A 144,179-nucleotide genomic window follows, 5' to 3' on the forward strand; every position below is an offset into this window, starting at 1 on the left:
AAAAAAAACCTGAACTTGTTTAGTCTTGAGCAAAGAAGCCTGAGAGAAGGGGGGGCGGGGGGGATCAATAACAGTCTTCATGTTAAGATCCGTTATAAAGAGGATGGTGATAGTGTTCTCCATGTCCACTGAAAGTTGGACAAGAAATAATTTTCATAAATTGTAGCAATGGTGATTTAGTTAATATATTTGGGGGGGGGGGACTTTCTAAGAATACTAACTGCCTTCCAAGGGAGGCAGTGGAATTTCCATCACTGGAGAGTTTTATGACAGGTTAGACAAACACCTGTCAGGGATGGTCTAAGTATACTTGGTCCTCACACCGTGCGGGGGGGTGACTAGAGGATCTGTTGGGGGGGGGGGCCTATCCAGCCCTTCATTCCTGTGATTCTAACACCACCAGCATCACAGTCCATGTATTTGTATTAATCATAAGGCTTTGCATTATTTCCTTTCTAGTTGGTCCTTAACTGACCTTACCTGTGACATTATGAAGGTGTGCAACTGTGATTTACACACCCTTATAAGTTTTGAACTGCCCACTTTGTATTTACATAAATATTCTTTAGCATTATGGAGGTATGTAATTTACAAGCAGTGATAGGAGTGGCCCTCTAGGCAAGCTAGAAATAGGAACTTCCCTGGGGCTAGGGTTGGTCCTTTGTTTATTAATAAAAATGGTTAACAATGTTTCTGAGGCTTGGTCCTCTGCTGCCAGAGAACAATAACTAACATATAATCCTAAAAAGCTGTGGGCTTCTGACTTATTTTGCAGCTCATTGTACATCGTGCATGCTCCATTAAAATCTTTGCAAATACAGAGTACGGGGAATACTGTGGTACTTGCAAATGGTAATGGCATAGACTTTAATGACTACCATATAAGCATTGAGGTTACCACTGGGAAATCTGGATATCTCAATTTTTAATCTGCTCACCAAGAGAAACCAGAGCAGATTAGGTCCACTCATGCTCCTGTGGTTCCCCTCCCTGAAGAAATTCTGCTCAAGAGGCTTCAGTCAGAGACATGTTTGAGTTCTTTTCAAGAAATCATGCTGGAAAGATTTCTACTCAGTAAGATGATGTGGCAAAATAGGGCAATGATGTGAACTGTCCTGTGTGTGCTATTACCTTTCATAACCCAAGACTTTTCAGCAGTGAGATTTTGAGCACTGTATTGTTCCTAAAAGTCTGAAAGGATTTATTTATCATCTAAGGCAGAGGTTCTGAAACTGTGGTCCATGGACCACCAGTGGTCTGCAAGGTCTAAGGTGAGCGCCTGGGCAGCTGCACGAGAGACATTGAAGGGCCACCCAGCTAATTAGTGGAGCCGTTCAGGCGTGGCTCCACTTATTAGGTGCCTGGACAAGACACTCATGTGAGGTGGTGGCCATGGGGGGAAAAAGGGGTAGGTGGGAGGGGGGAATTTGGGATATGCAGGGCTGCAGTAGCCAGAGAAAGAGGCAACTTTCCCCAGCTCCAGGACTGCAGCTCCCAGGAAGAGACGACCCTCCTTCCCAGCCTCAGCTGTGTGGCTGCTGTGGTGGGGAGAGGGAGAGACCCCCCTCCTTCCCAGCCCCAGCTCGGGGGCTTCTTCGGTGGGGGAGAGGGTGCACATCCGTCAAATTAGAAAGGTAAGACTACTGATATTAAAATATGAGTTGTATGCTTTTATTTGTAGAACAAAAAACCTCTAATTATTAAAAAACCTCACTTCTTCAGATACTATCCTCTAGTGCATCCTGGCTGCTTATATAGTCCCAGCTCCTGGGGGGTGGAGTGATGTTTACTTTCATCCAATTAGCCCCTCAGCTGTATCTCTACTTAGTTAATTAGCCACCTCTGCCAACTGACTGTCATTCAATCAGGTCCAAATTAATGTATACTGTTGGGAATTTTAAAAACCAGGTGCACCAAGTCAGCTCCTGACTCAACACACTCCAGGAAATGGTCCATAATGTCCTTGAGGGCCTAATCATGCTCCATGAGATCCACAAATGCTTCAGACAGGTGACTGCTTTTCAGTGCCTCGTGCCTAAAGTTACCTTCATGTGAAGCCATGCAGCTGGTCAGGGCAGGCCCACAGTTGGTGGCACTGGCTAGGGCATGGGTCTGGCTATAGCAGTTGGAGGATGGATGGATGGATAGATTCAGCACATCTAGGTGTCCTCTCTCATCGCAGAGTTCCTATGAAAAGTGACCTACAACTTTCACCTGCTCTCCCCTGGTAGAAACCCCCAGGGAAAAGCAAACATGGCCTGGCCTAACCTCCCCCAGGACTGAATCACTCCTAGGCTGTGTCCACACTGGAAACAGGGGTAGGATAACTTACTTTATATCGGTGTACATTTACATCCTACTGCTAATGTGTGTATAAAACTACAACTGCAATATCTTCATTAGCATTTTACATTGTTAGTAATCCTGTATTGGCTAACCCATGACAAACACACCTTTTTTTCCCTAGTGGTGACAGGCTTCCAAAGTGAAGCTACATCCTACAGGTCAATTAGCACCCCATTCCTAGGCACACCGGGGTAAATTGAGTCTGTTTTAGGGTTAAACCCAGTTGAAGCTTTGGGAATGGATTTCTCTTAAAGCATGTTTGCCCTGGAGTTTCTTACTGTGATGTAGCTACGCTGCTATAGATGCCCTAGTGCAGTCCCCTATTGTAGACATGATGCACTAGTTTAAAAATACTTTACACCAGCACAGCTTAGCCCAGTTCAAGCCCTTGATAAGATTTAAACCTGATTTCTTCCCAAATTCTGCATCTACACTGATCCCCTGAGCTTCAGTCACCTGTGCTTGGACAAGCAGCTAGAGCTGGGCAAACACTGCCAAACATTTTCTGTCAATGTTTGGCTGAAGTTTGCTTTGACTGTGTTTGTGCTCACATATGCTCTAGGGACTGAGTTTACTGGCAGGAGTGTTCTTGGAAAGGACGACATTTAATAAGTCACAAATTGGAGTATATGTGCCAAAACTGATTTCTGAATATGTAATAATGAATATTCACACTGAAAATTGGATTAGAAGAGTTACACTCATCAGATCAGAGAATGAAATCACATGCAGTATCATGTGACCTATACCACCAATCAGGACTGCTCACTAACAAACCACAACCCAAGATTTCTTTGGTGAATAATTCTGAATGAACAATATGTGAGGGAAACTCAGTTGTTCACAGACAATTCACAGAGACAAAATTTGTCAGATTATTTATTGTCACAAGCATGCGGGAAGCTCCTTCTTTTGTACCTATCATATATTAATCCTAAACAAAGAGACTGCTCATGCATAGAACACACAACTGATGATGCATTACTGTTCCACCAACAAATTTCAGTGACTGGAACGCCAATTCCATTTAAAACAAAACAAACAAATCTAAAACACCCAAGACAGTGTGATCTAGTGATTAGAGCAAGAAGTCAAGAGTCCAGTCCCACCTGTGATACAGTTTTTTGTATGTGGAAAATCACTTATTCATTCTGTGCCTCGGTTTACCTGTCTGTAAGATGGGGAAAGTAGTATCTACCTACTAACAGAGATGTTATGAGGCTTAATTCAATAATCTTACAGCTGGTCGAAAATATGTCACCATTTTTGTGACAGTTTTGTCCCGTCTTTAGCTGACATTTGAAATTTAATTAACCAAAATTTCTAAATTAATTTTTACCAGCTCTATAGCTACTCAAAAAACAGGATGACATTTTCACAAAAATTCCTTTTTTTAATTGAAATGTTCATATATGGACTGACCTTTTCATTGGAATTCAAAATTTAAACCAAAAAAAAGTATCAATTAAAAAAAAAATGTGACCAGCCCTATTTAAAGTTTATAAAACACTTCGAGTGAAACCATGGCCCTGTTAAAGTCAAGAGAAGTTTTGCCATTGACTTTGATAAGGCCCAGAATTCACTATTTGAGATCCTCAGGAGGAAGGTGTTAAATAAGTGTAAAGAACTGTTATTACTATTATATAAACACATACATACACCCCTTTTGTTTGGTGTTTTTTCCTTTTTTTTATTTTTATTTTTCTAACTACTGTCCCTCCTACCCCTTCTTCCTATCTGATCTATTGTCTTAGGTAGATCTGATATACTGACCTGCAGGTACAGCAATTTCTATTATCTATAAGGTCATCTTGATAGTGGTATGTATAAATCAGGCAGTGATATGATCATGTAAGCACATTACAAGTGTTACCATTCACATATGTAGTTTTCATTGCTGACACTCCCAGCTTTCTGTATATATTCAGAAAAAAAAGTAATAAAATTTGAATGACAGATTATGTGAATTATAAAGGGTTATTTCTGGGTCCCTTTGGCTATTAAATTTGAATGTTCAACCCTTCTCCAAAGAAACCTTTCTGCATGAGTTGGCCCACTTTTTAAATTAAGTGTAAACTACATTAAAGAGAGGTCCAACCCCCCCCCCAACCCTAAAAATCTATTGTTGCTGATATTGGTGTGCAATCTGTTATGATGCAGCCAGCCTCCTTCATAAAAGAAGGGAGGGGAGAGATTTTTCACTCCCATGTCCCCCAAATAGTGACCCATATTAGTGTCTTTTTTAAAATACACTATGCTGCAGTTTTAATGCACCTGGTGTGGGTAAGAATGCAAGGCTTTCACGTGGTTGATGTTAAACATGCAAGGAGCAGCATGGCCTAGTGGCTAGAGCACTGAACTGGGACTCAGGAAACATGGATTCTATTCGTGGTATGCTAATAGCCTGCTGGGTGACGGTGGGAGACTCACTTCCCTTCTCTGTGCCCCAGTTTCCCCATTTATACACTGGGGATACTGATACTGACCTCCTTTGTAAACTGCTATAAAATCATAGAAGATTAGGGTTGGAAGAGACCTCAGAAGGTCGTCTAGTCCAACCCCCTGCTCAAAGCCAGACCAACCCCAACTAAATCATCCCAGCCAGGGCTTTGTCAATCCAGGCCTTAAAAACCTCTAAGGATGGAGATTCCACCACTTCCCTAGGTAACCCATTCCAGTGCTTCACCACCCTCCTAGTGAAATAGTTTTTCCCAATATCTAACCCCACTGCAACTTGAGACCATTGCTTCTTGTTCTGTCATCTGCCACCACTGAGAACTGCCTAGTTCCATCCTCTTTGGAACCCCCATTTCAGGTAGTTGAAGGCTGCTATCAAATCCCCTCTCACTCTTCTCTTCTGCAGCCTAAATAACCCCAGTTCCCTCAGCCTCTCCTCATAAGTCATGTGCCTTAGCCCCCTAATCATTTTCGTTGTCTTCCACTGGACTTTCTCCAATTTGTCCACACCCTTTCTGTAGTGGGGGGCCCAAAACTGGAAGCAATACTCCAGATGTGGCCTCACCAGTGCTCAATAGAGGGGAATAATCACTTCGCTCGATCTGCTGGCAATGCTCCTACTAATGCAGCCCAATATGCTGTTACCCTTCTTGGCAACAAGGGCACACTGTTGACTCTTATCCACTGTAATCCCCAGGTCCTTTTCTGCAGAACTGCCACTTAGCCAGTCGGTCCCCAGCCTGTAGCAGTGCATGGGATTCCTCCGTCCTAAGTGCAGGACTTTGCACTTGTCCTTGTTGAACCTCATCAGATTTCTTATGGCCCAATCCTCCAATTTGTCTAGGTCACTTGGGACCCTATTGCTACCCTCCAGCGTATCTACCTCTCCCCTCAGCTTAGTGTCATCCGCAAACTTGCTGAGGGTGCAATCCATCCCATCATCCAGATCATTAATGAAGATGTTGAACAAAACCAGCCCCAGGACTGACCCGTGGGGCACTCTGCTTGATACCGGCTGCCCAATAGACATTGAGCTGTTGATCACTACCCATTGAGTCCAACAATCTAGCCAGCTTTCTATCCACCTTATAGACCATTCATCCAATCCATACTTTAACTTGCTGGCAAGTTCTATGTCGCCCTCCCTGTTCTATGAAAATCTATGAATGAAAAGTGCTATCTATGAGCCAGATATTATTGTTCACCCTCAACTGCCCTTCCTTCACCTCTATCGTTTTCTGTCTTTTGTTTGATTGTCACAGTTCTTTGGGGACATGGATTTGCTCTTCCTATGTGTCTGCACAGTGTCTGGGACATTGCATCCTGTAAATAACATTGCAGAGGGAATACATGGTTCATGCCAGGACACAGATTGCATGCACAATCCTTGTCTGTGGCTGAAAGGTAGGGCTACCATATGTCCGGATTTCCCCGGACATGTCCGACTTTTCGATCTATAAATAGCCGTCCGGGGGGGATTTCTAAAAATGTAAAAATGTCCGGGATTTCCCCCCGGTCGGCTATTTATAGATCGAAAAGCGGCGCTGCTTGGCAGCCAAAGCCCCTTCTCGGTTCCCCCTATCCCCTGTAGCCTTAGCATGCCCCCGGCCCTGCAGCTGTCTTCCCCCTCCTCCTGTCCCCTGAACGCTCCGCCCCCTGCTCCTCCCCCTCCCCTGCTTACCAAGAATCAGATCTTCGCAGGAAGTCTGAAAAGAAGCAGGGGCAGGTGGGCAGCAGCAGGTAAGCTGGGGTGGGGGGGACGTGAGGAGGAGGGCTCCGAGGAGGCGCAGCGCGGCCCAGTCCGGCCCCGGCCAGCCCCAGAGGCTCCGGCCCGGCCCGGCCCCAGAGGCTCCGGGCTGGCCCAGCCCCAGCGGCTCCGGTTCCGGCCGAGCGCGCCGGCCCCGACCCCAGTGGCTCTGGCCCAGCTCGGGCCCCAGGGCAGCCGGCCCGGCCCTGGCCGAGCACCTCCGGCTGAGCGGCGCCGGCCGAGCACCCCCGGCCCCAGCAGCTCCAGCCCAGCCCGGCTCGGGCCCCAGGGCGGCCGGCTCGGGCCCGGCCGAACACCTCCGGCCTGGCCTCAAACCCCGCGACTCCGTCCGGAGCGCAGCCCGATTCCTGGGCTCTTGTTAAAGCCGGCCCTGGTCGGGGGATAGGGAGTGGGGGGTTAGATGGGTCAGGAGTTCTGGGGGTCCTGTCAGTGGGCAGGGAGCAGTTGAATAGGGCATGGGAGTCCCCGGGGTCTGTCTGGGGGCGGGGGTGTGAATATGGGGTGTGGGTGTGGATAAGGGTCGGGGCAGTCAGGGGACAGGTAGGGTCCTAGGGGGGCAGTTAGTGGCAGGGGTCCCAGGAGGCGGCAGTCAGGGGACAAGGAGCAGGGGGGAGTTGGGGGTTCTGAGGGGGGCAGTCAGGGGGTGGGAGGGAGTGATTGGGGGCGGGGCAGGGCAGGGGCGGGGCTAGAGCGGGGCTCCTTCCCCCCCCCCCCCCCCCCCGTGTCCTCTTTTTTGACTGTGCAAATATGGTAACCCTACTGAAAGGGGCAGGCAGTGTGCACGTTTTGGCAGGAGGTGTGTGTGTGTGTGTGTGTGTGTGTGCGCGCTGACAGGAGCAGTGTGTGTGGGTTGGGGAGCTGGCAGGACTGCTTGTGTGGGAGGGCAGGGACAGGCTGTGTCTGTGTGTTGGGGGGCTGGAAGGATGTGGGGCTGGCAGGGACAGGCTGTGTGTGTGTTGTGGGGGCTGGCAGGACAGGGTGTGTGGGGCTGGCAGGGACAGGCCATGTGTGTGTTTGGGGTGGTAGGGACAGGCTGTGAGTGTGTTACACCCACATCTCCATGGTACGCCCACAACTTGAATACTGTGTGCAGATGTGATTGCCTCATCTCAAAAAAGAGCTATTGGAATTGGAAAAGGTCCAGAAAAGGGCAGCAACAATGATTAGGGGTATGGAATGGCTTCTGTATGAGGAGAGATTAATAAGACTGGGACTTTTCAGCTTGGAAAAGAGACGGCTAAGGGGAGATATGATTGAGGTCTATAAATCATGACTGATGTAGAGAAAGTAGATAAGGAAGTGTTGTTTACTACTTCTCATAACACAAGAACTTGGGGTCGCCAAATGAAATTAATAGGCAGCAGGTTTAAAACAAATAAAAGGAAGTATTTCTTCACACAATGCACAGTCAACCTGTGGAACTCCTTGCCAGAGGATGTTGTGAAGGCCAAGACCATAACAGAGTTCAAAAAAGAACTAGATAAATTAATGGAGGATAGGTCCATCAATGGCTATTAGCCAGGATGGGCAGGAATGGTGTCCCTTAACCTCTGTTTGCCAGAAGCTGGGAATGGAAGACAGGGGATGGATCACTTGATGATTACCTGTTCTGTTCATTCCCTCTGGGGCACCTGGCATTGGCCACTGTTGGAAGACAGGATACTGGGAGAGATGGACCCTTGGTCTGATCCAGTAGAGCCATTCTTATGTTCTTGTGTGTGTGTGTGTGCGTGTTGTGTGTGTGTGTGTTGGGGTGCTGGCAGGGACAGGCTGTGTGGGTGTGTCAGGACAGGCTGTAGGTGTGTGCACTGCCCGAAAGACACACCTCTCCCAGGCCCTGGTACCAAATGGCCGAGGTCGGTGCCAGCCCGTTTGCAGACGGCTGTGGGGAGGCCCACCTACCTGTCACAGGACAGGGTGTGTGGGGCTGGCAGGGACAGGCTGTGTGTGTTGGGGGGCTGGCAGAGACAGGCTGTGAGTGTGTTGGGGGGCTGGCAGGGACAGGCTGTGTGTGTGACAGTGTTGCGGGGGTGTCGGACAGGGTGTGTGTTAGGGGGCTGGCAGTGGCAAGCTGTGGGGGTAGGTTGGGGGGCTGACAGGGGCAGGCTATGGGTGTGTTGGGGCGCTGGCAGGGACAGCAGTGTATGTGTAACAGTGTTGGGGGTGTGTCAGGAACATGGTGTATGGGTTGGGTGTGTCAGGGACAGGGTGTATGGGTTGGGGGCTGGCAGAGACAGGGTGTGTGTGTTGGGGGTGTCAAGGACAGGCGGTGTGTGTGTGTGTGTGTGTATTGGGTGTGTGTCAGGGACAGGCTGTGTGTGTGTCGGGGGGTGTCAGGAACAGGGTGTGTGTGGGGGGGTCGGGGGTGCGTTGCCCGAAGCCCACACCTCTCCCAGGGCCTGGTACCAACTGGCCGAGGTCGGTGCCAGCCCGTTTGCAGACAGCCGTGGGGAGCCCCACCGCCCTGCCACACACCGCGCGCGGCGGGGGCGGAGCCGAGCCCCCGGTGGGCGGGGCTACGCGGTCACTCGGCCACCACTAGGCAAACGCGGGGGACGACCCAGGCCCCGCCCCGCCCCAGAGCGGCGCTCAGCTACCGCCCACCCGCCTCCCTCACGGCGGCGCGCCGGCCGCTGGGGCTGGTAGTGCAGGGCGGCGCCTGGACCGCGGCCACCGGCCGCCAGCGAACTACATCTCCCGGCGGGCCTGGCGGCGGCGGGCGGCGCCCCCCGCTCGGTGGAGCTTGGCAGGCCGGCTGTGTACGTGGGAGCGGAGCGGGGCATGCGGCGGGCGCCGAGATGTGGCTGAAGCCCGAGGAGGTGCTGCTGAAGAGCGCCCTCAAGCTGTGGGTGCTGGAGCGCTCCAACCGCTACTTCGTGCTGCAGCGGCGGCGAGGCTACGGGGAGGACGGCGGGGGGCTGGCAGGTGAGCGCCCCGCCCCCGGGGGGCGCAGTGCCGGGCCGGGAGGCCCCTGCTGCCGGGGAAGCGGCGCGGTGGCAGCCCTGGCGGGGAGCCCTGGCCCGGGGGGCTCGTGGCAGGCGGTGGGGCGGGGTGGGTTGGGGGTTTGGTTCGCCCCGCCGCGGGTGGGCTGCTCGGGGGGCTGCCCGGGACCCAGCGGGGCAGAGCCGGGCACGCCCAGGGGAAGGGGGCTGACTAGCCTGCCCCAGGCGGCGCGCTGGGGTGTGATGTCTGGGTCCCTTCCCCTGCCCGGGGGTAGCGGGCCGGGGCTGGCATCTGCAGAGGCGATGGGGGCTGGCAGCGACGACGGGTAACCCTTGACAGTGGGGGCGGGGCACAATTTAAAGCAGCAGTTTTCAAACTTTTGGAGCTGAGCCCCCCACCTTTGCGTTACAATTTTTGGTTGCGTGCCCCCCTCCCCCCTCTACAAAAAGAGGTGAGGGGCTGCTCTGGAGTCCTGCCGTGCGGGGCCGAAGTCCAAGCCAGCGGCCATCGCTGCTTCCCCACACCTCCAGTATTCCTCTGCACTCCCCCACCCAAGGGGGCCGTGCCTCCCAGTTTGAAAACCTCTGATTTAAAGATTCTGGTGCAGCGGGGTTCAGGGCAGGGCATATAAACCCTGGCAGACATTGGGGGGGCACATGACCCCCCCCGTCTCCCCCCTCCCATATGTCACTTCTGGACTGGCTGAGGGGGATAACAGGTCTTTGTTCTCTTAACTTAACAAGCTTCACTTTATAAAAATTTTAGGCTGTAAAATCTAATCTCTATTCATTATTATCTGTTTGTCCAACTGGGGCTCCTGGGTGCTACAGTCATGGAGCAGGTGCCCGTTGCGCTAGGTGCTGTGCAAACAGAATTCCCTCCTTACTAAATTGTGGCCCCTCTTTGCTTTCCCTTCCCAGGAGAAATGCCTTGGATGTCTAGGAGGGTTTAGTTCTTGGATGCTCTGGACGAGTCACTCCTTTCTGGGTTATCCGAGGCAGTCTCCAGCTGTGGCATTGTGAATGACAGAGAGATTTTTAGAAGTGTGCACGTGAGGGTTTAATCATCTCATTGAAACCCAGTGCAGAATCCTCCATCCTGGTGGGGAAAGATGCACTATCCGGCCTGTGAGACAATGAATCCTGACTCCAGAATGAACGTTGGTGGGTCTGGATATGCCATCCTTGTGTTGGAGACGTGGATAGGACTGGGCACACAGGTCATTTGCAGGGAAGAAAGGATGTATGAAAGGAATCATTAGTAGCCCAATAAACCTCCAAAAAGGCTGCAACAAATTTCTAAGAAATACAGAGCAAAACAGGTTTGGGTTTAGGAATCAAGGGTGATTTTAGTCATAAACACCACTGTAAAAGTGTCAGGTTGTTTAATTATGAACTCAACTCTTCCGGGAAGGACTGGTTTGAGCAGCAGCTGCTGCTTTTGCTGGGCAGTTAAGTGCTTTTCCAGGGAAGGTAAATCATGTATGTGCATTGGCTTCTCTCTCATCCTAGATTTAAATCTGGCATCTTTGGAGACCAAAATAAGCCCTACCCATTGTCACTCACTTGGTCTGAAGATTATCTTTCTGTATGCTGCTATTTATTTAAAAATTGTGATTGCAGCAAAATGTAGAGCTGACTCCAGAATTAAAAGTTCACTGTTTTAAAGATGAATTTTCTCCACTGAATAATGTATATTTATTTATAGTTGTCCGAGTGTGTGTTCTGAGCCCTTGTCTTTTCTGAAGGTGACATCTCTGTGACTAGTTCCATGTCCTTGATGATATTCATCAGTATGGAAGGACACGTGTACAAATATATTCCTACTGTCCTCCCCCTATTCCTTGTGGCGTTACACAGTTGATGCCTGTCTCTTTCACCATTAGTATCATGGCAATGTCATTGTTGAATGGCCAGAGGATAAAATTGCAGAATATTCTTGAAATAAAATTTTATATAATGAGGGTTAGGAAGAGATGGTCTATGAAATACATGTTTGCAGTTATATATGCTTTCATAGCTATAAAATATATACTTTCAAGGTGTTAATTAACATAACTGGCTATATTTGTCTAGTTTTTAGCTCTTTATATTGCTGGGTGCCATACACTTAAAAGCTATACTTTATCAAACACAGTGAACATCTCCCTGGGTCAGAGTACAGTCTTGCTCCACTTAAAAAGCAACAGAGGGTCCTGTGGCACCTTTAAGACTAACAGAAGTATTGGGAGCATAAGCTTTCGTGGGTAAGAACCTCACTTCTTCAGATGCAAGTAATGGAAATCTCCAGAGAGGCAGGTGGAGGCCACACCTTTTAAGCAGGACCCCAGTCCTACAATCAGATTTGTGTATGTGACCCCTGTGGGTCTGATTACAGGATCAGGGCACAAGTTTATAATCAGTTGGTGACATGGTTCGCTCTACATCATGGTTTGTTTCAATATGCAGCATGGTTAATACTTGCTTAGTAACTGTGGTAGGTGAGAAGCCAAAGGCCTGTGCAGGTATTTGATTGTCTTTATGTAATCAGTCCAGTGCACACTCTTTTCCTTTCCCCTTTTCCTTACCTTTTTTTCTTAGATGAGACCCCTTCCTCCCCCTAATTATGCAGCATGATTTGGAACTTGTTTGGCAGTTTCCCCTTCCTCATAGTTCCATGCATGGTAGGACATGATATGCATTGCCTTATGTGCTGCGGGTGCTAGTCTGCGTCCGCATCCTCTGTCTGTTCTGTCTGTCTGCTGTTATGGGAACGCAGCTCAGATTTTTCCAAAACACACTGTTACAGATAGTCAGAGTGGCGGATGTGAATGCAAAAACACAGTTGTGATGGCAGCAAAGCTACAAGGTATATACAGCAGTATTTATTGTAACTGGGATCAGATGAGAATGTCCTGACCCGGTTACAAAGATATAGCGGTACTTGTAATGCAGGCAGGACCTTGTTTAGAAGAGTAGTCTCCCTGCAGTAGTCACACGAGAGAACTCACTGTAACAAAATACCAGTCTTTCAATGAAGAGGTAGAATGATTTATTTATTGATATTTTTCTGGCTGTCTCAAGTGGATGCTACTTTCTTTTCAGCTTGAGGTACTTAGACACAGGGCCGGCTCCAGGCACCAGCATTCCAAGCAGGTGATTGGGGCGGCACTCTGCAAGGGGCGGCAGTCTGTGTGTTCAGCTGCCCGCGGCGGCAATTCGGCGGCTTCTGTCTTCCGTCCTAACGGCACACGGACTGCCCCCGCCGTCCACAGCGGCAATTTGGCGCTCTGCTTGGGGCGGCAAAAACAGTAGAGCCGGCCCTGCTTGGACAAGATGGAATAATCAGAAAAAAAGATTTTGTGGATAATATACATTGCTGGAACCAATCCTCCCTGCTCCCTACACTAAGCCATGAGTCTCATATGAGTCTAAGAAAGGGGGTTCCTTGGAGATGGGGAAAGGAATTACCATTTTCCTTCAGTGTTGAACTTCTTAATGGCCATTACTGTAGTTCTTAGTCTGTAGTAGGCCTTACTGCTGTAGCCTGTTCTGTAGGAGCCATGGCGTGTTAATCCATATTGTGACCCTGCTGTCTCTTTTTCCTGGACAGTCCACAACCCCAGAAACATGGAAGGAGCGGCTGCACATCTGGACTTATTTGCATGAGCTGTCCCTCTGTGAACCTGGATTTTACCCTTAGTAATTTCACCAAAAGAAAATTGTGTTTTAAAATGTAATCATCTAGTGGGAATGAAAGGCAATGTTTTTCAGTGTCATGCACGTCTTTGATGGAATTTCTCTTAGGCTTATTCAAAAGTACTTGGATATTGCTGCTTAATCTTACAGGGAGGGTTTTTTTTGTTTGTTTTTTTAGCATGATTGGCAGGGCACAGGAGATGAGTGATTTGGTATGTTATAGTGGGATGGCTGCTTTTCAACACTTGATGGATGGATGCTGCTGCATTATTAAATGCATAGTAACAGAATGTATGGTAGAAAGGATTTTACCTGATTCTGTTTTACTAGACTGAACTTTTCAAATGGCTGGCTTGCAGCAGGTTTCCAACTGTGGTAGAAAATAGGATGAAAACTTACTATGTTAATAAGGGTCTTGTGTGATCTGTGCAGCACTTAGCCTTGGGAGTTATAAGGAAATATTGTTTTGCAATGCAGATATTTGTGTGACTGGCAGGACCACTGTTGGATGAGGTGTACGTAGTATTTAGTCTTTGTAGTGCTAAGTATATTCTGTTTTCAAGCATGTTTAAAAACAGGAGTGCAAAACACACAAATCTTGACCAGGACAAGACAAGTAGGGTATAGAGTTTTTCACTTCCTGAATCATGGGACAACTTATTCTGCTCTAGCTATGTGGGGGGCAGCACCAGCACTGTTGGAAGTGACTTCCAGCTGTTGAGAGTTATGGGAGGTGTTGTTGGACAGAGGGGGCCAAAGCAGGAGGAGCAGAGTGAGGGGGCTGGGTGTGAGGTTGGTGAGGCATGCTGGAGCAAGTCCTCAGAGGGATTACTAAAAGGTGCTGTTGCAAAAATGACATGATCTAGAATCTTTCACTCTGTTTTATTCATTAGTGATCACTGAGAGCTTGTCCCTTGCAGCAGTATTTTAGAAGTTGGTATAGTTTGTTTTGGAGATGGTCATTAAGAATAATTGAACTACTAAGAACATTGCAAGCTGCCCTCAGCATTTATAAAATCTTAGCAGCAGAGAGAGCTGCCTGGAAGACTGCAAAACTCCTAAATTCCACTGGGCCAGAAAGTGCTGCCACAATCAAGACCTTTTCTAGTCCTGGGAAGCTAATCATCTCTGCATTCTTCTGGGACCTAGTTGTTTTCCTTGATCCTTCAGGAGTCCTTAAACTCTGCAGGAGTCCTGGAGACTCTGTTCCTGTGGCATTCTGTAGGACTAGAGAGTGTCCTTGGTGTTCCAGAGCTTGTTAGTGGAACAGGAAGAGAGAGATGCAGGACCTGTAGTATCTGTGGTGCTTAAATGCTCTTCAGGGTTGAAGCTGTAGTCAAGAGCTTCTGTCTAATGGAGCTGCTGGTAAAGCTGCTCGTACTCATTGGTCCTGGAGCAAATACTAGTCTTCCTGCCTATTTGTTTTAGGCAGAACTTCTTACTACTCCCAGTCCCAGCTTCTTACCACAAATACTTGTATATAAGCCTACTCGGTCAGCGTTTTTTAAAGCTGATTTTTATACCTAATGTGGAGTAGGGGAGACGGGCTGATTTACCAGTTGGTTTATTTATGTAAATTAAGGTATTTATAAGTCCAAATACACCTGGATTTTAGCTTCTTGTATTGCCCATAGCATTATACAGACTTAAATTAAAATGTGTGTATGTAGCCAAGGGGAGCATTTCAGTACAATTTTTAGTTAATATGTGAACAAGAAAGCTCCAGAAAACAGTAAGTGGATATTATTTTACATTCACATAAATCAGAGGAGCTGAAAGGATTTGCTTAAGTTCCCCGCTTAAAATCACCTCTGAGCTGAGATAAAGTTCAGTGGCAATACATTTTTTTTGCAAAAATTATGAATATGTGAAAATAATAGGTTATAACCTAAGTCCTGAGTATATAGTTGAATTGCTCAGTCATGATGTAACTTTAAGTATATTGGGCACTGCAGTATATAAATAATATAATATAGGTTATGATACAGTTTTTAGTCTAAGCAGTTTTTAGAAATATGACTCACTGTTTCATGACCTGTTTCAACAGAAGCTGACATGATACCAATACTCCTATAAGGAGCACTGACCTAAGTCTGACATAAAGAAGGACTTAGTAAATTCAGTTGCTGTTTGAAGGTTGGAGAAAACAGGGTCTTACAAAGTTGTAAAGTGCTATTTTTAATTGAGTTATTTAAAACTACTCTTAAATTAATCAGAATTAATCTCTTTATCTGTTACTTCACAGCAGCTGTAAAAGTCCCCTGATTTCTCATACATTCACATGGCATCTGGAGTTCTTGAGTGAGAGCAAAATTGTTGAGACAAGCTGGAGATACACGGAGCTCTTCTTCAGCACTGTGTAGTTCGAAAAAGCTTGTCTTTTTCACCAACAAAAGATATTACCTGACCCCCCCCTTGTCTCTCTAATATCCTGGGACCAAAACAGCTACAATCACACTGCATACAATGTTTATTTTAGACTATTGGGAAAGCTTGTTTCCTTTTGTTGGTGCTTCAGCAGCTAGTGCTGGCAGGCAGAGAATTTCTTATGGAAATTTTTTTGTGAAAAAATATATTTTAAGCCACTCTGCTTTTCTAGTCATGTATTCTGTTTTTGAAGTATTACTCTCCTCTCACACTTTGCCTGGGATATTTGCATGAACCAGAATCTTTGTTTTTTGAGGTTCACCTGCTTTTATTTCTTCATCTGAAGTTACACCATGATGTCACTAACAGAGGAGTGTATGCTGCTGGGAAAATTGTCATCTGAAACTGTGGATTACAGTTTCAAGTGGAAAATAAATAGAGGGAAGAGATGAACTCTGCAGCACAGATGCTCCTAAATTGGTTGCAGCTGAGAAGCGCACATTGCAATTCACCTGGGAGGGGTTGACAAAGTTGGCTTTAAGTCACCTTTGACCCTCAGCTGAATACTCGGCTGGCTGGATGCGAAACGAGTCCCTGAAATAAACTTGAGCATCCTTCTGCATGCTGAATTTGCAGTTGGCAAAAGCTATTCCATTTGCTTGTGAAGTGTCTCTTGCTCTTCCTTATTATTTACTTGTGTTATGATTGTGCCCAGAAGTCCTAGTTGGTCTTGGGGTTCTGTTGTGTTAGATTTCTAAATGGGTCCCATGACCTGAGCAAACAATATAGGGGGATTTTTCCTGAAAGGAACTGTGTGGAGATTTCCTGCCTTCTCTTTGGTTTAGGGGTTGATCTGGTCCAAAGTCAGGGAGTACAAAAATAACAGTATTAAGTAAATGATTATCGATATTGCATTACTATAGTTAACGAATGAGCACAAGGACAACTCTTAAAAGAATTTGTCTTTTGCCACTACATTTTCTGCAGGTAAAATACATTGTTTTTAACGTTGTGCTTGGTTGCGGTACACATGCCTTTTTAAATGTAAATGGGTTCGGTTGAAACTAGAATATGTTTGTGATTCTGATCATGCACAGTACCCAAGAGAATTGTGTACAAACTACTTCCCCCCCCCCCCCCCTCTCTCTGTCTCATAAGTAATCCCTCTGAAAATTGCTAACTTTGAGAGATCCCATTTTAGGCCCCAGTCCTGCAACAGAAACTTCTATATGAGTTTAACTTTACACACACAGTTAACCCCATTGAAGTCAATCAAAACAGTGACAAAACCTCCATTAACTTCAGAGCAGATCACCCAGTGTTTCTGCATAATAGATTATACCATAACTCATATCCTATCAGGGACCCAACACTCCAGCTACTGACTGACCTGCTCCAAAATACATCACATCTTCAGGGAAGATTTTACCCAAAAATGTAGTAAGCCAATTCCAAATGCACTGTGCAATGAACATGATCAGTATTTAGGCCCAGACTGGAAAGATTTACATGTATGGTTTACTTTATGTATGTAAGTATTCCCAATAGCAGCCATGTAATGGGAACCTGATTCATTGCCCACTAATGTCAATGGGAAGTTCTCCCTTGACTTCAGTAGAGCTGGATCAGGCCCCAGTTGTGTTGCAGTCCTACTACCTGTGGGTGAATTCCACTGCTTCTTAGAATCTCCTCTTACTTTATTCATGGAAGAGTGGTGTTCACACTCCATCCTGTGCTTGACTGTATGACTGGGAGGTTGGGCTGATCTTGATAAAGGGAAGATGAAGAATCAGAAACATAATAAAGTAGTACTTTGCCCCTCTTACTGAAAGATCTCAAAGTGCAATTCAAACAAGTTTTTCAGCTTTCTTTTAGATGGAGTTTTATGGAGTTAAGTTACTTAATCATGCAAGTAGGTCTTGGAGCTGGAAATTGTATTCAGGAGTCCTGAATGCCAGATCTGTTTTTATGCACTAAACAGAGCACCTCCTGAAACTAGAATCCTGTTTGGAATCTGTTCTTATTGTATGATTTCTGGACTTAGATAATCAAGTTCTATTAAGTTAAGAATTTATCTGATGAAACTGGATATTGAGGCACGTTTAACAAATGAGATTTATTTCCCTGCCTTTCTGGTCTTGGCTGCTTGTTGGTCGTTCATGTTTATAGATTCATAGATTCTAGGACTGGAAGGGACCTCGAGAGGTCATCGAGTCCAGTCCCCTGCCCTCATGGCAGGACCAAATACTGTCTAGACCATCCCTGATAGACATTTATCTAACCTACTCTTAAATATCTCCAGAGATGGAGATTCCACAACCTCCCTAGGCAATTTATTCCAGTGTTTAACCACCCTGACAGTTAAGAACTTTTTCCTAATGTCCAACCTAAACCTCCCTGCAGTTTAAGCCCATTGCTTCTTGTTCTATCCTTAGAGGCTAAGGTGAACAAGTTTTCTCCCTCCTCCTTATGACACCCTTTTAGATACCTGAAAACTGCTATCATGTCCCCTCTCAGTCTTCTCTTTTCCAAACTAAACAAACCCAATTCTTTCAGCCTTCCTTCATAGGTCATGTTCTCAAGACCTTTAATCATTCTTGTTGCTCTTCTCTGGACCCTTTCCAATTTCTCCACATCTTTCTTGAAATGCGGTGCCCAGAACTGGACACAATACTCCAGCTGAGGCCTAACCAGAGCAGAGTAGAGCGGAAGAATGACTTTTCGTGTCTTGCTCACAACACACCTGTTAATACATCCCAGAATCATGTTTGCTTTTTTTGCAACAGCATCACACTGTTGACTCATATTTAGCTTGTGGTCCACTATAACCCCTAGATCCCTTTCTGCTGTACTCCTTCCTAGACAGTCTCTTCCCATTCTGTATGTGTGAAACTGATTTTTTCTTCTTAAGTGGAGCACTTTGCATTTGTCTTTGTTAAACTTCATCCTGACAACTAAACAAACTAAACAAATGTTTTAGTAGCACAACTGCTTGTTGTCTTGGCTGAACGCTCTTCCCAATACTGAAAGCTCGTAACTGATTGTTTAGAAGAGACAACTTTAGATTGCCTTTGTGTACACATCATTGAATGGTTTTAGACAATGTTATCTAGCAGAAGTGAGGAAACTTACCAGTTAAACTTTAGTCGTGTTACCCACCTAGGTTCATCTTAATTTTTTTAAACATGAATAAAAATGCATGTACAAAGGTCTAAAACTAAAAAGCATGAAATAATATGAAAGAGCTGTACGGGATGCATAATGGTGATTCTACATTATGATTCAAAGCCTTTTTCTTGATGCTTGTATACACTACTGCATCAGAGCTTCAGCTGACAGATGAGACTGACCATCAGAACTGGCCTAGGTGGAGGGAAGGAGATTAGAGGTAGATGGGAAGGAAAAAAGCAGCATCCTGAAACATTGCTGCGGTATTAGGTTTTCAGTGGTTTGGCTCCGTCTCGAAAGTGGTAATACAAAATACAAGAATTGATTATCATCCACTAAAAACCAGTGATTGCTGTGGTGATAATTACGCCTACAAATTTACTCGTGAGCTCAATTTTAAAAAGTGTGTGAAAGTTCATAAGATGTCGTAATAACCTATAACAAACATTGATGGAAAAAGGTCTGAGAAAGAGATGGACTAAATTAGTCTAAACAAAAGGGCTTCTAATATGGTTCAAGGACTATGCTAAAATCATGGTTGGTCAAAACAGAAGATGTGGAAGTAATGAACCAAAATTGGTGTGTCAGATATTCGGTCTGATTGTTGAACAAAATGAGGGGATGGATTATTCCACCTGCCACTCATTTTTGAGTCCTTAAAGGAGGAGACTTTGGGGGGGGGGGGAAATAGGAAAGAACAGAGCAAGCTTCACCATCATGACTGCCTCTCCCACTATCTCCTTGAACCCTGGACCTTCTTTGTCCTAATCCTGAGGGATGTCCTGACCAGATTGGTCCATAGAGAGGGATCCAAATTACATTGCCTGCCGTACCAGCTCCAGCTGAATTCCAAACACCACCTGAGATGAAGTGGGACCAGATTTTAGCAACAGAAGTAGCTCCAGCCCAACTCAACTATCTGTCTTCTCTTTTACGCAAAAGGCAGTTATTGCCAGCTTTTAAACCATCTAAAAGACTGTCAAACACGGATGTTTTCTTTTTTAAGACTCTCTCCAGCTAATGGGAAAGAGAACAAGGGATGTTGTTAGAATGAAAGCCTTATTTTTTTATACTTTATATTTCAAATGCTTAAACTCTTAGGTCTACATCCAGGCACCTAAATAGGGCCCTGATCCTGTAGACACTTATGCATGTTCTTAACTATAAACACCTATTGGGCACAGTGGCTCAGCACTTTTGGAACCGACTGCTTATTTAGGTGCTTAAATACAGATTTGGGAATCTATCGTGGCCTTTATTTTTGCTTGGCGACAAGTCATCCTGTCTAATCTAGGACATACCTAGCCCCTCCTCCACAAATGTCTGCTGGCTTCCTATGAACTGGAGGTTTGCCCTAGAGCTATCCAGTCCTTTAACCCTAGACCGTCATGAGAAACTGCTGCATATCTCTTTTTACCTCCATGCTTTCCAAAGAATCTTCTTGATTTGATGATGGTTTCAGACTGGGTGTCTTTTGGGCATTGACTTGAGTCACTGTAGGTTATTTTTGAACAGCTGAAACTTGATTGCCCCTGTAACGATGCAGCCTCTGGCAGGACACAACTGAGAGTATCAATTCAGGCCAAATTGCTTAGAGCAGGGCAGTGACAGCCCAAAGCTGGGTGTCCTTTATTACTAAGGCACCAAACCAGCCAAATAGAGAGGACTTTGGTTTTACCCCACTAACCAGAAATCATACAAGCAATTCCCGCGGATACTCCAGTTCCCTTGTATCCCCACCAGCACCGCTCCTTATGGGGATGAATGGTTATGAAAACCAATACCCCAGTAAAAGAAAAAAGGGTTCTCCTGATATCAAAGGACAAAGCCCCAGACCCAGGTCAATATACAAGTCAAATCTTACCCACAAATCTCGCTGTTGCCAATCCTTTAGAATCTAAAGATTTATTCATAAAAAGAAAAAAATATAGATGAGAGCTAAAATTGGTTAAATGGAATCAATTACATACAGTAATCGCAAAGTTCTTGGTTCCGGCTTTTAGCAGTGATGGAATAAACTGCAGGTTCAAATCAAGTCTCCGGAGTACATCCACAGTTTGGGTGGGTCATTCAGTCCTTTATTCAGAGCTTTAGTCTGTAGCAAGGTTCCTCCAGAGGTAAGAAGCAGGATTGAAGACAAGATGGAGGGGTTTCCAGGGCCTTTTATATTCTCTGCCATGTGGAAGGACACCCCTTTGTTCTTACTGTGGAAAATCACAGCAGCAAGATGAAGTCTGGAGTCATATGGGCAAGTCACATGTCCATGCATGACTCAGTTCTTTACAGGGAGAGCAGCGATTGCTCACATACTACCTTGAACGTTCCCAGGAAAACTTCTCATGTGGATTGGAGTCTCCCAAGGTTCATTGTCAGTTAAGTGTTTCTTGATTGGGCACTTAAACTGCAAATTCCTTTCTCAAGAAACTGACCAAATGTTTCATTAATGCTTCTTAGAATCAAACACGTTGAGATACAAGTAAATAGCCAATATTCATAATTTCAACTACAAAATTGTTACACGCATGCAGATACCATAATCATAGCCAGCAGATCATCTTTTCATAGACACCTCACTCGACAACCTTTGTATAAGATGTGGTGTAACTATAAGGCCTTGGTTGCAACAATGATCTATATGGTCACAGTTCATGTCAATAACGTCACAGCCCCATAGCCAGTTTATGCTTGCATCCGTAATTCCCCTTTATGATGATGATCTTCATAATGTGTTTCCTGTATCTGCTCATCTCAGGGACTGATAACATGACTGAGATCAACCCAACATTAGTTTCTTGAACCTTAAAACCTAGTGAAATGTTGCCAGCCTTTGTAGTGGATATTGAGAATGTTTTGGCATTTTGAGCAGTGCTGTTTTGTAGCAGACTATCATAAAATCACCCTTTTAAGATAAGTGCTTGCATCAGTCTTTGCAAATGGTGACTTTGCAAATATATCTTTGTGCCATATATCATAGCCGAAAACAATGATACTGGGAGAATGGCGAGAGAGATTAACAATGAAAACATCTGCTATGTCAAGGCCAAGTGTAAAACGAGCTCAGTGTTATGAATAATTCAATAAACAAAAGCTCGTCAAACAAATATAAACATTATCTGTTTAGCATTTTAGTTCTTAATGTAGAGAGTATAAATACTGGTTTATGACAGCAGAAAATGTGAGTTTGCTCATTTACATTTTACAAAATTATTACAGTTTGCAAGATAAGATTTGTTTACTTGACATAAATTTCTTACTGATCCTTAATTGCTCTTGTTTTGTATTTGACTTTGGGAGGCTTTATCTTGATAGGAAATGCAGCAGAATCATTTTGAAAAATTAATAGCCACTAAAAGAAATACTTTTGGCGTGGAAGTGTGTGTTACTTAGCCATGTAATATCCCAAGCTGTGTAAGGAATGCAAGATTAGAATCTGAACGTATGATGCAAAATCCTAATTTGACTCTGTTTAGTAAACTGTCTAAAACTGTATCTTAAATACAACAGGCCTTCTCATGGGGACACTAGATGCAGTCTTGGACTCTACATCAAAAGTGGCTCCATTTCGGATCCTGCATCAAACACCAGATTCTCAAGTCTACTGGTCCATTGCATGTGGTAAGTGTGATTCTTTATTAGGAGGCTAAATGATTTTTAAAAGTGGCAAGTCTTTTCCCTAATGCCAATATACCTAAGAACAGCATGTAAACATCTGGTGGGATAATTCTCTCTCCTCCCTCAAACCCCATCAAGTTTTAACGTAAAACTGCTCACCTACATTGAGAAAATGGAAAACCTGCCAGCAGTTGCTCATTTAGGGCCCAGTACTGCAAAATGCTGAGTAGTTGAATGGAAGTTGGAAAAAATCTGCACCATGCAGGATTGGGCATTTAAAAGCCCAGCATGAAGTGTTCGATTTTTACTTCTATAGCCTGTTTTTTCTTTCCTTTTTATTAATTTAAGAATGTTTGTGGATCACAGAGAATGGAGATATATACCTGCTATGCAGACTGATGATTGCAAATACTGAGACTCATTTTGTTCCAGATATTTTGCATATAATAAATCATGGCTTATATTAGTTATTTTTATTAAAAAAATGTACAGGCTTGTACAAACAGCACTTCACTTCAACACTGAGAACTACTTATCTCTGAGATGTCACAATAAAAAGCATGCAGTGGGGGAGATCTAGGTTGGATATTAGGAAACACTTTTTCACTAGGAGAGTGGTGAAGCACTGGAATGGGTTACCTAGGGAGGTGGTAAAATCTCCATCCTTGGAGGTTTTTAAGGCCCAGCTTGACAAAGCCCTGGCTGGGATGATTTAGTTGTTGGTCCTTCTTTGAGCAGGGGGTTGGACTAGATGACCTCCTGAGGTCTCTTCCAAGCCTAATCTTCAATGATTCTATGGTCACGTATAAAAGGTTATAGGCACAAAGGCAAATTTTTTTCAATGTAACCTTTGACAAACTCACTAATTATCACGAAAGAGCAAAATTTTGTTGGCATTATTGAAATTATATTAATGATATTTCCCCCCTCAGTACTTAATTCTTTTATTTATCTTAAAGATAGCTAAAATGCATAAATCATCTAAAAAGGTCTCAACGGTCCCTTTCTGCTGATAGCATTCCCATCCAGAATACATTTTGCCCAATAGCTTTATATTTCTGAAGAGGATATAAAGCTAAAGTATTGAGAAAATAATATGGAACTGTCCCCTTATTCCTGATGAGTTTTGTAGCAGGAGTTTAGCCAGCAGCAGATTTCTGCTAGTGGATTATAGTAAAATTAATGTTCACCTCAGCTTCAGCAGTCATTCAGTTTATCCTTAAACCAGTTAGATCCAAGTGTATTGACACAATTAGTTGCACAGACAGTGCTAGGCAAATAGACACACCTATACAAGTACTGGCATTCTAAAGAGTTTGTAGTGTTAGGGCCTGATCCAACACCCACTGAAGTCAATAGACAGATTCCCATTGGCTTCTATGGGTGTATAGATGTTATAGCTGAGGTTTCTATTTCAATGCAAACATACTTGGAACACCCTTTCTCAGGAGCATTTAGAGACAATGGAAGCTGAGTTGTGGGTGCCAGAACCTTCATCTCTTCCTAGGGTGGTGTTGGCACTGGAACTATGCCAGGTGCTTGAGCAGTACAGCAGTCACTTTCCAGTTGTCCTGTTCCAATAAGTTTTGGATTAACATAGGTTTGCTCCTGTATAACTAAATATCAGTAATGTTCAATAGGCAGCTACTCTGACAAACTAGGCAGGTATAGTACAGGTAAAAATGGCCAGTATGTTCAAGACACACTGTCTCATCCTCCTTCACATCCCTCCTTCAGACTCACCTCTTTCATGATGCCTACAAAACCCTGCCTGCTATTATATCTAGGAGAGTGACAAGCTGTCACTGTCATACTTGTACTAACTCCTCCATTCCTGCCATTCTCCCTCACTTGTCTCTACTCTGAATTAAAAACGGGGGGCGGGGGAGAAAACCATCAACAAAATAAAACACAACTGTGCCAATCATTACCATGTTCTTTTGTTAGATCCCTGGCCCCAGCCTGGGTTTGTTTGTGTCTGTTAGTTGTAAGCCCTTGGGGGGAAAAGTCTGTGGGGAGATTTTCAGAGGTACAATGGGAATTCTGTACAAAACTGGTATTTATGCTTTTGAAAATCTACCCCTGACTCTTTACGTATATTTGCCGAGCCCAATGCGACCCTTCCTGTGTAGCTCCGATAGTGTGATAAGGAAACAAGTTATGACCCAGTATTTGGTTGTTCTGCTGTGCAGCATTTGTATTTTGTCTTCAGATAGACTCCCTGCTTTCAGGTGCATCTCAGTTTTTCTAGTGTTACAAAACTGCTTTGGTATTCTCCCTAGAGCAGAAGTACACAGCTTTTTCTATTCTAAGCTGTGCATGGTCCATGCAGCTCAACAGAGTTCAGGAGGAGGATGATAAATTTGCCCACAAGGAAGTCTGAGGTCAGCATGGGTAGGAATAAACAGAAAACACAAACTGTGTTTTTTCTAACCTATCTTTTGCTTGTTAAAGTAAACCTGATTATAGCAGGAGTTGAGTTCCCGCTCCTCTCACCCTTTCACTACTCATTCCTTCCTATTGTTTTGTTTCCTGCTGACTGATGGCAGTGTTTGATCTTAAGAGCAAGGTCTAGCTTCTCTAAGCATACTGTTTTGTGGGCACATTTTATTCATCCAGTATCTTCCCCTAGAGACCAAAATTTTGTCCCTTTTATAATTTGCTCAGTCTCTAATTGTCTAGTCTCAGTTCCAGAAGCTCAGTGAAATAGCACCGAGCCCTACTGACAGTACTGAATATTTCCTAAACACACTATATCTTGCAGTTAGCATTATCTCTTAACTGTATATTTACTAACTGCTACTCATGTCATGTTTATATATTTATTTGATTTCTCAGACATTATCTAGAGCTCAGGGAACACCCAAAATTAAAAATGCACAGGTAAATTCTAAAATTTTGCAGTGTCACATTTTAGTTCATCAGCTTTTTTCCCAGTTAAACCTTTTAAGTTAATAGACTCTTTAACAAAAACTAGACACTCTACTGAGCCATAAGACTCCAGTTAAATTTTCCTCCAATCTCCAGCCCCTCCTTTAGATGCCTTTGGGGGAAAGATAAACTTTGTAGCATTCCCAGAGAAACTTCATACTATATTGAGTCTGATCCCACAAATAATTCCACTATTAAATGCTGTGCTATAGTCACATGGATTTTTGCTATCCAATATGCATCAGAATCTTCTCTTCTTCAGTTAGACAAGAAATCAGATCCTATTGTACCATCAACTACTTTAAAAAGACATTAATACCATATCCCTATATTGTAATATGAAACCTCTCCCCCTGCAATCTAATCTAATCTCCTCCTGTGCATGCTTTTCAAGGATGTCCCTAGAGGATAATGATCAATAAGAGACCTAATTTTATGTAACCCTTCTGCCCATCTAAGTTGGCAGCAACAAGGGCCGGGTTCTGTATCTAGGGGTTCCGTTTCAATAACGCAATGCAAAACCGGCTCGAGCCCCCACCCAGTGACCTGGGACAATTACATACCACCCCCTGGGTGCCTCTAAGAGGCAATACTTCCCCTCTCGCAAGCACGGAGTCTGAGTGTAGCAGAAAATGTTTAATAACATGAGGTAAATGACATCAGAATTAAATTGGAAAAACACCACAAACAGGATTCATAACACAAACCATGAGCAAAAAAACCCACCCCAGCAAATTGGGCTGTGTCCTTTCTCTTTGGTTCTTGAATCCAGCAACCCAAAAATCACCCAGAGTCCCCAAAGTCTCTTGGGTCCAGCAACCACCCAAAGTCCCAAAAGTCCAACAAACCCCAAAGTCTCTGTTCCTGGTCAGTGCAGCCCCAGAGTAAAAGGTGGGGGGGCATGCAGGGTGTTAAGGGGCACCTTATGTGATCCGAGGCCGGCCAGCCGTCTCTCCGTGGGGTTCCGCCACAGCCTTCACCACGAGCCAGTCCACTTCCTGCCGTCCCACAAACTGCTCTGCTCCGCTCACTGACCTATGAGCCGCTCCAGCTGTCCCCGCAAACAGCTCCGCTCACCGTTCCTTGGGCCGCTCCAACTGGCCTCGCGCCGCTCGCTGCTCCTCCAGTTGTCCCCACAAATTGCTCTGCCAGCTGCTTAGCAATATAGCTTCAGGCTCCCCTACTAGTTAACACAGCACTCAGTGATCTCAGCTCTTTTGTGATTTCAGCTCTTAGCAATTTCAGCTCATAGTAGGGGAGCCCCAGCGCTAGTGCACCATTGGCCCAAAGTGAATTGAGCTCAGCAGCCTGTAACTAGACTCCTAATGGAATCAAAGTTAGCTCTGACATTCAACAGTGGAGAGAGGAGGTAGTACAATTGGTGTTTCAAACCCTCAGAGGGGACCCATACCATCAGGTACAAATACCTGTCCCCATCCTCTCTCAATTCACTGGGTTTTGTAACCCATGCCCCTTGTCAAGCAAGTGCTACTTAGGTAATGGTGAAGGACTCACTCAGTCCTTCTGTCATACAACAGTTCCACTGGCCTTGATACACAGAATCAGGGTAACAAAACTTTATTCTTCCTGCCCCAATAACAGAGAAAACTGGGGATCCCACACCAGCCAAAGTAACCACTTTGAGTTGCTGTTGTTTCATGCCAGGTGAGTGGGTGTGCCTATGCAAACAAGATCAGCCCCTGGAGTTCTTTTCCACACTCGCCATAATTCACCACCAGCTGTCAGGTAGAGCTCATCCTGACTCTGCTTACATCTATATGGCGTATTGGCCAAAGGACAATGTGTGGAGTAACACACTCTAAAACATAGCACTTTTAAAAACAAGGGAAAACATGAGTTACTAGAAAATGAACCATTTGTAACCTGTTGGTAAGTAAAATCCTAGGAATATTCCTGGGGAAATAATAAGAAGTGGTTACAGGCTGCCATAAAATATACTCAGTTGATGAGTGCAGTAAAAATACCTATAAATGAAAAAAAATAAACATGTACTATTGAGAATTCTGTTGCCATGACTTCAACCCTTAGGAAGCAGGAAAAAGTGATCTGCCTGCTGCTAGTACTTGAAATTGTCTCACTTTTGTGTTACATCTAGAAGAGTTAATCTAAAAGGCTGTATAATGGCTTTGTCATGCAAAGCACAAATATAGTCTGTTCCTTCCATGAGGTAGTATCCAGTTAATAAAAACAAGAGACTAAATTGCTTTCCTATTGTTACTTTGTAATTCTCTAAGGGCTAGTCTACACTGGCAAGGCTAAAGAGCTGCCACAGCAGCGCTTTAACGTGCCTTGTGTGGTCGCAGCGCAGCACTGGGAGAGAGCTCTCCCAGCTCTCTAAAAAACCACCTCCACGAGGGGCGCAGCTCCGCTGGGGCACTGTTTACACTGGCGCTTTACAGCACTGCAACTTGCTGCGCTCAGGGGGGGTGTTTTTTCACACCCCTGAGCAAGAAAGTTGCAGCACTATTAATTGCCAGTGTAGACAAGCCCTAAACAAGTGTGTTAATGGGATTTTAACTTTGCCTGAGGTCTATTTGCTATTACAGTAACCCATCTTGTGCATAATTGATTCCTGGTAGGCACGCAAATGATGATAGTCTTATTGTTCTTTTCACTGTAATCATGTTTAGAGCAAGATTATTATTCCCATAAAACCTGTGGTCAGTTTTAGCAAATAAAGTAATTAAAAATTGTAATGTCAGAAAGATCTTTTTGTCATCATCAGAGAATTTACAGTAATCCAGGGAGAAACACAGGCTTTTAGTGGGAAACAAAGCACAGAACCTATGTTCATGGTGTTTTGATGGGTAGTATGATGGCAGTGCTCAGAATATTGAGTGTGTGTGTGTGTGTTTATATTTTATTTAAAAGACCATTCTTCTCATGTTTCAGCATGAGTGTACAGGGGAGATAATGATGTCATTAATTGGGCAAACAATTATAAAGTAACTGTCAGGGAACTTTTGGCAGGAAAACACAGTATTTGTTGGCACAGTATAAAGCATTGCTTTATTCGCATTACATTTTTTGTGAGGTTTAATAACTGTTAACACCGTGGGGATACAGTTCTTTAAAAGACAGATGCCGATTCTCATTTCTTGAGAGTAGGTGTTCTTCAGGAAAGTCTGAATTTTTTAGAAAATGTGTATAGAATTTGGATTGATAGGGACAGATCCCGTCAAAGAACATTTATTTGTGTATTTACCAACTAGGTGAATCAGAAGTCTTCACTTTTATTATATACATAGCTCCACAAGCATTCAGAGCACTTCACAAAACATGTAAGAAGACATTGCAAACTAAGTCAAAAAGTGACCTAGTCTGTGAATCTTGTGATATAAGTATTGGGGACCAATCCTGGGGCCTTTACTTACACAACTAGCCCTGTTGACTGTAGGGAGCTACTCACTTGAGTAAATGCTGCAATACTGGAGTCTGCACAGTTCTTCTTCTCTTCTAATTTATTAATATAAAAATAGAACATGCATAGATAATAACTGGATAATAACTGTAAATGAAAAAGGTGATATGTAGTTTTGCTGATACCTACTGGAATTGCTGGCCTGTATTCTCAAAAGATAGCTAGGGTAGTATAATCTAAACACTGCAGAATATCCAAAAAACTTTGACACAGCTACTTTTATCTTAAAACGTTTTGCAATAACAAATGCATTAAAATACATTACTCCTGTGAAGTAGATACGTGTTATGCCATTTTGCAGATGGGTAACTGGAGACTGAGGGGAGGTTAAGTGACTTGCACAAAACCACACAGCAAATCAGTATCAGAGATGGGACTAGAATCCACGAGTCCTAGCTTCTCAAACCAGGTTTCAAGTTAGTCTGGAGAAGAAATCAAAACTGTTTTCAATATTCCTGTTCACTTTTCCTACTGTAAGATATTTTTGTCGGTACCAGATATGAATGCTCATAGAAAAAACATTCAGAATGCTGGGCTCTAAGGGAGAGTTTTCAAAAGTGCCTAGTAAGTTAAGAGCCAGTGACGCTTTTTTAAAAAAGTCTCTCTATCAGATTATGGCTGCATCTGTGCCTCAAAATCTTTGAGCCTGAGTTTAGAGAACTGCCCTAGATTCTTAGTGCATAGTCAGGTAGAGAATCAGTTTTGCCCTATTTTTGCAGTGTTAATTACTCTTGACATTATTTTCACCTTTTTGAAATGCCAGTGTAACTCCATCATAAATGTCCAGCTTCTTCTTAACTGTACTTAGAGGAATTTCTATCCAGTCCCAGTGCAGTATTAAATAAGCCTGTGAAAACCGCTCACACCTGCTTAAGGTGTCAGTCTTCATAAAACAAAATGATAAAGATGTCTTCAATGGAGCTTTCTGGTGAGGAGGGAAGTGGTGATAGTGTATTCATGTACTGGGCCTGTTTATTTCTAAACAATTCCTGTAGAGTATGAAAACTTGTAGCCTCTTATATTGTAGAATCTGCTTACCCAGAAGTGCTGAATAAATCCTGACCTAGTCAAAGCCATTTTATGGAAAAACCACCTAACCCCCAAGAATAGTCCGAGTATTGCACTCGCTGGATCCTCATTGCTCATTCATAAACATCATCTTTACTTCAGTAGTCTTATGATTGTGGTTTACTAGCTATTACCCCTGGCAAAATTCCTAACAGAGTGTATAAACAGGCCTAGTCTTCGAGTATACCATAAACCATTTTGACGTACTGACATTTCACACATCATAAAACTAGCTAGCAGCTAATATCTTTCTTTTGTATGAAATTTAAACTGCTAATCAAAACACCTTACTGGAAAATGCATGTGTTTCATTGAGGCAAATTTCTTTCTCTTTCTCATAAAGTTGTTATGACATTCCTTATACGATGGGTGACAGCTCTCTGAAAGCAAAATCCTTGCGGGGAGATCAAGAATAAAATGATTAAGTATTTTCACCAGAATAACAGTGCGTGGGAAATGAGGCAATGAGGCTGACTTTGCCATTTGACCTATGAGGGGAGTTGAAAGAATTGGGCGTTTTCAGTGTAGAGAGGAGAAGGCTGTAGGATAATAGTTTTTAAATATTTAAGTTTATTATAAATAGGATGGTAATTCGTTGTTCTCTAAATCCACCAAGGTTGGCCAAGAAATAATTGGCTTAGTTTGCAGCAACAGAGATTTAGGTTTGATATTAGGAAAACCTTTTTAACTAGAACGGTAGTTAAGTGCTGGAACAGGTTACCTTGGAAGGTTGTGGAATCTGTATTATTTATAAGAACAGGTTAGATAAACATAGGGTTATCATCCGTCCGGGTTTCCCCGAACATGTCTGGCTTTTTTAGCTTTAAATGGCTGACCGGGGGGATTTCTAATAAGGTAGAAATGTCCGGGATTTCCCCCTTCCCCTCATGCAGAGTGCGGCGCGGCTGATTGGACGGCTGTGCCTGATTGAAAGCCGCTTGCAGCCACTGGGGCCTCTAGCAGCCAGAGTCCCTCCCCCTCCCCCGCTCCCTCCTCCCATGCAGAGCAGCGCCTTATTTGTTTGGCTGCAGTGTAGCCCGCAGCTCTCCCTCGGCCTGGTGCAGGGGGTGGGGGTCAGGCAAAGGACAGGGAATGGGGGGGTTAGGTTGGTCGGGGATTCGGGGGGGGCTGTCAGGAGAAGGGGGTGTAGAGAGCAGTTGGGGCAGTCGGGACAGGGAGCAGGGGGGGTTAGATTGGTCGGTGGTTCTGGGAGGGTTGTTAGGAGAAGGGGGTGTCGAGAGTGGTTGGGGCAGTCAGGGGGCAGGGAGACTTAGATAGGGGGTGGGGTCCTGGGGGACAGGTAGGGGGTAGGGGGATTCTGAGGGGGGCGGGAAGTGGGAGGGGGCGGGGCTAGGGCGGTACCCCGTGTCATCTTTTTTGATTGTTGAAATATGGTAACCCTAGATAAACATCTGTCCTCAGGCATGGTGTTGGTGTACATAATCCTGCCTCAGTATTGGGGGGCAAGGCTAGATGACCTCCTGAGATCCCTTTTATCCCTACATTTCTATGATTTAATTACTGCATTTATATGCCCTTCATATTTTGGATGATGAGCTTTATCCTGGATTGTACAGCTTAGTTCTTTCTAAACATTGATTATGTCAAACTATTCCTGTTCCTGCATGCATACCGAGAAGGAGAAGAAAGTATCTTTTGCTTCAGTACATTGGGTTTGCAGGAAGTACAAGAGTGAAAGACCAGTCATTCTGGGTAGGCCCAAAGACATTTCAAGGATCAGTCAGTTTATATGAATCAAAAAGGCAGTGGTTTCTGCATCAGGGAGTAGCTGCCACATACATTCTTTATTTTGAATGGAAAAAGATTTCTTTACAATTGTGGAAGCCTAGTAAGGCAAAACAGTACCCACTTTGATCTTGCGGTGTAGACAGGACTTGAATTGTGTAAACAGAACTACAGTTCTTCCTGAATTGTGGTCACCGAAGCTTTAACATGATTAGGAATATGATTAATTTGTGACTTGGTCCTACATCACAACGTCGAAGCATGACATAGCCATGTTGAGTGCTACTAGGTGGTAATCAGGTCCTGCTTTACGATAGAGTTATTTAGACAACATAGATGTCTATAGAATGTATCTGAAGAGGAAGAAACTTTGCTGTATCTAGAACAGTAGTTTCCAAACTTTTTACTAGGGAGACTCGCCAACTGCATTTTATCTTTTTTTGCAACCCAACATTGCATACCCATCCTCTGCCCCGGCACCACAATCCTAATCCTGGCCTGGTGCAGAGCAGACCTTCTTGGGTCGGGATGATTGGAGAGCGAACCTGCCCCGCACTCATCCTGCAGCAGCAGTTCTCATCCTGCAAGACAGGGCCTGGCTCTTCACTCCACATGTTGTGACCTGATGCATGGGGTCTCAGCATCACTCAGGTTTGGCCTGGCCACATCTTGCTCTCCAAACCTCCTGCCTCCCCTTCACACTGGGCCAGGAGAAGTGCATGTTTGCTTAGCCCCGGACCCTGTGATGGGTTAATCTGGCCCTGGACATGGCAACCCAACTAGAGCCTTCTGATGACCCACTGATGGGTCGGGACCCAACATTTGGGAAACACTAGTAACTATGATCACTGTGCTAACTACGACCATTTTGATTATTTTTCCAGTGTGGACAAGGTCTTTGTGATTTTTGTTTAGGTGAAATTTATTTCTTAAGTTTTATTAACCTGTTACTCTTTTATCAGGAGCCAGCAGAGAAGAAATAACGGAACACTGGGACTGGTTGGAACACAATGTTATGAAGACCTTATCTGTGTTTGATTCAAATGAAGATGTTACTAGCTTTGTTCAGGGAAAGATAAGAGTAAGTAGCATGTAGGTGATATAACAGAGGAAAGCTATGATTTTCACTCTTCAGAAATATATCTATAACATTCCCTTTTTTTAGGACATTAGGGGACAACATTGTGGTGCAATGTAATTCTTTTTATGCAGTACTATATTGCAGTTGGATAGGAGCAATGGAATGGGGTGAATCTATTTCACTTCAAAGATAAGTAAAATTGATAAGGACAAATTCTGTTCTTGCTGGTAAACAAAATGTATCAGTTGCTTTCAATTAACTGTTTAAAACTTGTGGAAAAAGAATATTCTGCAACAATAATAATAATAATTGACAAAGCAAAATGAGGCCTTACACTAATCTCGAGGGCCTTTCCCTGTCTGTCTATATGCAATGCTGTCACAGATACACAGTATCTTCTCTGTGCCCCAGCCTGTAACCAGGGACCCCTTTAGTATGCTGGGCACCAAAGACCCACACAGTTCCACATGGGCAGGCCCTTAGCCTCCAGGACTCTGAGACTGGGCCTTCGGCACCAACACTCCCTGTCTCTCTCCGTGGTTCCCTGCAGCGAATTCAGCCCAGTCAAACTCCTGCGGGAGGCTTGGACTGTAACCCTTCAGAGCACAGTGCTCTCACAGAGTATTTACAGCAACACAGGCAGCCTCTCCAAAACAAGGTAATTCTTTATTGGTCACCTGGCTACAGAAGCTGAAAGTCCTTAGTCTGGCACACAGAAGCAGACGTTATGCTATGGTCCATCCTGGCAAAGCCAATGCCATCATCCAAGCTGTGATGGACTCCATCCCTTGCTCTGTCTCCCTGTTCCCTTTGGCTTCCCAAGTCAGAACTCCTGAGTCCCTCCAAAAGTGCAGCCATTATTACAGTTCAGTTCATATATTTCACCTGCTGGGGTTTCCTGCTGTTTGGGGTTGATTGTTCAGTCATTGCGGGGGGGAGGGCTCTTTGTCTTGCTGGGTCCTGTGTTGATCAACCAGATCCTTAAGGACCCAGTCATTCCACCCAGGCATCAAAGTAGTGCACACAGCTCCTGTCCCCAGCGCTGTTCCAGGAGCAGCATTAACCCTTTTGCATCCACTGTGCACAGAGGAAAACTGAGGCATGCCTAGAATTCATAAAAATGTTATAGAAAATGCCCCCTTTGTCACAAACATGATAACTTTTGAATGCTGCATTTGATCAATTCCAAAATTTCAGAGAATGAATGATGGGGAAATGGGGGTTGGGGAACTCTGGTCTGAGGGGAACAGGGGCATGGGTGAGCATACAGCTCCTGGAGTGGGGCACAGAGAGTCCCTGGGATTGGAGGAGCAATGAGGGCAATGGTACAAAGGGGAAATGCGCTATCACACAGAGACTTTGGTATGAGGGGGTAAGTGGCGAATGGGGGCGGCCTGAGGGGAGGATTGCAGGGAGTCCCTGAAATAGAGGGGGATAGAAGGGTGGCACACAGGGAGCTTGTGGAGGAGGTGGGTAATGAAAGAATGCAGTGAGTCCCTGGTGTGTGCAATGAGCTCGGCCTTCAGAAGCAATGGAGTGTGTGACCTTCTAGTAATAATCCATAGCTTTTTTTATAGCACTTTCCATTAAAGGATGACAAAGCACATTACAAATACCTATGAATGTAGCTTCACAACACCCCTAGTGGGGTAAGGAAGCCTCATTATTCCCATTTTATAGATGGGGAAACTGAAGGTAAGTGTCTTAACCATGGTCATACAGGAAGTCTGTAGAAGGGTCTGAAATAGACTTAGGCCTCTTGACTCTCAGTCCTGTGTTTTGGCCACAAGACCATTCTTTCCCTGAAATATCCAACACAAAATATGTTGCATGGTTTGTTAATATATATATATTTAATTTAATCATTTTTTGTTTGTTTTGCTTTTAGGGATTGATTGCTGAAGAAGGGAAAGGTTCTTTCATAAAAGAAGAAGATCCTGAGAAGTTTCGTGAAGCTATTCTGAAGTTTGAGAAGTGCTTTGGATTAGCAGAGCAGGAGAAGTTGGTGACCTATTACTCCTGTAGCTACTGGAGGGGGCGAATGCCCTGTCAGGGATGGCTTTATCTTAGTACCAACTTTCTTAGCTTTTACTCATTTTTGCTGGGAGCAGAAAGTAAGTTGGCCCAGTCACTCATCACCATTTTATTTTATATTTTTCAAATGTGAAGTAACGTTTCACACCATAATTCTTTGAGAATGAAACTTAGTTATTTTGCAACATGAACATCAAATAAAAACAGTGTAGAAAACAATTAGCAATCAAAATAATCAGTGGGAATATATTATTTAGAATTATTTTATTTTCATGTGTATGTGTAACCCACTAGTGTGTGTTACTTGTCTTTCTCTGTTCTGGATTCAGAGAGAATATGGGTCTGGCACAGCTCTTAGCTGAAAATCCTGGGTCTTTAACTCAAGCTGTAGAGATTCATGCTTTCAACTCTTGAGGCTCCTGGTTCAATTCCTGTCTCATGTACAAATTTAAAACAAAAATAATCTTCCCAAATAGAGGCATTATAATTTGCTGATATTTTCACACAACTTTTTATGTATGTAAAGTCATTTTGATTGTTCATTAAAAATATGCATTTATGTGAGCAATAACTGTGTGATTGAAAGCTAGAAAATATGAAGAAAGTTTCATAGACTTATAATTTATATATTTTCCTGCCAGTACATGCATACTCATGATTGCCAGCAGAAGGCACAGCGGTACATCAGAAAGACACAGGCCCCTTAGATATAAATGGTCTGCTTGCTTTAAGAAACTTTATTTTAAATGCACTATTAAAACAGAGCAGCCTGCATGATATTATAGTTCATTTAGCCATTTGCAGTTTTACATTGGAAAAAGAACAGAAATTGTAATCTAGTACTAACATGTGGCACTTTTTGATGTATTTCTAGCCATGAAATTGTACCTGGCAAGCTTCCTGTAACTCTGAAGATAGTCTGTGATGTTCTTGTACTTGTGAAATAGCAGTAGTTTCAGTTTTTCTGTACGCTTATTTTTGAAGGGGCACAAATGACTGAGGGCCCAATCTTACAAGGAGCTGAGCACCCTCAACTCCCATGGCAGTCAATGGCAGTTGAGTGCATTCAGCACGTGGAAGGATTGGGCTATAAAACAGGGAAAGCAACTATGTCAGGCAAGATTATAGAACCCATTTTAAATAGTACCTTACCTCACAAGCAGCTCCACTGAAGCCAAAGGAGTAGGTGTGGAATAAGGTACTACTCTATAGGAGAGAGGATTATTACAATTTGGCCCTTAATTGAAATACACAAAAGCTTCTTCCTTTTTCCCCAGAAACATGCAATACAATAAAGGCTGTTCAGTGGTTCACTATAACGCTTTCAGCCATGTTAGACTTTCCTACTCATTAGTGATTTAACTGTGCTGTTTAATTACATTTTATCAGAGCTGTTGACCGCTTGTTCCCTTAGTGTTAAAGAAAAAGTGTAGGCGGCTAATGAGCAGTGAGAAGTTACTCACACCTGCTTATACTCATATTTTCAGTAAAACTCGTTATCTCCTGGGATGAAATCTCAAAACTTGAAAAGACCTCCAATGTGATCCTGACAGAGAGTATTCATGTGTGCTCCCGTGGGGAGGATCACTACTTTTCCATGTTTTTGCACATTAATGAAACGTTCCTTCTTATGGAGCAGCTGGCAAACTACGCCGTAAGGAGACTTTTTGACAAGGAGACATTTGAAAGTGACCTAGTCCTCCGTGATCCTCTGCAAATCACCAAGAGGTAATTTATTGTTTGTAGAATGTTAGCTGTGTGCTCAGTAGAGTTCCAGGCACAGGAAGACACAGTCGTTGTCTGAAGGAGCTTACGATAGCAGCTTTGCTAACATTTGTGTCTTTTACCCAAGTGTCCTTTTAGACATTGGGTAATGCAGGGTGTTATAATTTATTGTTAGTTGTCAGAAGAAATCATGTGAATATGATGTATAAGAAATAATATCAGCTTTCTTCACAGATACTTGTGTGGGTATCTCAGCATGTTTACAGATTCTTCATGGCTAATCAGATTAACAAAAACACCATTCAAAATAAGCATCAAGGCACAAATTGACCAAATCTGTGCTAATAGCACAGGATTCTCCTTCTTTAAAACAAAACTGAACACCACATGACGTTTACTCAAGCAGGGAACATACACTAAACGCAGGAGATGGTTGCCTTCATTGTAAATTCTGTAGGAAAGTTCTCTTAACCCGGTCTTCTCATTCACTTTTGTCAGATCCGATGCAGGCCTAAGTCTAGAGAGCCAGATTTTGATCTCAGATATACAAATATAAATCTGGAGTATCCACACAAAAGGCAGTGGAGTTGCTCTGAATCTGTAACTGTAATAATAGCCCCAAGTGTGCATTATTACATGGCATATTTGCATGTTTTTCATTTTCAGAGGCTCTTCTATGGTAAAGCTTAGTTTCTCTGAGTGTATTTTAACAAATCATTAATGCTGACACGTTGGTTTTCATGGCCCAGGTTTATAAAATCCTTTCACAATTTATAGGCCAGAATTAATTGTAATTCAAGGCTTTACCTCTGTACCTTTTATTATTTTTACACAGAAAACAGAGAACATATTTGGAACAGGAAAAAATGCAGAAAACATTATTCAGTACTGTCATACAACCAAAGCTGTTTAATAATAATAGGGTTCTTGATAGGTTCCTTAAGAGAGAACCATTTAATACATGAATATAGAAAAAGGGAGGAAAATGTTATTGCTTTATTCTCTGCTTTAACGGGATTTCATCAGTGGGTTTACAGCCCCAGATTTACATTCGTTTACATCTTGTATAAATAAGATCTCTGGAGAGGTTCCATTCTTTAGATAATAATTGTATTCAAGGTTCTGAAATATTTTGTGAAAAACATTACAGCAAAATTCATTTTCAAAAATGTAGTGCCTTAGTGGGGATAAAAAGCAAGAAGTGATGTCACTGAAGAGTAGCTTGCTGGTGAAAGGATGGGGAAGGGCAGCAAACAATTTTTTCAGCATGTGTTAATTAGATAACAAATGCATGGGCCAGATGTCATTGGCAATGGGTGATATAAGCAACCATGTGTTGGAGACTCGTGACTGGTTTTCTTACTATTGAATTGTTTTGGGTAACATGAAAGGTCAGATTTAAAATATCCATTGGGTTAAAGTCTGTCTCCTGGGCCAGTGCAGGTTTGGTCCCTGTAGCATATTTGGCAGTGCTTTCTCAAGCCTAGTTTCAAATAGTGTGGCTTCCACAGCTTTCAGTGGAGGGATTTCCAGGAGTCCAATACATTTCAGCAGGGGCTTCAGTAGGAGGGGGGCTGAAGTCCTGAGCCCTGGCTACCGGCAGGTGTGCACTGGCTCTCGAACTTCTGAAGATGGTTGTATGCAGCTTGGGGGGCCAATAAGTTTGGCCACCCATGCCATATATTTATACTTGTAATTATAATATAAAACTGGATGATTAACATTTAGGTGTGATAGCAGTGCTGGAGATGGATGTTGCTCTCCTGCCAAAACATAGTTTTTTCACTGCATTTATAATGAATATAATCTTCTCTTTCTGAAGCATTATACTGTGGCAGATGTTTCTTATACATGCACCCACAGAGGCTACCTTTCCCGCTAATCAATTCTTCTTCAAGCCAAAATTGGTTTAGGTTTAATTGGTTTATTTCCAAGAGTTGAAAAGCAGAGCCGATTGGGCTATTAGAAAGTGATAACTTTTCACCTAATTTAGGCCTCCATACAACAATTCATCCCTTTTCAGCAAAGCTCTTAATCATGTGCTTAACCTTAAGAAAGTTCTTAAATCCAATTGATTTAAACGGAACTTCAGCATGTGTTTTAAGCATACGCTTAAATACTTTGCTAAAGTAGGGTGTAAGCACAGTCAACTCCCTTGGGAATTGATTGTGTTCAGAACCTCACTTAGTGCCTTCCAGGATTGAGCCTGTAATATATTCGAAAACGTGGAGTATAAAGTTTTAATATAGTCCCCTCCCAACACAATTCAGTTTTAATAAATGTAAAGTGATATTAAAATAACTTTGTTTTTCCTTCTCCTCCTCCCCTTTTTATCCATTAGAGGCCTGGAGAACCGAGCCCACAGTGAGCAGTTTAGTGCATTCTTCAGGCTACCCAAAGAAGAGACCCTGCAGGAAGTGCATGAATGCTTCTTATGGGTACCTTTCTGCCACTTCAGCACGCTGGGAAAAATGTGCATTTCAGAGAACTACATCTGCTTTGCTAGCCAGGATGGCAGTCTCTGCAGCATAATCATTCCCCTAAGAGAGGTATTGCAAATCGCAGTCAGAGCCAGTTACACTGAAAGTTTTATGATTTGTATGGATTAAAGTAACTAGCAATTTACTTTTATTTTAGTCAAGTTTCTCATTAGAAAATTGAATCTATTTTTATTCACTTTATATGATGGCATTTTTTCTTGGTGCCAGCTGTATTAAGCTAAATCCCACTGCATACAGATCTCCTTTCACTTTTCAGCTCAAAGACAACCTTCAAGTCCCTCTCTTTTTTTATCCTCTGTTCTTTTTAGGTGAGCAGGGGGTCTTTTAATGTCTCCTCTTGCACAAGTCTCACAACTTGTACTTAAACTGGGAGTCTGTCTTCATAGCCTGAGACTTATGGTCAAAAGCAAAGAATCGGAGGGGGTGAATATTTTGGAGTGATTGGTTATGGACTCTGGAGTCTTTCGCCTGTAGGTCACCAGTTTAAATCTGGCTGCTGTGGACAGTGATTAATCAGTGCCATCTGTTCAGAGGCTTATGTGAAATGAGTTTGATAGTGTCTAGTCCTTAGTGGACAAATGTCAATTCACCATTCCAATTGGCGTCCTTAACAGACAGATTAAGGATCATAAGGTAATAGAGACTGTGGGCTTATCTACACTGGCAATTTACAGCACTGCAACTTATTCGCTTGGGGTGTGAAAAAACACCCCCCTGAGTGCAGCAAGTTTCAGCACTGTAAAGTGCCAGTGTAGACAGTTCACCAGCGCTGGTAGCCATGACCCTTGTAAGGTGGTTTTTTTAGAGTGCTGTGAGAGTGCTGCGCCGTGACCACACAAGGCACGTTAAAGTGCTGCCGTGGCAGTGCTTTAGCGTTGCCAGTGTAGACTAGGCTGTAACACAGGGCTAGCTTTGAATGATCTAGGACAGAGATGAAAGACACGTGTGGATCAGTGCATGGGAAGATTCCCCTGTCCCTTTCCATGTGGCATGTATTCTGTGGACTGAGCTTATATCAGTCTCCTTAATGTTGTCAGCCTCTGACTAGTCCCAGATATATTCTTGAAATATATACACTGGAAATTACCGAGACATTGATTAGTACTTTTGTATTCTCTTCATACATGTTGTGTGCTATACATGCATGCAGCTTACTAGACATGCTGGGACAGATCTTCATGTGGTGCGAATTGTCATAGACACACTGAAGTCAATGGAGCTATGTTTACGCCAGCTGAAAATCTGCCCCGCTATGTGCTGTTAGAGCATGCATGATTACATTCTACTAGGCAAATTTCGTATTCAGTTGAACTGAGTGTTTGAAAGTATTCATAGGTCCAAATTAATTTCTTGTGTAACTCAGTTGACTTCAGTGGGCATATAACAGGAATATATTAGCACACGCTACTTAGATATTGCAGTTTATGTGATTTTTCTATTGGCAGCCTTACAAACAGGGAGGGGTTCTTGCAAACTGTAATAACAAAGCATAACAGGTTGAATTAAAGGAGCTGACTTCTTAATTCCAAATTCTTTCTTAGGAGTTGTTAGGCCCTTATAGAGTTGTTTCACGTCAGCTGGTTTTCATCCTTCATCTATGGTGGTCAAAAAGAATCAGCAACAGGAGTCAGTCTAGCAATTCACAGTCATGTTACTAATTTATTATTTCCCGAAAAGCACTACATTATTAAAATGTATTTACCGCTATAAATCATAACTATCCCATCATCGCAATGAAGATCAGCTTCAGCTGTCATTTCCTGTGGTAGATGTGTTTAGGAGGGTATTCTCAGTGGAGGATCCTTCCCGTGAATTCTGCTTCATGTGATTATTTGCAGGAGCCAGAGTCTGGCTTCTTTCAGAAAACTGTGTAAGATGCACCAGTTTCAGCAGGCACTTGAGGACAGGTTTTGGAAAGCGTTTAGCACCAATATGTTGATTTTTCTAAAAAAATCTGTCCCATAATGAAGTTTGAGTTTTATGGGGATAACATTATCTTGTGCCAGAATAGCAACAGCCCATTTTGTGCAACGATAGTTTAAATTGTCTGCGCTATTAATTCTGCTTATACAATGGTCCATTGTGCTCCACGCTGCTCACGGGTGTCTGTATGTGCATGCTGTCATGGTTACCAGGCTGATTGCACGGTTGTCCCTTCTTGGGGTCTCACTGAGTGCATCCCCACAGGCTGGAATTCTGCAATTTGCCCACTCCTGAACCAGGACCTGGGTTATAGTCCCCTGGGTATCAACTGTGACTCTTTCAGTAGGTCCAACTGGGAGGAGTTTTTCTTTGGGAGCCTCTGATAGCAGCTGATTCAAGTGACTCAGTTTCTCCAAAACACAGCATTATTTATTCTTTCACCCAAAGATCAAAGCCTGTAGAGCCAAGGTATAAAATAAAAAAAGTCCTACATGCATATTTTCTTACCTAAGGTTAAGCTCGCTATCCGTGGGTCCAGCTTATTCCCCATCTCTAAGTCAGGAGAAACAGCTTGCCTGCTTGCAGCTGGCTCCCTCTGTCTTGAGTGAGTCTTCCTAGCCTGTCAGCTTTTTCACTGACATACCCTGGGGAGTCTCCCTTCCTTTTCTGCAGTCTAGCCTCTATATAGGGCTTTAGTGTCTACCCTTTGATCTTAGGCTCAGCCTAGGAAAGGGTAAAACACCCCAGCTTGGATGGTGCCAGCTAGGTAGCTTCTTCCCCAACTGATGTCCCAGCCATTGTTATCTTAACTCTTGTGAAGTTGTATACCTAAGGCTGTCTTATCTGTGTCTTTGTTTTATCTTTCCTGCTCTGTTTAACAACCTCTCTTTACAGCCTACTTCAGTTCAACTCTATGCATTCAGGCAGGCAGCTATACAAAATAGAATGGTGAATCCAAGTCACACTTAATATTCATTCCAGTATGTCACACATGCACTCTCAATAGAATTTCTTTTTTTTGCAAACCAAGCTGACAAAATTGGGTAGGAAGATGAGATTACTAATTCATGTGTCCTTGCCTCTTCAGGTCATAGCGGTGGAGAAGGCTGATCCAGCTAACAAAGGAGTCAATATTAGTACCAAAGGAAAAAGAGCTTTTCGTTTCACTGAGGTTAAGGATTTTGAACACCTGGTAGCAAAGCTCGGGATCAGAAGTGGAACAATTTCAAGTCCACATCACACTGCAAGTACGGAGGTAATAGCACAGCTAACTAATTCTTTATTAGCTATTTATGGAAAGGGTGCTGAAGTGAGTGCTTTGTCCATTTTTGCTAGGAGGCTAACTATTGTATAATTTATAGTAGTACTGTATATCACCAATTAAAAGACACAGATTTAAATGAGAGGTGGGCCTGAATCAAAATCCCAGATTGGAGCGTCTCCAAACTTCAAAGGGTTTGAAATCTGAACTTTGCAAACACACCACATACTGAAATCTGAAAAGGTGGATCAGTTGAAGTGTTTCTTTGGGACCCTCACTGCTTCAGCTGGCAGGAATTCTGGGAGGCTCTGAGAAAGGGCACTGCATAGCAATGGAGCAATCTGATGTTGAGCAAGACTTCATTCCGTGCCTCATCTACTGTAGGGTTTGTTCTGAATGCATAACAAAGGGGAAGTTATAAGCATGTGTAATAGCTTATTAGCCCAAAGCAAAAGTGTGACTGAAAACCGTATCATTCAGACTGGTGTAGTGCTTCAAGGAAGTAATGCTTGGTGTACATCAGGACTGAACAAAAGTGTGAGCTGGGTGCTTCTCTGGACACACAGACTGTTCACACATACTAACAAATGTGCTTTCATTGGTGACTTTGCATTCATAGGGGAAGGGGAGGAGGAAAGAGAGAGTGTTTCCACCTGGGAAGGTTTTCTGGTTTGAGATCAGGCTTACTAAGATTGGTGAGAAATAAATAAACCTGATAGACTTCCTGTTTCTGAGTCCAACAGGACTGAGCTGTGTTATATGTAGTTAAAAAACAGGGAATTCCCATCACAGGGAATTTGAGGTATTCCTTCCCAGACCTATCACAGCTGCCTTTTCAGAAGTCCAAATGGAACAGTAAGGATGGTACTGTGTTTAGGGGATTAGCCTGGAACTCGAGATCCCACATTTAATTTCCTATTCTACCACTTGTGCAAGTCACTTAGGGCTTGTCTACACTACCGCGCGGAGTCAATCTGAGATACGCAACTTCAGCTACGTGAATAGCATAGCTGAAGTTGACATACTTAAATCTACTTACCGCGGTGTCTTCACTGCGGTAAGTCGACAGCTGACGCTCTCCTGTCAATTCCGCTTGCATGTCTCGTTCTGGTGGAGTACCAGAGTCGATGGGAGAGTGCTCAGCAGTCAATTTATCGTGTCTAGATTAGACACGATAAATCGACCCCCGTTGGATTGATTGCTGCCAGCCGATCTGGTGGACAGTGTAGACAAGCCCTTACTCTCTGTGTCTCAGTTCCCTATCTGTAAAATGGGGATAACAGCACTTCCCTATTTCCTGGGGTAGTTGTGAGGATAAATACATTAAACATTATGAGTTGCTCAGATACTATGGTGAGAGGGACCATAGAAATACCTAAGATACATTTCCTTCAATGCAAACAGTCAGACTTTTTGGTTAAAAAAAAATAAAATAAAACACAACCCTTCATAATCTCTCCCATGAAAAACCAAAAAAACATCTGGTGTAAAATCAACAGTGTAAAGTCAGTGGAGCTGCGTAAACTTAACCAGCTGGCTCATAATGTTTACAGGATGATTGTGAGGCTGCTATTAGATGTGGACAGATCTGTGCAAATAGTGTTTTGTCTGGGGCTTTTCAGTTTCAAAATGTATCCCTCAGAACAGATACGTGGAACTTCTAATTTTTAATAGTGCTTCTGCATACTTTCCATGTAGGCTTCTGCATTTAGGGCTTTGCTCTCATGGAAATTGATGGGACTTTCAGTAAGCTAACTCATAAAACCCCTTCATAGGTAATCTTCTGCTTTGTCTGACCCCAAATACAGAACATGGTCTGCTAGGCTTTAACCTTGCCATATCCTAGTTTTGGAGTGACATGACTTTCCGATAGGACAGTACTACCTTGGCCTAACTGAATGTGTGCTGGAGAGGAATACAAATGAAAAATGCTGGGTAATTCTGCTTGCTCCATCACTGAGAATATAGAGTCTCAAATGTAGATCCTGGCAAAGCTTTATACTTTTACCAATTAGAGACAACACATTTACTCCTGTGAGTCCTCCTCCTGACCAGTACGCTTATGTGAGCATGGCGACCAGGATTTGGTACTTCAGCTGTTCAGGAGATTATGTACCATTTTTCATTTCCAACACACTTTTGGACATTAAGGATGGTTTCCTTCCCTTTCCAGAGGGCCGTGCTGCCAGATATTCCCCTGGACACAGGGACATGAGCCAGAGTTGAGCAGATAGTTGCTGTTATCCCAGTGGTTGCCTATAACTTTTGTTCTAAACCTAATATTCTGACAGTATAGCAGCTGTGTGGAGTTAAGAACTTTCCTCGTAGTCCAGATAGGCCTCCCACCCTGCTGCACCCAGTTCTAGTAGTTTATAACATCGATAGTAGAGGAACAGAATCGGTCGGAATAACTTGTGAGATAGTATCCGTGAGCTTATGCAGCGCATACGCTGGATCAGCACAGAAAAACTGTCATGAAAGGCTCATCCTCAAGGTTCCATTCCTGAGGGTTAGAAGTAACAAGGGAAAAAAAAAAAAAGGTTTAACTTGAACAGAAATGCTCCCTAGCTGGGGTGCAGCACAGTTCTGTGACATTTGGGTGCTGAGCTCTGCCTTCTCCAAAGCATTCACCTTTGGAGTGGCCACACACGCCCAGTTACGTCCTTTGTCTATATTACTTGCCTAATCATCAGTTTGTCTATTTTCCTTCTTAATTTGTGCTTTGAGGGTGGAAAAGATAATTGGCTTGGTATGCATACAGAAGGGAACACGTTGAACGGCAAAGCTGCTGAACTCAGGACAGTTTGGCATTTTACTTTGTTTTGCTTATCGGTTTTGAAGTAGAATATTTCTCACCCATTAGGCTCTAGACCTTGCTTCTGAAATCCTGTTAGTAGTATCCAGTGGTAGGAGAGCATACAGTGCATTTAACTTCCAGTACAATACTCGACAGTTTCTGTCCAGCTCCCATTTAAATCAATTGGAATCTTCCTTTTCATTTCAGTAGAGTTGGATCAGGCCCTCATCTTTTTTGCGGCTCTCATTTTCATTAATGTTAATGTATGAATAAATATCTTGCTGTGGCAATAAAGAAATGTGGTTTTTTTTTTTTAAGTGCTGCTGCTTAAATTTAAATAGGAAGCTCTACAGATCAGGACCACTTCATATCTTATTTGCTCTGTAAAATTCCAGGCAGATTTGTTAATGCTGTTTAAAGTTTAAATAATAACAACAATGCATCTGACTATTGTAATTTTGAAAGGTGCATAACAAGTGGTGCTTGGGGATGAACCGTCAACTGTTATCAGTGCAGTTTCTTGCAGGACTTTTTAAGCACCTCTGACAGCTGTTAATGCATTCTGCAGGTTGCCACTACTTCTGACTCTGACAATCTGGTGGATTATTATGAAGGACAGTTAATGGCAGGTCAGAAAGGCAGCAGCAAGACTGTTAGCACCGAAGCTCTAATGACCGTATTCCACCCTCAGGATGCTGATAATCTTGACTCTAAAATGGTAAGAAAGAAAACAACTTTCCACAACTTTCTGAATCTAATGAAAAAGGATTCAAGTAAAATTGAAACTTTTATTCCAGAGAAAGCAGCTGATTTCTTTTATAGCTTTGGCAATTTTCTCTTATCTGCCTACTCTGTATTTTACTCTACATTTCCACAGGGGCCTTATGTATTGCTATATTCAATTTTCTGCTTCTCTTGTTTAATAATGATATGCCTTATCTTCCCACAGCAAACTTCTTTCTGCTCCTCCACCCCCTCAGGGAGGAACTGTCTGTTTGTTATGTGACAGCGAGCAAGTACTTAATTTCACATTCATTTGAACTGTCAAGACTTAAAACCAGTAGAAATGGTTTGAGAACAAGCAAAATTGTGATCCAAACATCAGCTCCATTTGCTTACCTCTTTTCAGTCTCCTGACTTCTTGGTAACAACATTATGATTTGGAGAAAATGTTTCTCACAGCCCAGAGCATATCATTTTGTTAAAGGTGAAACAAAGTGGGTTTGTGGGAAACCTACTCCCCTTTTTTTTGTTAACTTCTTTATAAAGTATGAAGAAGATCTGAAAGGTTTTATTTTTAAAAAATCATCTTGCTTTTCACATAAAAAATCTAGTTCTTGGAAACAGTGGAGCTCTATGGGTGACTTGAGAACCAGCAGATTACGACATTGCAGGAGATGAGGCTAAAACTTTAACAATTGAGAGGGGAAACTGTTTTTTGTATTTTGTTTGAATACTGTTTTTTGTATTTTCACCTATAAAACCAGAATATCTAATAAAGGGAGAAAGGATGTCTTTGTTAAAGATGCAACATCCCTGCTTTCTTAATTAAGGCTGATTTGAATGCCCATTGAACCCAGTGGAAGTTCTTCCATTCGCTTCAGTGGCTATTGGATCAGGCCTTTACTCGGGGAGAGACCTCACAAACCAGGGAAGACCACACATGGCATTTCTGATATTTAAAAGAAAAAAAACTTTGTCTGGGAGATATGGAGAACCCAAACTCTTCAGTTCCCATTTCTTTTCCCTTTTGCAGATCATTTTTAAGTGCTTTAATAAATTCTCAGTGCTGCTTATACAAAATGCAGTGGCAGTGCAAACACTTTCCCCAGACCGTGGAAAGAGCTCATGTACTGGGTTACCTACTCATTAATCTCTCTGCCCCTAAGATTGCAGAGTTCATAATTGAGTTCATTTGTAGCGTATACGTCTTGTGGTTTTCAAAGGGTCCTATCCAGCACTCGTTACTTACTCCATCACTTCAGTTCTGCCTGAGTAGGGAACTGAAACTGCCAACTCCTACTCATGCAAGTAGGCTTTACTCATGCGGTACTGAGGTTCAACTGGATTTCAGGAGAAATGTATCCTTGTGTTTTGACAGAAAGTAGCCAACGTATGAAATTGTTCTCCAGTTGCATGGCAGATAAATATTTAATCCAGTCTATACTTTATATAGAGCTACAAATTTTCAGCCATCAGTTCAGCTACTCAAATTAGCCCATATTTCCATCTGCTTTATATTTTCTTGTTATTAATTCATCTTTAGTACTGTTTATTTGGCACTGTTCTTCAGTACAGTTCAGTACTGAAGAACACTGTTTATCAATAAATAAACCTCAGGACAGGAAAGATCAAGAAAGCACAGCATGATAAAGGTGTTGATGCCTCAGTTGTACCTCTGACATGCTTTCCAGTTCCCATTCCCAACGCTGTTCCAGATCTGTCAAACTAGGATAACACAACAAAGGGTGATAAATGGGAAAATCAGAACAACCTGTTTTGCCTGCCAGGTTTGTAGAACATATTGCTTTATCTATGTAAGAGCGAAGTATGATTATTATTATGGTAAGTAAGGAACAATTTGTGGTATGTTGAAAGCAAATGATTTAAACCAATAGGCCATGATTTAGTGATATAAGTAAGCAAGTGCCTACTCCTGCAGGAATTCTGCACCTAAAAATTCTATGCACAGTATTTTAAAATTCTGCATATTTGATTTGTCAAAAGAACACAATATAAGCACTCCAGTTTCAATTATTTGGGTAATTTATTTTAAAATACCTGTCAACAAGTATGTCAACAATGCAGACCAAAAAAAAAAAAAGGTTCCCTAAGGAGTAGAGAGTTAAAGAAACCCCTACAATAACCCAGTTCCAGTTGTGGGATATTGGAGAGTGCCATGTGGGGCCCCCCAGAGCCCAAACACCTGCACCCCTCTTTCCTTAGAGCCCAGCCATGGGGCACCGTGGCCCAGACACCTGTACCTCACTCCGCCCAGAGCCTTTACCTCCCCCCAGCTTCTTTACTGTCCCTCCAGGGGATGCAGTGCAGCCCTGCCCTTTCTCACCCTAGACAGAGTGGGGTCTCCCAGGCCCTCTCCCATAGTTGGGCAGATGAGGATCACACTGGGCAGCCAGAGCATGCAGAGCCTACATCCCCACCAGGCTGGGTGCTCCGCTCACTGCACACTGGAGAGCCAGACTCTGCAGAGTACAGCAGCCACCTACTGGCGGCTGGCAGCTCTGCAGCCCCAGTTCCACATTGGAAACATGAAATTCTGCAGAGAACATTAATTCTGTGCAAATTCTGCATTGCACAGTGGCGCAGAATTTCCCAGGATTAAAGTGTCTAACTTCAATCACATGAGTAGCCTCACTGACTTCAGTGAGACTACTAACATGCTTAAGTACTTTGCAGCATCAGGGTCTCAATACACCTTCCACAATTTGTTCAAACCTTTGAACTAGGTTCATTACACAAAGAAAAGATTAAGACAGGAGGCAACTGATCCCTCGTGATCCATCTGGATCCTACTGCTACTTCCTCACTCCTTTCTTCCTCCCCATTTTTCTTGTTCTGATTCCTTCTGTTACTCTCATTCTCTCATTCGACTTCCTGTTTTCCTCATCTTTTCCCTACCCCAAAAGCTAAATCTCATTCTACCGAATTGCTCCACTGAGAAGAATTTCTTATTTTTCAACGAGATCTAATAAAAAATAGTGCAAGGTGTTCTAAAATTAGCCCAAGTTACAAAGACTTTTTATGTAGAGACACATGCGTGAGAAATGGAAAACTGCAATAGAATTCCAGAGGGAGCTATATTGAGCATCTAACTTTTAAACACAGAGATCACCTCTTTGGGTTTTAAATATTAAATTCTCTCATCTCCCCTATGGGCTGATGTGAAAACATACTGGTGGTAGACGTTACTCTTCCTGCAAGCTTCTTCATAGCAGAGCCTAGCTAATGCTGTGACATTTTTTTTTCCCCCTGGCAAACTTTCCTGGCCTCTATTCACTCGTTTTACTGTCAGTCTCTTCACACCATACAGACTTTCAAAGGGGCAAATCTTTCCTGGGGCAGTTTGCTGTCAAAGGGCCCTCAAAGGGCTTTACCACAATCATTCAAGTAAGTGTTGGAAATGAAACGAAGATAAAGTTAACTAATTACAGAAGCTTTGTATTCTACTAGTAGCTTAGGGCAGGTCTAAACTCTCTCGGGGATCGAATTATCGCGTCTCATTGGGACGCGACAATCGATCCCCGAATCGACGCTTCTACTCCACCAGCGGAGGTAGGAGTAAGCGCCGTCGACGGGGGAGCCTTGGAGGTCGATTTGCTGCCGTCCTCACAGCGGGGTAAGTCGGCTCCAATACGTCGAATTCAGCTATGCTATTCGCATATCTGAATTTGCGTATCTTAAATCAACCCCCCCGTAGAGAGGATGTAGCCTTAGTTACTTAAATGGCATGTTCTCCATTGTGGGTTTGGTTATATTTTATTTCTACTGAAAATGCTTTTTCTTCTTTGTTAAAATCCAGCATGTTTGGTGCTAACATACAGTATTCTGTAAAGATAATCAGTCTCTTGTACAAAGTCTTCCTGCTGCAGTATAGCAACCTTTGAATTAACAGGGAAGGTCCAGACTCTCTCTCATTGTAATAATAAATGGGAGTGTGACCCTGATTTCAATCGGAGCAACATCATAATTAGATAATTCTTTTGAGCCTTAAATTTTCAATATTGCAAGGTGCTGTGCAGCATCCAAAGGAGTTTAAAGCCACTCAGCACCTCTGAGAGTGTCCACCAGTGTCATTAGCACTTAACTTCAGTGGGATGGTCCAAAATTAATTGAGCTGAGCTAAATTTCTTCAGTTTGTCTTGCTTTGTTCATGGCATCATAGAGTTGTAGCCAAGGCCAGCCTTAAAATTTGCAGAGTCCAATCTGCCAGAGAGTAGTTGGAGAGAGGGCCCCATCTCTGTCATTGCCAAGGAAGAAGTTGGGCAATGCTGAGAATTTTGAGTTTGCTAGGTCCCACAAGAGCATGAGTGGGGACACAAGTTGTTGACGGCACTGCTGGCGCTTAAGGGCTTGATCTTGCTCTCATCTGAGTCAATGGAAAACTTCCCTTTGATTTGAATGGTGAAGGATCGAGCACCAAACAGGTTGTTGGTATCGTAGTGTCAAATGGGAAGATGTGGGTCCATGGTCACCTAGTCACAGCCTTTGTACTGGGTATGGCCTTTAAAAGGGACATTCTACCTTCCTACGTTATTACATTGTAAGTATGAGAAAATGTTGCGGGAGGTATCCTAATGAGGTGAATAGGTCACCCACTGCATCAAGCTATGACTGCCCAGCCAGGGGGTGTGTTACATACTCTTCTGACCATTTTTATTTACAAAAATACTAAACAGAATGATTTATTTCTAAAAGGATTATTTTAAAATGAAAAATACCTTTTGATATAATTTATCATGTTTCTTAATTAGCCCTGCTATTTAATTCTTTGGATTCTGATCCTCTGCTACACGTTTCTGCTGTTCTTGTCCATCAGTTTCTGTTGAAATCAACAAAGTCTTACCCTTAGGACATTCCTGGTACGTGAAGCAGAACAGATGGTGCTTTCTACCAAAATCTACCTGAAACATTCAACAGCAGCCAGTGCTTACTTACTTTATAACGAAAGCCTTTAAGATTCTGCTTGTTCTTAGCTGTTTTATACTGACCGCTTTGACTTAGCTGCTTCCATCAGGACAGGAAATGAATGGACTATAGGAGAACTTGGATATTTTTACAAAATAAAGCAAGTTAAAGAGCTGCTTTAATGGGCTAACATTAATTTTTAAAGGGGCTAAGGGAGTACACAGTAGGTTAACAAACTAGACTTGTGCCTGTGGAGACCAAGTACAGAGTCTCACAGATTTGTCGGTCTCATTCGAGTCCCTGGTGAACATCACAAAACCATAATTTAGTCCATTCTGAAGTCCAGCACTGGAATGGCAGTGGTGGCCTAGGTGTTGTGTTGACAATGCTTTTTTGGAGCATTTGGGAGAACTTTGTGGGCAGGCTTTCCCAGCACCTGTCTGCACCGTCATACCCACTGGTTAGCTGTGTTGCTCCCTTGCACTGTTAATCCTTTCTGGAACTGTATCACTTCCTGTACATTTGAGAATTATGTAGACTCATTGATAGTGTCAAAGATGAAGAAACGGGCTGGGCTGTCTGCATATTGATAAACTTTTTGCAATATCAGACAATATAGACCAAATATTTTAAGGGGGTGAAAAAGTCTACATAAGTTACTCTGTATTCAGTAGGTCAGATTCTGTTTCCATTTACACCAGTGTAAATCCAGAGTAACACTCCTGATATCCGTTCTGTCGCTCTCAATTTATACTGGTATTACCAAGAGCAAAATTTAACCTGATACTTCTTAATGTGTGAGCAGACTTTTTCATTATGCTTAATGGGCTTTTGTTTTTGTTTTGATAGTTGAAAGAAAAAATGAAAGAGCAGTCCTGGAACATCCTCTTTGTAGAATGTGGACGTGGCGTTAGCATGTTTCGGACAAAGAAGACTCGAGATCTAGTTTTAAGAGGGATCCCAGAGACCTTACGAGGAGAGCTCTGGCTGCTCTTCTCAGGTATTGAATAGTAATTAGCATGAAATAATTTTATGGAGTTGTACTACAGAAATATTCTAGTCAACGATCAAATACACTGCTTCATAAACTGCTGTTCTCTGCCAGAAGTAGATAAGGATCTTGCTTTTATGCAGGGAATTAAAACCAAACCAAATCTGCAGTCTTTACAGTTGGAAATCAGAGCTGCTGACTCCAACTGCTTTTAAAATTGTAGAGGTAAAAATGTTGTTTGTTTCCTTGGTGATAGGGTACATGCTGTATCCTTAAAGTTCAAGGGGACAGTTAGGTTGGAAAAACCACTCTGTGTATGTGTGTACTGCCACTGGGATCCTGGGTGGACAGATTCTCTCTAGCATGGCTCGAGATAGCATACTAAAAATAGCAGTGTGGATGTTCTGGCTTGGTCTGGAGTTTGGGTTCTGATGCCTATAGGGTGGGGTAGGTTTGAGCCCGAGCTTCTGCCCCAAGCCGGAATGTCCACATTGCTATTTTTAGTGCACTAGCTTGAGTCTTGCTAGCATGAGTCTGTCTACCCGGGCTGGGACACTCGCTCCCAGATACAGTGTAGACATACCCTTTAAGACCGTGTCCTCACATAGCAGGAAAAACATATTTGCTAAACCGGCTTTAAATCTTTTGTCAGGGATGGCAGCTTTACAAACTAATAGTTTCTGTAGCAGAGAATTTGCCCCATCTTTGCAACTGTTTTCTAGACTAGGCCCCTTGAACCAAAGTACAGAGCTTACAAACATCATGTGCTTCACTTGCAGTGTTCCTAAAGATGCACGTAATCTCTCGTACTTTTATGGCCTTCATCCCTGTGGTGTAATAGCTGTATTAGGATGTTTCACAAACACTAATTAATTTATCCTAGCAACACACTTACAAAATAGGGAAGTATTATAATCTGTATTGTACAGATGGGGTACTGAAGCACGGAGCGATTAAGTCACTGATTTTTAGAGGCCCTGAGCTCCTGCAGCTCCCATTGACTTCAGCGCATGAGACAGTCACCTGAATGACTTGCTCAAGGTTGCATAAGAAGTCTGTGGCAGAGCCAGGAATTGAGTACAGATCTGTCTGACTTTGCATCCAGTGCCTTGACCACACAAGACTATTTACCCCAATATCAGAGGTGATTTTGCAACTCTTCTAGAGGTTCAGTTTATGACAACAATTAAGTAATTTATCTAGCATGTTTTAGCTCATGCTGAGTAGTTCTGAATGCAAGAGATTTGTAGTTGCTAACTGTTGTTGAAGTATCTATCTGTACATTTATTCTTCACTCATCAGTTTTGTATCTGAGCACCTATGGTATGTGATGGCATGAAAATCTTAGAATGATTCAAATGTGACCCATTTTCAAAAAGTACTTCTCTCATAAATGGCTTGGTCAGTCCACTACCAACTTTGCAGGGAAGAAAAACATTGACTCTACCAGAAAACATTTGTAAAATGACAGATGGAATGGGGGCTTTTTTGTGGAAAGCAAGAGAGAACTCAGCGTCAAAATCTGATTTATAATAGAAAATAACCTACCACCTTATCTACCTTGAGCCTAGTTTTCTACTTTGCTACTCCTGTAATTCCAGTGTAACCCTATTGATTTCGAAAGTGTTACTCTGATATCATATTGGAGTAATGGCCTGGGGATTTGGCCCCCAAGGCTCCATCATAAGCCATATAACTTCAATAAAAGCTATTAGACTCATAGACTCATAGACTTTAAGGTCAGAAGGGACCATTATGATCATCTGGTCTGACCCCCTGCATGCTGCAGGCCACAAAACCGTCCCTACCCCTTCCCTGGACTCTGCTGTTGAAGTCCCCAATCCTGTGTTTTAGTGACTTCAATTGGCAGAGACCCTCCTGCTAGTGATCCCTGCCCCATGCTGCGGAGGAAGGCGAAAAACCTCCAGAGGCTCAGCCAATCTACCCTGGAGGAAAATTCCTTCCCGACCCCAAATATGGCGATCAGTAAGACCCCGAGCATTTAGGCAAGAGTCTCTAGCCTGACCTCTGTTAGCCATTATATTATTTACCCACCATTGCTTGGTATTCCTTGGCTACTGTGTTTTACCATTAAACCATTCCCTCCATAAACTTATCTAACTTAATCTTAAAACCAGACAGGTCCGTCGCCCCCACCGTTTCCCTCGGAAGGCCATATTGCAAAGAAATGATGTAGATATTCCACTCTTTCTGTCTTCTAATGCTGTGCAATAAAACACATTGGCAGGTGCCGTTAATGACATGGCTACAAACCCCGGCTATTACACTGAACTGGTGGAAAAGTCCCTAGGAACATGCACTTTGGCTACTGATGAAATTGAACGAGATTTGCGTCGCTCCCTACCTGAGCATCCAGCCTTTCAGAGCGACACTGGTATTTCCGCACTCAGGAGAGTTCTTACAGCCTATGCGTACAGGAATCCCAAGATTGGATACTGTCAGGTAGACTACTCTTGAGATCATGTGTATGGGTCTTCTAAACATCAGTAACAGTAATATTTGGTACCAGTATTGTGATGCCACACCTCATAAACTCGTCACATAAATCCCTGGGGTTTCTTGCTTCAGTGGTTTACTTGTGGTATAAATTTCAAAACATACAACATTGACTTTTTTATAGGGTTTGTTACCAAGTTCTGCCCGTGCCTGTGACATTATTTTATCTGCTGTAAATCTTGGATTTATGCTAGGTTGACATTATAAATCTACCTTATATAGCTTAAATGTTATACCAGGCATTTTAACTGTGTTGCAGCATAGGTCTGGTACGGGATATAGTTGCAGATTACCCCAACTGAGCTGTAAAATGATGCAATGTAAACTATGCTTTAAAATATATATAATTATAACATGCAGCAAACCTGAAATGCACTGCATGCTCTTACTGTCTTTCCTTGCCTTGATGGACTGTTGTAGGCAATGAATATTTTGACATCGGTGCTGCTACTTTACGCTAAAGAAGAAGAAGCTTTCTGGCTATTGGTTGCTGTGTGTGAAAGAATGTTACCTGATTATTTCAATCGTCGAATCATTGGTAATATGTTTGTCTTCTATCAGTTTTTTTAAAAATAAACGTAACAATCACATCTTGAAACAGAAGTGAAGAACTAGCTAAAGTTTGGATGGGGGGGAAAAATGCTGGATTTAGTTCACTGCTGTAGTTTAGAAAGAAGAGTTGAAAATAAACAGGAATATTCCTGTTTGTGCATGAATTAATGTAGTTTTTTATTCCTGAGCTATTGCTGTTGAGAAACTATTCAGGAAATATTATAACTTGTACCATATTACCGTTTTCCTGGATTTGTATACTTGTCCCTGATTCTGCTGGCCAATGTTTCGGGGGTGTTTTTTTTAAGGTTTTCTCTCCCCTGTTGCAAAAAAGGGACATTGACTACATAGGAGGAGCAACGGAGCTGACTATGTACTATCAAAAGCAATAACATACTACTTGGTGTGCAGTTATGCTAGATACTCATACGTTGTCTTGATGGCTCCTAACATACTCGGGTCATGCAGGTGTTTGGTATAGCCGCACACCCAGACCTGCTCATGTTATTCTTTATGTCATACCATGGCAGCAGCTTGACCTGTTTTATAACAAAGGTATGGTTGTGTGTGAGCCTGATTCCTGGAAATGTCTGCTGCTTTATTTCCTATATTAAGATTTGGGTGGCTGTTTCGTTGTCCTCCTGCAGGGGCCTTGGTGGATCAGGCAGTGTTTGAGGAACTCATCAGGGATCACCTGTCTCAGCTGACAGACCACATGACAGACATGACGTTCTTCTCGTCCGTCTCTCTTTCCTGGTTTCTTACCCTCTTTATCAGCGTGCTGCCCATTGAAAGTGCAGTCAGTGTGGTAGACTGTTTCTTCTACGATGGGATAAAGGCAATCTTGCAGCTGGGTCTGGCGGTACTGGACTACAACATGGACAAGCTGCTGACCTGTAAGGATGATGCAGAGGCAGTGACTGTTCTAAACAGGTATCGGTGTATTCATCATTTCTAAATGCAACTTGGAAAGATATATACTTACAGGTAGATTTGCCTCTTAGAAATGGCTGAGAAATCATTAGGCTGGGAATTTCAAAGGAGCCAAGGGAGTTAATTCTTCAGCTCACACTGAAATCCACTGGGATTTGGGTGCTCAACTCCATTAGGCTCCTCTGAAAATCTCAGCCTTAGTTGTTACCTCTTCTTCTAAAACCATAAGAACTTTGTACTGTTTAAAATGGATACAAAACCTACACTTGAGCATTTATAACCCCCTACCGACCTGCCTTTCCACAACAACCAAGCAACCCAGAGAATACTAAAATGTCTCAGATAATTCAGACGTCAGGTTAGTAACAATGTGACCCTTTAATTGTGTTCTTATAGCAATGCCTACTGGCTCCTCCATAGTTAAGAGTTAATATTTCAAACGGGGCAAAAATGTTTACCTGGAAAACAATCAAGGCAAGATAATTGCCCTTCTCATATTGTTCTGTATTATATTTTTGTCACTAAATATGCATGTTTAAATGCATTCTTAACTGACACACTATAGGCAGGAGCACCTTCCTAAATTCAGATATCCTAGCTGACCTCCTTCTCTGTCAGTGTGCCTCAGAGTAGTAAAACGGTGCACACACTGTACCATATGAACACTGAGACTTGTTTAGTGTACAGCAACGGTAGGGAGACTTATAGTTATGAATGTCCTGACTTTAGATGGTTTCAGCCAGAGCTTTAGCATATTATATGTTTAAATGGTATTAGAAGCCATTGAATGTTTTAGCAAGGAGAATGTAATTATTATTATAACAAACCACATAGACTAACAGTCACTTCAGAACCTAGCTATGCTCATTTAAATTCTTAACACCTAAACTAAACTAGTAACCGAAGCATAGTTTTACAGCTTATGTTTATTGAAGCTTATGTATAAAGAGCGGTTGGAGTTTGATTTTTAACTCATAAGATCAATGTGAAATCCTTTCTTCCTCAATACCCATACACAGTTCAACTGGAACCAAACTCTGCTGTTATGCTGACTGAACAGTCATTTTAAAGATAAACAACAAAAATTGTAAACTTGTTTTGAACTGCTGCTTCTAAAATTTTGCCTAGCTGTAACACATTGAGGTGTTTTTTGCACAATTTATCCAGCCTGCAGCAGTTCAATACATTTTAAAGGGGTTCACAGTAATTTGCTTCTCAGCAGGAAATAGGAAATTATTGCTCTGTGGAGTTGTTTCTCTGTAGATTATGGTTACCCTTGTCCATGAGTGTTTATTGAGGATATGTGTAAATTATGAATGCGTGCAGATCAGGACCCAATTTAGCAGAGGCCTGTGGGTCAAATAAGACTGACTAGGGTCCCAATTCAATCTTAGTCTTCCTTTCCCACATAAATAACCCAGTCTCTGCTTGCCCCCAGACAGATGTTCTTTTTCTAGTGCTTCCTCTCCATCCACTCTTTTCTTCCCCAGCTTATTAGACTCAGAGATGTTGTCGATTTCACTTTGCTTTGACAGTTGGATCTCACTAACATTATGTCTGTGTCACTTTTGTGCAGATTTTTCGACAGCGTCACTAACAAGGACAGTCCGTTGCCTCAAGCTGTGCAGCAGGCTTCAAACCTGAATGATACGAAGAGTTACCACCCAAAAGTGGACATAACCGACCTGATCAGAGAGTCAAACGAAGTGTGCATTCTTTTTGTGTATTATGTTTTGTCGTGTATTTACATTTTCTTGTTTGCCCTTTTTAAAAATTGTTTTGCATCAGCTGAAGTAGTTACAGAATCATAGAAGCTGGAGAAACAGCAGACCAGTCAGATCACTAGTCCATCCCCTCTGAGCGCTGGACTGTCCCCTGAGCTTTGTCCAATCTCCTTTCCTAGGCTATTCGTACTTCTTTTTTTATTGCACCTGAAATGTACTGGGCTGGCAGTCCTGGGGAGTGGAGTCCTCTAGGCACATGGCAGGCAAAGCAGTAAGTTGGGCTAGCATCCCCCAAGTTAACCCATTATTCGTGTCAAGTGGCAAATTGGCAGAGGCAGAAACTTCAGTCACAAATGCAAGACTCTGACCTCTGCAGATTGCAAGAGGTGGTGGAAATTGACATTCTGATCTCAGCTGCCAATTTAAGGAGTTAACTATGCTCCATATTTTGGAACAGCAGTGAAATAGACATTGGTGGGGAGGAAATACCCAAATCAGAATTGACCATGATCTGCTATTTAGGTTGTTACCACTTCCTCTTCCCCCTCCCTGTATGAGGTTGGGTTTCTTCAACTTCTGCTGGTCTGTGGCTCTCTGGATTGGTAAGGAAATTGACTTAGCTTCTGTTTTCTCTTCTTGCTAGCACAGATTTTGTATGAGGCATTTCCTTCCTTGGGATGATTTGGAACTAGGCTGTAATCTCTGCTTTGAAGCACTTATTGGTTTCAGTTTCTGCTGAGCCCATCTAGATGAAAGGCTATACGAGAGAAAAGAGTAATCCACATTCTCTCTTTCCCTGTTTCTTTCCATGGATACGAGACACCCTTTCCGACTCCAGTTCTGGTTATTGTGCCAGTGAAAGGCCTAGAGCAGTGGCTCTCAAACTTTTTTACTGGTGACCCCTTTCACATAGCAAGCCTCTGAGTGTGACACCCTCCCCCCTTATAAATTAAAAAAACTTTTAAATATATTTAACACCATTATAAATGCTGGTGGCAAAGCAGAGTTTGGGGTGGAGGTTGACAGCTTGCGATCCCCCATGTAATCACCTCGTGACCCCCTTAGGGGTCCCGACCCCCAGTTTGAGAACCCCTGGCCTAGAGCATATTATTTTTAATGAGGGCATTGGAGAACCAGGTGGAGTGTTTTGTGCTGAAGAGCAACTTCTGAAGAAATGCACTAGCTTGGCCGTGAAGCTAGCTGCTCGTGGTATAATTTGTGGAGAAGACTAGAATAAAATTCAGAGTCTTTTGATTCCTGTTAGGAAGAGAGGAGAGGCATGGGTTTGTGGTCTGAGCACAGAACTTCGAGCTGGGATTCTACTTCTAATTCTGACTCTTGACCTAATCGCATAATGTATCTGTGCTTCAGTTTTCCCTCCCTCAGAAATGGAGATATTGGTCTAGTTTCTGCTTTCTCAAGTAAGCAGAGGTAACATTTATTAATGTTTGTAAAGCATTTCGAGATCCTTGGAAGGACAGCACCAGAGGTGCAAATTGTTACAGGCCTGACTGCCTGTCTTGCTCATGGAGTGCAGCGCCATAGAAGTCAGTGGGAATACTCACTGGGTAAAGGATCACCAGTAGAGCTAGGTGCAGTGCTTTTGACAAAATGAAATTTCATCAAAATATGCTGCTTCATGAAAGTATTTCAATGAAATTTTTGCCAAGAAGGACCAGAGAGAGAGACTGAGACCCGCTATAGTCTAGTGGTTAGGGTACTAGCCTGGGATGTAGGAGACCGGGAGACCCAGGTTTCCAGTCCCTTTGCCTCATTCAGAGCTCAGTTTTGTATTTTGAACTGGAATTTCCCACATCTTGGTCCAATGTCCTAACCACCAGGCTGTAGAGTGTGAGGGTCTCCCCTCCCACACTCCTGATGAAAGAGCCTATTTCAACACAATATTGTTTCCACAGAAGGTTGTGGTTTTGTTCCAAAGTGGAACGAACACAAATTTCGAAACCTTGAAAGTTGCTGCAAAAGGGAATTATCCTGCAGCCAGTTCTAATGACTAACTCTGAGTAAGGGGCTTGAAAATATGCCTCGGTTGTTATTGCCTCTCTTGGGTGTTGTGAAGATGAGCGAGGCTATGTCTGAAGATGAAAAATGCTGTGCGAGAGCCATGTTTTGTTTGTGTCCTTTTATGACTCAAACTCCCAGGTTCAATCCTTTTCAGGCTAAATCATAAAGGAGCAATTTTTAGTTTGTACATGGAAGAGCCTGTAGTTCTTAATGTATTGCATCTATTCAGGATTAGATTGTAAATTTACAATCTACCCCAATGAAGGGCATTGAATAGCAGCCCTGCCACAGGAGCAGACAGGGACCTCGTTGTGGCTGAGTTGAAATTCCCTCCCTGATTCCCCCTTTGCTCCAGAAAGGAAGTAATCTACTACTGGTCTTCCTTCATCAGTTCAACGGTGCTGGCCAGCATGTGGAGGACTCTGCTCATTACCCACCCCTGCCTCCTCACTTTATGTGGGAGGGGTGTAACACCCCATCAGAGATGACTTCTTCCTCCCCTTCCCCACACACACAAGGACCCACCCCTTGCAGGGCGGGTAAGGGGGCACCTTACACCCCCTTAATCCCCTGTGCTGGTGTGTACAGAAAAGGACAGTCCTGCCCTCCGTCTCTTAGAGTATGTCTATACAGCAAAGCAAAACCTGCAGCTGGCCTGTGCCAGTGTTGTTTCACTGCTGTGTAGACTTCTGGGCCTGGGCTGGAGACCCAAGTGCTGGGACTCTCCCACCTTGCAGGGTCCTAGAGCCCGGGCTCCAGTCCAAGCCTGGAAGTCTACACAGCAGTGAAACAATCCCACAACCTGAGCCTCGCGAGCCCAAGTCAGCTGGCATGGGCCACCCGCGTGTGGCTAGTGGTAGTGTAGATATACCTTTATTCATCAGTGAGTTTCCAGAGCACAGGCTTGTTTTGTGTCAATACGGCTGGTCTCACTGCTATTTTAGTGGCAGGAAAAGCAAAAATATCCACATATATGAGCAGCTCCATGGCTGGAAGTAGCTGAAATTCAATTTTACAGAGTTTGGGTTTTTTCCCCCCTAGAAATATGGTGATATTCGATACGAGGATGTCGAGAGCATGCGCTGCAGGAACAGGCTGTATGTGATCCAGACCCTAGAAGTTACTACAAAACAGAATGTGGTAAGTGTCCTGAAAGGACAGCAGCTGTGGACCATGTGCAGTAGCATTTGTTGCCTTTCCTCGGATGGACTTCCTCCCTCTTGGAAAATGCAAGCGAATGAATGAGGATGACCTAGAATATTCACAGCTGAGTGAATAACACCTTGAAGGCTGAAATCCCTCTCTGAGGGGTGTCTGTAGTAAATGGGGGTTTGGTCCAAGATGTTTTGAATCTGTGAGCTGCTGCTCTAGTTATTGGTAACACCGTAGGCTTCCAAGGACTCCGCACTACGTTTCTATGACTCTCTGCACTGATCAGAACGGGCTGATTTGTATTTCTGTGTGCTGCTGTTAAATTGTTAGTGCACTTCCCTTAGAGACATAAGGTAGTGTAAAAAGCCATTAGTGACGCAATGAAACACTGAACGCTAAAGTAATAACCGATTAATAACTTAATTTAATTGTACATTCTGTTTTGCAAGGAAGAAATGGAGCAAAGTACTAATAACCAATAAACCACCAATGAAACACCACTGAGGAGATAACTGTATTGCAGTATATAAAAAGGAGCACTTTTTAACATGTGTACTTGTATATTTAACTCTTGGTGCCATAGTTGCACGTGCCCCTGGAAATTTAAACTCCCTACTGTGAGTGAAGGTTGCAGTTGGTTTCCTTTGCTTGCTTGTTTCTTCAGTGGCTGACCCCTAGTAACTAGCATTAAAACCAGACTAGTACCTCTTTCTACAGTAACTGGGCACTGTAAATGCTGCAGTAACCTATTGTGAGCACTGAGACCATAACTGCTGTATTTCTTGGATATGGTTAACATATTGTGAATGCGGATGCTGGTCTTGCAGCTGCCCTTGACATTAAGGAGTTGTGTACTTGAATTCCTAACTCTCTGTAATGAAAAATAAACTCTTTGTTTGCATGAACTGAAAGTGCCATTTGTCCCTTATAACTGAAGCCACATGTTGCATTAGTATAAATAATCTGGTATATGAGAGTTGGCTTCTGGTTTCTATAGTGTAGGATCAACACCCACATGTAATGTGATTTGAGTTTATTCTCTCCTCTTTGGGTTTAGTATGTGGTCCTTGACTTGTTTCCAGTCGAGATTCTGTACTCTTTCCCTAATTGTAAGCTGCAAAACATCTGTAGGAAAATTCAAACAACCTCTTAAATGTGAGCTAAAATCTTGGAGGGCACTGGAATAAGACTGTAGAGCAAAGAGGGGGGAAAGTCACCATTTAATTTTTTAATTTTAATTTCTTTTAGCTGCGTGTTGTGTCCCAGGATGTAAAATTCAGTCCTAGTGACCTGGAAGAGCTTTATGAATTATTCAAGGTAACGTGCTGTTTTTCTTTAATGCCCTCATTTGCAAAATGTCTGTATTTAGGGTCAGTTCTAATAAGGAAACGTCACAGTTCCAACCCAATGAAAAGGAAGATTTAATTTATACACTTTACGTCATCCTCAAATAACACTGGAAACAAATTCAAAATCTTTTTTCCCCAAGCAGAATTTTCCTTTCTCCTGGTCTAAAGCTTTGCCTTTTCTTTGTAGAAGGAGCATTTTCTGTCCTGTTACTGGAGTGCAAATAGCCCTGTCCTGAGACACCATGACCCCAGTCTGCCATATCTGGACCAGTATCGGATCGACTGTCAGCAGTTCAGGGTCCTCTATCACCTCTTGAGTCCATGGGCACATTGTGCAAACAGGGACTCTCTTGCACTGTGGACATTCAGATTGCTGGACGAAAACTCCGATTGCCTTATAAACTTCAAAGAATTTGCCTGTGTACTTGGTATGAGACTATCGAATACATGCACCTGGCTTACAGAGTATATTTATAACTTCAGATGTGGGGGTTGCGTAGGCTGGTTGACAATGGTTTAAAATGATTAGCGCATGCTCTGGTTGTGCCATCTGTCTCTAATGGGGGCAAAGCAGTTTCTGTTGTTATCCTCGGACTTCACATGCTAGTAATTTTTCTGAAACATTGGGCTGAAAATTTCCATGCTTGGTCTATATTAATGCAACTTTAAGTATGAAATTCCCGAAAGCTAGGAAGTTCAGAAGTTCAGGTTCTGAAAACAGTGTTAACTTGGCCATATTGCACAACCTGTCTGGCTGATGAAAAATACTTTCCACGCTATGTATCATCACACAGACAGCACATGCAACCCAGCCAAGTTAATGTAATTTTTACTGACTTTTTATTAATTTAGCTGTGAATTAAATGCAACCTGAATGTTGCATTAACATTTATTTTTTTTGCGCATCTGATATTCTAGAATGCTGTTGTGTAGGAGTAAATGTTTAACAAAAACACCAACAAAACATCAGCACTGTGTGATGTGATTTCCTCATATGGCAAGTACATTGTTCTGTGCATTCAGCTCTGCCTACATTTCTGTCTGCCATTTTAACCATTACTGAGAAGGATTCTCTAGCTAAATAAACACGACTCTTTGTCTAGGTACTAAGGAGGAGGTTTAAAATGTGTTAACATGTAAAACATCCATCATTAGATAGACAAACCCAAGTTCGGCTGCATGGGATAGTACTTTCCTTCAGCCTCCTCTCACATGTCCAACTTCAGTCATGATCAGCTGTTCCTGTGTTTATGCTAGTAGGGTTCCCCCCCAAGCTTTGAACTAATTGAATGGAATGTCTTGCTTTTCTCCTCTAACAGATGTCATGTATAATGGAAGTTTCACTGACAAACTGAAGCTGCTTTTTAAGCTGCACATCCCTCCAGGTAAGTTTTTAGCAGTGTTGTTTGAGGCATTTTCTCTTGGCTACTTCCATCACTTTTTCATTCTTTAATTTTCCAGGCTTGCATGTTCCTCCTTGTTTCACTAGTGAAAAGTGCACAGTGCAGACCCACAGCTGTAGTACCAGGGCTGCTTTACCCAGTGTGGTGTATTCCACTGGACCAGGAAAGACCTAGTACGTTCCTAGAGCACTTCTGCTTTAGTCACAGGGACAACCATACCCCTATGTTGTTTGTGCTACCAAAGAGCGTTTGTCACTGAGTTTCTGTTATACTCTAGCTGCTCTTCAGAAGCCTCATGTCGTTATTTTCAGCCACTGATTTTGCTACTAAATTTGCATCTCAGCTCGTATTGACTTGTCAGTATTTTGCCATGAAAGGCTGGACAGAGATGACATGGAAAAATGCAAAATCTGGTTTGATTTCAGAGGTGATGTAAGACTGTAGGACTTGAAACTGTACTTAATGCAAATGATAACGCCCAGGTGAAGTCTAGGAAGGGAGGTCACCATACATCTAAAGATGCACCTTTTTGTAGAGACATTTGTTCACTAAAGACCTAATCCAAAGCCTACAGAAATCGATGGGAGTCTTTCCATTAACTTCACTGAGTTGCAGACCCAATCCCTAAGGCCCCTGTTCAGCAAAGTACTTAAGCACATGCTTAATTGTCTTAACTTCAGTGGGGCTAAAGCATGTGTTTAAAGTTAAGAACATGCTTAAATGCTTTGCTAAATGTGGGCCTTAATGTGGAAAATGTTCTGAGGAAAGGTGGGATGTTTTGGGAGCTTAACCACCAGTCTGGGAGTCAAGTAATCAGGTTTCTTTCACCAGCTCTGCCAGATCTTGGGCAATTCCCTTAACCTCACGGGGATTGTGAATTTTCCTCACTTATGTTTCTAAAGCACTTTGAAATCCTCAGCCAAAAAGTACTAAGCGCTGAACCTGCAAATGGGTCTGCACAGGCAGGCCCCACTGAAATTTGCCGATCTCTAGAGGGCTGGATCCCTCCACCTGTATGGAGCCCGGCTGACTCTGGTGAGGATCCGCCTGCACTGATTCTGTTGCAGTATCAGGGCCTAAATCAGTGCAGTTTATTATTAATAAAAAATGTTTTGTTTCCCAGTTCTTTCAGAAACCTTTATTAATGGCTGTTTGCTGCGCATTTTGGTGCCATTAGTTTTGAGTACAACTTTGTCCAGCAGTAGGGTTTGTACTGAGGAATTTCATCTCCAAGCACTTGGAGAGTGTGCTAAATGTTCTATAGTCTTTTCTCTTTACTGTTATTTCCTTATTTTTTCCTCCCCCCACCCCCTCCTTTAGTTCATGTAGTACTGAGAGACCATAAGAAAGTTTCTTGGCTGTCACTATGTTGCCCTTTCCAGTATGTTGATGGCCCAGGTACCACTATGTCCACTTTCGATTGATTGCACTAATTTTTCCTGCAGCTTTTACTGAAGTGGAATCTCTAAGCCCTTCCAAAGGTGATGATCTTTCAAAAGAAGAGCTGATTCATTTCAGTCAACTCAATGGTAAGCCCCAGCAAGCGTGGTTTTATTACAAAGAATTAGTGATATTCTATTAGCTCTACTGCAGTAGAGCTCAGCCACCCTAATCAGGACTGGGGCCTGTTGTGAGAGGTGCTGTATTAATGCCTACGAAGACACAATTCCTGCCCCCAAAGAATGCTTATGTAAAATGTACCCCCCTGATGACACGAATCCTTTACAAAAGCCCCACCCTTGAAGATCATCTATATCCCACAAGGCAGTGCAGAAGTTCTCCACAAATATCCACCTACTCTCTTCTCAGAGTTGGTTTTTCTGTAGCACCGTGTGTTGCCTCAGGTTGAAAAGCTGGTTAATGGCTAGATTCTGTGGAATACCACAATAAGCAGTACTTAGTTATCATTTCATGTGTTTGTTTATTTGTATCATGGTAGCATCTAGGAGCCCCAGTCATGGGATATGGAGGTGGGTGCTGTACAAACACACAGAACAAAAAGACCCAAGGAGCTTACAGTCTTAAGACAGGAGACAGCGGGTAGATACAGACAGATGGGAAAACACAAGGAACAATGAGAAAATACTGGTCAGCATGATAGGCAGTGGTCTCAGCACACCAGAAACCTAATCGTCGTCAGGTTTTCTTTTTGTTTAACTGCTGACTGCATGCTTATCACTATGCTCAGAAACAAAGGAAGACTCACTGCCCCAAGGAGTTTAACATTTAAATCCATAATCTTCTTGAGGTTTCACTTCTCCATTTCTGAAGTCCCATGTGAAAAGAGGCGAGTCCAAATTGCTGGGGATCTATACAGCACATTTCCTTTAGGAAACTCCGTCATTTCTCTTCCTTGGAGTTGACTTCCCTTTTCTCCTTCAGAAGCTGAGTGTGAGAGGTTTAGATCCACAGCAGCAGTACAATATCGGCAGTAAACATTCCACCAGCCTCCACCAGTCTTGAACACCTGGGGGCAGAGAGGTAATAGGGAGAATCTGAGACTATGCAGCCGACTCTGGTTCCTTTTGCAGTCTCTAGCTAGGTCTGCAGTACAGTTGGCATCTCTTGCTCTTCGGTGCATCCATATAGCTGCTTCTCTGTCACAACTGAGTTCAATATACAAGCAAGCATGTGTCTTAAATATCCTTCTTGAAGAAGGGAATTTTGATAAAGGGAAACACAGTCTAAACTCGATCTGTGAAAGAAACACCAAATCCCATAAAAATCCCATGCTGGTTAAACATTACAGTAAACCTGGAGCTCAATGGAAAGGGAACACCATGCCTCCAAAGCAGATTTTTTTTCTTGAGTGAAACACCAAATACTCTTTTTTTTTTTTTTTTTTTTTCTCTTCAACTATAGTTTCATCTCCTGTGGATAGTCAGGAAGCTGATGCTTTGAAGAGAAGCCCAGAAAAAGGTAAAGAATCTCGATCAGCGAAGTCAGACACTCGGTGGCCCGGTGTTGCTTTTGGGAGAGAGAAACCGGGCATATGTGTGGAGAGGAAATGGAGCATCTCGGCAGCATGGCTGCTCCTGCATGATAGTATTAATGTCTAATCTCTTTGTATTGTTGGGCTTACTCAGGGCAGGTCACAGGTAGGGGTTATATTCATCTCTATGCCCACTCCATCCTTGGTCTGATTAAGACTGTTGAGTAAGAACTTGACTGAAGGTACCAGCTCATTTCACATAACTCACTAACATTCACCTTTTGACTTTTTGTCATTTCTGTCTGATCTGGTGTAGATTTGAACTGATAACCTGGAGGAGAATCTTCTGTGTCTATTACCAGCTGAGACATCATATGATTCCCTTCCCCTTTCCATGGTTTAATTCATGTTTTAGAAAAACCAAGAACATTTATTACTGAATTGATACCGATTGTGTGGTCAAGTAATTTCAGACTAGACATTGTTTAAGTTCACGGGGAAACATATCATCTTGACACTTCGAAAAAATACTGTCCATCTTATGGGCCAAAACTGGTACTTCTAACCTGAACTCCATAAAGGCTTTGGAGAGAAGTTGGATTTGAATTCTCAGATCAAAATCTGCCCCTGCAATTGGATCCCAAGCTTGGCTGGCAGATAGCCAAAATCTCACAAGGAAAATTGACCTCAGGATATCTGTACCATTTTAAGATCGTGGAAATTCACAAGATTTCCATTGTCTTGTGCCAAAATCTTGTGAGAATATCTCAGTGACGCCGTCAGATCTGAACGTGAACCCTAGCCCCACCTCTGCTTCTCACCTGAACCTTGTCCTAAATCTCAGCCTGTGTGTTTTCCTAGTTCTGTGTAGGAAACCTTGTGCACTGGTTATATTTCTTTCCTTTAATATATGATGATCATGTCCAAAAGAAAATATAAGCCAAACGTTCCAGGACACATGTGACTTCTTAGCAGAAGATGTTCCTACCTGGAATATGTCCGAGATCTGTTAGTTCTGAAATATTCTTTTCTCTCAAGCAGGTAAAGAGAAGATTGATATTCAGGCCTATCTGAAGCAATGGCAAGATGAACTTCTTAAAAAAGAAGAAAATATTAAGGATTTGCCTAGAATGAACCAGGTAAAACTGTCTCTCTGACTCCCGTGTCAGTCTAGTTTTTCACTTTATCTCTCCTTGAGATCAGCATAATAGCTAAAATGCAGTGTGTTCATAGGGTCACTTCACTTTGAGTCCTATACTTTAACCACTAGACCGTCTTTCTAAACTGTTATAATCCTGGCTGAATGTTTTCATTGCCTCTAGTATTCATTAACGGCACTATATCTGAGGCCTGGTCTACACTAACCCCCCAATTCGAACTAAGGTACGCAACTTCAGCTACGTGAATAACGTAGCTGAAGTCGACGTACCTTAGTTCGAATTTACCTGCGGCAGGCAGGCTCCCCCGTCGACTCCGCGTACTCCTCGCGCCGAGTAGGATTACCGGAGTCGAGGGGGAGCACTTCTGGGTTTGATTTATCGCATCCAGACAAGACGCGATAAATCGAACCCAGAAGTTCGATTGCCAGCCGCCGAACCAGCGCGTTAGTATAGACAAGCTCTGAGTAACTTAGGCCTGGTCGACATGTGGTGTCTGTACCAGCATAACTGTGTCAATTAGGTGTATGATTTTTTTGCCAATAGTTATTCCAGTACAGCCCCTAGCATGAATGCATACCTCATACTGAACCACTGTAGTTAAACGGTACACATTTTGTATAAGGAGAAGCCCTCAGGAGAACAAGTCGCTTGAAGGGCACTTCTGAAAATTCCACCATAAGGGTCCATTACAGGTAGCGAGCTGTTCATTCGGGTCTCTGTAAAACCTCTGCCCCAGAAAAAGCAATGTACTAAGCACCAATCATAGTAAATCATCGCTATTGATTCTTAGAACAGCTGCAGTCCATAATCAAGACTTTAATCATGACAGAAGTTCTTGTTTATAACCACATGGTAAATGCTATACGACAGGGTTCCTCTGTTGTTCCTGATACAGAACTCTAAATATCGCAGTAGCAAACACACCAGAAGCTGGGGAACCTCCATAAAGTTTCTCTTCAGTTAAGGACAATCCTGTGAGCTGAGTTGTGCACATGCATTTTCCAAAGGTTTATACGAGTATTTCTCACTTGTCTGAGAGTTTCATACAGACTGTTTTTCTTGTTCAGGTTACTTTTGCAGTTAGCATAAGATGAGCAGGCCATACGAGGTTATACTTAATGGTGGGAGGGGGCACAGGGCAACAGAAGCCCTGTGTTTAATCCTTGTCTGAGACGCAAGACCAATCTTGCCATCTTCATTCCATTTCCCCGATAGCTCATGCTCTGTTATTTGACTAAGTGTTTGCAAGAGTTCTCTGAACGTGACCTTAGTTCCTATTTATAACACTCAGCCTGGTTCTTATGTATTAAGGCATCGATGGAAGGGGGGAAAAAAGATGAGTCTTTTTCTGACTAAGACCCTTTGTTTGATTCTGGAAGCGTGTCTGGGCAATCACTTACCCATTAGGAACCATTTATAGGAATGACTTTAGTGCCATTACAAAACAGCTGCATGTATCTCTTTGATGGATGTAATAATGGTCCATTCTCCCTTCTGGGTAAGGTTAGGCATATTTCAAAGGGGGAAATGGTCATTGTGCTTTTATAGGATGCTTTTCCATGAGAAATTATGGTGGAAATAAAGAATACTAGCTAGAAAGAAAAGCCTGTTGCTAGGGCTTTGAGTTGATGTTCTCTGAATAGTCTCCTCCTTAACTCTCCCTAGTTCCAGTTCATCCAGTTCTCAAAGACTTTATACAACCTGTTCCACGGGGACCCTGAAGAGGAGTTGTTATATTGGGCTATAGCTACTGTCACCAGCCTCTTGCTGAAGATGGAAGAAGTTGGGAGAAGACTACAAAGCCCCACTTCACCAGCCAAAAGCCCAGCTTCTGCAGCAGAATCCAGCACGGACAGCCAGAACGCTCCGAAGAAAGACAGTGCACCCCAACAGACTGAGCGCAGGAATGTACAAAGCCCTCGCAGAGACGACCATGAATGGTCTTTTGCCTTTGAGCAGATCCTGGCATCCTTGTTAAATGAACCAGCTTTGGTGAGATTTTTTGAGAAACCTCTAGACATAAAAGCCAAGGTAGAAAATGCTAAAACTTCACAATTAAAAGCGAGAACCAGAGTATAGTTGTTGTTTTTCACCTTTGCACCCTATGTAACACAAAATCCATTGCTATGGAAAGTGAGCATTGTTTATATTGAGAATGAGATTTGAGGATTTAGCTTTAACTACCAGATAACAATATGTTTTGAAGTAATTAAAAACACTTTGAAGCACAATCACATCTTTGTGTTCAGAAATTTCAGTATAGTTCAAAAAGGACAGAAAAGTAAACGGCATTTTTACCATATTATACAAAATATGCAATATTACTAAAAATACTAAATGCGACCCGTAGAGGGCACTATTGCAAAACTTTCTGTATGACTACTATTACTGGTTACGTACTTGATTTACTGTTCATTGTTGTGATGAATATGATGATTTTCTGCCATCTTCTGTTATAAGTAGTACTTGACATCTAAGTGTTTTACTTTCAGGCTGGTTTAATTTCTAAGTAACCATTTCTAAATCTGCATGTAAACTCACACCAACCCAGGGCAAAAGCCTCAGTACTAAGGAGAATAGAGTTTTTGGACTGGTAGCCTTGATGATCTCGGGAGCATTGTTGATAAAGAAGGAGGTTTCCATTCTTTTACTTGTTTCTGTACTGTAGTGTTAATCTTTGCTTTATCAGACCCCACTGGCTTCTAGTGAATAGCTGGTGTCAGAGCTGGGCCTGAATCTATGCAAAATTCAGACCAGAATCCTGATTTCCCAAATGGCGCCATTTCTACACTGGATCTGTACGCCCTGGAATTTTGGGGACCCAGATTTTGCCGCTTGGGTGTGATTTCCATCTGAGTAATTTCCCATCAGACTCCATGGTTTCCTGCATCAACCCAGATGAGTAGGTTACCCCTTCCCGCCAACATGCTGTATCCCTGAGATGCAAGAATGTGGGGGTTCACTGATACTCTTGTGACTTTCCTGTTGCACAAGGGTGAGAAAGCTGGGGACGGCTCATCAAAAGGTGCAACTTCCAATCAAATGTATTCCAGTGTACTTGCTGGAGTCGCAAGGAAACGGGCAGACAATGCCTAATCCCTTTTTCGGTATAAGGAATTAGGATGTGATGTAAAGCACTTAAATTTTGTCTGTATCCACTTGCAGGCAGGGGAGGGATAGCGCGCTCATCTGGTGCGTGTTGGAGAAAGACATGATTTTGTTTGAGTGTTCTCTCAAAACCCAATAGTAACCATCATAGCCACCTCCTAATCAGTTGAATTAGGACTGCGAAGCCAGGTGACTGACCTGCTGCAGCAGATGCTGCTTTGTTACCTTTGAATCTAAGCTCAAGCATGTAACTGTTAGTCTTTTGCCATTGGTCTTCCCATTTGGATTATTACCACTGTGATCGGGTATATCCATCAGGACAAATAGCAGCAACAAAATCCTTCGGAGTCTGAAAGTCAGGTTTTTTAACACACCAGCAGGAAAAAAAGCAACTTTTTGGAGTCCTCATCAACAGAGGAGCCATCTCCTTATTGTAAAGATGCTTTGAGGCAAGCTCTGCTCATGTTACTGAGAGAAATTGTTGACTCGACTGCTATGTAACATGCATTAAAGTGGGCTGGAAGAAAAGGGGGTGGGGGAGAAAACCTTGTATTTTTACAAAAATGATAAGCTGCAAATGTTGTTAAGTGGTAAACTGCTTAAAATGCATATTTCTAAGGCATGAATTACAATCTTTCACTGCAAAGCAGCACTGTTTTTATAAGGTGTGTGTTTGTAAAGAATTAGGACAAGAGGTGGTACCAATAGTAGGTGCTTTTTCCATGTTGCTTACGTGGAGTAGAAACAAAACTAAGATTTCTGAACTTGGCTTTACATTGCAAAACAGTGCTGAAATTCTGTCATTGTGAGAGGAAGGAAAGTTACCATGCCTCCTTGGCAACGGTTTTGTTCCTGGTCAGAATCAATGAATGTGTAAAACCATTTCTTCCTAATCTCAGGAATTAATGTAAATGGATCTCAACTGAAGGAATAATTAAAGAAATTGGATAATAATATATACAGCAAGTGAAATTAGGCAGCTTACTTTAGAATCTTAAACGTAGCTTGAGGTTATATAATTTTGATTTGTATATTATGGATTGAAGTGTGAAAAGCCTATATCGTTTCACATGTATATTTCTAAGGCAGAGATGGATACTACTGCATGGATCTGTATATCTCTGTTTACTAATTGTTTTCCTTGCATATTTTCACTGTTTTAAAAACAAAACGCAGGTAACTTTTGATGTTCTAGGCAAGGGCTTGATTGATCAGGCAAACCTTTCCTCACGTGAGTAAACAGATGCAAGCAACCCCATTGAAGTCAATGCAACGACTTGTGCAAAAGGCTGAGCAGCATCAAGCCATATGTTTTTAATTTCAGACTTCATTGTGGGTTAACAAGTATGGCGTATTTGCCAAGCAAGAGAAGTTAAAGGCTTATTGAATTTTTGTGGTGGGTGGGGAAACAAGTTATAGAAAGAGTTAGATGCAGGTTGAATTATATGCAGGAAGAAGGTGTTAAAGAAGTCTGCAAAATGTAGTGGACATGATATTAAATGGCTGTTATGCAAAAATAGGCACTTTTACAAATGTCATGCACTTTCTATTAATATTAGTCAAAAGGACCATACAGAAAGCCAATTACCAATTATACATCCATTCTGTACCTACGTCTATAGTATAATTATCACACATATGTTTATACACAGAATGACCAGCATACATGTAAAATCTGTTTAAAACTATTAGGGGTACAATCATTCATTTATTTTTTATTATCCTAAGAGATTCTTTTTAGTTGTTTGTTATAGATTTTTGAACAAAGAAAATGTAACGTCTATTTTTGTCATTCCTTTATACACCTGTGTTCTGGTCCAGAAAAAAATTGCCTTGACCTTCTGTGCCATGTGAGCTGTAGATAGTCGTGATTGATGGGTCAGCCTTGCAGGGCAAAGCCGCCTCGAGGAAATCATTTTTCTGTAGGTGGCAAGGAGTTGTGCAGTTGCTCTAGTGGGAAGAGCTCATGAAACTCCAGGTGCTTGGAGGCTACGGACCAGCTTCTGATCCCTCTCTCACCAGTTCTTAGTCCTGATCTGGAACACCCTTAATATTTAGTACCAAGTATTCAAGTGTAGGATTTGAAGCACGTGGGTGAGTGTTTGCAGGAGGTCAAGGGAGAGAATCGTGCTTCACACTGTGCTGAGTGAGTTTAGAATCTGGCCCTCTGTCTCCTTTTGTGTCCCTTTCCTACCCCACTCGTTGTGGAGATGGCCTGGCTAACAAAATATATAGAAACTTAATTGGAGGCAAAACCCTTCTCCTCCCCATTGACTCTCTGCTGTGGGGTTCCCTACTCTAAGGTGACAAAGGAATAATAGCTGGGCTAACCACTCTACTTACAAGTGCTCTAGCAGAGTTAGCAGGCAGGCATATCTGCACTTGGGAGCTTTGACCCCTTTAACACTCTCTGTGGTGATGCAGAGAGTAACCCACACTCCTGGGCTAGGATACTGTGGAAGACTGCACACCCCCTGGTTTCTTTTGAATAAGCTCAATTGCTGCATATAGATGAGTATTGGACTGAGCAGAGTTTTTGGCAAAGATCCAGGCAGTTGCAGAACCTACTCAACCACTGCCTAGAAGGAACTTCCCGTTGGAACCTTCAGTAACTTTTATAAGGGCCGGCAGCTAGAGGGGTGATTTTTGCCCTAGGGAGGGCCCCGTAATCCACACACACACACACACACACACACACACAAAACAACATGGCCAGACGTTTTCATGAAAAAAAGTTCCCTGCTTTTTTTTTTTGGCGGAGGGAATGTATATTGTATCCAAGATAAAACTGGCATTGATTTTGGGGGAAGTTTATCTGGATCAGGTTTGCTAATTATGTTTTTTAATTCATTTTCATTTCTTAAATTGGATTGTATGTGAAAACATCAGCATGACTTTAAAGACGATACAATCACATAGTTACCCCATTACGTCCTGACCTGCTCTCAGTAACTGACAATCTTTTAGCGATCAGAATGATCTGACTAATCCTCCCTCCCTCCCTCATGCACTCTTACTGGGCATATAAAATGTCTTTCTAAAATGAATGAAGAAAAGCCGTACTACCAATCCAAGGGAATGGCTAACAAAAAGGTAGTGTGCCCCTGAGGCAAGGGAACTAAAAAGGCCCATTAGGGTTTTTTTTTTTTTTTTTTCACCCACCCAGCAGCACAGTCAGAACTGTGGCAGGATTGACCGCAGTTCCGGACACAGTGGTGACCTTTTAACAGTTTCAGCTGGGAATGGCAAATTCACTGTGGCGCTCCCACTAAAATAATGGATGTTACGTTTACAGATTGAAGGAAGAGCAGGACCCAATATTGTAATTGTTTGAAAAAGACAAGCACTTTAATGTTTTCTAGGAAGTTAGGGGTGAGCTCAGTCATATGGTACTAAAAATCATTTAAGGTTCACTCCATCCAACACAGTAATTGTTCAGTACTGGTAGATTGGCCCTAACATACTGATCTTTTTAGTAGTTTGCCAGCATGGCAACTAAGAAATGGATATGTTTATTTACATTAATAAAAGAGCCTCCATCCAGTTGTACTATACAAAATTCTTATATTGAATTGTAATTGTTATTTGAGTAAAAGAGTTTCTTAACAGAATTATTCCAATTTATTTCCAGAGAAAAAAGATATTTTGTCTTTTTGCTACAGTTCTATCACCAAGAATGCAAAACATGTTTATGTGCCGGCACGTTGGCTTTTTATACAATGTACTGTATGCAGTAAAAGTACTGTAAGTAATGAGATATCAATAAACTTGTTTCACTTAAGAAAAAAAATCTGCTTTGGAGACATGGTGTTCCCTTTTCAATGAGCTCCAGGTTTACTGTAATGTTTAACCAGCGTGGGATTTTCAAAAGTGCCTTCAGGATCACAAAGGCCAATCCCATCCTTAATACTTACTAAAAGCAGAATCTCTCTAATTTACTGTAGTAACAGGGAATGCTGCAGTGAACTACTGGCTTTTGCAAAAGGCAGCCTTACCTTTTTGCAGGAAATGGGAATTGTGGGTGTGCAAAGATTGCAAAGTTCAGGACCTTAATGAAGGAAATGAAACTTTCCAAAGGTGGGACCCTAATGGAGAAGGCTGTGCCTTCAATCGTCCGAGAATGTTGTGTCCCCTGGAACTGAGAGCTAAAAACCACTCAGTTGATGGAATGCAAGGAGAGGGTAGTCCAGTCCCAGACCATTTGGGGTTTAAATGTTATCCCCGCACCTTGAGAAAAACAGGAAGCCAGTGCACGGATGGTATGTACTTCCTAGGATGACTAGAGAGCAAGTGTGAAAATTCTGGACCCTTTTTTCTCCCGAGGGTGTGGAGGGTATAGGTGCGTATATAAGCCAAAGCCCCTAATATTGGAACATCTGATCACCCTAGCACTCCCAGTGCCATGTGGATTTTAGCAGTTATAGGCAGCAGATCCAGTTCAGACACTATAAGCAGAATCCATTTTTACAGAGTATTTGCCAAACCAATAACCAAAACACAGGACTAAACAGAGGCACAAGAAACCAGCCTCCCGCTGTCAATGCCACTAGGTAGAGATAGAAACAAGCGAAAGCTGGGAGAACAAGGAACATTGCGGTCAAAGAGGAGACCAGATTTCTAATCCCGGGATTGATTTATCCCAATGTATGATCCTTACCTTCAGAATTCTAAAGTTGAGGGCTGGGAATCCTGTTAACTTCTCTCTCTTTTCCCCCACTACCCCATCCTCGTCCTTCTCCCAAAGGGGTTTGTCGCTCCTCCCTTCTTTCCCAACCAGGCAAGGTCTGTCTTTCTGCTATCCTCCATTCGTGAGGTTCCCCACGGCTTCTGGGCTCTACACCCAACAGGCCCAGCCTATGTTGTGAGCCACCCACCACAGTTGCTTTTGTGTGGCCAATTATATATGATGAGCCAGTTGCGGTGTTCGTAAGCCACATTCCACGGCCCCGATCAAGACTTAGAAACTCCAGTTGGACTGTGCTGTAAGTACCAAGCAAAGCACACGTGTAAGAGGTCTTAAAAGTATACTTTTATTTTCTTCCAAAATACTATGTACACTCTGTTAAAGCTTGTCGAGATGCGACGGCTCCTATCCAATGGAGCTGCGCAGAGACATGTAATGCAAGACAACAATAAAATCTAACTGTCTTCATAAGACACTTCCTTTTTTCCATTACAAAATACTTTAACATTTATAAATTTATCTATATTTGACATCATATAAAATAAACTAATCTTCATACTCAAGTCTAAGTTTTTACAGGGGATATAGTACAATATGTACAAGAACGTTTCACTGTGTTTGTCAAACCAGCCTGGTTATCACCACCAGGCTTTAGCTTATAATGTACAAATATGCTAAAAGTGCAAGATTTGAATTAAAGCTGCCTGTGTTTTCAGAGGTCTGGAATTGTGTGGCCAAATGTGTATACACGTGTGTACTGGAAAGCCGGACAATGTTTATGACTTAGGGTGTCTCGCTCTGAGCTGGCGCCAATCTTTGGACACACTCTGTGGTGGTCCTACAGTCCAAAGGACAGGAATAAGTCCAGTCTCTACTGCTGGTAGAATGTGCATCCCATTGTAAGTGGACAAGCCCACCTGCTTACCGAAACCAGTTGACAATAGGCAATTCCAAACAGGTCCCAAAAACACAGGCCATCGCTAACACAGAGGTAAACAAATCAACGGTAACCTGAATAGGATCGCTTTATTTGAGAGAGCTCAGGGCCAACGGCTGAGGTCTGGATTCAGTATTTACACAGGTTGGGCTCCTGTTGCGTCGACAGGAGATTGCCTGAGTAAGGACTGAACAGAAACTGAGTAAAACCTGAGTAAGGACCTCAACAGTGTGGTGCGCTCATGATTGTCTGAAAACTGGGAGGCGCTTTGAAGGCGGCAAGAAAGAATGTGCCTTGATGAAAGCAGCCTCTTCACATGAGTCATAGTGACATGGCCAGTGTTAGCCAGGGCTTGTCAACATACATCACGACTCTCTTAGCCAAATTGCACTAACAGGGGTGATAGACAGTGGAAAGAAGGGGTAGGGGTTTTTTTTTCTTAATAAAGTGCATGTTTTTTGAAAGGCCAATCCAAAAGAGGGTCCCAAACTCTGCGTTCTAGGGCCACCATTTAGCCTCTTTTCTTTCCCCACCCCACTCTCCCCAGCCACATATAGCGGCCATCCTCAAGGCCATATTGTCACAGCTCCCAGCCGTTCCCACCTGCAACGAGCTGGCAGAGGATGTCCATATTGCACATAGTAGCCATGTAAGTCTCAGCTGGACGATTGTCCAGCGCTGTGTTCCATAAGCAACAATGAAAAGGCAACTGCATTGATTCGGCCTCAGAGAGCTCTCTAAAACCTGGGCTTTCTCTGCACTACAATGTGCCTTAGTGGAGAGCCCAGTGCCGGCTGCTGGCCTCATTCACACTACCCCCCGCTGCCTGCAGCAGAGTTGACTGGTTTACAAGGCCAAACCAGAGACAGCAGCCCAGCCGCACAAAGAGTGAGGATGAGAATTTTTGGGCCTTGTTTTTTTTTTTTTTAACATTGGCTTTTGCATAAGCCCGTTGCCCGTCTTTCTTCCCTGCCAGCTTACTTTGTTTTCCAGTTAAACTATTGGCTTTGGGGGCCAACCTAATAATGATGTGAAAAAGGGCAAACAGCTGTTGGAAGGGTTGCTCAGGCAGTGCGGCTGTCTCTGATGGCGCAGCGTACGAGTGTATGGCTGTTACTTGAGGCAACCCGGCCCAGGCCTTTAGGCACACCTTGCATTCACACTGGCTGCAGCACATGCTAGCGTCCCCCTCGCCCAACGTGTTTTGGTACAAAAGCCTGTCTACACAGGCTAAAAAAAACAAACAAGCCTCAAAAGAGCCGAGGCTGGTAGGGCGTTTAGCGTGATGGTTTCAGTTACAAGGATGTAGTCACAGGGGTTCACCTGTGCTGCCACCACCTTAATTTTAGCAAGCGAGAGCGTGCGAAAGCCCACAAGCAAGTGTTAAAATGGCCGTACTGGGTCAGACCAAAGGTTAATCTAGCCCAGTCCTGTCTTCCGACAGTGGCCAGTGCCAGGTGCCCCAGAGGGAATGAACAGAACAGGTAATCATCAAGTGATCCATCCCCTGTCACCCATTCCCAGCTTCTGGCAAACAGAGGCTAGGGACACCATCCCTGCCCATCCTGGCTAATAGCCGTTGGTGGATCTATCCTCCATGAACTTATCTAGTGCTTTTTTGAATGTGATTAATCTGTATAATAACTAACTGGCCAGTTTCCTATAACACGTTTTTGTCCATGTCTTGGCCTCATTGAAACACATTCCAAGGGCAGTACTGTACCAAAGTGGCCCGAAGTCAGCCAAGGCTACCGTAGCATTTTAACAAAAGTAGTGGCAGGTACTGAGCACAGAGTGGGGGTGGGGGGTTTAAACACAAGCTTGTTTAAAACAAAAAAATATTTCAACCCCAACCCCCTTTGGCAAATGTAAGACGGGTGCCACAACAGATGCTGTGGTAGTGCCTTCGCACAGCACCGCACAGCTATCGGCCAGCCTGAGCTCCAGGCTGACGATGCTCACTGGTGCTGAAGGGCACGTCCTTGATGCTGGGCCTGTACAAGGGCCATGCCCTACACCGGTTTGTGAACTGGGCTGTGTGTATGTTTGTTCCTTGAGTGCTGCACCAATGACTTTCAGCTGCAGCAAAACAGCCTGGGTGTCGAGCATGTATCTGAGGGTACGCCTGCACTGGGGCTGGCGGGCTCATGTCCGGTAGCTGTAGACTGCACGTGCTAAAAACCGAACAGTAGCTGAGCCGTGTGAGTGACGAGTGTTTGGGTGCAGCTGGAATTTCATGGCGGGCAGCCAGCCCTCACGCTGCTTGGGCTACACTTAGTGCAATTAGCCCTAGCCTTGGATTAGGGGTTTGTGGGGCCAGAGCCAGGGGGGGCCTCCCCACCTCTTCTGCCTGCAGGCCAGCTAGTCCATTCCCCTGACAGGCAGGAGTGCCAGGCTGGTGGAGCAGGTTGGGGGATGTGTGTGGAGTGCCCATTTTTCATGGGGGCCCTCTTAATTGGCCCACTAATCCACCACTGTGCACCTCTCCTCAAACTGGGTAGGACCCCCTCCAGCCTCAGAGGAGCCGGACCCTGAATGCCAATGGTTCCTCCCTCCCCCAGTCCTTTTTATCAATCAAGAGTTGAACGAACAAACTGCTACTGTCAGTGGAATCCCATTCCTTTCCAAAGACACATCCCTCATGAGTAAGGCTACAGTTAAGTCACGGGTATTTTTAGTAAAAGTCATGGCCAGGTCACGGCCAAGCAACAACCATTCCTGGCCCGTGACCTGTCCATGACTTATATCTGTAATTAAATCTTGGAGGGGGTGGGGGGCACTGGCACTGCTGCTGGGGACTGCTGCAGCGGCTGGTGTGGCTGTCCTGACAGGCCCCGGAGCCAGCTGCTTGGGCAGTCCTGGGCTCAGCCCCACTGGCCCCTGCAGAAGATACGGAGGTTACGGACTCCATGCCGTCTGTACCAGCCACGGAGCCCTGCTGAGGAGTTTGCGAACGCGCCCAGCCATAAGGGTTCCTATGACCCAAAGCACTAATGCTAAGCGGCCGTAGCTATCTGCCTTTTCAGCCACATTTGCTGTAGCATGACACACCCCTGGAATGGATACACGGCGGCAACCAGGCTCTTAGAGGCCCTAAGCAGGCCTCAAGCAAAACACACCCTCTCTTCAGTGCGAGTGTTAGTTACGTACCACACGTTGCACAATTGCCTGTAGCCCCAAGTGCGAGTGTGTCGGCCAATGGCTCCCAAGAGGCACGTCCTGTTATACATGTGGGGCCATTTTTGGGCCACAGCATGGATCACCCAAGTGCATCCACGGGCACAATTGGTGCCCCTTGTATTTGCAGGTAAAAGACAGCTACAAACAACACTTTGCTAAGTAGACGTTTGAGGCCGTCAGTGGGAAGGCGGTTGCTATTGCACATCATTTTTCCAGCCATGGTCCCTGACATTACAACACGCTTCAGTCACAAGGAATTGGCAGGGACAATCCCATTCCTATACCTCTGGCAGCTGAGGTGGGTAAACACACTCTAAACAGGAGCTCAGTGATGTTAAGGCCAACATTTGTTTTTTGTAGCAGAGGGGTAGCCGTGTTAGTCTGGTTCTGTAAAAACTGACAGAGTCCTGTGGTACCTTATAGACTAACAGACGTATTGGAGCATGAGCTTTCGTGAGTGATGAAGTGCAACTGATGAAGTGGGTATTCACCTACAAATGCTTATGCTCCAATACGTCTGTTAGTCTATAAGGTGCCACAGGGACTCTGTCGCTTTTTTTTTTGCTGGCTAATCTTTGGTACCCAACATGCAAGCCCAACCGTCACCCTGGCTGCCTTGGCCAAAAACTGAGTTACACTCACTGAGCCAGCCAAAAAAAAAATGGGCACATTTGCCAATTCCAGCCTATGCATTTGCCCCAGGTCATACAGTGCAGCTAGGGGGTTAGACTTTGCCTCCTCAACCTCTCATTGTTAAGCTCCCTTCTTTTCTAGATACACCACCATGGCCTAGTGGCATATTGTACACGGGGCTCCAACCAAGCTATGAAAACAGCTAACACACGTTTATTCTCCCCTGGTGACTGATGCTGGCTGCGCAGCGCTAGGGTGTAGCCTGACGGAACGGAGCTCTCCCCTAACAGTATGTGCTGCTCTCCTCTTAGGGCACGTCTTCACTACCCGCCGGATCGGCGGGTAGCGATCGATCTATCGGGGATCGATTTATCGCGTCTAGTGTAGACGCGATAAAATCGATCCCCGGTCGCTCTGCTGTCGACGCCGGAACTCCACTGCAGCGAGAGGCGGAAGCGGAGTCGACGGGGGAGCGGCAGCAGTCGACTCGCCGCCGTCCTCACAGCCAGGTGAGTCGACCTAAAATCTTAGGTCGACCTCCCCCCCCCCGCCCGTAGTGTAGACCTAGCCTTAGTCACCCGAACGGTGACTTGAGTTTTAATACTAAAATGTTTAGACCTAATTAATATGGTTCTCAATGCCCCACGCAAGGTGCAAACAAGTATTGCCGCCAGCAGCAGGGCACCCAGACTGCAGCCGGGGTGAGCCTGCCAGTTGCTCCACACCCTTCCTAGGCAAAGCCAGGCACCCCGCTTCGAACACGCTCAGCCCCGGCTCTGCTCAGCGTCCACGGTCAGTTTCACAAGCAGGCGCCCAATAGCCGAGTGCGGGTGGGGCCCACACACGCCCAGGCAGGCCTGGAAACGAACATGCACCTTGACGTTCTTTGGAAATGGTTTTTAAAGTGGCCAAAGAAACATCATAACCCAGACGCTTGGCTGGACCGCAGCCGCCACCAGGGCAATGTAGCTGAGGATGCCTCGGGAAAGTCTGCTGTGGCACAGGGCTGCTATACAGCCTAGGGGTGTGACTGTGGGGGAGGGGAGTGTGGGGCCCTATGCCCGGGGAGCCCATGGTGCCTGAACAGCCTTTGGGAGCTGGCTTCAAATAAAGCATTCCCGCGTGAGCCCGGCTTTGGTAGGTTTGGCAGCCCAATGGTGACTTACAGTCACCTTTTCCAAGCAATGCTGAGCACAGCTCTACTGCTCACTATGATCCGGCCAGGGCCGGCTCCAGGGTTTTGGCAGCCCCAAGCAGCCAAAAAAAAAAAGCTGCGATCGTGATCTGCGGCGGCAATTTGGCGGGAGGTCCTTCGCTCCGAGCGGGAGTGAGGGACCGTCCGCCGAAGAGCAGGACGTGCCGCCCCTCTCCGGAGTGGCCGCCCCAAGCATCTGCTTGCCAGGCTGGTGCCTGGAGCCGGCCCGGGATCCACCTGACCTCACCACGCGTTCAGCCTCATCTGTTTCATCTCAACTACTAGAGGCTGGCACCGCGAGCGCATGCTGACGGAGGGGTCCCAAATGGGCCTAGAAAGAGCAGATGGATGAAGACAATAACCTTTCCCTAAACTCTATTCCGAGGCCAGCCACAATGTTATGACTTTGCCATTGCTTTTTTTTTTTTTTTTTGCTTTAAGGAAGTATCCAAGCCTTGTCTCAGAAAGCTGGTGTTAATGGCATACATTGTCTTCAGCGTTTGGGATCGAGCATGACCCAAATCAAACACTCAGTTACTAAAAAAAAAAAAACATCTAAAAATTAAATATTCATTTTCCTTTGGAAAGACACAAACAGTAGGGCCACTTTACTATACACCCACTGAGGAATAGACATTTTGTCAGTTCATAAATATAAACATATAGTTAAAAAGTGACAATTTACAAAAATACAATTTATTGCTAACCCTATAGGCTTGGAATATCACCTGGGTCATCGTTAGTATAAATTTCAGCTTTGCCAAATTGAAACATGAACTAGCAAAACCACAAAGTTTGCCTTCATCTGATTTTCAGGTGTAAAGAAGCATGTACTGCAAGGTCCCGTGGAAAATGTAAGGACTCCTTGTCGGTACACCCTGAAAAATACTTGGCTCCAGGGAATAAAAACATATAAATTTATCTGCACACGTATCTTATTACTGGTGACGTGAGTTGGTATAACAACAGTACGAAATTTAGGCAAGAGTGGTGGTACAGAAATTAGCAGCATTATCCAATCATCTGAAAAAAACTAATTCTGGGATTGAGGTATAGGAAAAAAGGAAAACAAAATCCACAATGAACCTACTACAACAAAGCGAATTATGTACACGATAATTAACTGGGATCCTGCTGATTCTGACAGTTTTCTGTGTTCCAAACACTGGTCTTAAATTCACAGTGAATTTCAGCAACATGTAAAAGGAGCGTCTGTGTCCTGAATTGAAAATATTTTCTCAGTTGCAAAGTGATCTTTGCACTGACCTGATTAATAACGTGCCTGCAGCTAGAAATCCATATTGCAGTCCAAAGGAATGGTCCTGCTGTGCTGTGTCTGGCTTAGTGACCAATAACAGCCACATATGACTTCAGAGCTCATTTTCCTACCTAAGTCAACCATTTTTGATCAACAAGTCTCTAACCGCCTTTGCAGATTAGCTTTGGCAGGCAAGAGCACCACAACCAGTTCCTACTATCCTGATTTTAGCCTCCAAATACTTTTAGCACTTAATAGCCCATGTTGACAGGATGTACGTGAACGGGAGTTCTAGCTGGTCACAGTTAAACTGTGTTTAGTCGAACGGTCCTGGTGCTTAATGAATCCAGACTTTGCATTGATCCTGTCGCTGGGCCGCATCAAGGACTGAATACATAAAAATGGTAATCGACAAGGTACCCATTTGGCGATCCTGCTCTCCTGCTGGGACCTTCCTCCACGCTGCCATGTTTCCCTTTGGGCTAACCCTCACCCCTCTGGCACATGAGGAGGGCCTTCTCGCCTCGAATTTCGCCGTCCTTCCCCTGACTGCTGCTCAACACAGCAGCTGCGACTCGTCACCTTCTCCTCATGCCCTGGCTTTCAGGGCAGCTGCATTTCAGGCAAGTCCTGTAAGTTGCAGGACTGACCCTGCGGATGGTGGCTTTGTTGCTGTGGCTGGAGGAAGTAGCCCATGGTATTCTGCTGCGGTATATGAGATGGCTGGAAAATACGCTGATTTTGACTCCCCTGGACTGACTCTGGGGCTTGCATCTGTAGAAAGGAAATGCGATACAATCAGACGGGTTTCCCAGCAATCGCAGATTCTCCTTGTGCCCTGATCTAGCTTCTTCTGGCTGTTCAATGCAGTGCTCTGGAAAGGGTGGGTCTGATTCTGGAAGCGGCTATCAAAGGAACATACAGAGTCTGGGAGCAAAATACAGGGCCTCAAGTTTCAATTACCCCGAAGGCCTCAATTTTTCAACATCATTTTCTGGGCACTCAGTTTGGATGCCAAAGTTATTTGCTCTCCTTAAACCGCAGACAATCAAGTACCCAACCCGTGGGGCTAGTCTTACTATTGCCAAACCCACAGGGAAGCATACGGGAAGGCTCCAGTCTGGGTGAGTGTGACTGTCAATGGCTACTACTGAAGTCTAGAAGCATCCGCAGCACCTGCACCCTCCTCCTCGTGTGAGGAGTGATGTCTGGAAAATCCACATAGCAACAGCTCCAGGAGCCTGCTCTCATCCCCCCTGTACACGGTGGCTCAGCTGGGCTCCATGGGGCATAGGCCTTGACCAGCCATGCTGCCTGGCCGCAGTAAGCCTCTGCAGCATAGCCAGACCATGGCATGTTCCTGGTGGTGTTGAAGTTTGATCTCACAATGGACAGAAATTCTCATCTTTGCAAGGAAATACCCAGTTCTGCAGCGTGACACACGAACGGGTCATGGAAAATAAAGGTGGGCCGTGATCGGCAATGCAACCAAAAGGACTGAGTGTGAGGCAGCTGTTGGCTTACTGTGACTTTGGACATGTCACTTGACTTCTCAAACTCTCAGTTTTGCTGTTTTTTACAAAATGGGGCTGAAAGCACCTACCCTTACACAAGTGCTATGAGGATGAATTAAGGCGTTACCCCCTGTAAAACATTGTCTCTGTGCCGGTGCTGAATGTGTCTTGGTCCACATCCTGATGGGATTATTATGTAATCCCTTCTTTTTCAACCAGCCCTGAGCATAACTAGTTCCACCTGTATCTGATCTCTTCCCATTACTTTGCTACATACCTCCAGACAGATGAACCATTAAACTTACAGCTTTTGTAAACCCACTCCGTTTTTGAGAGAATGAAAACTATTTTCAATGATTAATTAGCCTCAGTGATTCCTTCCATGAACTGGTTTATCAACCGGGCACGATCCTTGCTCTTGAAAATCAAATCTGTCTTTGTGAAAGGTTTGCTCGGTGGCCCAATTAATTATTTGAATAAAGAGCAGCGTGTGGCTGGTTTAAAAAAACACCACCACCGTCTGCTAGGGTGACCAGACAGCAAATGTGAAAAATCGGGACAGGGGGTGGGGGGGTAATAGGAGCCTATATAAGAAAAAGACCCAAAAATCAGGACTGTCCCTATAAAATTGGGACATCTGGTCACCCTACAGTCTGCTCGGATACTACAGGCACATGGGGCCAGATTTTCAAAAGTGCTTTGGACCCAGCAACTCCCAATGCTTAACATTCCCGGCCAGATTTTCCAAAAAGCTCCATGAACTGGGTACTGAGCTGCATTTGAAAATCTGGCCACTTATTTTGGGGGGAGGGATAGCTCAGTGGTTTGAGCATTGGCCTGTTAAACCCAGGGTTGTAAGTTCAATCCTTAAGGAGGCCACTTAGGGATCTGGGGCAAAAATCTGTCTGGGGATTGGTCTGGCTTTGAGCAGGGGGTTGGACTAGATGACCTCCTGAGGTCTCTTCCAACCTTGATATTCTATTCTAAAGGGGAGTTAAGTTCTTCTGAAAACATGGTCTCAACTGTTTTGACAATTCAGGTGATACAGGGCAGGCTGTAGGCGTGTATAGGTACAATGGGGATGGGGGTCATGTCAGATAAGACAGACGTATTCAAGTCACGTAAGAGCCATTCCTTCTAAACTGTCTGATTGACATTTACAAACCCCGCCCAAGTATACTACCTGCAGGTAGAGATGTTGCTGCTGAACCTGTTGTTGGGGTGGCCATTGGTGGAGATGAACTGGAGGTTGCGTCTGGTGGGAGGTGAAGTTGGCCTGTGGAATCATGACCGAAGGGGTAAATACAGGAGAAGGGGCAGGAGCCCTGACTGTGCTACATGTAATTGGCTGCATCTGTAATGGGGGAGGCAGCATCTGCTGTTCTGGAACAAATCTGTAGAGAGAAGGAAAATAAAACACTAATAGAAGGTAAACAATGAATCATATGAGAATAAACGCCGGAGAACTACGCTGATTAAAACAAAGCAAAATGCAGTTCGCTAAACCAAATGCAGTCTGGAAAAATGGCCTGGAAAATGTACCAGACTAGCCGCAAAAATCTCCCATCAAGGGCGGCGGGTAGCATAGGCTGTGCCTCCCCAAACAGCATGGCACGGCCCCGCTCATGCTCTGCCCCCAGGCCCCCTCCTGCAGTTCTCTGCCATGGCCCAGGCTGGCTGGGGTGGGCCTGGCCAGCCTGCTGCAGGGACTTGGGGTGGCTGGCACTCGGACGCACCACCGGGAGCTAGGGGAGTGAGGGGACCTCAGGCACAAGGGGAGGGGCAGGGGCTAGCCTCCCCCAATGGCTGGGTCACTGGCCGCCCATGTCTCCCACGTCCTTTATCAGGAGAATGAAGTGGAATTCATACTGGAACGCCACATGTGAGAACAAGAGTATCTGATTTGGAGAAGCTGATGGCTCTGTTGTATGGCTGCACCCCCACCAAAACCGCGAGTCTCGTGACTTGGCCAGTTTAAATAAGAGATTCATCGATTCACAGATTCCAAGGCCAGAAGGGACCATTGTGATCATCTAGTCTGATCTCCTGTATAGCACAGGCCAGAGAACTGCCCCAAAATAATTCCCAGAGCAGATCTATTAGGAAAACATCCAATCTTGATATTAAAATTGTCAGTGATGGAGAATCCAACATGACCCTCAGTAAATTGTTCCAACAGTTAATTATTCTCACCATTAAAAATTTACACTTATTTCCAGTCTGAATTTATCTAGATTCGACTTCCAGACATTGGACTGTGTTATACCTGTCTCCGCTAGGCTGAAGAGCCCGTTATTAAATATTTTCCCCCATGTAGCTACATACAGACTGTAATCAAGTTACCCCTTAACCTTTTCTTTTTTAAGCTAAATAGATGCAACTCTTTGATCAATGAAGCCACCACATCCATCGGTGTACTTCGATTTAAAGCTCTCTGGGGCAGGGACCAATACTTTGTTGCCTGTTAGTACAATGCCTAGCACAATAGGGGTGGCATCTCTGGGTGCTACTGAAACAACAACAATAGAAATAAGGTGATTAGTACTAAACTTCTGCGCCAGCACAACTCTGAAAGGTTTGCAGCTGTGTTAAGATGAACGGGTTAGAGCATAAGAACACAGCACAGCGTTTATCTATGCCAATAGCGCAGTAACAATGCTTTTCTTTCTCTAGTACAGTCAGTGTAGAGCTGGACAGGGAATGTATTTTATTTCCCGTGAACATTTCTCAACAAACATTTTTTCATTTCTGTCAAAAACTTTGAATTTGGGTGAAAAACCAGAACCGGAATATTGTCCGTTTTCTGAAACTGAACGCAGCAAATGGTTGCCAATGCCCCACCCCCCTCCCCAAAAATGTCAGATTTTAGTTTTCAATAAAAGCCTGAAAAAATCTGGATGAGAACTGACATTTACTTGGAAAATTTTCTATTTCATTGAAGGGATGTTTTTCATTAAAATAAAACAACCCGACTTCATTTTTTTTTCAACCAGCTCTAGTTACTTATCTCTATACCACTGATTTTTTTTTCTTTTTTGGTAACCAATGTTTTTGATCATTTTCATGACCCCGAAAAGAACCCCAGTAAGATCTTGCACGTGGACAAAGCCTCTGGAGAGAAAGCTCACTGCTGAGACAGTGTACAGTAGTAACTGGGCAGACTTACTTTGCTTGCTGTCTGCCAGCACTGTTTTGTGATGACTGATTACTGCCATTAGCACTGGGCATCAAGGCTTGGACCGGCTGATCTAACAACATTCTACGCAAGAATGAAAACATGGCACAGTCAGAAAAGGTATTTGTTTTTTCCTATGTTCAGATTGTTCACAGTCAAGCTCTAGTCCCCTACCCCCGTGAAAGCTCTCAACTCTTCACTAACTCATTCCATCCAAGATTATGGACCTGAATGCTTATGTGCACATAATGTAAGATCACAATTTTATCATCTGCTCTAAAGAGACCACAGCTCTGAGTTGAAACGTCTAAGCCTTTCAGATCACAAATGTTTAATTGATCTTGCTAACATTATAATGTCCCACCCTTGTGCAAATTAAGGATCCGGTTCTTTCATTTGCTTTGGACACGAACACACATTTAGCCGGCATCTGCCCACAGAACAGTTCCAGGTGCCTCACAACACAGACCAAAAGTTAAAGTGTTTGCATGTTAGTTTAGAGAGCCGGGTTGGGTGGTGATGGGACTGTGTCTGTAACGTGCATAGCACACAACAATTGATAACAATATTCGGGCCAAATTCCACCCTGGATTACATGGGAATTTGACCTTAACATGTTTAATGATCAAAAACCGATTTTAGACAGAAAGGCCTCCGGGCAACTTTTTTTTAAAGGGCCTGATCCTGCAAGCACCTTTGAATGGGCCTGATTCTGAGAGCCCTTTATATAACCAACGTCCGCTGAGACTTCACGGGAGTTCTGCACGTGGATGGCTAGCAGGACTGCACTGAAAAGGGCTATTTCCAGGGCATCTATCCTGGCAGGAGAACGGATATTCTGGAGTTCCTGGGCAACTAAGAGAAAACTATGGGAAGCACTAGTTTTGCCTCTTTCTTCCTCTGAAACCAAAGTTCAGCTCCCCCTGACCGAAGCAAGGCAAATAGTACATCCCGTGCCTAAAAACCTGTTACGTTATATGGGAGGCATATGTATGGAGGCGTTAGTAAAGCTCCTGACGTGTAGCATGAAAGCCAAGACCTCACTGCTGCCCATTCTAGTGCACAATGATATGTTCCTCCCACTCAGACCTCATCAAGAGCCAGCACTGATCACATTCCTACCTTAGACTCCTATCTTGGCTGTAGTCAGACGGTTGTTGCCTTTCGCTCATTTCCGTCGGCATCTGAGCAGAGACAGTGATGGGCTGAGTTTGGGAAAACACCATGGGGCTGTTGTAGAGGGGCATCGAAATGCTTGTCTGCGCTGGCAGACATGTTTGCTGGGCCTGGCTGCCTCTCATTAAGTGCTGCTGCTGCTGCTGTACCTGAGACATAAAAAATTGTCCCCGTTAGATGCATCGACTCCACGGTAGAGACCATCTACCTTTAACGCGCAGTTAGAAGGCAGACTATGTGACAATGGCACTTTCTGCTCCCTGAATACGACAGGGGACAGACAGCAGATCTGTCGAGTGCAACTAGCATTTCTGCAGTAGGTATTCCTCAGTGGCCATTGTGCAGGTGCTGGGAGACTTTGCTATAAAAATAAGTTGTCTCTTCAAAATCAGAATATAACAGAAGGGGGAAAGCAGCACAGATATGATGGAAGGAAGGAGCCTATAGTGGGAGAAGGTGACTGAAAAATCTGGAGTCCTCACTAACGGATTCTTGTACTTCCTCTACGAATATGGCTTCTTCTCTGAGTTATAGTAGTGTAACTCCCACTGATTACACCTGAGCTAGTCCAGATAGACTCTGGTCTAACTAAGAGCAGAACTGGAATCATAGGACCAAAAAGATCTCTGGTGTGACTCCACTAACTTCAACAGAATTCCACCAGGAATGATTTTGGTTCTCTTAGGTCTAACACCGTTAGGCCATTAAATCTCTAGATACCACAGCAAAGTGACATCATCTACATTTATCATGTGAAACAAAGTAACGTCTTAAAGCTGATTAAGTGACGCACGTCCCACCCACTACAGCATGAAACCTAGACTCAGGAGGCACGAGGAGAATTGTGCTCATTAGCGGGGGGGTAAAGTGGAGGGAGCCACAAGGCTTCAGCGTCAAACTTGGTGCAACTCCAGCCAAGTCAGGTGGAGTTGCCCTAGGGATGGATCTTCCCTAAACGAGCTGACATGCAATAATTACAAGAGCCATTTATAAAGAACATTCAATTGCTATTGAAGAAAACCAAGAAGTTAGCAACCTGTGAGGAAGTGACACAAGGTTCCCTGAGGAATTGATGTGGTGACGGTAAGTGTGGGGCACTATAGTGTTTGGATCCCATAAGGCCTTGCTGCTGAGACTTCTTGGCTGTGGTCTGCCTGGTTGCCCCAGGCTGCTGTGGTTGGGATGGCCTTCTTGGGCTCTGTTGTTGTACGTTGTTAAAGACTAAGGGCATAGGTTGTTGCATCAGCATCTGTAAGAAAGAGATACATGAGCTGGTACAGCAGTTTCTGCATTTAATTTTTTAATGCATCTACCTGACTGTGCTACAGTAAGCTCTCATGCAATGTACAATATTGCTGGTGCAAAAGACAGTGTTCCCAAGATCTATTAAATCGATACATTAACATAAATTGTACTGGATTCCCTATATCCAATAAAAACAGGTCCTTTGCCAGGGCTTAGCAACGTGGTATTGAAATACAGACAGTTTCACCTCTAGTTCACTAGCTCTAACGAAGCTTAATCAAATCAAAACTGAAAGTCACTGGAATCTGATGGCTTTTGCAAAACAACTGGAACCTGCAGTCCAGATGTTGGGCTGTGCGTGCCTAGATCACAAAACTCACCACAGGGGGTCAAGTATCAGGGGGTAGCCATGTTAGTCTGTATCTACAAAAACAACAAGGAGTCTGGTGGCACCTTAAAGACTAACAGATTTATTTGGGCATAAGCTTTCGTGAGTAAAAATGCATCCGAAGAAGTGAGGTTTTTACTCACGAAAGCTTATGCCCAAATAAATCTGTTAGTCTTTAAGGTGCCACCAGACTCCTTGTTGTTTTCACCACAGGGGGGTCAGCCTCAACAGAGAAGAAGGACTAAAGGAACACGGATACTTAGCTAAACCACCATCTCTAGTTGCTGAGCCTGTATTCTTTACTCATGCAACATTCCCACGTGTACCAATTACAGTAAAAAGCCCTACATGGGCTTTTGTGCATGTGGCTATTTTCAGTATACAAACCCAATATTACAATGGACAAGGCCATGTTTGCCGGTGGAATCTGGTACATTCTGCAGCAGTGAAGTGGTTAATATACAGAGCTGCTTTTTATTTTTTCCCCCTAACGTATTTGTTAAGGAGTAGATCTAATTTGTGTCAATCCTTTCTCTGCTATTCCCCAATCCTATATTTTTGGCACTGTAGTTTGACTGAATTTTTACCAGCCCACCAGACCCTTCTCCATATTTGACTGACTCACTGGTGAATGATATCCATTTAGAATGATCAACTGTACTTTTCTCTCTTTCAACCTCTTTGCTACTTTGAATAGAGAATAGTGAACATCTAAATTAAAAGTGCATGCAAATTAAAGTGATGCCAATCATGCACAGTAAATCTGATCAGATTATAGTTAGTAAAGTTCAGCTCTCAGTTTGTAAAACTTGATTCTTTTTCAGTATATTTGTTCATTGTTGACTTTTGGATAAAAGGAGGAAATGGATGCAGTCACTATTGTTCTAGCTGCACCATGGTTTGTTATAATCAGTGACAAATCCAATGCACGGATTAAATACAAAATAATCTATGATACATGTGTCCTCTAATGTCACGAAACAACTTTACACCAGGGGTGATGTGCAGTTAGCTCTTTAAAAAAAAAGGGATCACAGGACAGTCTGTAGATACCAAAAAAATTCCTGTGTAAATCATTTCTGGAGAACATTCCATTTCCAGAATTAAAGCATACTCAGTAATTCCAGTGTCACCACGCTCAGCATATCTGAAGAGCATTTGCTTTCCCACGTTTTGTGCTGTCATTAATTTTAGTGTCACATCTACTTATTTCTTTCATGACTTAATCTAACAGGTGAAGAGCGATCATTGCCTTCCTTAGTGTCATATTTGATTCGAATAGCCACCTCGCCTTAATTAGAGAAAGTTTTTTTTCCAAAAGTTGGCATCAATTATGATGCACTGGCTTTCACTAGCAGAACATATCCTTTGTAATACTATGAACAATATATGTCCTCTAATTCCTTAGGAAGAATTTGGGCCTACTTTCTAAACCTATCTTGTTCAAACACAACATTAAGAGAGAACAGAAAACCAACCGTTGAGAACCTCATAACACAATAAAACCCTGTTACCTGGCTTCCCAAATAAACATTGCAAATAGTCTGTGACCATTCAGAGCCAGTGAATAGTATGATACAGAATTCTTTCATTTCACCCAGAAATGCTCGTATCAAAGCTAAAACTTAGTCTCTTGTTTTATGGAATTGTATGGCAGCTAAGGATACAGGGGATGGTGCAACGCTGTAAATTGCTTTGTTCAAGTTACTGGAGATGAGTCTGTGCAAATGATACTTTTATTGCAACTTGTGGCTATTTTATGCAGTGGCCAATATGGAACACAAATACTGTATTTTCTCAAACAGCAAAGTCTATGTTATCTTCCATAATAGCATCACCGTCTACTGTAGTGCTTCATACTGTAATGAGCCACTAGGGGGAGCTACAAGGTAATTTTATTCCAGACACTTTAAGAGACAGACATTCTGATTAAATAACGAATTAATAAAAAGTAACTCTGGGAGTAAGGTTGTAAGTTCCCCACCCCTGACTTGAAGAGCTCAATGATGGAGTTTCCTCTGTGAAAGCTTCTAATTAGAATAAAGCTAGTCACTTGCTGACCTTTAGCAGCACATGAATTGATTTATTTTGGAGGAAATCTGCCTGAGGTCTTTATAATGGCTAGAACCTACTGGTACCAACTACAGTAATTATTGGAATAGCCACTAGATGGTGCTTAATCTTTAGCCATAAATGCACTATCTATCTGTGGTACTTAAGTGACATACAACAGTTGAAGGGAGCATTAAACAACGTTCCAACAGTCTCACTTGTTCCCCGGGCATGTTGGGCTGTGTGGCTTGTTGCTTTAATCTTCTCCCTTCCTTCTTTCTCTCTACTCCTTCCCCTCTGCAATCCTGTATGCCAATTCCTGGCAAACTGGCTCTGTATATTTCACATTAGGGTATAGAACAATCACACCCAGTGAGAGAGGGTTTTCAGAATGCTCAGGACTCGATTGTACTGTGTTAGCTGGGTCACAGTGTCTCCAACTCCTACACTGTGTCAGTCAACATACATAAAGCAGCTGCAGCAGAATCATAAAATACAATAAGATAGTGAACTGTGAATAACAGAAAATCAAATGTTCGCTTGTGCCCACGTAGTTAGGTGGAATCCATGACCACCCCAATCCTATTAACCCTGTCAGTTTTAGCTGGAAATCTGCCATTCAGCTTCTGCAGTCTAACCCGATCATTCAAACTCCAACCTCTTCTGAGTAGGTGACTTTTTATTAGACATAAACTTTGGGAATTTTTTGATTTGGCACAATTACCAATTTGATATTTAAACAACAGGGAAGCAAGAACCTCCAGCCCTGCTGCTACAAACACTAAACCGCCCTTTCTTTCAGGAATGATCACGGTTCAACAGTTCAAGGGCTTAGGAATACATTGCCGACACTGTTCATTTCTCATTTTTTTTCCTTGTGGCAGGAGAGAAAATGCCCCACTGGCAGAGGTGAAAGTAAGACGGTACGCCCCGGTACAGTGTACCGGCAAGAGCCGGTTTGCAGTACCGGGGCGGCCCGGCTTCCCCAGGGGGCAATTTAAAGGGCCTGGGGTTCCCAGCAGGGGCTGGAGCCCCAGGCCCTTTAAATTGCCACCAGAGCCCCACTGCTGGAGCCCTTGGGTAGGGCTGCGGGGTTCTGGGGGCTATTTAAAAAGTCCGGGGCTTCAGCTGCTTCTACTGCCCTGGGCCCTTTAAATAGCCGCCGGAGACCCACCGCCGCTACCCCAGGGCTCCGGGGGCTATTTAAAGGGCCGGGGTGGTAGAAGCAGGGGAGCCCCAGGTCCTTTAAATAGCCCTCGGAGCCCCAGGCTGCTGCTGCCCCGGTGGGGGCGGGGCACTTACCTTACAGGGTGGGCTGGGGCTGGCTCTGACTTCCTCAGCCACGCCCCTTCTGCCCTAGGCCCCGCCCCTTCCAGGGGCCAGAGCTGGCCCCAGCGTACCGGTAAGTCACTGGACTTACTTTCACCCCTGCCCACTGGGCTCTTTTTCTACCCGTCTGGACCCTCCTGACGGTTAAGATAAAATCAAATGATACTTTGGGCCCAGGGAATCAGACATGGAGAGCGGGGGACACTGGGACAGATTCACAGACCTGCAGATTGGAATCTTGCACTAGTTGGAGCTGCTCTTTGATAACATGGAGCTCTTCTTGCTGTGTCTTGATGTCAGCTTGCAGTATGCGCGTCCTCTCCTCCAGCTGTTCTTTTAGTTGATGCATCATCCCTAACTGGGCTGGGAAGTGGTACACTGGCTGTGGAGAACAGAGAACACCTCACAGTTAGCCCCTAGCTGGATGAAGTAATATTGCTGCTGACTGCAGAAAAGCGAATGCTCTCCTGCAGGACAGACGGCGTCTCAAAATATGGGGAGCTGCCCCCCTGGAAAAGATGACTATATTGAAAAATTGCACATTGGACACTTGCAAGTCGATGCACCACTGCGTTACTAGAATCTCACGCCGGTGTACCACCGCCGAGCATAGCTGTGGAGTCACCCAGTGGTGAATCAGATTTTGGTTCTCTTTCTATACTTGTACTGGAAAGGTCAGGTGAATTAGGAAGCCGTCTACTCTTCCTATCAAACGTTGCAGCCCTAGTGACGTTTGATTGGTTATCATTACTTTGTTCCATTTCTTCCTTGCAAAAGAGAATGGCTAAATGGCAGGAGCTTGTGATGAGCCTTACGATGGAAGGCACTTGACTCTAAAAATGATTCTGAATGGGCTACAGGCCCGATGCAGCTCCCGGAAAAGTCAGTGGAAAACCTGAGCCCAAAGGAAGAGCTCAGTCATGAGTCACCTTATACACGTGTAAGGAGTAAGGGGCTGTGAGGTGCCCCCTGACGCCCCTGTGCAGCTACCCACATCAGCAGGCTGGGTGCAGGGTCAAGAGCTAATGAGCCGTTCCTCCCTCTAGAGCAGTGGTTCTCAAACTAGGGCCGCCGCTTGTTCAGGGAAAGCTCCTGGTGGGCCGGGCTGGTTTGTTTACCTGCCACGTCCGCAGGCCCGGCCGATCGCGGCTCCCACTGGCCATGGTTCGCTGCTCTAGGTCAATGGGGGCTGTGGGAAGGGCGGCCAGTACGGTCCTCGGTCCGCACCGCTTCCCGGAGCTCCCATTGGCCTGGAGCAGCGAACTGCAGCCAATGGGAGCAGCGATCGGCCGAACCTGCGGACGCTGCAGGTACACAAACCAGCTCGGCCCACCAGGAGCTTTCCCTGAACAAGCAGCGGCCCAACTTTGAGAACCACTGGTCTAGAGCAAAGGTGGAAACAGGGCCCGGATTGTGACTTTCTGAGCCACAATTTGGTCCCTGGGCTGCTCCTGGCGCAGTGCAAGTACACAATGCCCCTTACTCAGGGGAATGCCTGCGTATGCTTCTCTGATGGGCCGCTCGACGGCACAGACCCAGTTAAAATAACCTGGGAGAACGCTGTTGCTGGAACCAGAAGAAAGGTCTCCAGCTCTCAAAGCTGGTGCATCCAGCAATGAGGAAAAGCGCTGCTAACTGAAGCCGTAGCTGAGTCTCTTGGGCAATGATTTCAGACCTCTCCTTATGCTACAATAATGTTACAATCTGCTGGCCATGCAAGAGCTAACGTGATCTTAACAAAACCAAACCACGTACCATCACAGCTTGCTGCGAGGGGATTGTTGGCTGGGCCACATGGTGCTGAGTGAGATGTTCAGCGGATGCCTGAGGAGTTACTATTGCCTGGGGAAGAGAACAACGGTTTGGTTTAGACCACAGCGCACCTGACGTGAGGGCCAAGAGAGTTACAGAGTGCCAGATCTACTCCAGAAGCAAATGTGTTACCCCAAGGGGCTCCCGCTCTCCAAGCATCAGCGCTGGCCAGATACAAGGGAAGACGTTCTCACGTGGCCTGTGGACACGCCCATTCTACCTTGCTGAATTCCTCGCATTTCCGAGACCTTTTACTTCCTTAGTGTGCCACATGTTTACCATCGGAGAGACGGCTCCCCGGGGGGCTGGAATAAGTGACCGACTGGCAGTTTTACCAATTGAAACAGGTGCCGACCATTCCCTTGGGGACAGAGCAAGCCCTTGGTAACTCCACTGGAGGCAGCACAGCTGAAAGGATGAATCTGGCCTCTTCCACTTACCGCCGCTAATTGCAAATCTTTATCTGAAAACTCCCTTTCTGGATGAAACCCTCTTCACCCACCCAAACCCTGAGAAAACTGGGCTTTGCCTGGGTCTGGGCAAGCAAAAGTCAACCCCAGGCTCCACGAGGCCTGCAGTGCCCCCTCCTCCGGGTACTCAGCCAGTCTATGGCCTGGGATAGCAGGCACCTTTCCCCGACCACACTGGCCTGGGGTACTGTAGCTACCTGAGCAACACAAGCACGGATGCTGTTGACTAGGTGGAGCTGTAGGGCAGACTGCTCTGCCGTGCAACACAACCCCGTGTTGCTGCTCTGCTGTGGGTCAGCTCAAGCCCTATGCGAGGGCTGTGCACTAGCCCACCTTAACAACAAGAAGCTTCTTATTAGATTCATAAGGCCAGAAGGAAGCACCAGACCAGCTAGTTGGACCTCCTGTGTATCACAGGCCACCAACACCTGCCCCCCCCACCAACACCCGCACGCGAAACCCACCACCGCTGAAATCACTGTTTCCCCCTTGCAGTGCTAAGTGCACGCTAGAAAGGCCGTCGCTTGCGGGGTTATCTACCTGTGCGCTCCCGCTCGAGGCCAGCCTCAGAGACACCTTCTCCTGCTGACCCATCGGCACTGATTGCCTGGTGGGAGTGCTGGCCTCTGTGTGCCGCATGGATGATGTGGCTGCAAAAGAGAAGTTCCTTTTAGATGAAGTAACGGCATGAGTCCATCAGACGTGCTCTCCTATTCGAACGGAACCAGAAGGAGTGGAGGCATGGCAGGCCCAGCTGCTACCCAGCGCCCCAAGACACTGCTGGACCTCACAAAAATATCTGCTCTAACAATTGCCTAAACGTGGCAAAGAAAGCAAGAGGCTAGCAATCAATGACCATGCATAGTCCATGAGTCGCACCAAGCTGAACTGCTGCCCAGACCTGCTTACCGATCGTCTCCCCTGCTCCTTCTAGGCAGGGGGGGGGCGTTTTTGATGATAATGCCTCATTTCAACATTCTCTCCATGGTGTTTCTCCAGATGAGCCACACATGAGCCCTACAGAGCTACACAAGCTTCCCCACATGAGCACGAAGCCAGACCATCTCTGCACTGAAACTCACTCTGAATATGCCACTGCACGAATAGGGCCCCCAGGCTTGCTTTCAATACCGCAGTGCATTATATGCATGTAACATCCCTGTGAGTCCTCGTCCTTAGCCCAAATGTGACAAGGTGAGATCCCACGTCGCTCTTCATGTCAGGAGGCCAGTCTCCCAGATCTTCCTGGGCACTGATTCTCCTCCATTCAGGAAGTGAGGGGCCAGCTCTTAAATGTCTGACCAGGTTAGATTTGCACATGCGGCCTCTGCAGTAATTAGCCCTCAAACTAAGGCAGTAATGATGAGCTGAGCAGACAGACAGGCAGTTTCTACTGAAATGGATAAAGCGGAGGCATTTTTTAAGGGCATTCACAGAAATGTCACATTAAATTCCAGTATCTTGCTGCTTCAGCTATGACTATCTAGTGTGATTCTCAGCAGGAAGGCTAGAACGCTACACATTCCCCCCCTAAACTTTCCCCCGTTGTCACCCGTGGGGCAGCAGAAGCAGCGGGGGTGCTAAGTGCAGACAGCTGCCGGGGCTTTAACCAGTGTGAATTACACCTGCCCTGAGCAGGGAGTAAACGACACAGCTGATAAAATGCCAGTACTGGTCTACCACCCTCGAGCGCCCGCAGTTGCTACAGTGCCCAGTGGAACTGCACCAGTGGGGAATTTTAGGGGAAAATGTCTAGTGTAGACACATCGTAGGCTGGTCCCTCCCGCCCCCTCTGCTCATTTAATAATCATCTCCTTCTCTGACCCAGCCACGCCTTCTCCTCACACAACCTTCCCCTATCTCTGCACTCGCTGGCTCTCGCCCCATTCCCAATCACAGCCCAAACCCCACCCACCTTGCTGCATGGATGACGTATATTTCCAACGCACCTGCCGCTGCAGTATCTAGGCGTCTTCGCAGGGGAAAGGAGGATCACCGAGAAGGCAAAAACTCTCTGCCTCCTCCCTCGATTAACCCCTCTCACAAGCACTGGGCTCTTGGGCTTTGTCGTCACAGCTTAAAAAAGGCGGTTTTACAGCGAGATGACCAAAGCGTGTTAGCTAACCTGCTGTAAAATCCCACCGGAGACGAGGCTCTGAACCTCTGTGAGGGAGTGAGGCAAGGCCTGTGCTAAACTCCCGCCCAGGGTTGGCCTCGCCTAATTTACTGTGCGGTAAAACTGCAGATGCCTTGTCTGCGTTCTGCTTTCACAGCCGGGTGACTAATGCGCGGTAGTTGTCGTATGGTAAAAACACACCGTTTCTTTGTCAGGGAAGACACAGCCTTGGTGGCTACCTTCACTAACCCTGGCAGCTTCGCTGTGGTACAGTTGCTGGGAAAGGCCGGTGCATTCAGAGGCCAGGCATGGTCCCATCCTGGTGCCCGGGGAACCCCAAAGATGTCAAAGGGGACTACTCTGGGTTCAGACGGCTGTGACAGATATAAACTAGCCAACCGGCAGACAGTCCCCTCACACGGTTTTTTAGGTCTCTTGATAGAGTTCAAAACTTCCAACCGAGATTTGAGGTGTAGGGATTTTTGAGGCGGCCAATACGTTAGTACGGCCCCTCGCCTTTGCTGGGCTCTGTCGATGCTGACTAGGATACGTACATGCTGAGTCGGAGAGTGCGGTGTGTGAAGATCGCCGGGAGCTAGGCGAGGATACAGACACTCTGTCCCTGCTGGTTTCTTGGTTGTTTCCACATTGCCTGATGTCTAGGTAACTATTGTGACTCTGCAGTGAATAAAACACAGACAGCAACATCCTTAGCAGCACAAAACCAACATCAGCTTGAACCCCCTTGAATCTTGATCGTGGCTCTTTCTCAGACAAAAACGGCGTTTGGTTCTTAAAGGGCCACAGCTGCCGCTACAGTATTAATTTGGGTGATTGGAAACAACCAGCGGCTTGCCCTCCTGCATTACAGTGTGCTGCCCTCTTGTTCCCATCGCTGCTGATTGCCAATAGATTGGTGTCTAAATAGAAGTGCGCTTTTAGAATTAGCTGCCTTCCGCCCAATTTCTCCAGGGATGTCCCAGCTCATTGGCTCTGACATGCTGGGCGGTGACTGAGGAATGAGCGAGTGTCTGTGGCAGGAGGAACTGGCTGGCTGGAAAAGGGAAAGATTTCATTTGTTGCAGACGTGGGGGGAGGGGGCCGGGAGGAGACACAGACCAATTTGGGGGGATATCGGCCGCAGCTTGACTAGCTTGTATAACCAATGCCAGATGGCGAGTGTCTGTTTAAGCTGAGATCCCTGCTCTCCTTACCCACATGAGTAGTCACACTGACTCCAATGGAGCTACTCTAGCGAGTAAGGGGTCTGGCAAAATATTTGGAGAGGGGACTGGCCTAATCCCCGCCCTCTAAACAATCACGACAGGAGCCCGCGGTCTTACACCAACAGGGCACTAACAGGCCACCCAGCTGACTGTTTATGTCCACTGAGGGCAAAATAGCCCTTCTCTCATGCAACAGGACGGCCAAGCCAGTCACGTTCCCCACACTGTTTGCCAGCCTTCCACCCCCATCCAGGTAGCTAATCATGCTAACCTCTCACCCCTCCTCCTCATTCTCTCCCTCCAATGGGAGAGACAGAGCTGCTGGTCCTTTTTTCATCCCTCCTGCCGCTCGAGGCCGGCCAGGTTCAATTCAAGGTCTGGGTAATAATGTCCTGGCAATCAACAGGGATGGGAAAGAAAATGCAGGAAAGCAGTGCCCCGGCAGGTCAGTGAGAGCTGTTTGCTAGAATGAGTGTTTGCTTGAATGCAACAGAAGCTCTTTAAGACAGTAAACTATCCAAAATACACCATGGACTGAAACAAATCTAAATCACAGACACACACATACTCAGCAATCAGATTCACTGTGCCCAAGCAGTCTGCCATGTAAAGACCACAGTGTATTAAAGAGTTATTATTATATAACCAGCCCCCATACACCTCCCTGGAAATGGCTTTTCTAAAGTAATGTCTGAAGAGCTATAAAGCCAGCGGATTGATAACCTCAAATGATTACCCAATGAGCCACCTGCAATTACTCTGCAAGGTCTTGTTTTGAAGCTATTCGGTGGATATACTTAAACGAAACTGACATGACCCTGTTAACTGAGTGACAATGCCCGATTGATCCAAACAATGGAAATTATTGCTATGATCACAGCTCTGCCCTCCCTCTCTATCCAGCCCAACCTTGCAAACATGGCTGAGACCTGGAAAAAAAAAAAACAATAAATCATTCTTTTCCCTTCACTTCCTATCTTTGTCTGATTATCCATGGTGAATCAGCATAAAAGCGGCAAACACTGTGGTACTGATCTGTAGTCAGTGTCTCGTATGTCGGTGGTACTGAGCGTTAGTACATCATTTACTATCTAACAAACTTCATTCTGCTCTCTTGTAAAATACCTTCTTTTCTTCTACTGAACTGAGGTGGCTTAAGATATAATTTGGGTAAAGGTCTCAGAGAGAGCGGGAGATCTGACCTAGCGGTATAATAACGATGCAATCATTGAGTTTGCATTGTTATAAACGAGCTATTGTAGTGCAATGCAGTGTTAAAATCCTCCTCGCGGGTTTGAAAGATAAAGAACTAGCCGGTTTGGAGGCTGAAGTGAGTAAAGGGAAACAGGGGAGGCGTAGTCCATATGTTTTTCTAACATTAATGAGTTCCTTTTATTCGTTCCCTTCAGCATGCACTACCTTCAAAGAAGAAGAGGCCAGTTCGATTGATGACTCCTCAAGGCCAAGATCTCTCCTTCTTTCAGCTCGAACCTCTGCATAACTACATTGGAAAAAAAAAAAGAGAGATTTAGAACAAAATTCTTATTCCCTATTGGAAGTGAAAAGTAGGCTGTGAAATAAAAACAATGGTTGCTTCCTTAATGATAGCTAAGCTGATATGCAGTTCTCTGAGGACCTCTTATTTTGTACCTGCAGCTTTGTACACACACAATTGTTCGTGGGCAAAAGGGACAGTATTCTACGGTCTACTTGCCATTTACAGGTGTACATGTACTATTTGCACATGCAAAACTGCGGAGCAGATGCTAGAAGCTGCACATGTAATCTGGGGCACCAACTGAGACGCTGATTTCTAGATTCTAGTCCTAATGTCTTCAAGCAAAACGATGCTCAAAGCAAAGCTCTGTAAATATGTTCCTTTGTGAACAGCAGGGAAAAAGAGCATCTTCATCCTTACTACAATTACCTTCACAGAGGAACTCCCCATTCTCCACACCCTGTCAGAGAAACAGTCCTGATGCAGGTAAGTGACAGTAGGAGGTACACACAGCTTCCAGCCTGTAGCCAATTTCTTGTGTGCCTTAATAACAGTGGTACAGTAGCTCAATGGGACTCAAACTGTGCTCTGGGGAGCTTCACCTGAGGAAGGCCTGCATGGCTGTGACCCCTGTTTTTGTAACTGAACAGTGTCACACTTGCGCGGGAACTTTCCTCTCAGTCATGGGGTGGCACGTTTTCAAAGCATGCAGCCAGCATCACGTATCACCACAGATGGGAATACAAATCTACCTACTGACTTCAGCGGAAGCTGGACATGTGAAATGATGGCAAGTGATGAGCCAAATTTAAAGCCCATTGAGATCCCTGGAGAATGTGCCTCGGAGTCTAAGCTCTCTTGCAACTCTTACTAACTGCCTTTTAAATAATAAAACATTAATGATTTATTTGACCTGAGATTTAACTATGAGAGTTCTTAAAATCCAGGAGATATTTCAGAGATTCTCCACTACGTATATAGAGTGTGGTCAAGGGTACAGTGTTAGAACTAAGGTTGGGGTAAGCGCCAGACCCTAAGGTAGGGTTAATGGGCACAGATCCATTAAGAAGTCAATTGGGAGTTGCCCATTTACACCGCTTCAGAATCTGGCCTCTTAGCCGCAAATGTCCTTTATTTCATCTTTCAAATCCAAGGTTCTATTCATTTTTCTATTTTACTAAGTAAAATGTATGTTCAACCTGAATTATTTGATGGGTGTCTAGGACTTTATTTAGGATGTGCATGTACCAGAGGCAGAGACAGAAATATATGCGCACACCCCATAAGGTCGGAACCTTAGGTGACAGAAAGATCTAAAAATTCCCCAAAACAAGGCCGAATCAACAAGCCTCAAGATATGTAAGTACCATCATGAATGCATTCAAATTAAAACAGCTCTCAGTGTGTGGTTTATACTAGCATATATAATTCTGCCCACATATGCCTACTTATTAGGATACGATGCTCTTAAGGTTGTGTTTCAAAATATCTAAACAGAACGACTGGTTACTAATGGGCTTTTCTCCAAATATTTGATAGTCTCAAACAGGGAAGACAAGGATAAATTCACATTTTATTAAAATTAGCTGACCAAACTGGTATGTCACTTTCTTTTTAAAACCCTCCACTAAATCCGTTCTAAGTATACACTTACTCGGTCTTGTTCGAACCGGCAATGGAAATTTACCGCTGACATAGATGGAAGCAGATTCCAACCCAGTAATTGTGTATCACAAACCTCCAAAACTAGAACAAGACTGTACAAGATTCATAGCACATTATTTAATGCTACGAGTACAATAGAACCACCACTAGGGGGTGTCATGTGCTAAATTTTACAGTTCAGATACGGTAACACAAACAGCTATCTCCAAGTCACTGTGTTCAAAAAGAGCTGTGTTCAAAAAGAAGTGTATGAATACATTGACATCCAGACGGCATTCTGGTTATGAGCAGCTTTAAGTTTTTGATGTATCTGTGTCATGGCTAAGGACAAAAGTGGAACGTAATATACTCATCCCAATGTTACTTCCAGGCTTTTTGACTTCGTTGCCAAAAAGTGACTAATGAAAACATTAAAAACAATTTCCAAGTTCTCACCCATAATAATTTTATATAACTATGTATCATCACAGTGAGTCAAATCACACCGCAAATATTTGGCTAACACATAAAAGAATGGAAAAATGGAATGGATGAGGACACTGATTAACAGAAAGGGTTAAGCACATAGTCCTACCTAACTACAAGGTGTGTACAAACAATGAACTCAGGTTTGGAGTTCCACTGGTGGTACGTGATGTAATAGTGCGTTTGCAACCATATCCATTGTTGGCCTTTGGTCAAGAATCTGTAGTAACAGGACTTTCCTTTTCCAAATTGCATCACTGTTAAACAAAAAGAAACAATTTGGTTAATAACCGTTACATTCTGATTGTAACTGAGATTAGAAGAATAGCCCTGTCCCGTCTAACACCGCTAACATTGTTATCAATCCTTCCTCAACATCGCTTACATTTTCAACCAGGTGCTGGGTTTTAATCTGATTTGCGGTTATTAATTTAAAAAGAAAGTGCTCCAATATTTGGGGTTCATTTTTATAAATGGTCATAGCTGGCACAGGTGGAGATTCTGCTTCTTTGCCAGCGAACAGGACCTATAAATGACATCAACCGAACGGTACATTGGCACTTTCTCAGTCTATCTGCACGCATTTCAGACATCGCTGGCTTAAAGTCAGGAAGCTGATAATAGAAGAACCCTGATCTGCTAATTGAAATATCCACAGATTAGACTGTATAGCGGGACCAAGTCTTCCTTTGAGAGCCAGTTGTGTCTAAAGTTAACCACTTACATCTCCTTTTTAAAATATCATTTCACGAGGGTTGTTTAAAAAAATGTAATAAAATGTAATATTAAGGACCAGGCTTTTAAAAGGGCTTCCCAAACTACAGGCACAATTTTGCACCAGCAATTCACTGTGTCTACAACTGAACTCTTTCAGGAGCTGATCCAAACCCCACTGAGCTCAATGGAAAGACTCCCATTGACATTGAAGGGCTTTAGATGAGGCCCACAGAGAAGAATGGATGGTCTTGTGGTTAATGCACTGAATTGGGAGCCAAGGGCTTTGGAGTCACTTCCTAGCTCTGCCACAGATGTCCTGAGTACCTTGGTCAAGTCATTTGATCGTCTGTTCCTCAGATTGCCCACGTGCCAAATGGGGATAACAACATTTCCTGTCCATGCAGGGGTAACAGATAACTTTCTTAGTGCTCGTGAGGTGCTCAGAAAATATCGGGATGGGGAATATAAGTAACTAAGTAGGTAGATTAGATGCCTGAGTACCAGACTCCACCCACAGATCCAGTAGAGTTAGGTATCTAAATAGGCTGAACTGCGGCCCTGCCCCCGCACCACCCGTTCTCCCTGAGGCCCCACCCCTTCTCCCCTGACCTCCCACCCCTTCTCCCCTGACCTCCCACCACTCGTTCCCCACAAGGCCCCCCCCACGCCACCCCTTCCCTGTGAGTTCCCGCCCCTGCGCTGCCTCTTCCCACAAGTCCCTGCCCCTGCACTGCCTCTCCCCACCAAGACCCTGACCCCCCCACTCGCTCCTCTTTGCCCACTCCCTGCCCACCTCTCGCCCTTATGGCTGGTAAAAAGCCCTTGACAGCAAGCACATGGTAATAAAAGGACACTGTCAATTTAAAATCACACTTCTGTCTGAATGAGATTTTTCTACCTACTACTGTTCCAGATAGCACCAAAGATTATTATAGCTGATAATATATAGCTGGACCAAAACAATTTTCTCTATTATTTCAGTTAGTTTCCTTCATGCGTTTGACACAATTTGTGTGTAGTCATTTTCACTGTTTCCTCTGTGTACTCAGCCAAGCACTCAGTCCCCTGTCGTTGGTTTGGGTCTTTTGCACAGCAAGAGGGAAGAAAAAAACTGGATGTAAAAGCACAAGATAAGGCCGGGGGACCGAGAAGCACATGAAGTACCTGAAACTACTTTTAACTGACCATTTGAAACTGACTCGATTCCAAATTCTATAATTGCATCTACAGTCTTGGGTCTATAGTACTGGAAGGTGTCACCCACCCACCCACATATACTATATTACATACACAACCATAGGTGCCGACTCCATGGGCGCTGGAGCACCACAGAAAAAAATGAATGGGTGCTTAGCACTCACTGGCAGCCAGCTTCCCTCACTCCCCAGTGCCTCCTGCCCACCTGCTGCCCCGCTGATCAGCACCTCCCCCTGCCTCCCAGCGCCTACCGCATGCCCCAATCAGCTGTTTCACAGAGTGCTGGAGGCTCTGGGAGGGAGGGGAAGGAATGGGGATGGGACACGCTGAAGGGAAGGGATGGAACTGGGCGGGAAAGAGGTGGAGTGGGGGCTGGGCCGGGGGCAGAGCGGGGGCAGGATGGGGGTGGCGGCTTGGGGGAAGGGGTCAGGTGGGGGAAAGGGTCGGGGTGGAGCAGGGGGTTGAGCACCCCTTGGGCCCGGAGAAAGCCGACACCTATGTATACAGCCTTTCATGCTAGAGAAGTCAAAAATGCATCCTTTTGGACACTACAATGTGAGGCTCATGACTGTCATGCACGGATAAGCCCTATGGAAGCTACAAGTGTTGCATATAATGCTCCGTCTTGATGAGAGCAGAAGCAGCTGAGACGGGCAATTGAGCGCTTATGAAGGAACTTAAAACCTGAGTTTTCATCTAAGCTTCTCCAGTGTGCATTCACGTCATGGCTGGCTGTCTCCAATGGGGTAGCTGAACATGCTCCCACCACCTGCACAACCCAGGTAGAGAACAGAGCTGGTTTATAGGGGTTCAGATGCCTATAGGCTTCAGGTTCAGATGAAATGAAAAAAATATGGGGTCATAAAACAATACCAGAGAAGCTTTACAAACCCACACCAGGTAGTAAAACAACCACATTTACTTAATGCCACCTCCCAGCCCCTCCTTAGAGTAGGTTCAAGCTTCAGTGAGATCTGTAGTAACACCAGCATGGTATATTGTAGCAGGAGCAAGCCAGGCATGGTATGGATGGTCCCTGAAGAACTTAAAAGCAAACCACTGGGTAGATAGCAGCAGGTTGAGTGCTCTTCCTAATCTGGCTAATGAGAACATTCAGCACACACTATTACATGTCATGACATGTAACCAATAATAGCAGAGTGAGACATACACGGCAATTTCCTGAAATATCCTGGACAAATCTTACTGAATTCAGTTTATGTATTTTAGGAGTTCATTGCATTAAAAATGCAAACGTTTATGTACTAGTGTGGGATTGCATGGCACATCTCCAGGGAGACATGATTAATGTAAACCCTTGAGCGTCAAAGGACTCTTTTAAACAATGGGCCAGACAAGAAGGAAAGTTTGGGATAAACAAATTTGCGTGGGCTTTCCCAGGAAATATTTGGGAGGAGGGAAGTGCAAATTTCCACCTCTGGACCCAACCCTTTTGAAACTATGCCCTGAGGAGAAACCCATTGTCTATGAATTACTTATTCCCAGATCAAAGACCGAGGCTGGATAAAGGAGTGACTCAGATTCCTGGGTGTTCTTATTCTGAGCAAAAGGTATCATGAATGTGTAACCACAGAAAACCATCTGTGTGGTATTTGAAGGACTGAGCCCCTGTCAGAGCCCTTGGTAGAGTTGGGGTGATCTCTAGTAAGCTTATTAGCATGCGTGTAGGTTCTTTTATTGTTTTTCATGTTTTCGCTGTACTGCTTTTACCTTAAGAATAAATGTGCTTGCTTACAAAGGGCTGTATGGTAACTTTACTGTGGGCAATTATGCTGTTTCCAGCCTCTGAGGAGAAGGCAAAAGAGGCCTGCTTAGGCAGTCGGACTTGGTGGGGAATTCACAAAGCTGTGCAACTTGGAAATATCCCAGTCAGGAGGGAGACAGATCCATGTCTCCGCCCATCAGAGGTGAGCGCTGGGGAGCCAGAAGCCTATGTGGGTGCCTTTGCTGGACCACAGAGGGGAAATACAGGTGCAGTTGCCCTGAAGTGTGACACAGGGGCCATGGCAACTCGACTGCGGAGCTCCATTTGATTCTTGTTACCTTATTGCCCCAATAAATGGCATTCACACATGGCACATTCGCATACACACTGGGCCTGATTGTTCCCCAGAGTTATCAGTGCAAGGGAGACTTTCTGGGTTGATCTTCTTGTGCAGAATATGGAGTGGGGAAGCATCTGCCCCTGCCTATTCAGCACCCACCCTCTCCTCCCCAACCCCAGAGAGTCCTCTGTGGGGTCAGAGATCTGAAACTGGGTGGGAATAAGCACCCACGGGGTATCCACCCAGAAGCTGCCCACATCTTGCCAATGAAGCCATATCACCTGGGAGCTGGCTAGTGGTTCCAGAGTTAGTGCAGGCACAGAGCTTCCACCCTGATGACAATGGGCAGCTGCAGATCCCCTGGGATCCACATAATCTGTCAGGGAACCTCAAAACTGTCCCTGCAAAAATCCCAGGAAAACTCCAGGATGAAAGTTCAGGGAGGTTTTACTCCTCCACCCCCCGCCCCCCGTGGATGTTTCCAAGGGAGACAGCCCTCTGCTGGATAGACTCAGATTCGGCTTTAGCTATTAAGACAGTTTGGCCCTATAGCGATATAGGACTGTGACACACCATTGAGCAGTTCTGATTCTATCCAGCAGAGGGCAGGGATTACACATACACCCTCGTTAGTTCCTTATTGTACAACTATATCTAGTAGGGGTGGCCAAAGTTACTGACCGTTGGATCCGCATACAACGATCTTCAGACCTTCGAGAGCCGGGGTGCACCTGCCGGGGCTCAGAGCTTAAGCCCCGCTCCTGCTGAAGCCCTGAGACCCCCCACCCCACTGGGCAGGAGCCAGAGGGGATGCCTGGGGGGAGGGGGGAGAACATGGGATCACACACACCTTGAGATTTTTGCCAGGGGGTTTGCTGGCCCTGCTTGGTCACATGGTGCCACCGGGTCTCCCTCCTGCATGGCAGCTGCTGGAGTAGGCAAGCTGGGAGCTGCGGCCATGGGGAGAGGCAGCAGCACACAGTGGGGAGCAGCAGCCCCTTCCTGCAGCTCCCAGCCGTTTGCAGCTGCTTCTCCACGGGGAGCTAACACCTGGGAGCTGCAGGGATGGGTTGCTGAAGGGAAGCGAGCCTGGTGGGGCATGACTCAAGCTGTTGGTGGGGGGGTGGCGACTGTGCCCCTCCCCTCAAGAGGCACCAGTCATATCTGGCAGAAGCCCCTGGCCCCACCACTCTGCTGCAGGGCAGAAGCCCCGAGCTTCCCCCTGCCCCAGTCTGGTAGGTGGAGAAGGGAGGACATGGCGGGGCTCTGGGAGACAGACTTTAGCAGTAAAAGAGCTGTATGCGACGCACAAGCTGCAGTTTGGCCCCCCTGCCCTATAGAGTTAGTTCTTTTGCACTTTTGATAAAACTACCCCCTCCTCTCGGATTGATCTGAGAGACAGACTGACAGACAGATACCACCCGTTTTAGCCAACAGGGAATCTGTACACAATATTTCTTGAGAAACCATCTCAGTATGGTAGAAGCATTTTACAAATAGTAAGTAATTAAGTATCACAACAACTTAATGAGGTGGCACTATTATGCTTATTTTACAGATGGGTAATCTAGGCACAAAGAACTTAATTATAACCTGCTTCAGAACTTAATTATAGCCTGTTTTCCAGAGGTTCTAAGTACGCAAGGTCCCATTGAGGACAATGGGAATGGAGAGTGCCCAGCCGCTGTGACAATCAGCAAAAACCCAAGAATCAAGTTTCAGAGGGGTAGCCGTGTTAGTCTGTATCAGCAAAAAGAACGAGGAGTCCTTGTGGCACCTTAGAGACTAACAAATTGATTTGGGCATAAGCTTTAGTGGGCTAAAACCCACTTCATCGGATGCATGCCAAGAATCAAGGTTGTTTGCACAGCAACACAATAGCAGAGTCAGGAACGGAGGATAAGAGCTCTGGCTCCCAGTTTTGCAGTGTAACTGCATGTTAGGGCGACTGACTTCCAGCACCCAAACACAACAGATATCTGCCTGTTTGGGAAATTCTCACTGATAAAATTTGCCCTGATAAAATAATCATTCCTCTTCCCTAGTTAGGCATGAACTGAGCCATATTTTACAGGAATAGGGAAGAATTTCCCTAATGAACATATACATTTTTGCACAACATTCATAAGCTCATGTTATCAGTTCCCTGCAAGCAACGGGAAAGGAACTTACAGTGTTCATGGCACCTAGCGAGAAGCTCCAGGTCATCAGCGTGGTAATAATCATAACCTGACGTTCCCAGAACCTCAAAGGGTAAATAACCTATAATAGGTGGGGCCCTAGAATAAAAGCAAAGAGAAAGACGTAAATACAAAACCTGATGTGATGACCATTTTGGTAGATCTTTAGCAAACTAAAAACCAAATATCTCCTTGCCAGAAAGCTGGGAGTGATATCGATTTTTTTGTATCAGAGGGAGAAATAAAGACAAGCATGTCAAAACTGAGTAAATGAGGAGGTATCTTTATTGTTTCCTGGCCTATTCATTATGTGGGTGTATGGAAAAGCACGTATGTATGCAAGTGACTCATTCATTAATCATGTTTGTTAGCTTAAGAAATACTATGGATGTTCATGTGCATAATACACTGGAGACTGTGTAAAATTATCCAGTAGGCTGGGTGCAAATGTCATCTGGGGAGGAACTGTAGAAGAAGTAGTAAGGGCTTGTCTACATGAACACGTAGTACATGGCAAACCAGGGCATAAATCTACCCCGCACCAGCCTGCCGCTCATTAACTCTCTGTGTGGATCCTGCTGACGTGCAATCCAAGTCCCATAGTGTGCTTTGATCTACCCTGCTTTGCAATGAGCGTAGATTAAATGCACTAGGGAACTTTTAATGCCCAGTGGCACGAACACTTAGTGCGCAGCAGACTAGCATGGGGTAGATTCACACCCCAGCTTGCCACAATCTAAGTGTTCATGTAGACAAGACCTAAGCAGGACGCTCCGGTGGCTGTAGGGACATGCTTTGGTTAAAGAGAAGTAATCTATTCCCATGGCACAGCTTGGGGAACCGAAACCAGCAAAATGATTTCGGTGCATTCTATAGAATAAAGATTTTCCTTCAGACAGATGTAGAGCTGATTTCCAGGTCTATGATGTCTATGGCAGATGAACAGGGAACGGAGGAAACCAAACTAGGGCCAAGCTTCCAATTCCAAGTCAGCAGTTAGAAATCCAATACTAAATTACAGCTTTTTGAGCTGAAAATGAGAACTTTTTAAAAAGGTGCAATTACAATACTGAAGTGGTAAACAAACCGCACTAGAACAAGGTCATGGTAATACCTGGGAAATAATTATCATCTCACAACACTGCGAGTCGGGACCAAAGATATAATTATTACACCTATTGTACATAAGAACAGGCCTAATTCTGCCCTCGGCTGTGTATGTGCAACTCCCAGTTACTTCAATGGGAACACCGCATCTGCTTTGGAAGGCATAATTTGGCCATATTGTGTTTATTTGGCTTCTTGTCCCTCCCTTTGCTTCACTGTCCATTTGACTTGGCTGCTAGGTGTGATGACACTATGGAGGGCGGCACAGTTTACCTACAGCATTTTCAGTTCACTCCTCTAGAGTAAATGCGGCAATATATTCCCAGCGTAGTTCATGTTTTAAAATTAAACTGCACAGGATCAGGCTGAAGGCATAAAAAGAGAGGCACATTCTCCTCTATGCTTCCTTTGCTTTGGTGTGTCTTAGTACCATTTTGTGGAAGGCCAGTACCACCAGGCAACCATAAAATGTGCTTGAACTATGGGCACGAAATAACAAAATGGATTCAGCTGAGGAAAATGCAAGCTAATCCGCTGGGGGCGGGGAGGTGGAATAATCCAAAACAGAGATTCTGTATTTAAAAGGAGGGAGAATCCTGGGAAACAGTGGACAGCACCAGGGCCGGCTCCAGGCACCAGCGAAGGAAGCAGGTGCCTGGGGCGGCCAATAGAAAGGGGCGGCACTCTGTCCGGTATTGGGGCAGCATGTCTGGGTCTTCGGCGGCACTTCTGCGGTGGGTCCTTCACTCCGTCTCTTCTTCTTCGGCGGCACTTCGGCGGGAGCTCAACTGTTTTTTTTTTCTTTTCTTTTTTTTCGCTGCTTGGGGCAGCAAAAAAGCTGGAGCCAGCCCTGGACAGCACTCTGTCAATAGGAGTTTGCAGTGCAACAGGACACAAAAAAGGCACGTGTGAATTTGGGTTGTATGCCCAGCATCACAAAACCAGGAGGTAAATCCTCTCTCTGGGCCTGATCCACGCCCACTGAAAGATTCCCATTGACTCTCGTGGCATTGGATTGGGCTCTCTCTGGAGTGAGACATTCTAAGGTCAGATGGGACCTGTATGACCACCTAGTCTGACCTTCTGCAAAACACTGGCCATGGTACAGTCATTTCTGCACCAAACCCAAAACTTCTCTTTGAGCTATAATGTAACTTCTAGAAAAAGATCCAGTCCTGGTCGATATATGATACAGCTCCAGTGCAATATTGCATTCATTTCTGGACACCACATGGTCAAACAGCTTTAGAAAGAGTTCAGAGAACAGAAACAAACCTAACTAAGATTTATGAGACAAGATTACAACCGCTACATAGGTGTAGACTGGCTCAGTGCCGACTAAAAGATGAGGTCGCCAGGTGGGCGCGCAACATGGTAACTGTCTACATCCGAAAGGCAAAAATGTCAAGGAAGGACCCGAATCACTGCTGCTACCAGGGGACTATCAGTAGGAAGTGTACTATAGAACGCAAACCAGTACTGCAAAGGGAACAGCCAGAATAACTTCACAGCTCCTTGTCATCTGATATGGTTCTAAGTTAGAACATTCATGAAGAGATACAAACACTCACATAGATAGCAGAGCAAGCCATACCACAGCACAGCACAGCACAGCTACATTCTTAATGGGTCCAATCCTGTTCACACTGAAATCAATGGCAAACCTCACACTGACCTTCATGACAGCGGGTTGCAGCCCATTATATGGGACACTCCCAAGGCAGAAGTAGAATATGGCGCTAGCTGGGATTTTACTGTTTCGGTTTTTAAAGTTTGGGGTTATTTTTAATATGTTAATGAAATAGATGAAATAATGAAACAGAAAATGAGTAAAGGCCCCCAGTTTTCTCTCAGTTCCTCCCAAGGAATGGTTGCACTGGCACAAGGGAGGATAGATTTGGCCCTAAGAGATAAATAGCATCTGCTGATGAGCCAACACAGCAAACTAAATGCCGCTGCCACCTTTAAGCAATGTTAGAGCTTTCTGATCAGGGGTGAAGTGTAACACTGTGGCTGTCAAGAGTGGGGATTGAACCTGGGATCGCTGGATCTCAATGCATAAGCCTCTACTGCCTGAGCTAAATGCCATCAAACACTAAATTCAGACTAGCCACCACTAGAGGGGGACAGAGTACACCCAGGTGACACAAGTAAACAAATTGGAGATATCCTATCTCCTAGAACCCGAAGGGACCTTGAAAGATCATTGAGTCCAGCCCCCTGCCTTCATTAGTAGGACCAAGTATTGATTTTGCTCCAGATCCCTAAGTGGCCTTCTCAAGGATTGAACTCATAACCCTGGGTTTAGCAGGCCCATGCTCAAACCACTGAGCTATCCCTCCCCCCAGCCAGAGTAGAGCTAGATTCTCCTCCATTTTAGGGACAATTTGCATCCACACCAAGTGGTTCTAAGTACAGCATAGCCAGCCATGGGAGGATCACCCAGGGCTGCAGGGCTGTCACAACTTATACACTCCCTGCACCTGCAAAAGGAGGTTGGCTGGGGTAAAAGAGGGGTGGCCAAGGACCCTTACACCCAGATGCCATAATGGTTTCCTGTGGCCACTGGGAGACAGCACAAGCTCTCATCACGGGTGCTCAGCACTTCTGAAAACCTGCTCCTACATCATTGATTATCTGTGGGAAGCAAATGTCAGCGTTCTCTGATTGTGAGTTCTTTGGGGAAAGTGCCTAGTGGACCCTACCATAATACAAACAGCACGGTCATATTTACCCAAAATATCTTTTACAGAGCACTGGGCTCCTTTTCTTTATCTGACCCAGATTTCTGTTAAATGTGACAGAACCTGTATTTATTAAACTGGCTTTTATTTCTGTCTGTCTATGCAACCAAGCCAATATCTTTTGGGTCTGTAATAACACACTTATCTTCATGACCATAATGTCTTTCAGATGAATGTCAGGCAAACATTTTAAGCAGCTCGGGAAAGTGCCGTGCTTTCCGATGTGTCATCATCACTTAGAGGAACTGATTCTTTCATTGAGAATGTAACCACAAAATGCTTCTAACCTGGGGTTGGAGAAGGAGCAATCTGAAAGTTTTTAGCTAGCTTAGTCACTGCAATTCCCTGTGCTAAAGGAACTGTTCAAGTTTTCTGATCAGGAGATCCATGACTGCGTGCAGTGTGAAAAGCTAAAGGGACGGACTTCAAGTTATCACCAAAGTGCAGGGACTGCAGGAGATGATACTATAGCAATCCTGTAATTAGAGCAACAAACGATGGAGGAAGGAGTAGAATATGGAACAGAAACAGGCCAATATAAAAGCATCCAGTTTGTTTTTTCCCTTAAATGATGTCTATATGTAGTTTCATGCTCCAGGTGTCTCTAGTTGGTTGATGTTTACGTAGCTCAGTAGAACTGTCCTAACCTGCTTCTGCGCTCCATTGTAGACGCTAGGTCTGAGCGAACGAGGCCCTGATTCTGAGTAGAGCTCAGCACCAGCTACTCCTATGTCCTCAGCACCTTTCAGGATCAGCCCGCAAACGTGGAAAATAATCATTGAGAAATAGCTGAAAACATTCGATGAAAGAATCACGGTGCCCCTACTATTCTATTAAATTGTGCATTGAACCAAGGATTGAATGAGTGAAAGCACACTCCTGGCTCCACGTTCACTGCTTCCATCAGGCACCGCAGTACACTCCAGCTAAACGACTATGTTAGCTTAATTTACGCTCAGGAACAATGGTCTCCTCACAGGGGATATCACCAGGACCGGAGTAGAAAAATACCTCTCTGAGTCACATCCCAATTCATCGCACTTGGATATATTTCAATAAAGCTCTTAGCCGGCTCCTGGTAGCTTTCCTCACAGAAGGTGCTGGGTGGTCATCCCCTTGAGAGCCAGGACACTGCTTTCGATATCTCAATATTGGCATAGCCTAACTTCAGACATCCACTTTTAAAAATTTAGGCTACTGCATATCCTGATTTCAATCCATATAAAGTTACATTAACCAGACCTAGAGAGCATGAGTAACATGCAAACAAAACGGCAGCACAAGTGGTTTCTCATCAGCACCTCAAGACAGGATTTCCAGTGTAGTTATTCTGATAAATATATTCATTTCATTTTCATTTCTTGCAATATCTCCTCTCTCTCTCTCTCTCTCTCTCTCTCTCTCTCTCTCTCTCTCTGAATGTACAGGGGGGCATTTGGGTTTCTTTAGAAAATAAGCATTCAGCAAAGGAATTTTATTTCTCAGCCTGGTCTTTCCAGCGGTAAGTACATGGCTAGAGTTTGTGCTCTCTGGAGATAGTACTATTGTGCATTACGAAAGAAGGGAACGTGTGTAATACTGTTAGGTATTCATGCACACGCACAAATACGCAAGAATACAAAGGTTCTATGCTTTTTTTGAAGGACACTTCCCCTTTTATAATTTAAAAAGTTTTACCAAGTGATCTCCAGTCTAAGTAGTATCTTATCTCCATTTAGTCAAAGTAAGTCAATCATTACAACGATCTGTTCTTTGAATTTGTTTCTTTCTTAAAAAAAAACCTTTAATTCTATATCAAGATGCAAATCAACAGGGCAAAGAACAGAGTCAGCTTCTCATCTGCTGCCAACTGAAATCAATGGAGTTCTGCCTAGTCACACTAGATGAGGATATGGCCCACATGGTTCTACGTTAATAACTTATTTAGTACCACAATGAGCCTGGACATTTTTATATGTGCTATATTTCCAGCTCACATTAATGGAAGGCGAACACAGATTCTTACTGCCCTTACATATGAAAGAGAGCAAAGCTTTTAAGGAGGCGTGAAGTGTAGGCTTTGATCAGTGTCACCTTAGTGTTCTAATTTCATGTGAAATATTCTGCTTGGGGGCTCAGACACATTTAATGGACAGTTTTCCTTTTCTAAACCATGGTTTGTGTCAGGGCCGGCATTACTGTTTTTGCCGCCCCAAGCAGCGCGCCGAATTGCCGCTGCGGACGGCGGGGGCAGTCCATGTGCCGTTAGGGCGGCACGCACGTTTCCGCAGTGGTGGCAATTCGGCGGCAGCTTCTGTCTTCAGCCGGAAGACAGAAGCCGCCGAATTGTCGCCGCGGGCAGCTGAACACACGGACTGCCGCCCCTTGCAGAGTGCCGCCCCAAGTGCTGCTTGGAATGCTGGTGCCTGGAGCCGGCCCTGGTTTGTGTATTCTTGAATCACCACATGTTGTATTTATATCTGAAAAACAACCCCCTCACCTGTGGTCCAAGAATAAAAACTTCCACTCCAAACTGTGTCTCGATGTGAATTCTTCACATGGCTCTTCAATGTTGCACAGCTCCTGCAGAACAGTGGGTGCATTTTAGTATTTAACTCTAAGGAAAATGGCTTGTGTGACAAACCAGCTTGATAACACGTACAAGGACTCTTTGGAGAATAAACTGATGTATTCTTCCGCCGACCTAGTGGTGTCAACTCCGGGGCTTCAGTCAGTCTAGCTACGTCTCTCAGTGCATTTTTCACACCCCGAGTGACACAGCCAGGTCAACCTAACATTGCAGCGTATACCAGCCTTTAGATGAGAGTTCTCTGAGTACAGACGTCAATGTCAAGGTCTAGCACAGTGTTTCTCAAACTGGGGTCGCCGCTTGTTCAGGGAAAGCCCCTGGCGGGCCGGGCCGGTTTGTTTACCTACCGCGTCTGCAGGTCCGGATGCTCACAGCTCCCAGTGGCCGCGGTTCGCTGCTCCAGGCCAATGGGAGCTGCTGGAAGCGGTGGCTTCCCGCAGTTCCAATTGGCCTGGAGCAGCAAACCGCAGCCACTGGGAGCTGCGATTGGCCGAACCTGCGGACGGGGCAGGTAAACAAACCGGCCCGGCCTGCCAGGGGCTTTCCCTACACAAGTGGTGACCCCAGTTTGAGAAACACTGGTCTAGCAGATTGTAAGCTCCTTGGGGCAGGGACCGTCTGCTTGTTCTGTGTTTGACAGCACCTTGAACAATGGGGTCCTGATTCACAACTAGGACTCCTAAGTGCTATTTTAATACAAATAAACAAATAATAATGAACCAATGGTGCAGGTTATTTCTTTGCTAATTAACACTCTGGCAGTGAATGGACCACAACTGAATTTTATTATCATTATTATGCACATAGTTCTCTTCTGTGGATAAACAGCAGGTTATAAAAGTCTGGTTCCCATGGTCAGAAAAGAGCAGGCAGCATTCTTACACGGTCAGTGAGTTTGGCAAGTTTCTTTCTGAGATGCAGCTTTTCCAGGGCTTCAGCTGGAAACCATGTTTCCTCGTAACTTCTTGAACATACGGCTCAAGGAGGCCCCTCTCTTGCTATCATCAATGGTTCTTCTCAAATGCAGCTCCGCACTTGCTGGGCAATGCAATCAATAATGCTCAGAGAGCCTGTTGTGTTCTCCGCTATTCTTAAGCAAACTTTAGATGCTAACTCCCATCCCAAAATGAAACAGCACCATCACTCATCCACAGGTCCTCCGCTCTGAAGGGTTCACTGCCCAGCTCTCAAAGTGCAGGATTTAAGGCCCTTTTGCAAGGTTTCTCCTTTAGGAATGACCAGACTTGAATATCCATTAACTCTGCTTGTGGTGAAAAGCATCATTTTTTAAAACCGACTATAGATCTCTGGTGTAAAAAGGGAAACACGACCCGAGGGCTCTCACCTTTAAAAACTGCGGCGTAACAAGACGAACAGTTGCGACAAGGCAAATCTGCTCTTCTGTGGCTGACCTGAATGCTCTTGCAATAGCGGACTCAAAGCCATTGCAGGAGGGTGTAGGCACTAGAGAAACACATCAAAACACAAGCCAATCAGCATTTCAAGAAGAAAATGTTAAGGCAGATACAGTAACCAACAAATCTGAACAATTAGCTCCTTCTACGCTCAGAGCCAATCAGAGACATGCCCCCCTAAAACTTGTTCAAATGATGCTCATTTAAGACTTATTTGGTGGATTCTTTGTCTATATCTAGACTCTCCTGGCTCAATCATGGGAAAGGTTACACAGATGCAACTACTAATCCTCGGCTTTGCAGAAAACCTGTTTGTAACAGCTTCAGCTCAATTGAAGTGTATGAACCTAAGCCTGCCAGCTGGAAGCACCTTAAGGAGGCAAGAAACACTGAAAGGTTCATTAAAACAACGACAGTGAAATACAGCTGCTGGTTTCTTGTTTGTTCCTTTCGTTGCGTTTTGTTTATGCTTTTTCAACTATCGACCTTAGGTGGAAAATCTCTTTAGCAGTCCTACTAAGGAAAAAGATGTTTGGTCATTGTAGATCTCAGCTCGAATTACCATGACAGACCAAAACAGCAGAAAACATGAATCTTTGTTTACTTGCAAACAATTCACTAGCGGATTAGCCAAATTCTCTTCTCCTAGCTGCTCCGCATGTATGATATTGATCCAGAGGATCATATTCTGCATTTGTTCCATGCAGAAAAACCACGTGGATATGTGTGGAAGTTCACTGCCAGGAATGGATGCAGACTATGCAATGGAGACATGCAGTGTGGCTTAGTGAGGAGAATTTTGCCCTCATGCTCGTAATTAGAAATACTGCATGCGGCCCAGCCCTAGGGAGAGTGGTAAACCAAACAGCACTTGCTTTCCTGAGCTGCCTATCATGGGAAAGATGGTGAACAAAACTTCTCATACATATTATGCAATCATTGCCAGTGCAAACACACACATAACACCATTCATTAAATTCAGCATAGAAACCCTGTATCTCTAAATGATTGACAGGAGGGGTTGTTTCAAGGTTGTTGATGAAGAGTGGTTCATAATAGGGGTCCTTTTGGAATCTGGCAGCAAGAACCGAAGACGCTATGACAGGCTTTCAAAAAGTATGACTGCTATTAAAATTACCAGGTGAAGAACAGAAGGGAAGTGGGAGAAAAAAAGAATGACTGATGCCATTTCTGAACCCTGAACATTTTTCCGAGTATACAGTACTGCAGCTTGTACTGTATGTTAGAATTAGAGCCAGGCAGAACATTTTCATGTGGGCATTTTCAACATTAAATTCAGAAAATGTTCGCTCTCTTTCTCTCTCTCTCTCCTTTCTCTTCATTTTATTTTATTTCCAAGAAATGGCCATTTTTGCATCCACCATGCTGGAAAATTCAAGATTTTGCAGACTTCCTATACAAACTGAGGGTAACAAATAACATTTCCAAGTGTCATTTTGAGCGAACCGGAGCATTTTATGTTGTTTTTGAATGAACTGGACTGTTTTCAAAAATGTGTAGCACCGCAAGGCCAAATGTAGCGTCTGAACTATTTGATAGTGTCTCTTTGAAATCAACTAAAACAATCAGAGGATTCCACCGCCACCCTTCCAGCCAATGACCACCCCAGCTCTGTCACCTGAAAAACGACTCTTCCCACATCGGGAGCACAGTCCATTCTGTTGCCTATATGGCATTTTAAAGTGCAACAAGGCATTTAAGGTGGCTCTGGTCAAAGACAGAGGGTAAGTGAGAGAGGCAGAAAGACAGCGTGGACTGAAGCAATAACTTACCATGAGTAAAATATTTAAAATCCACTACAAATTTCACATATTCATATGTTAGGGGCTCATTTGGATCTAAGCTTCCTCTTGCTAAATGGCAGCAAAACTCTATTTGCTTTTCAGCTGAAACGAGAGAGAAAAGAACATTTTTACTAGTCCCTAGGTTTGCACTTTCACACACTCCATCTATCTAATCTAGCTAGGTTTTTATACAGACCCCGTCACTGTGGTATCTGTGCACATTCTGTTGGGATGTTCCAGATATCCCAAAGTAAATAAACAGCAACTACAGAAACATATATCTGCTAGGCTAAGAAAAAGTACCCCCCACCCTAGTCTCTACAGCCTCCTATTTATATTGCTGTACTAGGGCTGAAAGTCTGGGCCCACGGAAATCAAAGTGACTTTTGCTATTGACATCAGTGGGGCCAGGATTGCACTCAAGGTCCCGTAGGGCTTGTCTATACAGTGTGGCAGGGTACGCACTCCACACTAATTGATCCATGACCCTGCTGGTGCCCACTAAAAGTTTCCTAGTGCCCTTTAACGTACAACCGCTTTCAAACAGCACCCCGTTAAAGGGCACTAGGGAACTTTTAGTGCACACAAGCAGGGGCTACACAGACCAATTAGCACGCAAGCCATTCGCGCGCTTTAGAAATCACTCCCCTCCCTGTAGGCACACTGGCGCACCAGGTACACAAGCCCCAGTGAAGCTGGCTGAAAGCACTGGGAATCTTTCTATTGATTTGAAAGGGCTTTTGATCAGGTTCTAATACAAACAGGGCCAGCTCTAGGCACCAGCAAAACAAGCAGGTGCTTGGGGCAGCACATTTCTAGGGGCGGCATTCTGGCGCCGGCCATCCTAGGCACCGACTCCGTGGCATGGAGAAAAAGTGCCCCCGCCGCCCCAGCTCGCCTGCGCTCCGCCTCCACCTGCTCCCCTGAGCGTGCCGCCGCCGCTCCACTTCTCCCCCCCTCCCTCCCAGGCTTGCCAGGTGCAAAACAGCAGTTTCGCGCAGCAAGGCTGGGAGGGAGGAGAAGCCGAGCGGCGGGGCGCTCAGGGGAGGCGGCAGTGGTGGTGTGGAGGTGAGCTGGAGCAGGGAGCGGTTCCTCTACCCCCCGTCACTTCTTGTGCCCCTCCGGTTACTTCCTGTGCTCCCCCACCCTAGCTCACCTCCGCTCCGCCTGCTCCCCTGAACGCGCCACTGCTCTGCTTCTCCCTGATCCCTCACCTGAGAGGGAGGGAGGAGAGGCGGAGCGGCGGCGCTCCCGGGGGAGCAGGTGGAGCGGAGGTGAGCTGGGGCAGGAGGTCGCAGGAGGGGCCGCAGGAAGCAATGCGGGGGGGAAATGCGGCACCCCCGGGGGAGGAGGCGGGGCGGAGGAGGCAGGGATTTGAGGAAGGGGTTCGGAAGGGGCAGAGTTGGGGCGGGGCTGGGGGCAGGGAGGGGGGCACAAAAAAAGGGGGGGTGGCCAACAATTTTTTTGCTTGGGGCGGCAAAAATCCTGAATACAAATGAATATTCTGAGGCACAAACTCCTTGGATTATATAATCTGCAGCAAGGGTGACATTTCCCCTGTGCACAGGATGAGCACAAGGCCTGAGCACCGCTGAAATTCCAGGTAGGTCTTATTTCAAGGGCTTAAATGATACTTAAGTGGGGACTGATTAGGCCAGATGCTGGCTCTCTGCACGAGGGTGATATACTCACCCTGCCTCCCCCCAGCCTCCTTATGCCGCATAAAAAGGGGCAAGAGCAGCATACAAAGGTCCCATATCTGTCTGAGGAAGGGTTCCCCCCGCACGGGGACTGTGGAAGCCAGTCATCAGGCTGACTCTAGGATTCCCTCACAAGCAGGGGACAGGGCTGGGAGCGGAGGGGCAGGCTGGGGACAAGGCTGTAACATGCAGAGCTGTAGTCCTGAGGCCCATAATATAGACAAGCCACCCGGGGCCTCTCCAGTCCTCTCAACATCAGAAGGAAACAAAGGCCCCCCCCTAAAGCCAACTCTCCATCCGGGCTGTGAAACCCATACCTCTTAGAGGCTCACCACCGAATCTCACCCCAGGAGAGTAATCTAAGGGAGTCAAGTTAAATGAATCCATTTCATTTTTCTAGTGTGATTAGAAATAAACAACAACAAAGATTACGTGACACATCAAAGGGCAAATACCAAATGTAATGATGTGCTGAATTGTTAGAAACTTGTGAAAGAGAACTGGCACTATATAACAGAAAAGCCAGCATCGTTACGCAACCTGGGAGCTGTTTGCCGGTTAGAATCTTCCCCTTAAATCTAGTCTTGAGAGATGCTTACTGTTTAGAAAATCAGCTGCAACAGGATCTGTCATGAGCACATGTGGAGAAAGGAGCTTGTATACGTCACTCTGTTCCCGCTCAGGCAGAAAGTTTAATATATTTTGGTCCACCAAATCTGACTGATACAAAAGAATGCTTTGTCATGTTCAACAGTACAGCATTAACCCGTCCAGAGGCACAAACACTTGATCAATGGGTAGAACGGTGGGCAGACACAGTCATTTTAACAGGACAACTTAACACAAGGAAGTTACATTAGACAATGTTACATGGAAGACAGAGAGAGGAACTGTGATTCTCGTTCTCTGCGCTGTTCTAGGGGCACCACCCCTTCCTCAAGACAGATTGTAATAATTATAATAATAATACCTATTTCTTATATACTGCTATTCATGAGTTGATGGCAAAGCACTGCCCAATCGTTTAATGTATTTATCCTCCCAGCACCCCTAATGAGGGAAGTAAAGATACAATCTAAACCTAGATAAGCAGAAACATTAATCCTGTGTTTTCTTCTGTACAGGGAAAATTCATCTTACTCTCTGATTGTCTGACATAAATAGAAAGCATGCAGTGTTGTTGTAGCTGTGTCGGTCCCAGGATATTAGAGAGACAAGCTGGGTGAGGTAATATCTCTTATTGGACCAACTTCTGTTGGTGAGAGAGACACGCTTTCGAGCTGCATGGAGCTCTTCTTCAGGTCAGGGAAAGGTACTCAGAGTGTCACAGCTAAATACAAGGACGAGCAGATAGTTTAGCCTAAGTAGTTAGCACATATTCTGAGGGACCACTCAAGGTGAAGTGGCCATATCCTGACATGAGTCTGCACATGATACTCCCCACGGAAATAAATGGGGGGTTCTGTGTAAAAATCAGTGGTCCATATGGGAAAAAAATGAAGGTTTATCCACAGCATAACATCTGTAGTAAAATGAGGCTGAGCTAAACAACTATATGGGGAACCTTGTGCTACTCCAGAGGAGAGACTTCCATGTAACTTAAGCACCCCTGGATCTGCCCATCATTCAGAGGATTAAAGCCAGGGAAGCCCCAATAAACCCCGACACCAGAGCTGCGTAAAAGCGTACCAAGGAGTAGGTTTGGAAGATGCTTACGCTAGGAATGGTGTAGCACCTCAGCATTCCATCACGCAACAGACACACTGAGTGGGCACAGCCCTCATAGACATTTCACATTCAGGTATCCAGTAACTCAAAGTTAACAGTGTTTGTCAGTGAATTTCTGAAGTCAAATCTCTTCAGATCGTAGCTCAGTGTCAACTCCAGAATCTACACAGGGCCTTTCTGTTTCTTGAATTAATCAAGGGGATTGTAATTTCTAGTGTTGACACTACAGACACATTTGTTCCAGGAAACAAGCATTTGTTGATAGTTTTGTAACAGCAACTAGAGCAGTGTGGAGAAAGGAAGTTCTGTTTCACGAAGGATTTCAAGATTTCAAAATTTGGCTTCATTCCAAATTGGAAAAAAATGTCATTTCAAAATTCTCCATGAAGGAAAATTCTTTAAAAAAAAATGGTTGCAGGTCGATTGAAATGTTTTGTTTCCATTTCAACTTGCAAATATATTTTATATAACATAATGCAACATAACAACAACATTTAAAAATAGAAACAAAAAGGACATTCAGAACCAAAATGTTTTGGTGCAAAACTGTTGAAACATCGTTTCAACATCATCAGAACGTTTTCCCCTGATACAAAATTCCAGTGAAATCAACCCGATTTCACAAAGCGTTTCGAGGTTGATGGAACTGCATAGTCCAATGGAATATGGTTTCACTGAAGCTTCCCTGACCTGCTGTACTAACAAGGCAACACATGTTTGTGCCCTGTCTACACTAGCATTTACAATCATATGGCAAAAAAATCACAGGTAGACAGACTAGCCTATATACACATGCTTGGCACCAAAGAGTAGAACTAACTACACTTTTGAGGGAATAGAAACAACTCCTGGACCAGATTGTTGCTTACTAGTGTAACACATTCTTCCCAGAAACCTCAGGCCTCAGACACGTCTAATGCCCATGTGCTTTTGATCAAAAGTGAGGAGATTTAGCCCTCACACCATCTGTACATTGTTTGAAAATAGCATTATCAAGAGCACATTCCATGACCACAATATTTTCCAGACACTTGGTGGAATAAACAACACACATAAGTGGCCTCAGATGTACAGAAAGCTGTGGGTACATATCATTTTTTTTAAGCTAAGTCAGAGATCCTAATGCAAAATCTATTACTTAGGGATTTCACAGCAATTTGGGATATTCCCTAAGGGTTTGTTGGGTTCATAAGCCAAGGAAGGCATTGCATTCATCCAGTTAGTTCTCTCCTCCATGACCAGATACAATATGGCTAATATTGTGCATGACAAAGCACAGCTGAATGGATATTGACTACTGTGGGTGGATTGCAGCACATGATGGGTTTCTCAGTAAAAGTGAAGTCACACAGTGCTTCTCCATCTGAAGCATCTCACAGCCCAGCAGGCTCCATGTGGGGAATGCTGCAACTCCCAGTATGCAATGTGGCCGTGGCTATTAGTCAGGTATACAGTATTACTAGCCTGAACGGAAGATACGATTTGAGAAATGAGGGCAAATATCAGTCACATTGTATATCCTGCTCATGCACACTTGTGTTGGCTAAGCCACTTGGACACTATTTCTTGCACAGGGCCGAATTCTGATCCCACTGAAGTCAATGGAAATCTTGCTGTTGATTTCAATGGGGGAGGCAGAATTTGTTCCTCTATGACAATCTTAGGGTCAGACTGTGCATGGTAGGCACAAGGCCACCTGGACAATGTAACTGAGCTATATCACACAGCCCCTAGAAGGAGCTCTGTGAGGGCTCTCTGTACACAATCCCTGAGCTTGCTGGGGGAGTGTGCACACTACACCAACTGGGGGTAGGATGACCAGATGTCCCGATTTTATAGGGACAGTCCCGATTTTTGGGTCTTTTTCTTATATAGGCTCCTATTACCCCCCCACCCTCTGTTCCGATTTTTCACATTTGCTGTCTGGTCACCCTAGCTGGGGGATGTTGTTGTCGAGCCTCAGGCGTGTAACAATCTGGACATTCTAAATTAAAAACCAGACGTCTAAGCGTTATGTTGTTAGAACTTACCGGTAAATGTCCAAGAAGAGAGGAGACACTATCAGATACATAAATAATAATCCCGTCAGTGGTAAGTGCAATGAGAAATCCATCTAATGCCTAATGATAAAAGGCAGGAAGAAAAATAAGAATGTACCTGTACTTCAAATACAATATAGAGGTAATTTTTTTCAAAAGTGATACCTCTAACACTGCAACCAACATAAATCCATAGTGGTTCAGGATAGAAAGAATAAAAGTAATTACTAAACATGGTGCCTCATTCAGAGTCCTTCTAGCTAATTACTTTCTCATTAGCATTAATTTAACTTGCATTTTGCATCCACGGAATCTTGATTTAACATGAAGCAAGATATAGGATGTCAAATTCCTCATTCACCACCCATACAACCCTGCTGACTTCCGATTATATGTAGCAAGTTACGCAATCGTTAACCTACTGACTAACAGAGATGCCAAATACCATCCTGGTGAGCACAGGATGGAAACGACAGACAGACAGATACAGATTTACCAATTTATAGCTAAAGCCAATGAGACTTAAAATGTTATTTATTTTGCTTACACCTGTACAGCCGATTACAGAAATGATTGTTTTTCACTTTAGTTTGGTTTCTCTTTTCTCATCTACAATGGCTGCCCCTACTTCTCCCTTGCTGGACGACTGTATCTCTGATGTATAAATAGCATGTGTAAGCTCTACTGAGTTAGCAGGGCCCCGAAGCATTTGAGCTTACATGATGGGGAACTCAGCACTGGCGCTGAAGTTCTCTTTCCCTTCATTCTGAGTCAGTGTGTTTCCTTCCTGTATTACTAGTCCAGGCCCCTATTCTTCTAGGACAGCTATCAAGGTCAGGAATGTTTTATCTCCAGTCAGCACAACAAACAAAGCAATCTCTTCCAATGCCAATGCTAATGATGCTCTGTAGTTTAGTTCACAGGCAGCAGAGATGGGTGGTGCAGGTATCCTCCATTCCCCCTTCCCCGATCACCTCTCCTCCTCACTCACTCTGCCCTGGCTCAAGCATGAAGAGCAACAGAGACTTGAAAATAAAAGTCCCAAACTGTCTCAGCACAGATTAGCTTTGTGACTAAAAAGCAAACCAGTACACGGTGTGATACAGCCACACAGAGTGAGAGCTATTACAAACTCCTCCCCCTGCCATCTCGCAGGCTGGTGTCTGTTTTGATTAAACCCGAATGAACTAACTTGTTTGGTGAGAGCAACTCCCGGAAAGAATGAACAGACTTTTCCAAGGAGGTCACTCATGACATCCTGATGAAAAGGAATAACCAAGACACTGCAATGCCGCCCAGCATACACCCTTATTCTGGTGCAACTGGCTTCTCCCCCACACTGGATTTGCCACCTGTTCAAAGCCAGACCTGGTGGATCGTAACAGAAAGTTGTTTATCATCTGTAAACAATATACGGGGCATCATCTTATTATTCTGGGTTGTACAACAGGGACCTGCCCCAGGACGGAGGCTTCCAGACCATAACACAAACAATAACGGTAATAGTAATAATCTGATGGCAGTCAATGCTCTCCAGGAACGAGCTGTGTCGTCTCAGTACTTGCTAGTGGATGCAATGACCGAGAGATGAAAGGCACCGTACCTCTGAGCTCGCCACTCCCCCACCCTCAGAAATCTTTCATTTCTTCTTACCTCTAACATCAACTGGGTGAACTCCTCATTGCTAAGAAACGAAGGCTTCCAGTCTTGTCTAATCTCACCGGCCTCGGTCTGTGCTGTGATTTCTTAAAGAGAAAATACCAGAAAAGCAACAGGACCCACGTCAACTGGATTGTTTTTCATTTTTGAGGGAGCGCTAGATTTTTCACAAGGAATAATCTCCTCTTATATGGAAGTCTCAGCTCCAGCAGCGTACGAATGTCATTGGGGAGATCAAGAAAAGGGGAAGACATAAAGGAGGCGGAAAAGGAGGTGTGAGAATAATTTTAAAAAGAAGATCGGGGCCCAAATTCTGCGGTCAGTTAAGTCAGTGTAAATCAGAGTAATCCCCTCAGAGCCCACGGGGTTACTCCAGATTCACAGTGGCGTCGTAGACAGCAATATTTGACCTCAAATCTGAAATTACCTACTAAGAGCCCACAGGAGGGGGAATTACTCAATTCATGGTGCTATATGCAACATAGGCGGCCACCTGGGGCATCCCTTAGCACTTGCTTGGCCAGATGCCAGCTGTCCCTTGTTCATATGAGTGTTTGACATGCTCCATGAAGCTCCAAGCAACAGAATACGGAACTACCTTTCCCCTACGCTACCCAAGGCTCTTCTGCTGCCCTGGCCTGGTAGCCACTGGCCAACTCTGCTTTGTTTGGGGGCATGTCTTACACTGTGAAGGAGCCAGGAGACAGCCCTGAAGCAAGTCATCTGGTGCTCTCCCCTATTAACACAGGGAAGCAGGTTCAGGAAAAATGAGACTTGGGGGTTTGTGGGGAAGCAGGAGAATGAAAGAAAGGGGTGGGAGTCAGGAGAACGCAAACAGCAAAGGGGCCATGGGGAGGAAGAGATACGGGTGCAAAGAGAGCTAGGTTGTGGGGAGAGACTGGGCAACAGATCACATAGCCAGGGCTAGGCCATCTGGGAAACAGGGGAGAGATGGACAACTGGGACACAGAATCTGGCAGAGCAGCGAGGGAGAGATGAGGAAGAGCAAAGAGGACTGAAGGCAGAGCAGAAGAGGCAACGGGATGGTGCAAGAAGGGAGCAAGGAATTAGATAATGTAGAGTGGGGAGCAAGGGATAGGGAGAGCAAACCAAGAGATGCAAGGGAATACGGAGGGCAGGGGTGGGACTAGAGCTCTGTAGTTAGACACACTGCTAGGCTCTGGCCTAGAGCTGCACATTACAACCACGCCCCTTTTCAAGTGCTTTGTGGTTTAACCCTGCATCAGAGAATTCAACCTCCTCTGAAGGCCGACTCCGGCTATTACCTCTTGCTCTGCTCACCGCTCACACTGTTTTGCAGCTCAGTGTCCCTGTTCTCCCCGGAAATAAAGCGCTGGCCAGCTGCTCTCTGACTCCCTCAGCAATTCTCACACACCTTTTGGAGGGCAGTAAGCACGGGCTGAGCACTATCCAATACCTTTCTGTTTCTGTAAGAAGTCAATGGTCCTCTGCAATATTGTGGACTTGTCCATCTTGAGAGGGTGGCCATGACCCTGCAGCATCGTGCAGAGCTCTTTGATGAGGACATTGAACTGATCTCGCCTTTTCTTTTCAGATTTGTTGCGTGATGCCCTGGTTGATCAAAACACAAACACCATTAAGGAAAGCAAGGGGTGACTGTCTCGATCCTGCAAGGTCCTGAGAGGCTCCGGCCCAGCAGAGCACGGCAGTACACGCTTAACTTAAAGTCCTATTGGCTTCAATGGGTCTACTCCTATGCTTAAAGCTAAGCATGCGCTTGAGAACTTTGCTGGAGTGCTCAGCATCTCACAGCAGAATCAAGCTCACAAAGAACAAGGAATGTCTGAAGGTTTGAAAAACCACTGATATTCTTTGGAGTGAATACGTTTATTTACTTAGGCAGGGTTTTGGTTGGTTGGTTTCAGGGCCCGCTCCAGGCACTAGCCCAGCAAGCAGGTGCTTGGGGCGGCCAACGGAGAGGGGCGGCACATCCAGCTCTTTGGCGGCGGGTCCCTCAGTCCCTCTCGGAGTGAAGGACCAGCCGCCGAATTGCCGCCGAAGACTGAAGCAGCGGTGGTAGAGCAGATCGCGATCGCGGCTTTTTTTTTTTTTTTTTTTTTTTGCTGCTTGGGGCGGCAAAACCTCTGGAGCTGGCCCTGGTTGGTTTTGAGTGGGGTTTTTTGAAAAGAGGTGGTCATTTGGTATACGCTCGAGCTGTGTGAATAGCAGGCTTTTTGGTTTGCTGCCAATTTAAAATAAATAGTTTAAATATTGCTTTGGGTTAAACCAAAACCAATTGTTTCAATTTTTCAGCAAATCGAAAAGTTGGAAAAAACGTAACATTTTTTGTGGTGACAAAATCAAAACGTTTCATTTCAATTTTGACCTTTTTAAAAATAAAAATAAATTGTTTTTTAAAATAAAATCAAAGAAAATTTTGAAAAGTCGTTTCAAACTGAAAAATTGAAATGTTTCACTTTCTCCAAATTTTGGGGGTATTTTTGACTGAAACAATTCCATGAAATTGACATGAATTTACAAAACATTTTGATGTCACCAATCTGTATTTTTCACTGACAAAAAACTTTCATGTGAAAAATGTCACTCAGTTCCAATATATGCATTATTTTCAAAGGGCTCTCCAACTGGCCTCTAAGATTGCAGTCACGACTGTGTCTGCAGATCGTTTTCTGAGTAGTTTCTTCATGACTGGTTTTTTTGCATTATGTGTGCCAAAATGGGTGAGATACCTATTTCCTGGTTTCTGCATACCAGTATAACATGCATACACAAGTTTTGTGCCCAGAAAAACCTGGCTGTGAAAAAACTGCACAAAATTGAGGCCACGCAATAGTTTGAAAATCTGAACTGAGTAGAAACGTGATGCACAAAGAAACCACACACCAACTTCCAACCTGCCTTAATAATGGTTAAGAAGGTTTCAATAAAGTTTTCCCCTTTGTTAAAATCAGTAGTAAAACAGGAAGCATACCCATGTGCAATTTCTTCCATAAGGTTCCTTTCCATGCTAGTATCACAAATGACCCGACTTTGCAGCAGGCGGACACTGACAGCACTAGTTGCAATTAAAATCTTTGACAAGTTTATTCATGTCGCCAAGTGCTCCTGCTCGTGGGATCTGGAATGGGTATTTTATAGAAAGCCCATCTAGGTTCAGATTTGAAAGCAAACACCCCACACCAGATTTGGGGTGTGTCTCAGACCCAGTGTTTTCATTCGGGCCCATTTGTATTGTCCAAAGACCAATTAGAAAGGTAATAGTTTTATTAAGAGAGATGAATTCTCACCCAGGATTAAGCTGGAACCTCCTCTAAACTTCAGAGAGAAATCATCCTCCAACAAGATACTAAACCCAACCAGTGAAAACCCCGACCAGGAGCACTGAATCATCACAACAAACAGTAAACTGGATGATCAATGATCCCGAGGGCAAGACAATATAACCTAGCAATCTCTGAAAGCTGATTAGCCTTTTCTTGGGCGTCAGCTGCACCACTGGGTGATGAAAAAGGCTGCGTATTTGTCCCTGCGCCAACTCTGACATATAAAGAATGCAATCTTGCTCCAGTGAACTCAATGGGATTTTTGCCTTTGAAACCCACAGTAGCCGACTGGGGCCCCAGAAAGCATTCCAATCACAATGCAAGCAAATCTTGTTACATTGCCACATACGAGAGGGATTTAACGCACACCCCTTCCAGTGCTCTGTACGTCCATCCATACCTCTTTGCCCTGTCCTTCTCATCTTCATCCATCAGCTCGTTTACACAACACAGGGTTCTGGAAGGAAAAAGCAGCATTTACCTCCTTTAACACCCAGGAAACATTGTCCAATTACACTGATGCTGACAAGTCAGAAGCCTTGACTCTAATGCCCAAAACAATTAAAATCCAGGATATTCATTTAGTTTCTATCTTCCCTTTCCCCACCCTCCCCTACTTTATGGTGCTTTTCTTTTTACACTGTATATTCAGCATTTAGAAGCGATGTTTGGATATCAACTCAAAATATACAGTAATACTTTTGTGCAATGGAAAAATGATAAAACACGCTATAGGGCAAATTCTGCCCAGCGACTTGCATGTTTATCTGAGTGCAAGGTGCCTGGGGGCAAATCAATAAACTTATATTTTGCAAACTTAAAAAATGAGAGCCAGTTTCAGCATAGGGTCCTTGCCAGTCCGTGCTAGCACAAGTTCCTGTTGCTGGTCAATCCACCAGGACGGAACTGCAGTGGTGGAAACCTCCCTTGCAGAGGAAGGATGGGAGAGCGGAATATGGAGCCAGTGTTGTCCAGGAAGGAAGCGGCATTAGGCAACACTAGGACATGATGAAGCCTGCCAAAGGATTCAAAGGCCATTGAGTAAATGCAAACACTTGCACTGATTTGGATCAGGCTCCTCGTGTATCACCTCAGCAGCCTCCTGGGGTGCAGGGAAGTGAAACTGGTACCTCTCTGCACTAGCTGAGGTGAATCTGGGCCGCAGCCTTTATTTTATTCAAAGTTCTTTCACTGCACAGGTAAGGGCAACAGTGAAGAGCAACTCCCCTCAAGAGCACTCTGCTCTTGAGTCCGATAAAGTGATGGAAAATTTAACACAACAAGGGCAACTTCTTAACTGGCAATTTGCTTTCTGTGACTCAGATTGGCCAATCCGGATCCAGTCACGTTCCAGATCTGTCAAACGGGCAGAGGCAGACAATCCAGCCACAATCATTCCACACCCTTAATCTCCCAGAGACTGCCTTGCCAGGTCACAGCCCGCCTAAGAGAGCTCCAAAACCAGTCCCCAAATTGACTGGAATCTATGCCTGTCATTAACTTTAGCAGCCAATCAGAGTCCACGGTGCTAACGAGCACTTTCACTGGCAAGCCCCTGGCAACACACCCAGTGCCCCAGGAACAATCTTGATTGGACAGATCCAAATATTTTCCCCTGCTGCTGCATGCCAGCTCCAACCCCAAATGACTTAATAGCTATAAAAGTTGCACAAAATAGAGCTGCCCAGAGCTGACAGGAAAAGCGCACGACTGGCTTTTCAAAAGATGATGCCTAAATTAAAGGCTTTCCAGAGGTTTTCCAACTCCGCTTAGCCTCCTCTCTCCCGACCCCTCACCTCAAGGGGCAAACTGGGCAAAGGAAATGAACTGAAGGATTCCTTTCTTCCCAAAAGGTGAGGGCGCATCAAAGGAAGGGCAGGGTTCCAGATCAGATAGTGCACCTGAGCGCACATAACCGAATCAGAAATTACCTGCTAGATTCATCAGTGCAGACTGACAGGGGAAGATAAGCACTTCTTATCACCGTGTAAATAGAGATGGCAAAATTAATCCTTACAGGGAGAACAAATTTTAATTAACCCACAACTGTACTCAGACTAGCAAGCAACAGCTACGAAAAGCTGAAAACACTCTATTGCACTTCCTTAAGAATATGCTCCTTGTTAACCTGTCAAAGCTCAGCAAAGCCTCAAAGAGCTAAAGATTTTGGGCCATGTTCTGGGCTGATTTATACCACATGCAACTCGCCTAAGCCCAGTTACCCAGAGTGGAAGGCAGTGCAGAACTTGGCCTGTTTGTTCCATACAACCTCATGGGCTTCTTGGGCTCATGAAACACTCATTTTGGGCTATTTAGAGACATTCCATGGGCGCCAAAGGGCTTTGAAGGGAAGGGAAGCACTGCAGAGTTTAGCACCATATTACAATATACTTTTATCTTTACATCCAATACATTTTCAGCTACATCTCCTCTTGCAATAGCATTTCTTGGATTTGGACACCACCGATCTTTCCTTTGCCCGCTATTTTTCATGGAATTACACTTGTCTTAGCGTACGTACACACACGCACACACGCTTTAAGTTTTTAATTCGTGCATTTTCTCTGTGTTTCCTGGTTGTGTAATGGTATTACTATGCCATTTTCTTTCAACCATTAACTTATATGCAATTGTAACCCACATACCTCCTGGGTGTGGTGCTCTGCCCCATGTAGTGGCACTGAGACCACTGAGAGAGAGATTGATGAGTCTGCTCTACAGCCATAGCTAACAGTCAGTTGGCTTTTAGCTCAAGCAGAAGAGGATCCCGCACAGAGGTCTCAGGTTCAATCCCGCCTGTCGACGACTAGGATCTGGTGGCGTTACAAGTGCCCACTTGTAACACCAACAGACTCCAGTCGTCGGCAGGGAGGATCAAACCTGGGACCGCAGTGCATGAGCCTCGACTGCATGAGCTAAAAGCCATATGGCTGTTAGCAAAGGCTGTAGAACAGACTCATTAATCTCTCTCTCTAAATGGTCTCGATGGGACAGAACACCACACCCAGGAGTTGTGTGGGTTACACAATGAATCCTCTCATGTAAATCAAGCACTATTTGGCCTCATTAATCTTTTTCTTTTCTTTCTGTGTTTCAATAGATTTTTTATGGAAGTTGGTGCTTCCGATGAATCTCTCTTTTCTACCAAGGCCACATGACTAAAGCTCAGGTAAATGATCGCAAAGGTGAGTTGGAAGCAGCACAGGAGCTCTTGGTTCTTCAACGGCTCCCACGTGGGTTCCAGAAGAGTTTGGACATGTAAAAAGGGGACAGTTGCTTCCTACCTGTTGACCAGTAAAACAGCATAAACACAGACCCCGAAAGAGGATTTTTCCCTCTCTTACTGGCAAGAGACACATCTGTATTTGTAACTATCTAGGAGGATGTGGGAGGCGGGAAGGAGAGGGGACTGAAAAGGCGCTCCCCAGAGGTCATGGGCCGGGATTCCTCAGGAATCTGTTTGGACTGGTTTTTAGCTAAACTGTCTGACACACAGGATGGGAAAAAGTTGCACCAAAACAGTGAAGTTCAAGACAGTTTATGGTGTGTTCTTGTGACAGAGTCACGACTCCGAGTATATTTTATATCTGCTTTACTCATTCTTCTGGCCAAAACTCTGCCCTCGGATCTCCATGTTCATCTTCCACTGAAGTCAATGCGAGCGATAAATAATCATCCAAAGTTAGAATTGGACCCCTCCAGTATTGCTTTCTATTCCTTTTACATTATTATCACCTCTCCAATTGCTTTTGAGATAAATGCTAATGAGCTCTTTGTGCTCCCTTTTAAGTCAAAGATTTTAATTACTTTAATTCTCCAAGACTCTTTTCTTTTCTCCACATCATCTCATTGTCCATCTGCAAGGCACATCATTTCTCAATTACCCAATTTTGTCAAATTCTGTCTTCTTTCTGCGAGCGCATTGATAGCCCCCACAACAGGAGCACTAATATCTCTGGAGTACTAGGAGTTGACACTTTCCTTGTTTCAAAGGACACATGTTCTCATGAAAAAAAAACAAAAAACCTATGAGTACAGCTGAACTCTCGATAATTTCAGGGTCATCATCAACAACAAGGAGCATTTGCTGGCTTACCAAATGCAAAGAATATTTAATCCAGCCACGCTGTTCAAATGGACAGCTCTGTGCCATAGCCTCATGGTTGTTACTGTTGTTCTTATTATCACTGAGCCCGGAGAATTGATTCGAGACGCAGTAACAAACTCCTGACGTTACCAATTCAGTATAAATTGGCAAAAAAGGAAGGTGAATGAATGACGATGCCTATAGGTTGGGTATGTGAAAAAACGAACAGTTTGTTCATGGTTCGTATTAATTAAAAGTATTTTGACGAGAAGGAGACACAACTATGAGGCTGGTCCGAGCGCTGATATGGCTGCTGCTCTAGGCGTGTGTAACTCAAGTATCTTGAGAAAAGCAGATGAGAAAGATTTGGGGATTGAAAATATGGGGCCGCTGCTGAATACCATGAGTGACACAGGCAGAAAGCCAATGATATTAAGATATTGTGGGCATGCACTGAATGGGGGTGGGGGTGGGGATGTCTATGAATAAACTGAGGCAATAGGCCAAGTTCCAGTTCATTGGTGCCAAATTCACTTATGTCACTAGGTTTGCACTGAGAATTTAGCTCAGCGAACTTGTAATATTGTGGCTACATCTCAAGAGGAATCAAAGACCTCCTGAAGAATAGGAGATCACGAGAAAACCATTCAAGGCTTATGTGGAGTTATTTCAGTATGAAGTGCTTTAATAATCTTACGATGGCTAGTTTTATTCCAATTTCCAGTTGGGAACACATACTTCCAGGACACACAGACAAAACTTTATGCATCTCCTACGTTTATAATGAAACAACAGTGAAACTGCAGCTGAAAGCACAACCTACATAACAATCATCAGTACTATGGGTCTGATACTCCTTATCTTCACTTACATCATCTTTACACCAGTGTAACTGCTTTTACTTCAATGGAATTATTCCTGATTTATCCTGGCACGAGAGGAGAATGAGGCTACGATGTATTTACGTTCTCCTGCTGATCTATAAATAGTACCGTACTTCTACTCTTAGCTGAAATTGCTTATATCTCCATTAATTTTATTTTTGTAAACTGGCTTAGAGACTAGTCCTCCAGAAATATGAGCCACCCAGAAATTCTCCTCACGTTCAAGCATTTTGGAGCTATATGTGCATATTATTTTTAATAGCGAGAAAAGGTTTTATTCCCTTTGAATAACTTTGGGGGACCAAAAAACGGGGTCGGAATAGGGTGGTGGTGGATTTTACTCAAATTTTCCAAAACATGTTACTTTGGGCTGAGACCACAAATAGAAAAATTCAGCCAAAATGGAGAATTTTCCCAAGTCATGAATCAAACCAAAGGATTATAAGGAAGTCTGACCATAACTTTAACTACAGTGTTGATGAGCAAGTGAATGCCATTCTGTGCAATGTCAGTTATCTCTGTGGAGATGTTTTCATCAGCCTCCACTGGTGACCATCTTCCTCATCAGCCTTAACAGCTGAGTAAAGAGAAGCTTCTTAATCAGCAATAATACCTAGCTCCTACATAGCACTTTTCATCAGTATATCTCAATGCACTTTAAAAAGGAGATGAGTATCATTATCCCCAGGCTATAGATGGGGAAACTGAGGCACAGGGTGAGCGGTTACTTGCCCAAGTTCATCCAGCAGGACAGTGGCAGAGAATAGACCCCACTTCTCCTGAGTCATAAGAACATAAGAATCGCCATACTGGATCAGATCAAAAGGTCCATCTAGCCCAGTATCCTGCCTTCTGACAGTGGCCAATGCCAGGTGCCCCAGAGAGAATGAACAGAACAGGTAATCATCAAGTGATCCATCCTGTCGCCCATTCCCAGCATTCCCAGTCCAAGTGCAGTGCTCTACCCACAGATACTTTATGTAACTGTCTGTTAACACCTATCAAGCCTGAATTAGGAATCATGCACTCCAATCTATACCACTACAAAGTGGAGGTGACAAATCTATCAAGTTAGCTTTGTATATCCACCTTGCACACGCATAAATGACTATACAAGCTCCAAGGGTCTGCAGAATGAGGCTCCATGTGCCTATCCTTATGGGATACAGTCAACGATGGTGAGAGATCGTTTGAATCAACAAGAGATTTGGACAGCAAACGGTGAAAGAAAATAAGAGTCTAAAAATCAATACAAATGTCTTAACAGTAAAGGCTATGGAAGAATGAATGTTAACAGACACACACAACAGCTTTTTGCATGATGCAGCAGAATGGTGAGCGTAAAAAGACCTACCATAAAGAGTACACTTAAAGACAAAATATTCTTAACTGGATTAAGCACTTCAGAGCTACATTTAGTCCTAAGTGCTCTTTGTCTTGTTGTAAGATGGAGCTAAATATAGTACTCAGAATACTTAAGAATAGTGTCATAGGGGTTATGGCCACTCTTAATGGTGGAAGACTAGCAGCAGTAGGTTTGCATATAAGCGTGTTTTAAATAGTTACAGATAGAACAACAAAGCAGACAGTCTCTACGCAAAAGAATAAATGACATCAGGAATCATAACATTCAAAAACCAGTTGGAGAACACTTCAATCTCTCTGGTCACTCAATAACAGACGTAAAAGTGGCAATTCTTCAACAACAAAAACTTCAAAAACAGACTCCAATGTGAAACTGCAGAACTGGAATTAATTTGCAAACTGGACACCATCAGATTAGGCCTGAATAAAGACTGGGAGTGGCTGGGTCATTACAAAACCTAAACCTATTTTCCCCAATACTAATTTCCCCCTACTGTTACTCACACCTTCTTGTCAACTGTCTGAAATGGACCACTCTCATTACCACTTCAAAAGTTATCTTTCCTCCCTTCATATCCTGCTGTTAAGTGAATTGTCTCGTTAGACTCACCTCCCACTTGGTAAGGCAACTCCCACACTTTCATGTATTTATACCTGCTCCTGTATTTTCCACTTCATGCATCTGATGAAGTGGGTTCTAGCCCATGAAAGTTTATGCCCAAATAAATTTGTTAGTCTCTAAGGTGTCACAAGGACTCCTCGTTATTTTTGCTGATACAGACTAACACTCTGAAATCTTTTACTTTAACTGTATTAATAGTCAGAGGAATTAAGATTTGTTGATGGCCAACTGAATAGCCTCTCCTGAAACACTCCGAAAGATTCTAGAACCATTCAGTATCCTGCCTGATTGCAAGAATGCAGCAAAGAGATGGAACAGCTTGTCATCAGTCCCAACTATTTCTTATTTTTCCCCATCCAAGGTATGTGCTGGTAAGTTACCCAGCAGAGAAATGTGGATTTCATCAGTCTTGCAGCCCTCAGAGGGGAAGAAGGTCCCCCTGCCCCAGTCGTCTCTCCCCAATATCAGCAGGAGAGTTTAAAAAACCGAGATAGCATTTTTAAGGGTAAATTGCATTTTAGACCCGTCAGTCTTCAGAGTGTTTAAAGTAGTGTCAAGGGTTACAAAAAGGGGAATGGGGTATGACAATCTTAATAGGATAAAGGGACTCAGTAGCTCAATGAATAGTTGAAATGCTGTTTCATGCTACTGGCAATATTCTCGCAAAATCCTCCCCACCCTGCCCAAAAAATGAACATCCCTTTGCTTCACAGAAGTAAAAAAACATCTCTGCATGTCTGAATTCAGGAGACATCTGGATCTGTGGGCCTTTGATTGCAGAAATGTATATTTACTTGTCTACTGCAAATCAGCAATTAATATAACCCACAAGGGCAAAGTATAATATCAACTTGAAAATTACTGTTTCCTGTTAATGGAACACTAGGTCAAATAAGGATGTCCCTACAAACATCTTCTGGTTGGGATTTTATGCTTTGATCCTCCAAATGCTTATGCATGTGCTTAATTTTAAGCACCTGATTAGTTCTATTCTTCTTCAACGCTTAGCTGAATGGTCGGCCGTAGCAATTATTGGCCATTTGGTCTGTTCCTGTGCACTGCAAGGGCTTGACGGCCCCAGAGTCCAACATCGGAACAGACTTGAGTTAGTTTCACTGAACTCGTGATAAAGCCTACCTTAGGGCCCAATCCTGCAAAAATTAACCGCATGCATTGTGAGTAGTTCCTTGACTTCAGTGGCACTAGTCACAGTGTGTAAGGCTAAGCTCCTATGTAAGTCTTTGCAGGATCAGGACCTTAGGTAGTATTTACCACGTTAGAGAAGCATTAGCATTCTCAAATATACACTGGAGAAAGAGATTTTGTTTATTACAATGTGCCCATGTAAATAATAGAAAGACAAGGTGGACAAGGTAATATCTGGTATTGGACAAATTCTGTTGGTGAAAGAGACAAGCTTTTGAGCTTACACAGAGCAGTTCTTCAGTTCCTCACCCACCTCGTCTCTCTAATATCCTGGGACCAACACAGCTACAACACAGCATACATGTAAATAATGTGTGAGCTTGGTCTCAAATTCTGGGTGCAGAGCTTTCTAGCACAATGTGGTGCTACAATAAATAAGAGAGTTGATGGCATTCTCCAGCAACAGGTTTTATATGGTTCATTCTTCTTGAGGCAACAGGAGGGAATGACTGTGGTTGACAGCTAAACAACTGATTTAATTTTTAAAAGGCTGAATTTAACTTTTTCAGTAAAATGTTACAGATTCAATTATGCCGTGTGAATGTCAATGACATTTGAAAACCAAACAGTGCTTCATCATCTCTATGGTTGTTTAGCACAAAAAGTAGTCATCACTATGGAGTTTACCTGTCGGAGCGTTAAAATTGGCTGCCTGCCATTTGCAGATTCCTGCAGCTGTAACCAGCCTCTTGCCAATCACAGAAGACTTTTAGGGCTGGCCAAAGTGGAGATCCCCCTTCGTCGGGCAGCAGCAGAGGCAGAAGGCTCTCTCTCTCTCTTTTCACTATGAGGTCTGATATTCCGAAAGACATTCACCCATCACTGAGACACACAATTCCGAAAAGCACATGGCCCACTAACCTAATGCCACAACCAACAGCAAGCAGCAATTTGACACAAGTCTCTTCAGAAACATTACCCCATGGCCTCTCCTCTGGCCCCAACACAACTATGGGATGCTTTCCAGAGAGATACATTGAAATGCAAGGCAAAAAAATGTAGGATTAAAATGAATGCCACTAATCCAAATGAAATGGAGCACAGAGACACCAACTTTCTTTTTTTATCATTATTTCATTCTCTCCTTCAGCTTCCCTGTATCTTTCCGTTCATTTCCATCTATTGTTTTCTCCACTATTCCTGTCCTCCGTGTCTCTTTTTATCCTCTTATTGACATTTTGTAAAAACATTTTTATTAGCAAATTCCACAGTACTGCCCCTTCCTATATGCTGTTCTCTCCCTGTTCCCATTAGCTCTTGTCTCTCACCTGCCCTCCTCCCTCCTGTGGTCTCTCCCACTTTCTTCTTGGTTCACTCTCTTTGTGCTTGTTCTCCTCTCCTCCTTTTCCTGGGTATCTGCCTTCTTCACCTATCTCCATTCCAGGATGACCGAGACAGATATCCCACTAAAAAAGCAGCTGATGTCCTGCTCACTCTATTCCGTGGGGTCTAACACCTGATCTAACCTGTGGCATCAGTATTCAGCTGTATGTCATCAATGGAGATATATCAATAAGAAATATCAGTATAAGTAGGACTGTAGGGGGCAGGGGAACAAACACCTGTGCAAAATTCACGTTGCAAGAAAAACAAATAAGAGTTCTGATTCTGTACTGTTGTTAGTTTTTCGTAACTGAGGTAATTGGAACTGTTGCTACTCTGGTGGATCAGGATTTAAATGTAACTTGTTACCTGTGACAGCTTTCTGGCTACATTCATTATGACAATAACACTCTGAAGTGGCTTCTAAGAGGTGACCAAAGAAAATGGATCAGACAAAACAATCAAAGGCTGTTTTGGAACACAGTGTTTCAAAACAGAATTGAAATGAAAGATACGGAGATACACAACTGTGGAGTTTTTTTCCAGTATATGCTGTTGTCTGACAATAAAAAGAAAAAAAGAGACTAGAAATATTAATAGACACACTTGAAAAGAAAAGAAGATTAGATGAGCATTGAGTTCTGGGGGACTTTAGATCCTGAGGAAAACAACTGGGCAACCTTGTTTTGCTACACTAATTGACCAAGCCTTGGTAGAGGCACAATAGTGGAGCAATCATTTAAAGTATTTCCAGGGTTTCTGGTATTTATTTTTCAGTTCTATCAATTTGTCTAATACCTTCCTAAAATTCTGAAAATGTGTCAGGAGGCAAAACTGCTGATTCAAACTCCTAGAGTAGCACAAAACTATACTGTAATTCCACTGGCGTATACTGTCACCGGATGGAAACGTGTGCAAACTGTACCCTCACCTCCACCCCCAGGTCCTCTTAGATGAGCTCCTCAGTTCACTGGAGGCCACTCTGACTGACAGCGAGACGATATATCTGTGTTGCACTATCAGATGATAATGGCACCGGCACCATTAACAAACATCCACTTCTCCAAAGTCAGCACTTCGACAGGAAGTTGAGTCTCCACATCTTGATTCTTGGACAGGTAATGACAGCCAAGTTCCAGATCCCTAACCAAAGCCTGAGCTCAGCACAGTAAACTCCTCAGGGATACGAGGGAAAACTGGGGCACAGAGAGGGGAAGTGACTTGCCCAAGGTCACCCGACAAGCCAGTGGCAGAGCTGGGAATGGCGTCCAGGTCTTCTGAGTGCCAGTTCAGTCTTCTGTCCACTAGGCAATGCTTCCTCTGCAACATACCTCTGCTCTCATGCTTTCGCCAAACATGACCAGTGTGGTGCCTGCTAATAGACTAATAGACTAATAGACTTTAAGGTCAGAAGGGACCATCGTGATCATCTAGTCTGACCTCCTGCACATTGCAGGCCACAGAACCTCATCCACTCCTGAAATACATCCCTAACCTCTGGTTGCATTACTGAAATCCTCAAACCATGGTTTAGAGATTTCACATTACAGAAAATTCACCATTTACACTAGTTTACACTGCAAGTGACCTGTTCCCCATGCTGCAGAGGAAGGCAAAAAATCCCCAGGGTCTCTGCCAATCTGACCTGGGGGGAAATTCCTTCCCAACCCCAAATATGGTGATCAGTTAGACCCTGCGCATGTGGGCACGACCCATCAACTAGACACTTGGGAAAAAATTCTCTGTAGTAACTGAGAGCCCTCCCATTTAGTGTCCCGTCTCCAGCCGTTGGAGATATTTGCTACTGGCAGTCACCAATGGGCTACATGCCATTGAAGACAATCAGGTTGGTCTGGCACAATCTACCTTTTGTAAAACCATGTTATATCTTATCCCATTTACCATTCACCTCTATGTCCTTAACAATTTTCTCTTTCAAAATTTGTTCCAGGACCTTGCTGGCTGAGTGCATTCCACCGAGTTCTACTAATTATACTTATCTTGACCTGCATGAGACGTAGACCAAATTCTCTGCTGCTATAATTCTCTCAGCAGAGAACCAGGCCCATTCTCTCCAGCAGGAAGAGGCAACCCTGGCCTGAAGGTAACACTAGTAGAGACGAACCGTTTTATTAATCTCTTCATAAGATTAATAACACAAACCTCTCCCGCTCTCCAGCCCTCAGTCGGGAACGCGTAAGAAATAAATCTGCTTATATCTTTTCGGAGGACGTTCTGTATGAAACAAAATCTTTGTTGCCTCAGAGTTCACCTACTCTTGAGGCCTATTTCCCAACAGATATTATAATACTGACACAATTATTTCCTCCATAGCATACCATGATATCAGTAGTGGAGTATTAGAAAACCAGGCTGAAAACTAGCATCAAGAGTAAATAAACTATTAGGCCATAAAGAAGTTGGACCTGACTCTCTTCTGATTTACCCTGGTGTAAACCAGAAGTAACCCCATTAAAGTGAAAGCAGAAACAGGTGTCTGTCATACAAATGTCCTCAGAAAATAAGCAGTATACAAACCGCTGTCTTCCTTACATGGAATGCTTTACAGAATTTTCTATGAGTTATAGGAAATTCTTTATATCCTTTAGCGAGAACTGGGGCATGTGGGTTTTCAAACAAATGTTTCCAACGGTATTAAAAAAAAAAAGAGAAAAACAACATAGAAAATGTAATGAGCAGAATTATTCTTAAATAGGATGTTCTACAAAATTTCCCACAAAATATCTACTGTTCGTAACAATTTGGTTTGGTTTAAACAGTGACCCCATTGTGCAAAAATAGATTTTTTAATGCAGGGCAATTTGGAAAAAGAAATATTCAGCACAATTTCTACCAGCCGCAGTGCTGGTGACGTTCAAGGAGGATTCCTACACGGCTGACCTACTGACCGCACAAATTCAATAACCATTCCTACTACATGAATATGATAAAAATGTCAGAAGGGTGCTGTGGCCTTCTGTTCTGTGTTGGAGCACTCCACTATCACATTCGCTGAGCTGGCAGAACACAAAACTAACAGCAGCAAAGGGTTAACACAGCAAATAATTAGCAGTGAAAAGTGGCTCAACTAAGCTGAATAAAGACAAAGATATTGATGCACAAGGACAAATGATGTTTATGATTATATTGATGAAATTTCAGGATATATTTCCACTGATTCCAACCCTTGGTTTTTCATGGCAGAACACAACCCGGACGTTGTTTATTGAGATCCAAGAATGTAACATGTACATCTATATTTTTAAAGTCTCTCTCTCCCAGTTTGCTAGCTCAGACTACTCTTAACATGCTAGAATAACAAAGCAGCTGGGAGCTGTGTTCATTTCTAAAGGAAACCAACTTTCACAACTAAATCAGTAGTGTTATCTCCTCCTACGTCAGGCTTGTAGCACTGTCAGATACTCTTCTCTGCCCTCTGACACAATGTACTGTCTTTTTAGGGCTCACTGGTTGTAACCTCTTAAAGGTGCTTGAGGCAGCTGGAAAACTCATTTATGAAACAGACTGTGCAGATACTGCATATCATTCCCGTTAAAACGAGAAGTAGTTTGTCTTCTATAAATCTTTCTTTGTGCCATTCTCTTGGGTTGGGTTGTTTTTTAAACCTCATCAATACTTCTGTCTACACGGCAAGGTTCCCCTTCTGACGTGCTGTCCTGATGTGCTGAACAACATTTCTTGTAACTCGCCCTTACCTAATTTACTACAGGTGGAATTCACCCTTGTGCAGAGACCCAGCACAATATCTATGCACCACTCAAGTCTCACACAGACCCTATTTTTAGGTCTTGTGCTGTTCCTCACCATACAACAATAAAGCGCAATTAGGCATGTAATCATACCAGATGCCCACATACCCATTGTGTAAGGCTAAAAGCCAGAGAACAAGTCATCAGCAACACAATGAGTTGCACCCAGTCTACAACCGAAGAGACACTTCTAAACAAATCAGATATAAATACATAATATCCTCAAAGCCTCTTTATTTCCTGTATAATCAGATTTTTGTTACATTTTGGGAATTGTTATTTAATGGATCCTAACCAGGCTGTTATAACAAATTCCTGATCAGATATGTAGTTTCCTTCTTATAACATATAGGACACAGACAGATCTATTTATCTATGCTAAATATAGGGGCAGTTTTTCAAAGGCATAAGGTGCATGACATGAGATGGCAAATATATTTTGCATATATTTTTATTTCATGTTTTAATTACTCCATCAATCTAAAAATGCAATACTGGCATTAATGTCCTTGGCAGGCCCTCTTTCTTTATATGCTATGCCTATTAAAAAAGTATGTTTTATTTGTACAATTTCTTTCTTTTTGTTCTTTACTGTGGGCATAAAATATGTTTCAGATGTTGGAGGATGATGTTGCTGATGACATGAGCAAACATGCTTTGTGTTTGCTGTGTTGTGCTTGAGGTTTCCAGTAACAGAGCTGATGAGAACTTATTATTAAAAAAATAACACAATCCATGCCTTGCATGCCAAAAACAAGGGGGCTATGAGTGAGTAAGGCATGCAGGACCAAGCCCTAAGAAAATGTAGGCTCCAATCCTACAAACTGCTCTGCACCTTCCTCATCTTCAAAGAGGTTTCTATGTGGGCTCAGGATCTGGTCACACCAAGCAGCTTGCAGGATCGGGGCCTTAGTGATTTTCAAAGAGTAGTGGCTTGCCAGTCTGAAACGCCACGTCTTCCATTTATCCACAGAACAGGTATGGCACAGGCAGTGCTTGTGCAACTTACCCCCCTGCTCCTCCACGAATGTGCCTGAGCCCTCTGTAAAGGCTACATGTGAACTACCATAGCCAATCGATTCCCCAGCCAGGCGGCCATTGCAAAGGTGCAAGTCAGAAGAGGTACCGTGACAATGGAATTCCCTCCTGAAGGAAGTCTGCCCGAGTCCCTAGACGGCTGCGTTCAGAACAATGCCTGTTTTTCAACCGATCTGTTCTTGACCTACTCTAGGCTCCCTCCTTGCTTCGCATCCTTATACTCCCTTAGACTATTATTTTGGATTAGTCTGGACACTGAGTCTTGGAGTCCCATTCTGCTTCCTGCTGCACCAGATTCATTTGCTTTGTCAGCCTAGGTATTGGAGCTCCTGGAGTTTTGTTCCATGATGTGACACCCTGTACTTTAGTTTCTGTTGTACAACGTTCACACACTTTGTGATAGGCTCACTATAAATTGATGAAATAATAATTTTTACTTCCACATTGCTTTCCATCAGAGGGCATCGGAGTACTTTATAGACATCAATTAAGCCCTACAAATCCTCCCCCGCGCCCCCGGCAATAAGGAGATGAGATTATCCCATTATACAGGTGAGGAAACTGAGGCCAATAGTTTCAAAACGGTCCACTTCTTGTGATCCTTCTATTTTTGGAAGCTGAGTTTGAGACATTAAACGCCTGCTTCTGTTTATGGTTGCCCAACCACACAAAACTTGAGCCGATTTTTCAGAAGTGCTGTGCACTCACAGCAACCAAAATTGGTGAACACTAGGTTGTGACCTAAGTTACTTGCACAGGAAGTTGGTTTCTGTGTTAAGGATTGAACCCATATCCTGGGGTAATCCTGCCTCTCCTAAAACAAGCTTCTTCAGATAGTATACTATAGACATAAATGTTCCTTAAACATATGTCCCTGTAAATAACTGATTTTTAACTGAGAAGGAAACCCAGCGTAGAGAGCAATTGCTGACATTTTTCAGAAGTGGCCTGATTTTGAGTGCTCACTCAGTGTGTCACCAAACTGGACTTTCTGAAATGCAGAGCAACATCAGGAAACTATTCTAAAAAGGCAACATCATCATAACAGGATTAGAGATGGGCCTAAACCAGACACATGATTGATGAGACCCTCTCGGAACCCGAAGGAAGTTCAGCTCCTGATTCAGATCTAAACTTCTTGACTTAAGCCTGAACCATAAATCCAAATGCCACCTGAATTTTGGGGATCTCATATTTAGCACTCCACAGCTCAGTCCTCTCTCTAAACAGAATGGAAACCAGAATCTCTGGTTCATAGCTACAGTAAATGAGAAATCA

At 44.2% G+C, this 144,179-nt stretch overlaps 2 protein-coding genes across 9 annotated transcripts in view; one reads left to right on the forward strand and one right to left on the reverse strand.

Annotated features, from left to right (window-relative positions):
* The first annotated feature begins 2,205 nt into the window (after positions 1-2,205).
* On the forward strand, positions 2,206-74,126 carry TBC1D8B (TBC1 domain family member 8B). Of its 4 annotated transcripts, none has more exons than XM_065556693.1 (21): positions 2,206-2,318; positions 22,231-22,341; positions 32,488-32,606; positions 34,495-34,720; positions 36,128-36,368; positions 38,707-38,914; positions 41,877-42,044; positions 45,416-45,565; positions 51,343-51,493; positions 53,733-53,947; positions 54,422-54,539; positions 55,201-55,486; positions 57,063-57,192; positions 60,274-60,372; positions 61,633-61,701; positions 61,921-62,161; positions 63,053-63,118; positions 64,582-64,665; positions 65,999-66,055; positions 67,107-67,207; positions 68,894-74,126. In XM_065556693.1, the coding sequence occupies exons 2-21, from the start codon at positions 22,239-22,241 to the stop codon at positions 69,305-69,307; spliced, it is 3,246 nt and encodes a 1,081-aa protein (XP_065412765.1). In that variant the 5' UTR covers positions 2,206-2,318; positions 22,231-22,238; the 3' UTR covers positions 69,308-74,126. The 4 variants fall into 4 exon arrangements, with proteins under 4 accessions (XP_065412765.1, XP_065412766.1, XP_065412763.1 ...); XM_065556694.1 differs by lacking the exon at positions 2,206-2,318 and adding an exon at positions 9,177-9,496; XM_065556691.1 differs by lacking the exon at positions 2,206-2,318 and adding an exon at positions 9,220-9,496 and having other exon boundaries at positions 67,110-67,207.
* A 7,217-nt stretch (positions 74,127-81,343) lies between these two features.
* Positions 81,344-144,179, reverse strand: part of PASD1 (PAS domain containing repressor 1) — a 78,773-nt gene continuing 15,937 nt past the window's right edge. The window contains exons 2-21 of one of the 5 annotated variants that reach the window (XM_065556698.1): positions 129,007-129,063; positions 126,719-126,873; positions 125,275-125,366; positions 123,613-123,702; positions 120,454-120,574; positions 118,143-118,256; positions 116,280-116,398; positions 114,845-114,927; positions 108,507-108,613; positions 102,464-102,611; positions 100,146-100,227; positions 98,055-98,178; positions 95,925-96,034; positions 94,858-94,944; positions 93,326-93,484; positions 89,125-89,337; positions 88,035-88,237; positions 86,904-86,996; positions 84,921-85,131; positions 81,344-82,997 (exon numbers count right to left, since the gene is read on the reverse strand). In XM_065556698.1, the coding sequence (XP_065412770.1) occupies positions 82,827-82,997; positions 84,921-85,131; positions 86,904-86,996; positions 88,035-88,237; positions 89,125-89,337; positions 93,326-93,484; positions 94,858-94,944; positions 95,925-96,034; positions 98,055-98,178; positions 100,146-100,227; positions 102,464-102,611; positions 108,507-108,613; positions 114,845-114,927; positions 116,280-116,398; positions 118,143-118,256; positions 120,454-120,574; positions 123,613-123,702; positions 125,275-125,366; positions 126,719-126,873; positions 129,007-129,038 (2,514 nt within the window). In that variant the 5' untranslated portion in view covers positions 129,039-129,063 and the 3' untranslated portion in view covers positions 81,344-82,826. The remainder of the gene's footprint in view (positions 82,998-84,920; positions 85,132-86,903; positions 86,997-88,034; positions 88,238-89,124; positions 89,338-93,325; positions 93,485-94,857; positions 94,945-95,924; positions 96,035-98,054; positions 98,179-100,145; positions 100,228-102,463; positions 102,612-108,506; positions 108,614-114,844; positions 114,928-116,279; positions 116,399-118,142; positions 118,257-120,453; positions 120,575-123,612; positions 123,703-125,274; positions 125,367-126,718; positions 126,874-129,006; positions 129,064-144,179) is intronic. The other 4 variants (XM_065556703.1, XM_065556701.1, XM_065556699.1 and 1 more) reach the window with 4 other exon arrangements.

The sequence above is a fragment of the Chrysemys picta genome, chromosome 9 (assembly GCF_011386835.1).
Source record: "Chrysemys picta bellii isolate R12L10 chromosome 9, ASM1138683v2, whole genome shotgun sequence".
Taxonomy (NCBI): domain Eukaryota; kingdom Metazoa; phylum Chordata; order Testudines; family Emydidae; genus Chrysemys; species Chrysemys picta.

What these genes read in the sequence shown, in the direction of transcription:
- TBC1D8B (XM_065556694.1), top strand. Translation starts at nt 9,370, where the DNA reads ATGTGGCTGAAGCCCGAGGAGGTGCTGCTGAAGAGCGCCCTCAAGCTG. An exon ending in TTGTTCAGGGAAAGATAAGA is followed by an intron (nt 32,607 to 34,494) that starts GTAAGTAGCATG and finishes TTTTGCTTTTAG; the next exon opens with GGATTGATTGCTGAAGAAGG. An exon ending in GCAGTGACTGTTCTAAACAG is followed by an intron (nt 55,487 to 57,062) that starts GTATCGGTGTAT and finishes ACTTTTGTGCAG; the next exon opens with ATTTTTCGACAGCGTCACTA.